Genomic DNA, 144179 nt, shown 5'->3' with positions numbered 1-144179 from the left:
GTTGTCTAGCTTCAGTTTGTAGGGCTTTTAAAAAAAAGTTTTAATATCTAGTATCAAATCTGCATTTTCATAAATTTTCTTACTAACCCCAAGAGCTATTACACCTACCTCACATGTGACTAAGAGTTGGTGTCAAGTGGACAGCCTGAGAATCAGTTTGTTTATAAACTGCAAAGTGCTCCATAAACATGGCAAGGCACTTGCTTTATGAGAGAAGCATTGTTTTACACCCCCAGGCAGGATGTTCCTTAGCTCTGTGTAGGCAAAGCCTCCCACTTCCTTCTTCCCATCCCAAACCCCTCAACTAGGCTGAGCCCCAGGCTTGCAGATACTACAAAGAAGGCAAACTTGGCCTAGCTACTGATCTCCTGTCAAGAGAATCCACAGCCCACAGAAAAATGCCACTTGTAAAGTCATCTCTCTCTGGTCTTCTCATAACATGCAAACATCTATGAAAAGATACAGAAGAATTTCCCCTGGAATTAACATCTAAGCTTTGAATTAACATCTAAGCATTTATTTCTTTATAATGTCATCTGGGACTTCTCAGACCCTTTAAATCTAAAGAGGATTGCCTTAAATTCCCAATTCTTGTGGTATGGGGGAAGCCCTACATCTCCCCCAAGATTCCTGTGATTTCTAGGAGCTTACTCTCTCTTACCTGCTTTTCCCTGGCTCCCAAGTCCAGGGGATTCTCTCTCCTCTCCACTAAAGGGACCCAGCTGTGAAGTTCAACCCCTCCTCAGGTTGTTCCCAAAGAATCCACTCAGAGAGGTAATGGTGAACAATGAGGATTTAACTGAAGATCTCACAGAGAAGACAGTGTGTGCCTTTCAGCAAGCTACATGAAAAGTCACATTGAATGACCTCTATTGACTGACCCACTGGAAGAATCCATGCTACCCATGACCTTGTACAACTTATAACCAATGCCCAATCTGATGTTCCAACTCGCTTGTGGCAATTGGGCTGCTCTGGTGATTATGTAATTCAATTCAGTATAAACAAGCAGACAAAAATAGAAGTTCAAAAATACAGCTCTCGTTTCTATCAAAACTAAGTTGAATGCTTTGAACAGACTTAGAGGGAAATTGCTGTCACGTTCAATCTTTGGGGGGAAAAAAGATAAGGGGATAGGAGTAAACCTCTGGAAGGATTCTGTCCTGAGATTACTTCTCCAGTTTTTATTTTTTAAGTTGGTGTTCCAATTTTTAAAAAAATAATAAAAACTGGAAGTCATAATGTCTTATAGACAGAGTGCCTGCTACAAGAAATTCCAATAGCAGACACTGGCCAGGAAACAGACCTTGGCCAGACGTCAGATGGTGAGTAAAGAACACACATGTTACGTGGCTCAGGTTAAAATCAAACATGTAAATATGTTTTTTTATGATATCCTGATTTAATCTTTTTTTTTTTCATTAACTATGCTACTGCTCCTGTCACAACTGATTAAAAGTCTTCTGCTAGTATTAATTCATCGCTGACAGTCCTGTTTTCAAAATCCCTTCTCAGGCACCCCATCCCCAGAATGTACCTACCCAACTCTCTCCCCACCCAACACCCAGCTGCCCCCATAATTTCAGATCTTTGCCCCTTCTCTGTCATACAGAATAAGCTAGCACTCTCTGACTCCAACTCTCAAAATTATAATCAGAAAACCTCACCAAGGTTTTTGCTCACAGGAAGATGATAACATCAAACACTAATGTAGTGCTCACTCGGTGCCAGGCTCTGCTCTAAGTGCCTTATATATGTTAACGCAACAATCCTATGAGATAGGTAGCATTTTACAAAGAGTGATCTGATGCACAGAAAGGTTAATTAATTTGCTCATAGTCACAGAGCCAGTAAGTAGCAATTGCACCCCAGATCCCACGGTCTTAATCACGCTCAGATGGCAAAGATTTTCCACCTCTTTGCTACCTTCCCCTATAAATGGCAGTTTAAAAACTGCAACAACAAAAAAAAAAAGAAGCCCTCCATATTATACAATACATTGACATGTAGGTTCATTTATATATTAATACTTATCAAATCCTACTATGTAGGTCAGGTGCTGCGTTAGCTCTGGGGACAGAGACAGACTCAGTGTCTGTCCTCATAGAGCTTACAGGTGGATTGGAGGCGTAGATGCTAAACAAATAATTATAACTATGACAAGCACAAGCAAACGACAAATTCTTCTTTATAGAGAGTGGCAAGAAAAGTCACAAACTGGAAGGAGATATTGCTACATATATAAGCAACAAAGCTAAGCAGAAGACCAAAAAAAAAGAGAAAATTAGACAAAGACATGAACAAGCATTTCACACAAAAGAAAACAATGAATAGCAATAAACACATGAAAAGATGTTCAACCTATTAAGTAATAAGAGCAAAAGCTTAATTTCGGTAAGATACTATTTTACATCTACCAGATAGGCAGGAACTAGCAAGTCAGAACACACCAGGCACTGGTGAGGATGTGGAGCAATGGGAACTCCCCTACACGCTGGTGGGGGCTATAACTTCCATAAACACGTTGGAAAAAAACAAGCAACATAAAGTAGAAAACACATCCGATCTCCAACCCAACAATTCTGCTCCGGAAAGTACAGATTGGAGCAACTCTTGTCAATCCATGTGTACCAGGAAAACAGGCTGAGAATGTTGATAGCATTGTTTGCAATCAGAAAATAAAGACGAAACATGAAACAACTGAAATGTTCATCAATGATACGAAGGGTAAATAGGTTGGATGTATGTTTTCAATGGAGCACTGTACTAAAGTGACAATAAACAGCACAGAAGTGTCTTCAGAATTATTGGTGGCATTCTAGTTATTAAGCTGTTAGTATGCGGTTATTTATTAACACTCTTTATACGGTCCTGATATCGAACATTCAGTCATTTGTATATTTCACTATATTTTCTAAATTTCAAAAAAAAGAGAAAGAGCTAAGCAAGCAAATACAGTTTTTAATATTTTTTTGTAATATCTCCCAGATTGATAGGTCCATGCCCTGCCTCAATTCTTCGTATAAGTTCAATCAATTCCATCAATATGGACCATCAAACCAGCTCACTGTGACCTTAAAGTGGATTTAGAAGAAAGGCCTGAATTAACTGGATGAATTTCAACACAGCCTCATTGTACGCTACAAAGCAGATGCTCTAATCTTCATTTTATTGATCAGTGTTCTAATCTACTGAAAACTCAGTTTGGAAGTGACTAGTGGGCCACAGATCCCTTACCACCTATTTCCCGAGTCTCTTCCTAAGATCCTTACAAGTTTTGCCAAAAGAAGTCTAAGTATTTAGAATCTGGATGCTTTGGGGGAGCTTGTATTCTTAACCAAGAGCTCGTGGACAGGCTTCAAAAACTGCAAGAAAATTCCTGAAAACGTATGTAAAACATTGCATGTGTATTTTTATGCTGAGTGTGTATGGTTAGGGAAGAAGGCCTGTTACCATCATTTAAGTTTCAAATGTGGCCTTCTAAACAGCTACCAGACTGCTACCTTAATGGGGTGACCAATCATGCCTATTTGCCTGTGGCCATTCCAGTTGTAGACTGAAAGCCCTGGGCCTTGGGAAACCCCTCAAATCTGGGCTATAACCAGAATAGTTGTTTACCCTAACACAGGGTTGCCAGATAAAATGCAGAACACATAAATTTCAATTTCAGATGATAATTTTGTAGCATAAGCTTGTCCTGAGAAGTACTTATTGTTTATCTAAATTTGAATTTAACTGGGAAGGCTGAACTGTTTTTTGCAAAATTTGGCAATGCTACCGTAATAGATTAATAACAACAGTAGAACTAGTAACAGTAGTAATAGCAGTGACCAACAGCAGTTGGGTGCTTCTTTCATGCCAAGCATCATTTCTTATCCAATCCTAAGCACATCATGGGGGTTGGGATTATCATCATTCCCTTTTCATGGATGCAGTAACTAAGGTGAAAGAGGTGAAATCGCTTCCTAATATCATGCAGTCAGTCAGCGGCAAAGTCAGATTCAAATCCACCAAAATCTTCCATAAAAGGGGAAATGGGGAAAGCTGTATCTCAAAATGTCAAAAGGCTGAGTTTGCCCCCTAGGCTCCCCCTCCCACCCCTCTTTAAGTCAACAGGTTATCCCAGGCTCTGAGGGCTGTGCATCAGAGGCTTCCAGACACGAAGCCTTAGCACCGCGGCTTGGCAAACATCCTGTTTCCCAAACTCTGCTCTAACTCCCCCACTTTTCTCACAGGCTTTATCAGGGAGAACTTCCCTGATGCCTTTCAGCCCAAGAGAGTTGACAGCCACTTCAAACACCAGCTGAAATTCATTTGCCTCCTTGAGCTGCTTCCTGTTCTCCAAAATCTATTATCACTTTGCCCAGATATTCTGCAGGTTGGAATGGGACTTGCATGGAAGTGACCGGCTGTGCTGATTTACCGACAACTGAAGCGTTTCCAAGGCTACGAGACTTAAAGTCTAAAAATGGGAAAGTCCCTGGAAGGCTGGGACACCTTACCTGCCTCGCAGATTCACCACTCCCTTTCATTAATATTATCTCATTTGATCCTCAGCACAATCCTGGGACAAAACCATTTTACAGATGAGAAAATGGAATCACAAAGGTATGCAGTAATAGCCCAATGTGTATGGTTGTAAAGCACAGAGCTAACCAAGCCGACCAGATGTGTCTACCTTCAAAACTGGGCTGAGACATGAATGCCCTGGGCTCTGGAGCCAGAAAGCCTGAATCTGAACCTTGAGGCTAACCCTGGGTCACTTTATCAGCCTCTCCTAGCACTCCAGTTCCCTTACCTGTAAAAAGAATGATGATATTAAAACCTCCCATCCCATCCTGTGAAGACTGAAATAATGCCTTCAAAGTACTCCGCACAACACCTGGTGCGTAATACGTGTTCACTAACAGAAGCTATTATTGCTCCATCCTATTGCTAAAAGAATGAAGTATGAAAACAGGTCTGTCTTCCTTAACAGCATCTTCAAAGATTAGAAAGATTCCCCAAAATGTCTTCCTTTCCCCTTACAGCAACTTTTCTATGTGTCATCAAAGTTGCTTCCTAATTTTTGTTTTAAAGACACAGAATCTTTCTCTGTCCTCCATGCTGGCATGCAGTGGCATGATCATAGCTCACTATAATCTTAAACACGTCGGCTCAAGGGATCCTCTTGCCTCAGCCTCCGGGATTAAGGCTGGGATTACAGCTGTGGACCACCTCGTCCCGCCTTTTCCTAAGTATTTGTAAAAGCTACATTTTCAGCTTTGACCATCTCCTACGAGTCCCCTATTCTGATCGCAAGCTCTGTCTACCAAGGCTTCCTTTTGTTTTACTTCTGTTTAGCTTTATCTTTCTCAGCTCAAAGGGAATAAAATGAGACAGGTTTTACTTAAAGACTAAGTCCTTCCTGACCCCACCCACCCCTGTACGTGACCTGAGCACCGAGACCATGTCTGCTCCAATCACCTCTGAGTCACCTCTGGTGCCAAATTAATACAAGTGCTCAATACATATTTGTTGACTTCACTAAATAATTAATACTAATTCTATAATTATCAATCATTTTTGTTATTCTGTAACTGAAAGAAACCACCCCACTTTCTCATTTCTCCTGGAAAATATGGCTAGATTCTGTGGGTCCTGTTTCAAAGTAATTTTTTCATTTCTTATCTTATGCTTTATAATTTTCAAATGTTTACACTCAGGCAATGCTATTCACCAACACACATACACAAGAATAAAACTGTTCAGAATAACTAGAAATCAAGGAACAAATCAAGGTAGGACAGAAGAAATACCAAACCAGAAGTCAGAAGAACTAGAGTCCAGATTTGCCATCAACCAGATTGGCCGTTAATTAGCTATATGTCTTTGGGGAGAAAAGAGAGAATGCTGTGGGCCAACGCTGTATTAAACATTTGCTACCGATTTTTTAAAATTTAATTCCCTTGCCAAGAAGCTATTTCTCTCCCAGTTTCTTAAAGTGAAGAAACATGCTCAGGCGGTTTGAGCATTTGACCCAAATTATACCCAGTAGGAAAGCCAAGATCTGAACCCATGTCTGTTGACTAGAAAGCACAGATTCTTCTCATTTTCTCACCACCACCCAGTTGCCTCCTTAAAACTTAACATTGTAATAAAAAAATTGTTTTATTTCATCAGTCTCTAGCATATGGGCCCAACAAAATTCCCTTGAATCAGTTCATGTCATCAATTTAAAACCTTGTTTTCCTCCAGGTAAAATGATCTAGATGATGCCCTTTACATTTTAAACCCTGTGACTTGGTGCCAATGTGCTGAGGTTTACTCTAAAACAGGGCTGCTCATCGGAGCCCTTAAAAGGCAGCAGCCTGTGTGTTCAAGCATCCATCCTTCTAGCATTATCAATCTGCCACATTAATATGCTAATTGCAAGGGAAGAACTGTGGAACTAATTCCATGTATCACTGAAGCAAAGGTATCCAGGTAGCACCAAGATACTAGAGAATCAAAATCAACACGATCATGGCAGAAGAACAGGAAAAGTGTTCTTCCATGACAACTCCTTAACAGGTTGTTCACTCTAAACAGCCCAACAGAAAGCTCTTCTCCCCATTTTCTTCTAGTGCTTGCATTATCCATTGGAGAAAGCACATTGGCAGCCTCCTCCAGCCCTCCAGGAGCCCATCAAAAAGTAATAACCCTGATGCCTTGGGGCTGGGGAAATCTGTTGCTCTCAGAATCCCCACCCAGCTTTAAAGTGTTGGCTGACTTGAATAGATGGGGTTAAAAGAATGTTCCAGTTGGCTTTTTCAGAATCTTGACTAATTGAACCATCTGGTAGAGGACAAACACCATGTCATTTGGGGCCCGGTGATCTTAAAGAAGCTGCTCACATGTGCAGGATGAAAAGATTTGTTGGCACGTCAGTAATGGAGGCAGGAGAGCTCAGCACATCTGCCAGAATGGACCTTGACATAGAACTTCCTAAATGTAAAATCATCCTCCCCCCCCCCAATAACCCGTGCTCTGCCAGTCCCTAAAACCAAATATATGCTGATTTTTTTCATTTTAACATTTATTGTTCAAATAAAAGCATTCTTAGCTTCCTCTTTTTACATGATTCCTTTACTAAGAACAAGCCTAACATATTATCAAAATAGTACATCCCCGACATGATTCAATTCTCAGGGCCCTTCAGAGTCCTCCTGTCTTAGGCCTCATGCCTTCCACCCACCAGCCAAAAAATATATTAAACCCTGGTCTGTCGCAGTGACTGATATTCCCATTTTGTACTTCCTTTGGATTCAATGTGTATAGGCCTCTCTATGATGCGAAAGCTGAATGTGTTACGTGAGATTCCTCAGAAGCTGACTCAGAGAGGAAGGTGTGTGGGCAAGTGATTTGTAAAAGAAATGCTCCCAGGAGAAATTGGTGAGGGAGAAGAAGGAAGTGGGGAGAAGCTGAGCAATAACTCGATTTCTGGCTTTTTCCCATGGAGAGCAGCTTCAGCCCGACTCCACAGAGAACCCGGAAGTGAAAGTTCGGTACCTCAGCGTTTGCCTGCATTTGAGGAGAGAAAGCTGAACTTTCATGCCTCCGCACAAGTCAGCTGTTCACTAAGAACAGCCCCTGGTGGGTAAACCTACAGGTGTTTCCACCTTTCTGAGATCTTGGGCAAAGCCACTTCAGTCACCCAAAGGTGTCCTTTGAAGAGTGACTGGAGCAGGTTGCAGAAGCAAAAGCAATCAGGAGATGGAGCGAGAAAGGGATCCAAAGGGAACCTAGTGGAGCCTGACAGTGTCTGCCACACACAGGAAGCTTTTCTTGACCTTCCGTGGGTTCAAGGAAAATAACCAGGCGAGCCTTAAAAGAGAACAGAATCCAGGAGGAAGGGTGCAGATGGCAGGAAAGTTAAATGCCAAGCAGTGTTTAATGTCTCTGTCTCCTACTATTCACAGGTCTCCTTGAGAGCAAGGACGTAGAAATTTTAAACGCTGCCACGCCCCTGCAGAAGCAGACAGGCAGAAGGTGATGCCAACACTGCATGTCCTGTGCCAGGAGGACCGATCCATTTATTCACTCACTCAACAACCTTTTCTGGAATACTCATGTGAGATGTTGGAAATACCCTAATAAATAAGACAGTCAAGGTACCTACTCTTATGAGGCTTCCATTCTGGCAGGGGAAACCAGATATAACCCGTGAACCAACGTATATAATGTAAGGGGATAACAAATGCTAGAACAGCAATAAAAAGGAGTAACAAGGTTGGGTGTGGTGACTCATGCCTGCAAATCCCTACATTTCTGAAGGCCGAGGCAGAAAGAATGTTTGAAGCCAGAAGTTCAAGACCAGACTAGGCAACAAAGTGAAAGCCTATGTCTACAAAAAAATTTTTTTAATTAGCCAAGCATGGTGGCATATGCCAGCAGTCCCAGATACTCAGGAGGCTGGCAGGAGAATCACTTGAGCCAGGAGTCTGTGGCTGCAAGTGAGCTATGAACATGAACATAGTAAAACTAAACTAAAATAAAATAAAATAAAAACAGTGATGGGGTGAGGTGGGGGCTGTTCTAGAAAGGGTGGGCAAGGAAAGGCTTCCCTGGTGGTGTCATTGGAGCAGAGACTTGAATAAGATAGGGAACACATTCATCTGAGAGAAGTTATATGGTCTGCTTTTGTTTCTTAAAACATCGCTGCAACTATTTTTTATGTGGAGGATGAACTGCTTACTGAAATGAAACAGAAATAGACCAGTTTAGAGATTTTTTGCCCAAACTCAGGAGAGATCTTCATGCCTTAAATGTGGGTAATAGTCATGGAGTTGAGGAGGCAGAGAAGATAGAGAGAGACACTGCAGAGAGATGGAAAGGACATCACCCATTATACAATCCCAGGAGCTTCATTTGAAGGGGAGGGTTATGGGATCCAAAAACTACTTTAGGGCATACCTGTCCCTTAATCTGCCTGTGTGTCCATTTCAGAAAATAACCAAGTTTACTAAATCAAAGTCGATATCCACGTGCATCAACAGCATAAAGGACCCTGAACTCTGTGTGCCCAATGTTATCCTTCCCAGAGCCCAAGTCCAAATTTCTCTAGAACAGGGTTCAGCAAGCTTTCCCTGTAAAAGGCAGGACAGTAAATATTTTTGGCCTTGCAGTCCTGCAGTCTCTGTGGCAACCACTCAGCTTGAAGGCACGTAAGTGCAACCATAGGCACCATGTAAATGACGGGTGTGGCTTGTTCCAGTCAAACTTTGTTATACACAATGAAATTTTAATTTCATTTTGTTTTCTCACGCCACAAAATATGCTTCTTCTTTTGGTTTTTCAACCATTTAAATTGTCGAAAACCATACTCGGCTTATAGGATATACAAAAACGGGCAATGGGCAGATTTGGCCCACAAGCCATAGTTTACAAAGCCCTGCTCTAGGAGATTGCTGGCCAGGACAGAAGGGCCTCTAGCAGCCTGCTTCCTATTTGTTTTTTTGTATAGCATCACTCCTGTGGGCCCAATATGTCATAATGCATATCTTACACATAAACATAAGCCAGATTTTTATACTCCTCTCCATGGAGTTCCCCTGGGGACTCAAGGGTTTAATAGCGAGAGTGAGTACATTTTGCCAACAATTCCCGCTCTCCATATTGGAATTTAATTATTCGGCCTGAAAAGCATTTAAGCCTCACCATACAAAAAGAGTCAAATAAATAAATAATAAAGGGGCACATTTTGATAGCACCTGCCTCAAAGATCTTAAAGGCACTGTCATGCCTGCTTTAATATTTTATGGTGTAGAAATGTGACTGTTACCAGGTCATAAAAATATACTGCTTTTTATACCAGGTCAAAATCGAGGGCCAGTCGCCCCATTTTGTGGCAGGATGCAGACAGCCAGCCAGGAAGGAGGATAGAGTTACCTTTTCTGAAATCTGAAGGGAGCTATTTAAAGATGATGTACCAGATAAATGCATATTGGGGATTTTTATTGTGTTACTTTTTCCTTCTGCATCTTAAAACAGAAGATTTCAGAGTCTGCCAGCAGCTGGTGCAACATTCATTATTTACCACTGAAAAGCCAAGAATCTCAGCCTCTGACCCTCTATTATTGCTTAGGCATATGCTGGGAAGAGCTGAGAGGCAGGCAGGTGCTTCCTGGAGCCAGGAACACATGGTTTCTCCTGCAAACGCTCGCCGTCCTCAAGTTGGAAGTGACACTAGCGATGATAGACCCTGAGACCCTGCGCCCTGGAAGGAAGACTCCCGCTGCGTCACCGACTGAAGCCCATCCTGTCAATTGCAGCCCCTCCCTGGGCAGCTTTTGTTATCACAGAAGAGCGAGCTGGTTGTTGTTTAATCTTCATAAAAATCCCAGGCAGTGGGAACAATTACAATGTCTACTTTACAGATAAGGAAATTCAGGTTAGACAAGTTGCCCAAAAATGACAGTTGGGAAGGGCAAGGCTGGAGTGGGAACCACAAGGGGACTGTAGCTAGCCAGATCGCCATCTTTGCCTCCCACCCCTCCTAACACTTTCCTGTAACAAGGCGAGGTCCTCCTTCATATGTGAGTTGCCCTAGTTGCTACCCAAGGAAAATGACAATTCCAAGATTGAGATGGAAAAAAAAAGAACGAGAGAGGAGTAACAGTTCCCCAGCTAGAGTTAGATATTCACAAAGCTAATAACTGATGTACAAGCAAGCAAACGCAGAGAAAGGGTTTTGGCCCCACTCTATGTAACACAGAGATTAATTAATACTAGATTACAATGGAATTCCTATAGAATTACACTTGATCCAGACCCCAGAACAACAAAGGAATTCAACATGATTAATGCTTTGGAAAGCAAGGAACGTCAGAATGATTTACCTCCTATGACTAAAAAGGGCTGCCAGATTGCTTAAAACAGCTCTGCTTGACCCAGGACGTCGCTATCTCCAGCACAATCAACATTCTGAGTTTACTCATTTGACAGGAGCGTGACTCTCTGCCAACTCCACTTCATTTCATGACTCCCTTTTCCCCCTTTTCTTCCCTATCCCACCCTCTCTCCCAGTTTCATTCCAGGCCAATAAAGTGATGTCGAAGAGGAGGCATTCTGAAATCCCCGGCAAGTCCAGATGGGTAACCTGGGCTGTTCAGGACCAGTTACAGGCACAGAGGCAGCACACGCCAAACCAGCCCCAACACCAGGGCTGCAGGGGTGCCTTTATTTTATCTCCTCATTTTTCCTCTTCTGAAAACTATCTCTGCTGGTGAGTCATTTGTGGCTATAGGTGTTTAAAGCATTTATATGAGGAAAACGACAGATTGATGCCTTTAGCACAGCCTGCCTGCTCTGGTCTAGGAGAGGTCAGAAGGATGAGAAGAATACTAAGGCTTAAGATGACAGAGTTGGCGCCAACATGCATTTAAGCAGAGACTGAGAGTCCAGAATTCCTGGACATCATAAAGAATCTATTATCATTGTGGTCACTCTCAGCAAGACTGATTTCATTACCATCTGTCTTCATCCACTGCTGCTTGGTGAATAATATTAAATATAGAACTTATCTTGGACTCAAGTCACTGAGGCCGAGAGGGAAGCAGTTATGTAACCATGTGATCTCCATACACCTCATAGCCAGGAAGAAAGCAGATGAGACAAGGGGGGCAGGTAGGGGTATCTGGGGGAGGGACACGCACTGGGGTGAGATAAAATCATTAGCTCTACTTAGTTGAAAATAGGAGTTCAGTTCTCGGTTCAGTAATAATTCTCTTTTCAAGGTGGGTGATATTTAAGCAATCATCTCTCGAAAATTGGTCATTACCACTGGCTAATAACTGATTTGTTAGTTAATAGCCCAAGGTGAAGCCACGGGCAGCAGATGCCATTCTTCAATGGCAAGATTAACAGATTTCAAGGGCATTATTGCTATTATGAACCATGTTCGATTGATTTATAACAACACTAATATGTTTTATTTTAGGAAGTGGGTGCAGTGTCCTCGAAAAACTCATCATTGTCTGGTGTTTGAAGTCACTGTATCATGTCCAAGAGAGACATCCTCTGGGCTGGTTCTGGGCATTGCTAAGGTGTAGGCTGGCTGTGGGTGGCTTGCATAGTGTGGGATTAGAGAATCCAGGGAACCATTACTCAGAGGAGCCCAGGCTACTTAATTATAATGATGATACCTCTTCCCCTAAGCATATCTTTATTATATATGTATTTTAAACCTGCCATTATAAAGTCTAGAAGGATAAACAACAAGATTTTAAGTGACATCTCTGAAGAGTGGTATTTGCATAAGGGAAGACAAGACCTTTACTTCCTACTTGTCAACTTCTGTTTTGCTCTCAAAGTTTTAATAAAATTTTGGTCAAAAAAAAAAAAACTGAATCCTAGGGAATCCTGAGCTTGGAGTGGGCTCTAACGTCTACTGGTAAGGCAAGGAAAGCATGGGCCCCCAATCCTTGGGCCACAGACCGGTTCAGGTCCGTGGCCTGTTAGGAACCAGGTTGTACAAGATATAAGCAGGCGAGTGAGCATTACCGCTTGAGCTTTGCCTCCTGTTATCCTTTGTTTGTTTGAGGGAGGCTTGCTCTGTCACCCAGGCTGGAGTACAGTGGCACGATCCCGGCTCACTGCAACCTCCACCTCCCAGGTCCAAATGATTCTCCTGCCTCAGACTCCCAAGTAGTTGAGAATACAGGCACCTGCCACCACAGCCAGCTAAGTTTTGTATTTTTAGTAGAGACAGGTTTTGCCATGTTGGACAGGCTGGTCTCAAACTCCTGACCTCAGATGATCCACCCACCCTGGCCTCCCAAAATGCTGGGATTACAGGCATGAGCTACTGCACCCAGCCAAGGATAAATCTTAATGAATCTAAACTAATTGTGGTAATTCCAATTATCTTCTAGTAATTGGTTTAAAGGTGGGCATGTGGCCCAGTATGAGCCAATAAGATTAAGAGAAGATTTGTAGAGGGATTTCTGAAAAAATCTTTTTTTTTTTTTTTTGAGACAGAGTCTCACTCTGTTGTCCAGGCTGGAGTGTCATGGGGAAATCTCGGCTCACTGCAACCTCTGCCTCCTGGGCTCAAGCAATTCTCCTGTCTCAGCCTCTCAAGTAGCTGGGATTACAGGTGCACGCCACCACACCCAGCTAATTTTTGTATTTTTCGTAGAGAGGGGGTTTTGCCATGTTGGCCAGGCTGGTCTCGAACTCCCGACCTTGGTGATCCACCCGCCTCAGCCTCCCAAAGTGCTGGGATTACAGTCATAAGCCACCTTGCCCAGCCTGGGGAAAAAAAAAAAAAGTTTTCTAACTCTTAAAAGCAAAAGTGTGAGAAGCAGCCCATTTTCCTGCTCATAGCATGGCTGGTGTGGAGGTGATGGCTGGAGCCGCTGCAGCTTTCCTGCAATCATGGAAAGATGTCAGTCTGAGGACAAAGGCAAAGGTACACATACGCAGGGCAGAAAGATGGGAATAACTAGGCGCTACACTTGGCTGAGCCTCCAAATGGACCAACCCTGCAACGATCCTATCTCTGAACTTATCATTTGACATAGCAACGTCTAGATTGTTTACACCACTTCTCATTGGGTTTTTTCCCACTCACAGCTGAAAATGTCCTGCTTGCTACACTCCCCTAGTCTGCCTTGAGAAACATGGAATAAGAGGAAAGGCCTGCAGAGAAGGAAATGAAGACAGAGTCATGAGAGAACCTAGGGGGGCTCAGGGTTTAGAAAATCCAGACAGCATTTTAGTGAGTTCCATACAACTGAAGGATTCATTTACACCTTAAAGATTAGGTGGACTCTTTTCCATGGCAAACACAAAATGAATATGCACATTAGTCAGAAAAATAAGTATCTACCTATGCCACAGCCCTCAAAAAAAAATCAGACTGCAGCCAATGGAAATCAGTTGGCACGTCCAGTAAACATGAAGTCAGGAGGAATGTGTTACAATCACTCTCGACTCTCAGCTTTACTGAATTTGTCTTTCAGAGAAATCTGTTTGTGAGGGAATAGCGATTAGTGAAGTTGGTCACCTGGCTCTCCCCCAGTAAAGAAGGAAAATAAAAGGTGAGGATTCATAAGTGATTGGCTCCTTAAGTAAACATTTCCTCACTGCCCGTCAGGTACAAGTGCTGTACGTCAGGACAAGAGAGTAATTGAATATGTCTCTGCCTTCAAAGAGATCGGTGTAGTTAGCTAACAAAAGATGGCTGGAGGCTACGGTAAAATCAAAGCTTTATTAAATGGGTAAGCAAGACAGATACATACAGGTTAGCACCAAACTCAAGACCACAACGCATATCAGCGACTGGCTAACAACTCACAACTGCCTGAAATCAGCAGTTCTGTGTTCAGGGGATAGAGTACTACTTTCCCTCTTTCTCTCATTTAGCTTTAGCTGAGACAGACGTTTTCCAGCAGCTGAAGGATGAGGCTGAACTGCTGAAGCTGGAGGAGCCAGATGAGCATGATGAGAAGGAATATCAGGCTATGACAAAGATGTTATTTTGGAAAAACTTTACATATAGATCATTTATTTTTCTAATCCACCATTTTTGGAATGAGCTGAGATTAACCAACTAATGCCAACATCAGTTCTAGGCTTGAATCCAAACAGACTTTTCAAGATCTCTAAATTCCTTCAGAGATGCTTAGAGGGATAGAATCCAGCTGAATCATAGTCTCCCGACCAGCTCTTCCTTACCCATGGTAAGTACGCTCACTCTAAACACTTCCATCTCTTCTCACCCTCTCTGCCTCCATCAGAATTCCATCTGACTCATGTGTCATCTCTTTAATATTGTATGTTCTTCTCAAAATCTGAGATACTAGATGCTACTAATAGGTATAAATTGGTTCATCTGCTACCTCTGCCAGGTAACACACATGCATTTTTATAGGAACTTTGAGGTAGTTTTCTAACCCTCTGGTTAAGGATTCTCATGATGAGGATTTTTAATTACTCTGGAAAAATTGCTGAAGAAAGTTGGGAAAATACTCCTAAAAGCACACCTGGCAAACCATTTGAATGCACTTATGTGTAGGGTAGGATGGGTCACCTCCAGAGTTATCCAAATACATTCTGTGAGTTTTCATAAAATACTTTTCCTGAAAAGTAACTCACATGTTAACAATCTTGCTCCAGAAGATTCCTGTGCTCACCCAGTGTTTGCTACAAAACTATGATTGTGTCAGTTGTAGAATGCACTGTTAAATCAAGTCTAGACATTCATTTCCCTTTAGGGGAGAACAAGATGTTCTGCTTAATGATGGTTGTCTTCCCCTGTATGAGACAGGCAGGCTAATAACCACTAACAATGCTGAAATCTCAGAGGCTTAAAACAGAAAAGATTTGTTTCACATGATGTTTAAGGAGCTCTATTCCAAACGATGATTCAGAAACCAGGTTCCTTTGATTTGGGGCTCTGCACAAATGGACAAGTCTGCACAAATTCACAGCTTACAGAGTTCCCTGGGCTTCATCTGAGTCAGGAGTGCAGAGAAAGAAGAACATGGAGTCAAAGGAGGTCTTAGAAGCCAGGCCTGAAAATGGCAAACGGTACTTCAACAGTACTTCTGGCCATGTTGGTGGCCAGAATTCAGTCATGTGCCCACCTGAGTGCAGAGGAGGCTGGGAAATGTAGTTTCACTGTGTGCATGGTGAGGAGGTAACAGAAGAAGTGAGCAGAACCTGCCATGCCCTGAAACCTGGAGGGCTAATGGAGAACTATGTACTCCCTCCAAACAGGCCCCTTACTGTACTGACCCCCCAGCTGCAGCAGACCACATCTGGCCAGACCCTAGTCTAATTTTTAAACAGCTCCCGCTGTGAGTTTCAGTTTATAAGACTAAAAGCACGATCCTTGGGGAAATAAAAACTGAAGAGCTGCATATTCTCTTATGATATTCTTCTGGCAAAAATTATCTTCAGTTTGAGAATAATTATATGCCTTCGAGGGCCTTTCGCTTTCCCAGAAAACCTGATTTTCCTCTTTAGAAATCAATTCCACACCCCAAAACTATATCCATGAATTGGTAAGGTCTGAGAACCATACGCAAGTATAAGGTATTTAGGCTTCTGAAGAAGCTGGCCTCAAAGTTCCTTATTTGAGTCTGATTAGCTGTCCCTGCTGTGTACCCACAGAATTTTCTTTTTGTTGTTGTTTTGTTTATCTTGGCCACTTCACAGAAAACTATGGTCAAAGGAGGACTCATCCAAGCGCTGCAAAGACTCTTTGATTCAGACATCAGTTTATCTAGGCACTCACCACTGACGGTCCACGTCCATCCACTCGGTCCCGAGAAAACCTTCTCAAAGTGCCTGGGGGAACATCCATGCTTTCAATGAGACACCAGTGAGGTGATGTCTGGTTTGTATTCAACGGGATAATTATTAATTCAATATCAAATTATTAATTAATGCCAGAAACTAAAGTATGGATACTGTCATATTACAGCATGAATAATAGTGAAGACAAGACCTTGGATGACACTTTGAGAATCTCTGATAGAACTGATTCTCCCTCTCAATCGGCCCCATCTGGGCAGAACCACATGACCAGTTTGCCTGCCTGATCTGAGGAGCACTGATTGAAAGAGAAAATTACTGTTCTGTGAATGATCAACCGCACTCAAAGATGACATTTTTAACATTGAAGGTAAAGGTGGATTTTGACTAGTGAAAATGTTACAAGGGAAAACTTTTCTGGAGGTGTCTTAAGATCCAAAGGATCTTTTAGGTCACAAGTTATTTATCCTTGGAATCTCTGGATTTAGTGAGTACTTACAATTTGCCATAAAGTGTTCTAGAAGACTTTTTTTTTTTTTTAACAAAGAGTCTTGCTCTGTTTCCCAGGATGGAGTGCAGTGGTGCGATCTGAGCTCACTGCGACCTCTACCTCCAAGGGTTCAAGCGATTCTCATGCCTCAGCTTCCAGAGAAGCTGGGACCATAGATATGTACCACCACTCCTATCTAATTTTTTTGTATTTTTAGTAGAGACGGGGTTTCCCCATGTTGGCCAGGTTGGTCTTGAACTCCTGACCTCAAGGGATCCACCCACCTTAGCCTCCCAAAGTGCTGGGACCACACCTGGCCCGATTCTAGAAGACATTAAATGGTTTATTCCATTTACTAGAGTAATCCAATGGCATAGATACGATTCCTGTCTCCATTTTGCAGATGAGGAAAATGATGTATTTGTTTAAGGTTGCATTAATAATACCTGATATTTGTATCAGGTACTGCAAGGTTATAAACATATTTTTACTTGCATTATCTTTTTTGATCTTCACAACAACATAAGAGATAGATGGAGTATATCGTATGTTCCCATTTTAGAGATGAGAAACTGACACTAGGAGGAGTTCAATTAACTGATCAACATCCCTTAGGAAATGCTGGGACCAGAACTCAAATCTCCATCTCCTGACTTCCAGCCTCATTGCTCTTTCTACTACAACACACTGCTCTTCAGAAAAAGCACCCTAGCATATTACTCATTAGAGAAAGTTCCTTTCTTTTCAAAAAAGTGGACTGAAGCAAAAAATTAAATTTGTAGCATGTCTTCGTACCTTTCAGTAGTGTCTGCCCAAAGGTAATATGAAAAGAAAAGACAGATCATGCAAACCACTGTCTGAATAGTCACCTTCTTCGGTAGAGAGAAGAGAATGTTTGTAGGAGAGTCAGATCCATTGTGTCCACCTGAGTGCAAATGAATTGTGCTCGACGTGGACCCACAAGCACTGAGCATATAGAGAACTCAGCAATAAATTTCAGAGCCCCAGAGGTATGAAGTTCCGAATCAAGTCTGCCCCCACTCCTGCAGGAAGGCCTTTTCAACATCCTCAGCCAGCAGTGGTCTTCCTTCTTATAAATGTGTATCTCTCTCAAAGTCTACATCACACAATCCACTGCCTGGATGGTATCTGAGTTTTATTATCTTCTGTGTATCACAGAAATACATGTCTGGCTAGACTGATTATTAACTCCTCGAAAGTAAAAACCATGTCTCCCTTAGTTTTCCATTCACCAGATAATAAGCACCATTATAAGGCCATATGAGTGACAGCTAAAACTTGAGGGATATTTCTAATGGTAATAGCCATTCCATTAAAATACTAATATTATATGATAAAACTAACCACTTGTAAGCTTATCATACTGTATTGAGATTTTATTCTAGAGAATTATGTTTTAGTGTACATAATTTGACCCATGTTTTAGCCAGATTTACATAATAAAGAAACATGTTTAAGATGTTTCCCTGCATGTAGATTATATCATTTAAAACCTAGTACTAAATTTTGAACTCCCAGAAATGAAAGAATGAGATGGCTGGTTAAATATTTGGTATTTATACATATTCCATAGAAGTAAATCATAATAAAGGTACACTGTAGACATTTCTACCCAGCAATTTTAATGAAAACAAGCCTTTAAATCTCTATTACTGTTTCAAGAAAAATGGCACTATTTTCACAACTTAGTTACCTAATGAACTGTGCATTTCTTTTCCTTTGTCTTAGAGGATGAGAAGAAATGAATAGGAGAGGCCATGCTTGGCAACAATATTACTGATTACCTGAACATCGTTTGTTGCTGCCCTTACTATACAGACCTTCAATGATTTACGCCTCTAGTTTGTGACCATCAATATATAAGAACATATAGTTGACAGCATAAAAAAGCTTGATGGTCAGAAACAACCAGCAGAAAACCCTATTCATTTCCATTTATCACCCTAGGAACAGAGGATAAGAACAAACAATAACTCCCCGTTCTTTATCTCCTGCAGAAATGCCTCCCATTACCTCTCTCCATCTGAGAACCAAGGCCATGTCCCTGGACATAAAAACCCACTTACTTGGGCAAAGCAGCCTGGGTAACCAGAAGTCAGCATGCTAAGCCTTTGTGTGGGTATATGCCTATTGTATGCACATTTGCCAAGATCTTAGGATGCCTGTAACTGCCTAATTGATATGGTACACATTAAAGCTACAGTTGCTAATCATATTCAACAGTACAAGAGATCATCCACAAGCTAGTTCATGACTGCAGTTCTTGACCTAACTAGTCTCTCTCCCTCATTGGCATTCATGAGCTTAGGAATATTTGTGACCATGATTTAGAAATCCAAGTCAGGGGAAAATAGACTTCTTGACAAAGCCAGGGAAAATCCAAAGTCTAGAGAATGGAGGCAGCCGGCCAGCCACAGGAAGAGGGTACACAGAGCCCAAGAACTTTATTTGCAAAACTAAAAAAAAAAAAACTACCACCACCAAGTTTCTGCTATCTGTTAAATACTTATCAACAAAGAAAAGTGGTGGAGAAGACTAGCAACATATGTGGAAGATTACAGGACAGTATGTTGTTCCAACACAGCCTTAAGTTATTCAGGGGAAAGAAGAAACCCTGAGTTTAGACTCTAGTCTTGCACAAACCTGTTAGTGGCCTTAAGCATGTGAGTGAAACTCTGTACTTCTGTTGCCTCACCCTTCAGGTAATAGGAAAATAGAATCATCTACAAGTAGTCATTTGTTAATTTTTTTTTTTTTGAAACAGGGTCTCACTCTGTCACCCAAGCTGGAGTGCAATGGTGCCATCATGGTGCACTGCAGCCTCCACTTCCTGGACTCAAGCAATCCTCCCACCTCAGACTTCGGAGTAACTGGGACTACCTGCATGTATGCCACACCTTGTTAATTTTTTTATATTTGGGGAAGTGGAGTCTCACTATGTTGTCCAGGCTGACCTCAAACTCCTGGCCTCAAGCAATCTTCCTGCCTCAACCTCCCAAAATGCTGGGATTACAGGCATGAGCAACTGCATCTAGCCTCTGTTAAATTTTTTAAAATAAAATCATTATGCTTGTTGTCCAAAGGTTTGACAGCTTTACCCAATGGTTACTTAAAATTTTGAAGTGGATGCCAGTAAGACCTACAAATTGCTTTTATTTCAATAGGTTTTTGGGGAACAGATGGTGTCTGGTTACATTAATGAGTTCTTTAGTTGTATTTGTCCCTTTCACATTGCTCTAAATACCCAAGACTGGGTTATTTATAAAGAAAAAAGGTTTGACTGGCTTACAGTTCAGCAGGTTGGGGAGGCCTCAGAAAAATGACCATCATGGCAGAAGGGGAAGCAAACATGTCCTTCTGCACATGGCACCAGCAAGGAGAAGAATGAGAGCTGAGAGAAGGGTGAATCCCCTTATAAAACCCTCAGATCTCATGAGAAACAACTTACTATCACAAGAATAGCATGGGTGGAACCACCCCCCATGATTCACCACACGTGGGGATTATGGGAACTACAATGCAAGATGAGATTTGGGTGGGGACACAGCCAAACCATGTCAGTGGTGATTTCTGAGATTTTGGTGCACCCATTATCTGAGCAGTGTACACTGTACTCAATGTATAGTCTTTTATCCCTCACCCCCTCCCGCCCTTTCCCCAAGTCCCCGAAGTCCATTGTATTATTATTACTATGTTTTTGCATCCCCATAGCTTACTTCCCATTTATGAGTGAAAACATACAATATTTCATTTTCAAGTCCTACAAATTTTATAGCCAGTTATGCCTTAAGTCCAGGATATTCTAAGACAGCATTTCTCAAAGTGTGTGCTGCAAACTACAAGTCCAAAAATAATCCACAAAACAAAGTTTCTGTGGTGAAATAAATCTGGAAAACACTGCTTATCATAACTTCATTTTTCAATATTCAACATCTATGTTAGCATATTAGAGGTTCTGAGAAGTCCTGAAGAAATCACATCGTTATTTAGCACATAACCCTGAGTCCTACTGACTTCCTTCTGTTCCTGTTTGTCTGAAGTCTTTCTCTGTTTCTCCCTCTCTCTCTTTTTTTCCTCTCTTCCTCTAAGCCTTAGAAGGCTGTTCTGCCTGCTTGCAAAGCAGGCCTGAAATACCAGGAAATTAACACATACCCAAGAACAGTCCTCAACCAATAACTGATGGGAGTTGGGGTATCCCAGCTCCCTTGCTTCTGGGTTGGGATAACTCTGAGAGTCATATGCTTAACATTGTCTCCTGTAGTCTCCTCATGTGGTTAAATTAGTTCCAGCTACCCATAGTGGTTGCTGGCTTGAGAAGCTCCCCTTAGTCAGGTGCCTTCCATTCCTTGCTTCCCCACTCCCCACCTCCCAGATAAACTATTTGCACACACATTCAACTGCAGGGTCTATATCTGGGCCAACCCAAACTAATATGCTCAGGATTTCCCACACATGTCTAACAATAGACCTTCACATCACGCTTCTTCAATTAGCCAAAACTCCGCAATCAATCCCAAGTGATTGATCCAAGTGGCGAGTGAGAGAAGTCCAACAAAAAATGGGTGAGAACAAAAAATGTGTTTGTTTTAGACCAGGACAGGCTGGGTGCCGTGCCTCACGCCTGTTATCCCAGCACTTGGGGAGGCCGAGGCGGGTGAATCACGAAGTCAGGAGATTGAGATCATTCTGGCCAGTACAGTGAAACACCATCTCTACTAAAATACAAAAAATTAGCTTGGCATGGTGGCACATGCCTGTAGTCTCAGCTACTTGGGAGGCTGAGGTGGGGAACTGCTTGAACCCAGGAGGCAGTGAGTGAAGATCGCGCCACTGCACTCCAGTCTGGTGACAGAGCAAGACTCCATCTCAAAAAAAAAAAAAAAAAAGACGACGACGACCAGGAAGGACAGGGCTGACTTTAGGCTTGGCAGGACTCCAGGCCTTGGGCAATATCCTGATGACTCACTCTGTCTCCATCTTTGGGCACTACAACACCTTTGTGTTGGCTTCATTCAAATGGGCTCCTTTCACAAGGCAGAAAGATGACTATCGGCACTGAGCTTACCTTCTCTCTTCAGCACCCCCACTGGAAAAGCGGCCTCTCTCCCTCTCTCAATAATTCCAAAAAGGGCCTACGAGAAATCTCGCTGGACTGTCTTTGGTCAATAGTCACTGCTGCACCAACTCTTGAGACTGGAGAGAAGGAATATACTGACTTCATCGTCCTGAGCCACGTCCCTACCGCTGGAGCTCTGCCTATGGCCCCCAGTCACACCCAAACCACATGGACCAGTTATGACGAGGGATGTTACTACCAGCAGAAGGAAATGCCTTCGAGGCAGGCACAAATAACAGACATCCAGTCTACTCTTGAACATTCTATGGTACTCACTTGGGAGATGCTGTTCCGCAACATTCACAACTACTTCCTCCAAAATTCCTGAGAAAGTCTTTCCTGGAATTATTGAGAGAGGGAGAGAGGTCGCTTTTCCACTGGGGCTGCTGAAGAGAGAATGTAAGCTCAGTGCCGATAGTCGTCTTTCTGCCTTGTGAAAGGAACCCATTTGAATGAAGCCAACACAAAGGTGTTGTAGTTTCCAAAAATGGAGACAGAGTGAGTCCTCATGATATTGATACCACTATCAATAGTTGCTTTCCTAGTTTGGGTGCATTTAAAGATGTATTGATTATCATGTTTGGCATTGTTTGCCAAAAGAAAAGAAACTCTATCAATTCCTTTCAGTCAACCGTGATCCTCATAATTAATTCTTTACTACTCCCATCAAGAAAGGTGACTGAGTAGCCATAAGCAAATGGCAGATACACACAGTAATTGAAAACACTAAAGAAAAATAGTGGTTAAAATGTATTCCATAAACCACCCATCCACTACTTGAAATGTTTTTATTTACTTTGTCTTTCCCACAGAGGGGAAAAATTAGAACCCTGCAAAAAAAAAGAAAAAAAAGATTTAACTGCACATTGTGGTCGCACTGGCATTCCTATAATTTATTACAATGGCAGAAATTAATTTCTAGAAAATGACAAACATGGAAGCACAAGAAACATCACACGAAGCAAAGGAAAACACACCAAGAATGTTCTAACTGGTAAGAAAACATTCATCTGCGGCTGGAATAGCCAAAGAGAAGGGCAAGCTTTATTCCACCTTGGAAAGCATTGTTGGTTTTTAAATTCCGAGTCTTCCCAATTTTTTCCCATTTTTTTTTTCTATCTGCTGCTAAGGTCTCCCCATAAAGGACTCCCACTGAGGAATCTCATCTGTATTATCAGGGGAGCTGTTACACCTCTTTCTTCCACCTTCCTTTGATCATTTTCTACTTTTCAAGAGAAGGGCCCTATGACATTTCTGTTCACCCCCTTGACAAACATAACTAGTGATGTTTATCACAGAAAAGATTCAGTATTGAAATTGTATGATTTCAGACTTTCTTGGTCTACCAGTGTGGAGTCTGCCAAGGTCAATCCGATTTTCAAACAGAAAGTGGGCCCTCTAAAATTTCAGCTGTGCTCTGCACTATGCTCATGCGTGTGCAGACCCGGGCAGAAGCATGGATTAAGTGCTGTTATTCATGCCCCAAGTGGCTGCACCCTTGCCACCCAAGTGCAATCCATATGGGCGCACCCTCATGTTCATGAGACTCTACTCTCTCCCAGGTAACTTGGGACAGCCAAAACACCCAACCTATGCAGCCCAGGAAGGAGGAACTTACTTATGAAAGTGTGAAAAGCTTCAACCATACTCCAAAATAAATGATGGGACATCAGTTCCATTCAGCTACTGAAAACTATTCTTTTAAAGAATATTAGTGATATAGAAAAATGCAAACAATCAATTATTTAAAAAAAGAATAAGACACAAATTTTTTTTTTTTTTTTTTTGAGACGGAGTTTTGCTCGTTACCCAGGCTGGAGTGGAATGGCGCGATCTCGGCTCATCGCAACCTCCGCGTCCTGGGTTCAGGCAATTCTCCTGCCTCAGCCTCCCAAGTAGCTGGGATTACAGGCACAAGCCACCATGCCCAGCTAATTTCTTGTATTTTTAGTAGAGACGGGGTTTCACCATGTTGACCAGGATGATCTCGATCTCTTGACCTTGTGATCCACCCGCCTCGGCCTCCCAAAGTGCTAGGATTACAGGCTTCAGGCACCACACCCGGCCAGACACAAAATATTAACAGTAACATTCTATCTCTGGGTGATAAAATTTTGTGGGTTTTTTTTTCTCCATGTTTTTCTGATTTTCCCACTTTCTCTGCAATGAATATCTGTTACTTTATAATTAGGAAAAAACAACAAATGCTACATTTTCTTAGAGATTGAAAAGTACAGCAAGCCTCTAATAAAAGTCCATAGTCTTTGGCATTATAAAAGTACTGAAGCTGGTGAGAAAGGCAGGTCATCACTACAAAAATCAGAGCCCTGGGCTAAGCACGGTGGTTCATGCCTACAATCCCAGCATTTTGGGAGGTCAAGACAGGTGGATCACCTAAAGTCAGAAGTTCAAGACCAGCCTGGCCAACGTAACAAAACCCCATCTCTTCTTTAAAAAAAAAAAAAAATTAGCTGAACATGGCAGCAGGCGCCTGTAATCCCAGCTACTCAGGAGGCTGAGGCACAAGAATCACTTGAACCTCGGAGGCAAAAGTTGCAGTGAGCCGAGATCATGACACTGCACTCCAGCCTGGCGACAGAGCAGAACTCTGTCTCAAAAACAAAAAAAAAAAAAAACAGAGCCTTGGATTCCCTTTCATGATATCAAATGATTGTCATCACACCCCTGTTATACATTCCCCAACAACATTGCAACCTCCTAGAGTATCAGTATCATATCTCAGCTTCCTTATTGTCCCAAAAATCCTTAGCATGGTGCTTTGCATAAAATAGGTTTTCAAGAAATATATTGTGAATTACTAACAACAGCAAAGGATAGATGTCTACTATCAGGGGACAGTAAGAACGAAGGGTCCAGGGACTCTGGAGCCTTAAAACTTCAGATAAGTATCTCAAATCAGAGAGGATGAAGGAAGAGTTGGCATTAGGGGGTTGAAACAAGCATCTAGTTGAATCAATGGCTCTGACAGCCAAGATAGCAAAGCAGTGCTGAGTCTGCTTTTGACCTTCTTCTAAGCAGGGTGGTCCCAGGAACAAGTGTGCTCTGTGGTTACCCAGAGTGGCCCCCTGCATACACCAGTTCCAGATGGTTTGACTGAAAAGAATTTTGCCACAGAAACTGAACAATTCAGGCCAACAATAGAGGACTTGTTGAAACAACCCAGTCCCACAATATAATGCCTTTTGAAAGGTTTTTTATTGTTTTTCCCTAATTTCAAAAACAATGCATTATTACAGAAACATCTTAGATGACTAGTAAACATATCAAATGTATCATGGCCAAAACTGAGCTCCTGATCCTGCCTCCCCAACTTCATCTTCCTACAGTCTTCTCCATCTCACGTAACTTAGTTCCAACCTTCTATTTGTTTAGGCCAAGAAGCTTGGATTCATTTTTGACTACTCTATTCATCTCATAACTCAATGTTCTGTATGTGTAAGCAAGTCCTATAGACCCATAAATACAAAATGTATCAATAGTGCAACCACTAACCACTGTTCCCCACTTCCACAGCTATCACCTTGATCCAAGCCCCATCACCTCTCATCCATAGTCTCCTGCTTCCACCATTGTCCCTGCTACAGATTATCCCCAAAGGGGCAGTCACAGTGATACACATAAAACATAAGACAGACTATGTCACTTCTCTGCTCAGCACCCCCAATGGCTTTCTAGCTGGCTGAGTAAAAGTCTGAGTCTTCACAATGACCTACAAGGCTACATATGACCTGGCTGTCTGGTTACCAAACTCACCGTCTCCTACTCTTCCCCATGACTGACTCTGCACCACTCCTCTGACCTCCTTGTCTCACCACACACACACACACACACATGCACACACAGACATGCACACGCACACGCACACGCACGCACACACACACACCAGGCATGCTTCTCTAGCCAGGCTTTTGTGTTTGCTATTCTTTCTGCTGGCTTAATTTTCCCCCCAGACATCCACCTGGCTCAGTCTTTCATTTTCTTTACATGTTTACTCAAAGTAACCTCAACAGTCAGACCTCCCCTGATGACCCTATTTAAAATTGGAACCCCTCCCCAACATGCTGTAGCCCCCTTCCCTGCTTCACTTTTCTCCACAGTGTTTGTCGCTGTTTAGCCTGTGATATGTTACTTAATTCTTTTGTCTGCTTCCTCCTGCTACTAGTATGTACCTTCAATAACAGCAAATTTTTTCTTTATTGTTATACCCTCATCATAAAGAACAGCTGGTTCATGATCCAAGATGACCAAATAGGAACAGCTCCAGAACACAGTTCCCAGTGAGAACAGCACAGAGGGTGAGTGCTCACTGCATTTCCAAACAGGTTTTCATTGCCCACAGACCAGGAGATTCCCAGGATGAAAAGCACCATGAATTTTCAGCACAGCGGTTTCAGCCAGTCTGCATTGTGCACAGAAACTTACACAAGTCTGGGTGGCCGTTTTGACTGGCGCCTGGAATGCCTGGGAAACAGAGCCACCCATTCAACTGAAAGGGAGGGGGCTGATACAAGGAGCCAGGCAATATGGCTCAGCGGGTACCATCCCCACAAAACAAGCAGTCTGAAACACTCTAGAATGAGAATTTCGCAGCAAGCACAGCAGGACCCAGGAAGTCCAGGTCGGCGGGGGGAAGGGCATCCCCCACTACTGAGGCAGTTCACACAGCAGCTGGGCAGAGCCTGTGGCAGCTCAGCAACGCCTCTGCTGGCAGACTGTGACTAGACTACTCCATGTGGGGCAGGGCATCTAGGAAAAAAGGCAGCATCACGTCAGGAACTTATGAATAAAGCCAACCTTCCTAGGACAGAGCAGCCGGGAAAAGAGGCAGTTATGAGTTCAGCTGCAGCAGAACCTGCCCAGCAGTTCTGCACAGAACAACAGAGCCCCCAGCACAGCATGTGAGCTCCTATAAGGGACAGACTGTCTACTCAAGCAACTCCCCAACTCCCATATACCAAAGCAACACCTCATAAAGGATGGCTCAGGCTGACATCTGTCAGGTACCCTTCTGGGACGAGTATAGCAGAGGAAGAAACTGGTGGCAACCCTTGCCATTCTGTAACCCCTGCAGGCAACCACCAGGCAAGCAGTGTCTGGAGTGGACCTCAAGCGGTCCTGCAGCAGAGGAGCCAGACTGTTAGAAGAAAAAATAAGAAGCAGAAAGAAATAGCTTCAACATTAACAAAAACAATGTTCACTCAGAGACCCCATCTGAAAGTCACCAACTTACAAAGGCCACAGATAGATAAAGCCACTAAGATGGGAAGAAACCAACGCAAAAATGATGAAAACATCAAAAATCAGAATGCCTCTCCTCCTCCAAGGGATCACAACTCCTCACCAGCTAGAGATCAAAGCTGGATGGAGAATGAATCTGATGAATTGACAGAAACAGGCTTCAGAAGGTGGGTAATAACAAATTTCTCAGAGCTAAAAGAACATGTGCTAACCCAATGCAAAGAAACTAAGAACCTTGAAAAAAGGTTAGACTAAATGCTAACTAGAATAAACAGCTTAGAGAAGAATAAAAATGACTTGATGGAGCTGAAAAACATAGTACAAGAACTTCACAAAGCATACACCAGTTTCAATAGCCAAATCGACCAAGCAGAAGAAAGGATATCAGAGATTGAAGATCAACTCAATGAAATAAAATGAGAAGGCAAGAATAGAGAAAAAAGAGTGAAAAGAAATGAACAAAGCCTCCAAGAAATATGGGATTATGTGAAAAGACTTAATCTACGTTTGATAGGTGTACCCAAATGTGATGGAGAGAATGAATCCAAGCTGGAAAACACTCTTAAGGATATTATCCAAGAGAACTTCCCCAACCTAGCAAGGCAGGCCAACGTTCAAGTCCAGGAAATACAGAGAACACCACAAAGATATTCCTCAAGAAGAACAACCCAAAGGCATATAATCTTCAGATTCACCAAGGATGAAATGAAGGGAAAAGTGCTAAGGGCAGCAAGAGACAAAGGTCAGGTTACCCACAAAGGGAAGGCCATCAGACTCACAGAGGATCTCTCGGCAGAAACCCTACAAGCCAGAAGAGAGTGGGGGCCAATATTCAACATCCTTAAACAAAAGAATTTTCAATCTAGAATTTCATATCCAGCCAAACTAAGCTTCATAAGAGAAGGAGAAAGAAAATCCTTTGTGGACAAGCAATTGCTGAGAGAAGTCACCACCAGGCCTGCCTTACAAGAGCTCCTCAAAGAAGCACTAAACAAGGAAAGGAACAACCAGTACCAGCAACTCCAAAAACGCACCAAATGGTAAAGACCATCGACACAATGAAGAAAATGTGTCAACTAAAGGGCAGGTAGCATGAAAACATCCAGCTAGCATCAAAATGGCAGGATCAAATTCACACATAACAATATTAACCTTAAATGTAAATAGACTAAATGCCCGAATCAAAAGACACAGACTGGCAAATTGGATAAAAAGCCAAAACCCAACAGTGTGCTGTATTCAGGAAACCCATCTCATGTGCAAGGACACATATAGACTAAAAGTAAAGGTATGGAGGAAGATTTATCAAGCAAATGGAGAGCAAACAAAGCAGGAGTTGTAATCCTAGTCTCCGATAAAATGGACTTTAAACCAACAAAGATCAAAGAGACAAAGAAAGGCATTACATAATGGTAAAAGGATCAATGCATCAAGAAGAGTTAATGATCCTAAATATATGCGCACCCAATACAGAAGCACCCAGGTGCTTCTTAATGACCTACAAAGAGACTTAGACTCCCGTACAATAATAGTGGGAGACACTAACACTCCACTGTCAATATTAGACAGATCAACGAGACAGAAAATTAACAAGGATATCCAGGACTTGAACTCAGCTCTGGACCAAGCAGACCTAATAGACATCTACAGAAATCTCTTTCTGTATATTCTGTAAACAGAATATACATTCTTCTCAGGACCGCATGGCACCTACTCTTAAACTGACCACTTAATTGGAAGTAAATCACTCCTCAGCAAATGCAAAAGAATGGAAATCCTAACAAACAGTCTCTCAGACCACAGTGCAATCAAATTAGAACTAAACACTAACTCAGAACCTCATAACTTCATGGAAACTGAACAACTGGCTCCTGAATGTCAACTGGATAAATCATGAAATGAAGGCAGAAATAAAGATGTTCTTCGAAACCAACAAGAACAAAGACAATGTACCAGAATCTCTGGGACACATTTATAGCAATGTCTAGAGGGAAATTTATCGCAATAAATGCCCACCAGAGAAGAGAGGTAAATTATAAAACTGACACCCTATTGTCAAAATTGAAAGAGCTAGAGGAGCAAGATCAAAAAAACTCAAAAGTTAGCAGAAGACAAAAAATAACTAAGATAGGCCAGGCGCGGTGGCTCACGCCTATAATCCCAGCACTTTGGGAGGCCGAGGCAGGTGGATCACCAGGTCAAGAGATTGAGACCATCCTGGTCAACATGGTGAAATCCTGTCTTGGAAAGGGAAGAGAAGGGAAGGGAAGGGGAAGGGAAGGGGAAGGAAAGAGGAAGGGAAGAGGAAAGGAAAAGGGAAGGGGAAAAAGAAGGGAAAAGGGAAGAAAAAAAGAAGGGAAAAGGAAAGGAAAAAGGAGAAAGGAAAGGAAAAAGGAAAGGAAAGAAGGAAAGGGGAGGGGAAGGGGAGAGGAGGGAGAAAGGAAGGGGGAGGGAAAGGGGAGGGGGAGGGGAAGGAGAGGGGCGGGGAAGGGGAGGGGCAGGGGCGGGGAAGGGGAAGGAGAGGGGCGGGGAAGGGGAGGGGCAGGGGTGGGGAAGGGGAAGGAGAGGGGCGGGGAAGGGGAGGGGCAGGGGCGGGGAAGGGGAGGGGCGGGGAAGGGGAGGGGCAGGGGCGGGGAAGGGGAGGGGCGGGGAAGGGGAGGGGCAGGGGCGGGGAAGGGGAGGGGCAGGGGCGGGGAAGGGGAGGGGCAGGGGCGGGGAAGGGGAGGGGAAGGGGAAGGAGAGGGGCGGGGAAGGGGAGGGGAAGGGGAGGGGAAGGGGAGGGGAAGGGGGAAGGAGAGGGGCGGGGAAGGGGAGGGGCAAGGTACTTATGCAAATATCTGTAAGCAGCTTGAATCCTCCCCAGAAAATGGGCTTTTCATTTCTAATGCATGGTCAGTCTACAAATTTTTCAAACCTGTATGCTCTGCTTTCCTTTTAAACGTAAGTTTCTATTTTAAAGCATCTCTTTGTGAACACCTATTACTGAATGTTTTCAGAATCAGTCACGTCACCTCTTGAATATTTTACTGCCTAGAAATTTCTTCCACCAGATACCCTAAATTATCTCTCTCAAAATTAAAGTTCCACAGATCTCTAGGGCAGGGGCAAAATGCCACCAGTCTCTTTGCTAAAGCATAGGAAAAGTTCCAGTATTTTCCTCACATCCGAGATCACCTCAGACTGGACTTCATTGTTCATATCATGACCAGCATTTTGGCCAAAACCATTCAACAAGTCCTTAGGAAGTTCCAAACTATCCCACATCTTCATCTTCTTCTGAGCCCTCCAAACTGTTCCAAACTCTGCCCACTACCCAATTCCAAAGTTGCTTCCACATTTTCTGGTTATCTTTATAACAATGCCCCACTCCCAGTACTGATTTTCTGTATTAGGCCATTTTCACACCACTATAAAGATAATACGTGAGACTGGGTAATGTATAAACAAAAGAGGTTTAATTAATTCATCATTCTGCATGGCTGGGGAGGCCGCAGGAAACTTACAATCACGGTGGAAGGCAAAGAGGAAGTAATCACCTTCCTCCAAAGCAGCAGGACAGAGAGAGCACATGGGAAAACTGCCACCCTTAAACCATCCAATCTCATGAGAGCTCCCTCACTATCACAGGAACAGCATAGTGGAAGCAGCTCCCATGATCCAGTTGTCTCCCACCAGGTCCCTCCCTAGACACATGAGGATTACAGTTCAAGACGAGATTTGGGTGGGGACAGAGCCAAACTATATCAGACATGATCTCCCTATGCTCCCCAGGCTGGTGTCAAATTCCAGGCCTCAAGCTATCCTCAGCCTCCTAAAGTGCTGGGATTACAGGTATAAGCCACCATGCCTGGCCTCTTGAAAAGTTAAATCTTAAATGGGCAAAAATCCTTAAAGATTAATAAGTATTACAAAGTGGTTGCAATCACAAAAATTATCAAGGCTTTGGGATTAATATCTGAGAAATCATTGTTTTATATGTTTTTCTTTTACCTAATAGTAATGTTGAACAGTTTATTTTTGACTAAATTGCTTTCAGTTGAATCATTTGGAGCTGGTGTTGCCAAAAGTCAGAAGAGACATAGAGAGAACTCAAAGCTTCCAGGAGCATCCCAGTTCTAACAGAAGCAGGAGCAGAGGGTTTAGAATCATGAGAAGATCATCATAAACATCCTCCTTGGAAGGTCTCAGGACCTCAGACCACAGAAATTACTCTCCACTTGAGTTTTTCCATCCATCACACTAAGGCAGAAACACACCTCACCTTCCTGCTGCTCAAGGATTGACAAACAAAGGCAAAATCTCAGCCCTCTCTGGGATTCTTAAAGAACAGTGTTTGACTCTGTTCAGTGGCATCTTCCAGGGCCAAATGCCAGTAGGATTGATTTTGGAGTACAGCAATCCTCATCTCTTAGTCCTTACATTGCATGCAGGTCCACAGGAGGAGAGGGCTGGCACTCAGAGGATGATACCTTCTGTCCCACATCATCACTCTTACCACCCTGGCTTTAGGAATGCTGCATCTCTCTGAAAACCACCCAGTTCTGGGAAATATTGAAAGTTTAGTCCTACTTCCTATCAGAATAAAATAAATGACATCACTTTTTCTTTCCCAAAAATATTGAAAATCAAACCCTCATTGGTTTAACTGCTGAGTTGAGGTGTCACCAGCAAGTACTGAGCTTTAGCCATTTCCAAACAGAGCTTCTGGGAAGTACTGAGTTGGCACCTACCAAGAACTTGATCTTCACATAGAGGGAAGACAGAGACCAGGAAACAGTCATCTTTCTCCAATTCATCTCTGGGCTCCATTTTTAAGAGACATTCTTAACCTGGTATGTCTACGGCCACCCCACCCTGAATGTGCCCCATCTCTTCTGAACCTAGTATGTGACATGCCCTATGCTGATGCTTTCATCCCTGTTACCTTATTTAATCCTCATGACTTCCACATTAATAACTACCTATGTTGCGAGAGTCATTATACCAATTTTATGGATGAAGATAATGTGGCTCAAAGAAATAATTACACCAAATTTGGAATCTTCTTGAAACTTCTAACTCCTAGAAGACCACCATGCTGTATTTGTGGTCTTCAAATTTAAATGGAATAGTGGTAGGCCAGGCACAGTGGCTCACACCTGTAATCCCAGCACTTTGGGAAGCTGAGGCAGGTGGATCACCTGAGGTCAGGAGTTCAAGACCAGCCTGACCAACATGGAGAAACCTGATCTCTACTGAAAATACAAAATTAGCCGGACGTGGTGGTGCACGCCTGTAATCCTGGCTACTTGGGAGGCTGAGGCACGCTGAGAATTGCTTGAACCGGAAGGCAGAGGTTGCAGTGAGCCAAGATTGTGCCATTGCACTCCAGCCTGGGCAACAAGAGCAAAATTCTGTCTTAAATAAAATAAAATAAAAATAAGCAAATGGAATAGTGGTATATATAATGTTGGGGAAAATGGGAGGAATGAGGGGTGACTGCTAAAGAATACAGGGTTCCTTTGAGTGGTGTTGAAAATGTTCTGACATTGACTGAGATGACTATCGCACAACTCCATGAGGACTCCAAAATTCACTGAATTGTATGCTTGAAGTGGGTGAATTGTGTGGCATGTGAGTTATATCACTTTAAGCTGTCACCAAAAATTCGTATTTCATGGAGGCCTCTTCCCACCCTACATAAAATCACAAAAACCTCTCAATTTTCAGTAACCCATATATTCTGAAGTGCAAAGGCTTGCCTTATATTTCTTTGTAATTTTATGTAGTAAACAATAAACAAATGGCTGATTGTAATGATGAAAAAGATCCGAGTTTCTGCACTCCAGCTAGGGGAGAAATGCTCAGTTACAAGCAGCCAAATGGAGGTCAGAGAGGAGAACCATAAGCCCAGATGAAAATAAGCAGGCAGCTGGTGCAGTGGCTCATGCCTGTAATCCCAGCACTTTGGGAGGCTGAGGCGGGTGGATGACAAGGTCAGGAGTTTGAGACCAGCCTGGTCAGCATGGCGAAACCCCCATCTCTACTAAAAATACAACAAAAAATTAGCCAGGCATGGTGATGTGTGCCTATAGTCCCAGCTACTTGGGAGGCTGAGGCAGAAGAATTGCTTGAACCCAGGAGACGGAAGTTGCAGTGAGCCAAGATTGTGACACTGCCCTCCAATCTAGGCAACAGAGCAAGACTCCATCTCAAAAAAAAAAAAAAAAAAAAGACAGGCAAAATTTTCTCTAGCACAATCCTGCTCTCATTTCAAGAATCTGCCCACATGCTCCTCACACCTCCTCCTCCCCTGTCACTACCACCATGATCTTGTGGTTACACAATTTCATTCAGAGTCAAAATTAGAAATTAACTAAAGAAGCTATGGTATGGTATTTTATTCTAAGATGTCATCTCTTTTCAAATGAATCATCAATTTAATAACAGCTTTCCCAGTATTAAAATGTGGGGTTAAAAAGGCATTTTAGAATCAAAGAAATGTGCTAATTCCTATGAAGATGGTAATCCAATTAAAGCATAATATCTCCATATTTGAAGAAATTTTCAGGACATTAAAATGCTTTTTAGAATCAGAGGGGTGACGAATCTTTAATGACGGGAATATATGCCTGACGCAATAGAAGAGGACAGACTGGTGTTTATTGTTTAGGATGAAGGGGCAGCTTCCCAGAATCTATCAAATGCCCAAAGCCTGTGCCCTCCCCATTTATTTTTCTGGGCTGAACCCTCTCTCTCATTTTCAAGGGTAACAGGGGAAGTAGAAAAGGGCATGAGCTGTCCTTTGCAGGGACATCAATGAAGCTAGAAGCCATCAATCTCAGCTAACTAGCACAGGAACAGAAAACCAAACACTACATGTTCTCACTCATAAGTGGGAGTCAAACAATGAGAACACATCGACACAGGGAGGGGAACATCACACACCAGGGCCTGCTGGGGAGTAGGGGGCAAGGGGAGGGAGAGCATTAGGACAAATACCTAATGCATGGGGGGCTTAAAACCTAGATGACGGGTTGACAGGTGCAGCAAACCACAGTGGCACATGTGTATCTATGTAACAAACATGCACGTTCTGTACATGTATCCCAGAACTTAAAAATTTATATATATACAAATTTTATACATTATATATATAATATATATATCATATGTATATATGAAGGGCATGAGCACTGAAATATGCATCTTCTCGAAGGCCTAGAGAAGGGGGTTTGATTGCTACAACTTCACGTTGCCAGAATGCTACAAAGCTTTCAACAAAGAATTGGTAATTAGACCACTCAAGCTCTGAGGAACTATGAACTCAAGTTTCTCTGAAGAGGTACTGTCCACAAGAACCAAATTCTGCCTAAATGAGTGCTTTGATCTCTAATATTGGTCAGTCCATTTTGGGTTGGAGGCGGTGAGGAAATTCTAGTATCTCTGCTCCTGGCTTATCACAGGAGGGATTTGCCCACCCTAGAGCCCCTTGATTCCCTCCTGCCTTTTAAGATATTAGAACCTGAGACCCCACCACCACCTCAGCAAATGAGATTAAACACGGCAGAGAGTAAAATTCTCTGTTGTGCTCCTCTTGCCAACAAGTTGATTTCTTAGATTCTGGACTCCCTACACTCCCTGCCTTCTGCCTCCTCTCAGCTGCTCAGATCTTACTAGATTTGAGCCTGCCCAAACATCAGTTATCTGTCTGGTGGCATTACCAGGACAACTCCACGATCATCCATACATCCACATAATGACTGTTTCCTCATGATAGAAACACAAAGTTCTAACCAAATGGTGCTGATATAGGATGAGACTATTGATAGTGAGTTCCAAGCAGGCAGAAACTACCGCAGAAAAAATGCAGAGCAATTTTGCAGAGAGATTATCTGGGGGGGAATTTTTAATTACATTTATAACATATGAATGAATAGTAGCACTAACGTGGAAATACAGAGGATATTTTGTTTTATAAACACAGAATATTGGGAATATTTGAAAATCAGTAGGAAAGCATATATTCTAGATTTATGGTAATATTCTATTAACTTTGAGAAAAATTATAAATCAAAAAGCTAGGCTGGGTGTAGTGACTCACACCTGTAATCCCAGCACTTTGGGAGGCCAAGTTGTGCAGATCGCTTGAGCCCAGGACTTTGAGACCAGCGTGGGCAATATGGCAAAACCCCATCTCTACAAAAACTACAAAGATTAGCCAGGTGTGAAGGCGTGCCTATAGTTCCAGCTACTCAGGAGGCTGAGATGGGAGAAGCACCTGAGCCTGAGAGGTCAAGGCTGCAGTGAGCTGTAATCACGCCACTGCACTCTAGCCTGGACAATAAGGTGAGACTCTCATATTAGAAGAGAAAGAAAAAGAAAATTTAAATGCTTTATGTTGATATCAATGACTATATATAAAGGTATACTTTCATTCATTCATATATTCTCTTTCATGGAGAATAGGTCTATTGATTGAAATGGGTCGCTTCCCTGGTTTTTACAATGTTGTTATACCATTCTTTCAGGTATTCCTCACATTCCTAATTTGCCAGCTGTATACATAGTTTGAATGGTCATCTTAACGAGCCTTTACAAAGTTTCTTGCCTTATCCTTACATATACACTAACTTTATTTTCACACATAGCATTTATTGGATTACTCACTAGCAAAGATTCATAATTTCCCTGCATTCCAGGAAACATAAGCATTATAGTCAAACATAGTGCATTATAGTAGAAAAGAAAGAGTAGGCTGGGCAAGGTGGCTCTTGCCTATCATCACAACACTTTGGGAGGCCGAGGCAGGAAGACTGCTTGAACTCAGGAGTTCAAGACCAGCCTGGGCAACATGGCGAAACTCCATCTCTACCAAAAAAAAATATTGAAATTAGCTGAGTGTAGTGGTGCATGCCCAGCCCAAAAGGTTGAGACTGCAGCAAGCTGAGATCTCACCACTATACTGCAGCCTGGGTGACAGAGTGAGACCCTGTCTCAAAAAGGGAGGGGAAGGGAGGGGAGGGGAGGGGAGAGAAAAGAAGGAGAGAAGGAAAGAAGTGATGGCAGGCAGGCAGAGAGAGAGAGACAGAGAGAGAGAGAGAGAGAGAGAGAGAGAAAGGAAAGTAAAGAAAAAGAGAAAACTGCCATGTGCGTACCTACGCAACTGTCTTGCATGCTCTGCTCATGTACCCCAAAACCTAAAATCCAATAAAAAAATTTAAAAAAAAAAAAAAAAAGATGTTGACAGCAAAGGAAAGCACATAACTTATGTAAGAGAACCTCTTGTTTTCTGATACACAGTATCTGTGGAAACTTAAAGATACAGTAACATAAATCTGAAGAGTTGTGTCTGTTCAGAAATATTTCACTTGGACTAAAGGAAAGTACCTGCAATCAATATTATACTGTGTTGTGTTACACTGCATTTAACAATGCACTGCTTATTGTAGGATTGCTGTACCTAGCATTGATTTCATGTGTACTTGCTTATGAATACATTTTGTAATAATTAAAAAAAAAAAAAGAAAAAGAGAAAAGAAAAGGAAGAAAAGAATTTAAATTAAGAAAATGCAGTCAAGTGCCTTCACCTCTTTCTAGCAGTGTTACCTTGGACAACTTAGTTCAACTTTCTGGGACTTGTGTTATGCCTCAATAAAATAAGAGAGTAGTCAGATCAGGAACTTTTAATCTATAATTCTAAGAACTTTGTGTACCCAATGCTGGCAGACAATGCTCTGTCTCACAGAGAAGTATGAGGCACTCATGAACCTGCACTCAGAAGCACCCTTATGTACATAGAGGCTTGAGGCCATCTGCTGTACACATCAGACTTCTGGGTATTATTTTGTTCCCTGGCCTTAAAAAAAAATGAAAAACCTCTGGGCTAGATGGCATCTGAGTTCAGGACAGCTCTAAATTTCTCTAATCCTTCCTTCCACACTGCCATTTAGAAAAAGGCACTCGAAAAATAATGAGTGTTGATGATGTCTATTGTGACATTGGAAAACGCAACACACAGCTATCAAGCACTGCTGGAATTAAGCCCCTCTCCACACACAAGATCCCTCACAACTCTGCACATGTTTAAGATTTCAAATGTGCAGCCTAGTTAGCAGAGAAATTTTGAAAATTAAAAAGAAAAAAAACCTGGTTGCTTAACGTAACTTTGCCATTGCTTTCAAATTGTATTCCCACTTGCAAATTTCACCACTGGATTTTTTTCACATGCAGTTGACATTTTATTTCCCTGTTAAAGCCAAACTCAAGAAAAAAAAGAAGAGAAGGGGCGGGGTGGGGGAAGGGGGTGGGGAGAAAGAATCAAACAAGCAGCCACGTAGGAGGATAAGAACAGCTTGATAAAGATCACCGGAAGAGGGCTGCCTCTGGAAAGTATGGGAGCCTTTTAATTAAGATTATTTAATCCTGCATAAATCTAAAGAGATCTGAAATGTTTAGTTTTTAAATGTGAGCAAATACACACACACACACACAGCGGTCTAATATGCTTTTGCTTCATATCGTGAACCCCATAAAAAATGTCCTATTATTGGTATTCACAACAATTTAATGGCTTAGATAGATTATATTCCTTAGAGGCAGAAGGCAGGTATGACACAAGTCTCAAGTTCCTGAAGTTCAGACAGTTTTAGGGCATTAAAAATGTTTCCCATATGAAGAAATCATTTCTCCAGCAACAAACAAGGAGAGAGAATTTCTTCAATTAATCCCATGCTTTGGACAGAAACAGTGGAAATTCCTGGTCTCATAGGTGACTTTTGCAGAAGGGCTTAGACCAGTATTTTCCCAGAAGGCCATATCCAGGTCTGTTCGAAGTGTATAAGCATGAGAGTATGGAAGAAATTTGCATATTCGTTGTGCAAAGTTTATGTAGCCTGGCATGGTCCATAGAGTTGAATCTCGGGCACTTTGCAAGTTTTCACATTTGATTGGTGCTACCTGTAAGTTAGTTTGAAAGTTGACTCATCTATATTCCTTCTCCCTCAGCTAACATTACGGTCTTGGGTCCCCTAAGGCAAGGCACATTACTTAATTCTTAGACTCATAGGAAGGATTATGAGACGTGAGAGTTGAAAAGGTTTTTGTTTTCGACTTTACATACAGATTTAGAAAAATAACGGCAAGGTCGTTCGAAATTTTTTTTATGGCCCCCCTGAGCTGGAGTTTGGAAAACATTGCCCTTCTGCTGAAAATGCATAGAAACCCACCTAAGAATTAATTTAGAGCAGAGGCTTTGGAGTCAAATAATCGTGGGTCCTTGTCCCAGTTCCACTTCTCACCAACTGAAATTCAGCATGTTATTGAACTTTGCAGAGACTTTATTTTCTCATCTGCAAAATCTGAATTATAGTGAAGATCATTTCTGCAAAATCTGAATTATAGTAAAGATCATTTCATAGGACGGGGCAAATTAAAGAAGATCCTTTTAAAGTGTTTATGACGTTTAGATTTAGTTCATTATTGCTGGGCACGGTGGCTCATGCCTGTAATCCCAGCACTTTGGGAGGCCAAGGTGGGTGGATCACAAGGTCAAGAGGTCAAGACCATCCTGGTCAACATGGTGAAACCCCGTCTCTACTAAAAATACAAAAAATTAGCTGGACATGGTGGTGCGTGCCTGTAATCCCAGCCACTCAGGAGGATGAGGCAGGAGAATTGCCTGAACCCAGGAGGCGGGGTTGCTGTGAACCGAGATCACCCCATTGCACTCCAGCCTGGGTAACAAGAGTGAAACTCCGTCTCAAAAAAAAAAAGATTTCATTATTGTTTCAGCATACTAACTCTGTTCTTTGCTGCATGTCTTTCATGTTCAATAGCATCAAAAGTGTCCTACAGATAATTTTTCCTGAATAAACTTTCATAATCAAACCTTTCATATTCTATATCAGCACAAGAACTAAGGCTAATTCATGGCGTGGAATTTAAATATCCTTAAAAATTTTTTTTTAACTCAGGTTATTAATCTCATTGCCAAATCACCAGCACCCTCATCATCCTGAGTTCATCATTCTAGTTCATCATCAGTGAACTAAGGTCACCATGCTTTTCTTACCCCTCAGAGCCCAATACATTTCATGGCCATTACCTTTGTTCATACCCACGGTTAAAAAAGAATCACATGGGGCCAGGCGCGGTGGCTCATGCCTGTTATCCCAGCACTTTGGGAGACCAAGACGGGCAGGTCACTTAAGGTCGGGAGTTTGAGACCAGTCGGACCAACGTTGAAAAACTCCATCTCTACTAAAAACACACAAAAAAAAAAAAAAAATAGCTGGACGTGGTGGTGCATGCCTGTAATCCCAGCTACTTGAGAGGCTGAAATGGGAGGATTGCTTGAACCCAGGAGACAGAGGGAGCAGTGAGCCAAGATTGCACCATTGCATTCCAGCCTGGGCAACAAAAGCAAAACTCCATCTCAAAAACACAAAAAACAAAAAAACACATGGGTCTGAGCTGTTTCAGGAAAAGGTACAAGTAGGTATTTCTTTTCCCCCTTCCAACTCTTCCATTTAAAAAGAGGGGATAAAGAAACAAAACTCAGCAGCCAGAAGGAGAGATGATGTTAATTCCAGTCCTTGGCTGCTTTGAATTTGAGGCATTTCAGAATGGCTATTTCTCAGAGTCATTGAGGGCTAACAGTGCAATCCGATTTTGCCTGGATGAATTTCCCATGACAAACGATATTGGCTCATGGTTTGTGGTCGTGATGGAGTGCCAGTATTTTTCTTTCTCCAAAGCTTGGGTAGAACGGCATTGAGCTTTTATGTTCTTTAGGACATTTGTTTCCAATTTTGCAAACACTGTGAATGTGGTTATTTTTGTAGCTCTGTTAGGAAAGTGCATGGCATTTGGTTTTTCTTGTTGGAGTTAATTATAAATCATTAGATTTCCAGTGCCCACAACAAAGTCCTTGGACCTTGAAGCTCAATCACTGGTGATTGCGATAGTCCTACCCACAGCCCCCACCTCTTGCTAAATCTCTCCATTTCTCATTATGGAGAGGAGGGAGAAGAGGGCGTTATTTTAAGATGTTTTTATTGGCTTCTAAATGTGAAGCTTTGGTTCCAAAGTCGTCCTTTTTCCCAGAGCAAGATAAACTTTTGGGGGTTGTAAATCATGGGACTTTTGCATCATTTGACAGGGTCCATGTTTAAGAGTCATTCCAATCACCTCGCTGAAGACTTAGGAAGCCAAGAGAGTTGCCCACGCATCCTGAAAAGGACCCTTTCAGTAGCCCTGGGCCTATGTCCAGATCTGTTGCTTTAGGACAATAAATCATTTCTATTTTTACCTCCTCCCCACCTTCATCCCCATTTTTAGAAAACAGCATTGTGACCTGACTGGTAACTTTAGGGCCAGCCGTTGGCAAAACAGACCCTTCTTCCTTCCCATAGTAAGGCACCCACATCTTTATACTGCCCTGAGCCTCCTGCTATAATTACCCATCCCATCTCACTCTCCAGGACTCACTCATAGTGCCAAGATTTTTCCCACCAAAATGCCCCTATCTTGAGTGTTATCTTTCAACAAGGCTCTGTTTCCTGCTAAAGAGTAAATGGTTAATCTAATTTTTAAAATAAATACCAGCACTCAAGTATCAATAAGTGCTAACTATAATGACGTGAGGGGAAGACTTGTTTCATACTGTTTTATTTAAAACAAACAAACAAAAGGCCAGGAATAGTGGCTCACACCTGTAATCCCAGCACTTTGGAAAGCTGAGGCAGGTGGATCACCTGAGGTCAGGAGATCGAGACCAGTGTGGTTAACATGGTGAAACCCCGTTTCTACCAAAAAATACAAAAAATTAGCCAGGTGTGGTAGCACACGCTTGTAATCCCAGCTACTTGGGAGGCTGAGGCAGGAGAATTGCTTGAACCTGGGAGGTGGAGGTTGCAGTGAGCTGAGACCGTGTCACTGCATTCCAGTTTGGGCAACAAGAGTGAAAGTCCATCTCCCAAAAAAAAAAAAAAAACTCTAAACCCTCCCTTCATTCAAGCCCTTCTTTGGTTGAATCAGGGTAGGTAGTTGAGACTCTTGTTCACTTCTTCACCCTCAATGCCTAGAACAGACCCTGGCACACAGTAGGCTCCCAGGACTATCTGTGAATGAATAAGAGCCCACCCCTCTTTCCATTTCCCCCACCTGACCGAGATCCTGAGGGGGCCTCTGAGAGAAGAGTTTGCAGCCAATGCAGTTGATGAAATAAATTACACTAGAATCTTGATGCCAAAGACCACTTAGTCCAACCTCACTACTTCATAAATGAGGAAACCAAGACCCATAAAAGGAGAGTCTCCTGCCCCAGGTCACACAGGGAATGACTCTGTTGTAGTACCAGATCTTGGGTCCCTAGACTCCCAGGTCAGGGCTCATCCCCTTGGTTTTGCTGCCCTGTTCTTTACTTTTCAGCATGAGACTTCCGGAGAAGTCTCGCTTAGAATTACTGAGATAGGGCTGAGCACAGTGGCTCACACCTGTAATCCCAGCACTTTGGGAGGCCAAGGCAGGCGGATCACCTGAGGTCGAGAGTTTGAGACCAGCATGACCAAGATGGAGAAACTATTCTCTACTAAAAATACTAAATTAGCTGGGAGTGGTGGTACATGCCTGTAATCCCAGCTACTTGGGAGGCTGAGGCAGGAGGATCGCTTGAACCTGGGAGGTGGCCTAGGCAACAAAGTGAGACTCTGTCTCAAAAAAAAAAAAAAAAAAAAAAAATCCCTGAGGTGTCCTTACAGCCTCCTAAAGAGAATCACTCCTTTTTTTTTTCTCTGCCTTCTAAGCTGGAGTTCCAAGTTTTGATGTTACTTGAAGACAATCAGGCAGTATGAAAAGAAAATCAAGTACATTATCCCTTCCCTTTATTTCTCATGCAAAAATATATTTTTAAAAGTTAATGCTGCATCCTAGCCCACTGCCAGGAGGTGATGGTAAGAGGTGAATTGGAGGATAGTCGGAACGGGGCAGATGTTTGAACGCTGGCTCATGGCCACCCTCTGTCAGATGACATTGATCTTTGGTTTTGATCTCCACTTACTAAAGAACCAAACTAAACAAATTTGCTTCCAGTGACTTCGTGTTTGTGTAAGAAGGAGGAAGACAAAAACAATCAGAGATAATCGGTAATTCATTCCAATATGTGTTTGGCCCCAACATTCCAGGAAAATAGCTCATGTTAGTGTAACCAAAGATCTCCTCACTAAATCCAAACATTATTCCGTAATCTTTATCTTCCTTCTTTTCTCAGTAATATTGACACTGGTAATCCCTCTTCCCCTCTTGGCACACTACTTTCCAATGTCTAACGAAGATCTACTTTTAATCCGACAGACAGACGCATGCATACCCCTAGCCTTATGATTATGAGAAGAGCAGGATATCTGAAAATGTAAGTTCTCAATCCCTCTCCCCTTCCTTTCTGCTCCCAGGAATCCCCACAAGCAACAGACACAATAATGACTATCAGCTTGAAAGCAACATGTAGAGCTTGAAGACTGTCAGGGTGGCTCACATCCAAAACAGATGCTGAGATGAGGATTTCAGGACACGTTTATGAAGGTGATCCCAGGATGTGCCTTGAGGAAGTGAGACAGAAGGCAGGCAGGCAGGGAGGAAGGCCATTTAAAGACATCTAACTAGGGTAGCTGGGTCCTCTGCCCCATTTGGGATCCTCTAAGAGACTTCAAAAACACAGCTGAGAACTGTCCCACTGGAGGGTGAGGAAGCTGCGGTATTTATCCTCCAACTCTTGCCCCACATCAGTAGAGAATCCACAAGGGCTGTCCGCTCTCCCACACCTCTGGCCTGCCCCACGTGGCCCCCATGGTCTCTGCAGTTAGCAAACCCATGCAGGTAGATGCAGGATGGCTGTGCGCCTGGGAGGAAGCTGTCTGCAGAAGTTCTCTATGGAGGCTGAGGAGAGGTGTGCAGGCACTGACAGCACCTCTCGCAGAGAACAAACAGGTAAACAAAAACTACCCACTACTCCAAAAACAGTGACCTGCTGTTGAGAATGGAGAGTGCTGTGGGAGGTAAGAGGTGGGGCATTAGCTGCACAAAGAAATCACATGAAACCCAGTGGGAGAATGCCCTTTTCCTCTAGAGAGTAACCTCATTCCTAGAAGGCCCTTGCCCCTGCTCATTCTTTCAAAAAGGAGTTTCAAAAGCAGTTTCTTGAGGATGCCTTCCCTGACCTGCTCTCATGCCCTCCCCTCCAGTAACCTTAAGACGCTTCTAAATCAGTGTCCATCTTCCCCCAAGTCTTCACGTTCTCTTAGCCTCTTAGCACAGGAACAGGTCTGCCTTTCTCACTTCTGTGTTGCCAACACCTGGCGCACAGCCTGGACATGGAAGACGTTCAGTAAATATCTAGAGGTGCCGCTGGAACATATTTAATGTGGCATGATTGTGAGTCATACTGTGTTCAGCGTGAAGGGAACGAGTTAGGCCTGACTCACTTTGCCTGTTTTTACTTATCACCCGCCTCCTTCTGTGGATGGCAGGTGACGCTGTGTTCCTCAACGCAGCTCCCGTCAGTAAAAGCCCAGGTGAGAGGATTCCATCAAGTTTCATTAAAGGATATTTGCTAAAACCTCCTCCCTCTAACCTCCTTACTGTCACAGCCGATTTATAAAGAACACGGGCTGACGACTGTAAAGGATTTAATCGGGTTTTCTCTTTTCTTGAGAGGGTAAAAATTCAGCTTCCTTATGGAGGGAGCTGTATGATCTTATCACTGCCTATTCCGGGAAGGGCAAGCCTGTTCCACTTGATGACTAGCATTTTCTCAGGGTTTTATTTTCTTAGAGCTTTTCACAGCAGTTACAACAGTTATAGGGAGGAGACCGGCAGATGTGCTGCCCTCAGACACGGCAGAGGGAGAGGGATAGCAGAAATGGAAGAGGGACGGGAATCACTCTTAGAGAACTATCCCCCAGTTCTCTGACAGTGTGTTTTCCGTCAAGACATGTAACAATAACTCACTCATATTAACTCAAGTAAAGTGTGGAGGTGGTTGTAAGAAAAAGAAATGCCTCATGGGACCTGGGCATAGTGGCTCACAACTGTAATTCCAGCACTTTGGGATGCTGAGGCGGGAGAATCACTTGAGCCCAGGAGTTTGAGATCAGCCTGGGCAACATGGCAAAACCCCATCTCTGGGAAAAAAAAAAAAAAATTAACTGGCCTTGGTGGTGCTAGGGAGTCTGAGGCAGGAGGATCACTTCAGCCCAGGAAACTGGCTGCAATGAGCCATGATCATACCACTGCACTCCAGTCTGGGTGACACAGGGACACCCTGTCCCAAAATTAAAAAGAAAGAAAAATATGCCTCATGGGAAAGCAGAAAAATTTGAACAACCGCACTCAGGAAAGTCAAGAAACAAGGCACATCTAGAGCTGAGCCTCTTAACCCTCCTTTTTGTTCTTTATATTCCTCTAATAATAACCTTGCTCATTATTTCTGCATCATTCATGTGTTCCTCTTTTCATGTTAACATTATTTTAATACTAGCTCCTACAGCTAACTGGTAAAGGGGTCTTTATTCCTCAATTCCATACCCCAAAAAAGAGTCTGGCCTCCTCTGCTTATTTGAATTGAGACAAACTCTAGTAACAAGTCATGGGTTATTGACAAGCCCATAGACGTTAACTTTGAGACAAGTACTGAATCAATGTGGTGGGAATAAGAATGGGAAAAGAATGCTGAGCATGGTACTTCATGCCTGGTACTTAATTCCAGCACTTGGGGAGGCTGAGGTGGGTGGGTCACCTGAGCCCAGGAGTTCGAGACCAGCCTGGGCAACATGATGAGACCCCGTCTCTACCAAAAAAAAAAAATACAAAACTAGCCAGGCATGATGGCACATCCCTGTAGTTCCAGGTACTCAGCAGGCTGAGGCAGGAGGATAGCCTGAGCCTGGGGAGGTTGTGGCTGCAGTGACCCGTGATCATGCTGCTGCACTCCAGCCTAGATGGAGTGAGACCCTGTCTAAAATTTTAGAGAGAATGGGAAGCGAGAGTTTTAAGGCATAGAACATAGACTTACACACTTAGGTGAGTGTGAAGGCAGAACTTCCTGAGAAAGTAGTGTAGACTGTATAAATAGCCAAAAATTAACTGCCTCAATCCTCCCCCAGCAGAGATTGGTAGCTGGTGACTTAGGATGCAGAAATTTACATTTGTTTTGAGAAAGCTTCTTCTTCACTGTTCCATAGAGACGGATGACTTCCAACTGGGAGCGTCTTCAATTACCTGCCTGAGGCTTTTGCCAATCATAGCTCCACTCAGGCTCAAGGCAAGCCAGAGGTGCCTGGGAGTTGATGGCACCAAGAGCAGTCTTCAGTGACAAATGGGAGTTGGTAAATACCCCAGAGGCTTTGGCCTTTAGGCAGGGCAACTCTGAGGCTTGTTCTGCACTTTCTCCCGGAGATCCAGAGAGCAACTGGGCCAGTCCCATAGAAATAAACTGCTCTGTGGCACACGCCCTATCGGCCCTCCTCTCTTCCTCATCTCACTTCATGCTACTGCCTGTGCCTTGGAATTTACAAATCCTAACTCAGGATTTGTAATCCTCAGGAATTTACAAATGAAAACTCAACCTATGGAAATAATTTTCCACATTTCAGGGATTGAACTTTCTGAAATGCTTTTTCCAGATCTGTGCTCCAGATCTCATTCTCCTCCCACTGCGTCGTGGTTCCCTGGCCCCTGTTCTGTGACGCAATCATCTCAAAACACACAGATTGCAAGGCAATAAAAGTCCACAGATTTATCATTTCCTACCATAAGATGTGTTTGCTCTACTGATAAAATTGGACAAGCAAGTGGTTAGCTCCCAGATTTTCTGAACTTGGTGGAACAGGTCACATCTGAGCAATTAAAACAGCAACTTAAGTCAGCTTAAGAAATGAATGGGCCAGGCCTGCTGGCTCACGCCTATAATCTCAGTACTTTGGGAGGCTGAGGTGGCCTGATCACTTGTGGTCAGGAGTTCAAGACCAGCCTGGCCAACATGGTGAAACCCATCTTTACTAAACATACAAAATTAGCCGGGAGTTGTGGCACATGCCTGTAATCCCAGCTATTTGGGAAGCTGAGGCAGGAGAATCACTTGAACGCAGGAGGTGGACGTTGCAGTGAGCCAAGATCTCACCACTACCTGGGCAACAAGAGTGAAACTCCATTTCAAAAAAAAAAAAAAAAAAAGAAAGGCATCAAGTAGTCCAGGCTCAGAAATATGTCAATCAGAGAAATGCAGTCAGCAACTAAAATAGTAATTTTAAAACAAAAAAGCTCTTCAAATAGAAAGGTAGATTCCATTCATGCTTAAGAACTCAACAGCAATATCATAACAGTTCTGCCAAGTTAATATATAAATTTAATTCATTCCAAATAAAAATTATCAGCAGTATTTTTTAGCTATTTTCTTATGGAAAAATAAACAAGTAAAACTAGCCAGAAAAATTGCATTTAAAAAAAGCAATGAGGGAAAATTAGCCTTGCCAAATATTAAAATATAATCTAAAGCTACATTAATTAAAGCAACATAATACTGCCCCATAAATAGAAATGTCAGTGGAATATTCCAGTAACAGACCCCAGAGCATAGTGAAATTTAATATATGATAAAGGCATATTATTAAAGAAATACATTCGCACAATGGGTAGCCATATGGAGAAAAAAAAAAGAATCCATTCCTCTAAACTTAAAACAAAATAAATTACAGATGGAGTAAATATTTAAATATAAAACATGAAAACCACAAAATTATAGAAAAAAATAGAAGAGATGTTTGCACAATCTTGGAATAAGGAAGATCTTCTAAGCATGACCTATAAATCAGGAGTCATGGAAGAACAGACCATTAAGTTTGTACAAAAAAACATTTTTGCACACCGAAAACCTCCATAAGCAAACAAAAGAATACATGGCCAAAAAAATGATGTCTAATTGTGCAATTCATATCACAATTGGCTTAGTTCCGTAACATATAAATAACTCCTAGAAATTATGCAAAATCAACAACTTAATATTTGCTAGCAAAGGATATAAGCAGACAATCCATAGAAAAGTAAAGATACTCTTAAAGCATGATTAGTTTCAGTCATAATATGAAATACTTAACCTTACTAATGATAATGTAAGTGCAATTAAAACTATAGTGAAGTTCCATTTTTCATCTATCAAACTGACCACATGGAAAAGTTTAGAATCAACTGTTTTTTGTTTGCTGGCTTGTTTTTAGAGAGAGGGGTATTGCTCTGTTGTCCAGGCTGAAGTGCAGTGACATAATCATGGCTCACTGCAGCCTTAAACTCCTGGGATCAAACGACCCTCCAGCCTCAGCTTCCTGTATAGCTAGGACTACAGGAGCGTGCCACTATACCCAGCTAAATTTTTTTATTTTTTCATAGAGGGGCATCTCACTATGTTGCTCAAGCTGGTTTCAAACTCCTGGCCTCAAACAATCCTCCTGCCTCAGCCTCCCAAAGTACTGGGATTACAAGCATAAGCCACCACACTTGGCCCACTCTGTGTTGTTGAAGAACAGGCAATCTTACACACTGCTGGTACAAATATGAAGGACAGTATCTACTAAAATCATAAATACACATACCCTTTGACCCAGCAATTCTCCTTTTGTGGGCAGTTCAGAACCCTCTCTAGAACAGGGGTTGGTGAACTTTTCCTATGAAGGGCCAAATAGTGAGTATTTTAGGCTTTGCAGTTCAAGCACTCTCATCTCAGCTCCTCAGTCCTGTCACTGCAGCATGAAATCAGCTACTGACAATCAATATGTGAATAAGCATGGCTGGGTTTTAATAAAACTTTATTTACAAAACAGGTTGTGAAGAAGACTTAGCCTGCAGGCCGTGGTTTGCCAACCCCTGCTATAGGAGGGCAGCAGAAGCAAAAAGGCTGCACACACCCTTGCTGTGGCAGAGACCACTGGCTGTTCCCAACTCTATTCCTTGCATATAGTAAAAGCTCTGCAGCTAGGACTTGGATGCCCAGCCAGGAATTGCATTTCTCAGCCCTCTGTGCAGCTTGTTTGGCCACATAACTAAGTTCTCCATGATATATGAGCAGAAGTATAAGCTCTGGTTCACTTGCTTAAGAAGAAATCTCTGCTGCTAGACCTGTTCTTTTTCCCCTTCTCACTGGCTGCTGACAGTGACGAGAAGGACATCGAAGCCAATACTTAAAATGGCTAAGCTGCCATCAACCAGGGTCCTGAATTACTGAATGGGGCAGAGTGATCCAGGGCAGGGCAGGTTTGCAACATCATAAAACATAATAAAAATTGTTGCAAACTTGACCTGGAAGAGAAAAATCTTTTTGCTTTATAACCTTCTTGTGAGAAGTTAACATTCCTGATAAAATGCTTAAGCAATTTTCTGTGAACTTCAATGGGATTAAGGTTTGCTCTGGAAAACCAATTACCTACATGCCCAATTACCCACACTCAGTGGCCAACTGTCAATCAAGAGCCTAGTGACCTTTAAACCAGACTTTCTTTTCTTTCTGTGTCTAGTCTAACAATGATTATCTAACCATTCTCTTTTCCTATAAAATGTCCCTGCCAAAAGTGAATTGAGGAAGTGGCCTTCTCAGGTCCATTTCCCTTCTACACATGATCATACTAAAACTTTAGTACACGCTCACAACTAAATTGTCTGAAAGTTTTCTCTAACTTGGAACATTCACATGTATGTCAGCCCATTGTGCATTACTATAAAGGAATACCTGAGACTAGGCAATTTATAAAGAAAAGAGGCTTCATTGGCTCACTGTTCTGCAGGCTGTACAAGCATGGCTCCAGCATCTGCTCCCGGTGAGAGCCTCAGGAAGCTTCCAATCATACTGGAAGGCAAAGGGGGAAGAGGTGCATCACAGAGCGAGAGAGGGAGTAAGAGAGCAGACAGGAGGTGTGAGGCCCTTTAAACAACAATAGCTAGTGTGAACTCAGAGCGAACTCACTCATTACCATGGGGATGGCACAAACCAACTATGAGGGATCCACTCCATGACTCGAACACCTCCCACCAGGCCCAACCTCCAACACTGGGGATCACAGTTCACGTAAGATTTGGAAGGGACAAAACATCCAAACTATATCAATGTGGTATTGTAATGTAAGTGAGAAATACATTTATTTTCCTTTGAGTCACTAAGTTTGTGTCTCTGTTACAGCAACTTAATGTACCCTAATAAATTTATACTTTAGAAACTTGCTGTGAGTTTACTAAACGCTTACTTTGTGCCAGAGACTATACAAAGCACTTTATATGCATTATCACTAAATGCTGTTTCTTCCCCACAGTAAAGATCTGCAGCTAGGATTGCGTTGCCAGCCAAGAACCTCCACCACTAATAATAATAACAGCAGCAATAACAATAGTACTGCCTCGTACTTATCAAAGGCTTACAACCTGCCAAGCACTAAGCAAAACTCTTATGTTATTCTTTGCAATCTTACAAGGGTTCTTCAAAAAAAAAATCCAAGTTTAATCACTAGCGTTAAATTAATCTCTCTGACTGGTTAATACACTTTGTTTAGAAAATAAAAGCATATCTGCTTTGCCAAGAAACATTTCTGACAGTAAAACTTAACTCAATCTTCTTGGTTTCCAAAGATGCAGAAAAAATGAATCTCCTCTTAAAAAGGGTATGATTCCCAGCATACAGCATCACTGGGTGAGAAACTGGTGGTAGAAGTTTTTTTTATGCTTCCCAAAGAGGGATATTATTTTTATAAAGGCCTAGAAGTACCACACACACTTTTGCTGTTCATAGGCCCTTTAGAAGCAAAGCTTTGAAGGTGCCCTTCAAGACTTTTCTCCTACTTCTCAAAGAACTAAAAACAGAACTACCATTCAACGCAGCAACCCTATCACTGGGTATATACCCAAAGAAAAGTAAGTTGTTCTACCAAGAGACATATGAGGCTGGGCACAGTGGCTCATGCCTGTAATCCCAACACTTTGGGATGCCTAGGCAAGAGGATCACTTGAGCTCAGGAGTTCAAGACCAGCCTGGGCAACTCAGTGAGACTTCTCCTCTACTAAAAATAAAAATTAAAAAAAGAATACTCAGGCGTGGTGGTGCATGCTTGTAGTCCCAGCAACCAGAAAGGTTGAATCTGGAGGATCACCTGAGCCCGGGAGATCGAGGCTGCAGCGAGCTATGACCTCGCCATTGCACTCCAGTCTGGGTGACAGAACAAGACCCTGTCTCCAAACAAAACAAACAAAGAGAAAGACACGTGCACTCACGTTCATTGCAGCGCTATCCACAACAGCAAAGACATGAAACCAATTTGGGTGTCCATCAACGGTGGATTGGATAAAGTAGTACATACATACCATAGAATACCACTTGGCCATAAAAAAGAACAAAATCATGTCCTTTGCAGTAACATAGATGCAGTTGGAGGCCATTATTCCAAGTGAATTAATGCAGAAACAGAAAGTCAAATATCACACGTTCTCACTTAATAAGTGGGAGCTAAACCTTGAGTACACGCAAACATAAAGATGGGAACTATAGACAGTGGGGACTCCAAAAGGAGGGAGGGAGGGAGAGGGGTAAGTGTTGAAAACTTCCTATTGGGTACTATGTTCACTATCTGGGTGAAGAGATCAATGGAAGTCCAAACCTCAGCATTATGCAATCTACCCCTGTGACAAACCTGCGTATTTACTCCCTGAATCTAAAGCCGAGGTGGGCAGATCACTAGGTCAGGAGATCGAGACCATCCTGCCCAATATGGTGAAACCCCATCTCTACTAAAATAAAAAAAATTAGCCAGGCATGGTGACGTGCACCTGTAGTCCCAGCTACACAGAAGGCTGAGGTAGGGGAAATTGCTTGAACTGGGGAGGCAGAAGTTGCAGTGAGCCAAGATCATGCCACTGCACTCCAGACTGCTGACAGAGCAAGACTGTCTTTAAAAAAAAAAAAAAATGACTTTTCTCCTAAATGCCCCTTCTCTTTTAAAGAAAGAAATTGTCTCACTTTGTCCCCAAAAACTTGGCTCAGTTTTAAATTAAATTAAAATTATAGGTATAGGAGGGAGAATTCAGTTTTGAATTAAGGAACAGGCTGGACCTCAAATCTTTTTACGGCCTTTTCCCTCACGGTGCTCTAAGGTCTGTTATATTCATATTTGACCTTAGTAGGGTTGGAAAGATATTTTTGTTATTGTTTTTATGGGGGTTTTAGTGGAATCTTTTCTACCTAGTGATACTTCTAAGGCAAGGTTCAGAGGAATGGTCTCAAATGGGGGCATCTGCATCAATGCATTAGTGTAAGATCAATTAATAAACACTGAGGACACATCTAAGAGCAGGAACCCCAGGGCCAGAGCCTATGGGTTCCTTGCTACCAAGGGTACGAATCAACCACACGATTCTTCTATGTTGTGCAAGAGCAGAACCCCATTTTCTACAGTGCTTCAAACCATCGGAGAGTGTCTAAGCTTCAGTTTCTTCATCTGTTAAATGGAACCATTACTAGTATCTGTCTCATAGGTTTGCTGTGAAAATAATTATGAAGACATACATCTTGTATCTTAATCTTTGACACTCTTCAGTACAGTGGAAACGCTGAGCAAATAACTTCTTTGTGCTCAGATTTCTTTATAGTGAGGATAGTGAGAACAGCTGCATCATGAGATCACTGTAAGGATTACATTTTTGTATGGTGCCCGACATAACATAATTGGTATCACTACCGCTGCTACTATTACCACTACTGCTTCTATCTAGCAAAAGAGTTTCTAGCCATGCCACACCATGGGTAGGGGTTGACAGTGGTCCTAGGAACCCCTGAAATAGACTTTCTTGGTAGAAGCATCTCCAGAAAGAGGGTCAAGCATTCTGGATTTGTGAGTGCAGGAAGCTGAGACCAGTCTTGCACCAGTCTCCTAGGGCTGGCCTGTGCCCTGGGATGTGGCTGTGCACCTGAACTCAAGGAGAGGCTCAAATCTGATGTCTTGGCAGCCAGATCTCTCAGTGCTCACTCACAGCCCAGTCTAGCCCAAAGAAGTGGAACGTCCTCCCTGGAGAACCACTGTGGTCCTTGCAGGGATGGATACAGTTTCTGCCAGGGAAGGGGTCCTCTCAGGTGAACGGGCCCATGAGACTGTAGAGAATTCAGCTTCACCAGTGACACCCTCTGGCAGCAAGAAAGAAACAGCATAGGGATTTCTCCCCAGATGGCCCTGGTAACAAAAGAAGACTGGCTGCCCTACTCTGTTTTTTGAGATTAAGAAAATATCCTGAAATTCATAGATATTTTCAGGACTGGAAGTCTCAAGAGGATATTTGGAATCCCTGTTTGTGAGGAAGAGATTAAGCCATCTATTGGAATACTAAATCATTCATTTGTCCATCCATCCATCCTTTTCCCAAATAATTATTGAGCATTCACTATGTGCCAGGCACCGTTTAAAACATTAGGGATACAGCAACGGACAAGGTAGTCAAAGAGATGTGATATTTGTACCCTGTGATTGTAGAGCAGTTCACACAAGCCATTTAACATAGAATCATATTGTAATGTCAAATGTGTTTTTTCATTTCTCCCTCATCCACCCATCTCATGCAGTGCATCTAGCATTCACTGAGGCACAGGGGCATCCATATATAATGTTGGTTAGACATGGCCAAACACTGGCCTCATTGGCCTGCCCCAAAGACTGCAATTATCCCTAAGAAAGAGTCATTCTTTTGGGTTCAGATCCTGTAACTGCCAGAGTCCCTATTTGAATGCAAATAGCCTTGCAGCCATGACACATTACATCATTGTCATTCATTATCACCTTTCAAGTGTCACAGAAATGGGGAGGGGTGGGTGGTGAAGAACTCCTGGAGAGGGAGAGAATCTGAGAGACTGTTTCAGGAAGAACAAGACTAGCTGATGTGGCTCAGCAGGGGAACAGAAGGGGGCTACCAAGATGTTGAAGAAAGGTGAGGTGAATGCAAAACCATTTTCCCTACTTCAGGGTGACTGAAGGACTCTCTTGAGGGAGAGACCAGAAGGCAACAGGATGATCAGTCACGAACTGAAGGATGCCTGGTAATAGGCTATGCAATGCAGGTTTGTTTTCACGTAGACCTGGAGTGCTTAAAAAGGTTCACAGTCCTTTGAAAAAATGGATAGGGTGTATAAAAATGCAGAGTAAATCTTTACTTAGTAGGTGAACCCACACACCCTCTATAAAGTTTTAATTGGGTGAGTAACTAAATCAGAAGCTTCGATGGGGAGATTTCCAGGAGGCACTCAATGATCACTCTAGGGCTAATTCCAGGACTTGGTTTAGCTGAATGAGTATATAATTTACAGACACAAGCTAAATAGCCTAGACAATACAAGAGTGTTGAGAGGCTATTTGGAGTAAGAGACAGGTGGCTGGCAGAGGACAGACAGGGATGAGAGATTTATTAGTTTTCTATCATGTGGTCTATGATGCCAACCATATTCTCTGTTTTCTCTTGAAATCTTCAGTAAAAATCCATTCTTGTTCATGTCCCAAAGATGTTAGGGAACGGTCTGAGCACCAACCAGCCCCAGGAGGCCTGCCACATCTGGGTTCCAACTGCCAATATTTAAAGAGCTCGAGTTGTACAGGGTCCGGTGCACAAAGCCTGCTGCTTAATGTGGGGTTGCTGGTCTGGGGATGGGATTTTTTTCATGGTGGCAAAAAGGTCTAAAAGTTCAAAATATGGTGTTTTTATGGGATGATGCCAAATCAATGCTTTGTGTTCAAACCCCAAGCCCCTGCTTTCCAAAAATGGTGATGCCTAATCCTCAAAGCTAGCAGAACATAGTAGGTATAATTTTCCCATTTTCAGGAGAAACGTGACTGGCTCAGCAAGGATAGAGAACTTTATCAAAGTCACCTCCACCAACAAGGACAAGAATCAGAGCACCTGGCTTCCACTGAAAGACAGACACAACCCAAGGGACCTGGGAACTACATTTGAGCATAGAGCTGAGTTTCATAAAGTTGATTTCCTGAAAGAACATTCTATCTACTTCTCCATCAGAAGGTTATTGAGACACAATTGGGTAGCACTATTGTTTACATTGTAAAATTCCAGGTCATCAAGCTGAGTCAAGTTTCAAACCCAGCAGTAAAAAGAATAGCAGAGCATTCTCAAAGGAGCTCTAAAAGACAGCTACCCCCAAGGTATGTCACCAAGGCAGTTCAACCATAGAAAGCTGAAGATAAATAAACTATAATTTCTTGGAAATCACCCAACTCATAAAAGACACAGTCCACCACATTCAATGAGCATTAGCATCCTTGTTATAATTTCCAAGCAATTTGACATTCTAAAGAGCTGTACTCTTGGCCCAAGATAGATTGCCAGCAATTGCCACTCACTTCTATTTTGGGGCTAATGGGTGAAGCCATACTGTTTTGTGGCTTTTCCTTTCCGCAAACATGCTTATGCCTTGGTTAGTCAATTGCCCCCATGACTCCTATATCCATTTACAGTAATTTCTATTAAGGAAAGTTCCACCCCTTGCACTAATGGGAGTTTCGATGATCAACTCAAGGTCCCTAGCTACTATGCTTATCTACTATCCCTGCCAGACCTCCAAGACCTTTCTCAGCACTATGGCAAAAGTGATCTTTGAAAAGCGTAATGGTTCTAATTACTCCCCCTTCCACACCCACCTTACTAGCAGACAGAAATCATCATGGGTGACAACCAGCAAATCAGCACTGGGAACAATTGCTAGTTGTCATTGTCTGGCATAACATGCACAGACACATGTGCCACACACGATGGGATTTTGCTCACCAGCAACCCTGTATTACTTATATGTTTTGCTGCTAATATTTTTTACTAATTTAAATAGTTCCTTCCATGCTGCTATCCCAGAATAAAACCAGGCATGCCCACTCTTATTGCACAATAATGAAAGATTTCATTATCATAACGAATTACACGTGCAACCCTTTTTCAGTGACACAATCCCAGCTCCTGACAGCCAGAGGAGCAACAGGGAGAAGAACCAAAAACAAAATTCAAATATAAAATTGGAGGGAAAAGATGACAGAGAATTATACCAACGTTTAATGCCATGGATACAGCTGGTGGCAAGAGCCCTCCCTATTCAAACCAGGCTTCCAGAAACATGAAGAAAAGTGCCAAGACAGAGATTTTAAACAGTCGTCTCCTTGATACTCAAAGTGTGGCCCACAGAGCAGCAGTAATGGTGTTGCTTGTTGGAAATGCAGAATTTGGGGCCTCACCCAGACCTACTGAATCAGAATTTGCATTTTAACAAATATGCAGGTAGGATGTGGATACATTAAAGTTTGAGAAGCATAGCTCTAGATTATTGGGATATAAGAAAACAGAAGTCTCCTAAGGAGGGAAGGCCAGTTCTAACAGAGTTTGGCTAGAATTAACCTAGCAGAAAATATTAAGAAAAGAAGGCTGGGCAGGTGCGGTGGCTCATGCCTGTAATCCCAGCACGTTGGAAGGCTGAGGTGGGCAGATCACTTGAAGTCAGGAGTATGACACCAGCCTAACCAACATGGCAAAACTCCATTTCTATTAAAAATACAAACGTTAGCTGGGCATGGTGGTGCATGCCTGTAATCCCAGTTCTCGGGAGGCTGAGACAGGAGAATCGCTGGAACCCGGGAGGTAGAGGTTACAGTGAGCCACTGCACTCCAACGTGGGTGACAGAGTGAGACTCTGTCTCAATTAAAAAAAGAGAGGGAGAGAAATATTTTTATAATAATAAAAGTATCAAAGAACAATGACAAGCCTAGATGATTGGTTCATTTATCACCCTACAATCATTATTGACCATCTTTTATGTGTAGCAGGATTCCAGGTATATGGAAACAACAATGAACAAAAAAGACAAAATTACCTGTTTCCATGGAGCATACATTCTACTCTGGGAGACCAATAGTAAACAATAAATATAGGCCAGGCATGGTGGCTCACGCCTGTAATCCCAGCACTTTGGGAGGTCAAGGCAGGTGGATCACAAGGTCAGGAGTTCAAGACCAGCCTGACCAACATGGTGAAACCCTGTCTCTACTAAAAATACAAAAAAAGTTAGCTGGGCATGGTGGTGTACTCCTGTAATCCCAGCTACTCAGGAGGCTGAGGTAGGAGAATCGCTTGAACCCAGGAGGCAGAGGTTGTGGTGAGCCAAGATTGCATCACTGCACTCCAGCCTGGGCAACAGAGCAAGACTCCATCTTAAAAAAAAAACAAAACACACAATAAATTTAATAATGAATCATGTGGTATATTAGACGGTGATAAGTGCTATGGGAAATAACAGGAGTGATGAAGGCAATCCGGAAGGATTTGTAATTTTAAGTGGAAAGGTCAAGGTAGGTCTCATTTCAGCAAAGACTTAGCAGAAAAGAAGGAGTGAGCCTTGCAGATTTCTGAGAGAACAGCATTCCAGGTATGACTGGTATTGTGAGGAACACAGATGTCTAGAGCAGAATGATAGGACAGAAAAGCAGAAGAAAAGAAAGTCGGGAAATAGGAGTGTGGATTAGGTAAGCCCTTGTGAAATGTTGTAAAAACTTGAGCTTCCACTGAGTCAGATGGGGTGTCGATGGGAAATTTTGAGCAGAAATGTGACACAATCTAACTTATACGTTTCAACAGGACAACTCTAGCTGCTGTTTGAAAATACACTCTTTAAGGTAAGCAAGACTGGAAGCAGAGAGATGAATTGATAGGTTTTCACAATAATGTAGGTAAGAAACGACAACAGCTTGGACCAGAGTGGTTGGAGTGGAAGTGGTGAGAAGTGGTCAGATTCTGGATATGTTTCAAAAGTAGTATCATCAAGATTTATTCATGTTTTGAATGTAGGATACAACATAAAGAAAGAAATAACAGATGATACCAATGTTCATGGCTAAAGCAACTGGAAGATTCGGGGATATGTAAGTGTCGCAGCTTATGGAAGGAAGATCAACAGTTCACTTTGTACACGTTGGGTTTGAGAGGTCTGCTAGACAGCCAGATGGAGGATGCCAAATAGAAGACTTCAGAGGTGAGGTCCTGAGATTGAACAAGAATCCCTAGAGGAGAAGTAGAGGTTGATAAGAGGCACTCCAAGAAGAGGTTGTGGAGAATAATGACTGGAAGAGATTGAGAAGGAGCAACCACTGAGACAGGGAAGAGAGCCAAGACCCAGCCAAGCAGGACGAATCATTTTATTTGCCCATTCTATGGCACGATAAAATGTTGAAGAATTAATCAGTGGACTGTTGCATTTTATTTTTGTTTCTCTGTGTCAGAAGGTTGATGTTTTTCCCTTTTTTACTCTTCTGTTCAAACAAGACCTTAACCTTTATTCGCTAAGGGAAGGACAGTCACAGAACAATAAGAGAAATAAAGGTCACCTTTAACCTTCTGAAAGCACAGATCCTGACATGAACAAGGGTTTGGGGAGGGGCATGTTGCTCGACTATTTTTTTTTTACTGACAGAAAGAGAGAAGAAAAACTTCTCTGTGCTGAGGGCAGGGAGAGGAGTTAGAAAGGGTGCAAGAAATATGGAAGCTTCTGAAGAGTTTGAGTCCCAGTTCTGCAACTTATTGGTGTATAACTTGGGGGAGGCACTTGAGTTTCATAGGCCTTGGATTCCCCATCTCTGGGAAGCAACACTGCATTCAGTCCCTCCTGCTGTAGTTTAAAAGTGAAGGAACAATAGACACACACACACACACATACCAGTTAAGTCTGGGAATTTGGGATCTATGCCCCACTTTATGCTTGGAATCCTGGGAGACTGCAATTTTGCAGTATTTTGCATGCTACCAAGGCATGTGAGCTATAGACTACAGAAGACATAAGGGTGTGGAAGGACATGAATTTTCTTATGCCTTCAAAAGAGACATAGAAATTAGGAGAGAAATAAAGGGAACCAGCAAATCTGAAGAGGCCTTACAAAAGGAATAAATGGGGCCAGGTGCAGTGGTTCATGCCTGTAATTCCAACACTTTGGGATGCCAAGGTGGGTGGATCACCTGAGGTCAGGAGTTCGAGACTAGCCTGACCAACATGGTAAAATCCCATCTCTACTAAAAATACAAAACTTTGCCGGTCATGGTAATGAGTCCCTGTAATCCCAGCTACTCCGGACTGAGGCAGGAGAATCACTTGAACCCAGGAGGCGGAGGGTGCTGTGAGCCAACATCATGTCATTGCACTCCAGGCTGGGCAACAGAGTAAGACTTCATCCAAAAAAAAAAAGAATAAATGGACATGATAAAGGAATGTAGCATAGACATTGCCGGTCAGAATAGGCTAAGTTATGTTGCAACAATCCCAAAATTTCAGTGGCTTAAAACAAAAGTATTTCATACCTGTGTTACATGTACATCATGAGTGGGTGGTACAACTCTGTTCACTGTAATCCCTCAGAGACCCAAGCTGATTAAATAGCTGCCATCTTGAACATTGCCACTTACTGTGTAGAGAGAAAGAGCTCTTGAGGGTGTCACTTGCAACTAAATGTTTAGTCCATGGATGGCTAAGTGTTAACAGCTCCGTGAAGGGTCAGGGTGACAGCCTCCTGCACCTGCCCCTTTTGACACCTGAGTTCTTGTTCCATGTTCATGAAGAATCAGGTCCCATGAACTATTTGAAGGTGAGTGCAGAGGATTTTACCAGGCAATAAAAGTGGCTCTGAGAGGGATGGGGAATTGGAAAGGAGATGGTGTGGCAGACCAAACAGACAATCAGTTGGGGGGAAAAACAGAGTAAGCTGTCTTCACTTAGAGCTGAGGTTCCAGGCTTGAGGATGGAGTTTAGCCTGGAGCCCAACCTTTCTGTAGCAGGGTCAGCTGTTTTCACTTAGGACTGAGGTTCGAGGTTTGAGGGTGGGGTTTAGTCAGGAGCCCAGCCTTTCTTTATCAGCTTCATGTAATAGTAACAAGGCCAAATCCTACCTTGCACCCAAAGAGTGAGAACTGGACATATTTAGCAAATAGCACTATTGACTGACAAACAGCACTAGGGACAAAATATAATACAGACAGCTCAGGAGAAGTCATCAGAGAGAGATAAACCAGACAGATGAGTGTCTCAGCAGACGCTTGAGACACAATGGTGAAAGGTACTGCTCAGAAGCATGCGTTCTTCACATTAACGCATGTGTTTTCTCATGGTCTTCTTCAAGACCTACCTTTTATTTTAATGACATTCTACTATCACACTGTATGGATCTACCAACATATTTAATCAACCCCCTTCAAAAAGACATTAGGATGCTAATTTTTTTTAATCTCGTTGCACACAACGGTTCTAATTTTCTACCATTACATACAAGATCTTGATGGACCTCTTTGAAATGTATACTATGAATACACAAAAGGTTTTCTGTTGGATAGCTTCCTGAAGTAGCTTGCTATATCACACTTTTTCCTTTGTCCCTTCAACTCTTGTATAGTATTTTATACACAATGATGTTTCTACCAAAGGTACTCATTTCACTCTCCTGGACTATTCTGGGAGAAGCCATCATAGATTCAAGGGGGCAGAGGGGGACAAACAAGATGGATCAAAAATCCCTTAAATGGGCACCCATTCTTGCCACTTTTATTCAACATAGTACCAGAAGTTCTAGCCGGAGCAACTAGACAAGAAAAAGGAAATAAAAAGCATCCAATTTGGAAAAGAAAAAGTTAATTTGTCTTTTTTTGCTGATGACATAATCTTATATATAGAAAAGCCTAAAGAATTGCACCTCAACAGAAGGTTATAATAAATGAGTTCAATAAAGTTGCAGTACACAAAACAACATGCAAAACTAAGTCGCATTTCTATACACTAACAGTGAGCTCTCCAAAAAAGAAATTAAAACAACTATTCCATTTACAAAAGCAACAAAAATAAAATAAAATACTTAGGTACTTAGGAATAAATTTAATCTAGTGGTGAAAGAAATTGTAGAAGACAAATAAATTGAGGGATATATCACGTTTGGGGATTAAAAGCATTAATATTGTTAGCATGTCCATTCTTCCCGAAGTAATCTACAGATTAAACACAATTGCTACCAAAACCCCAACAGCATTTTTCATAGAAATAGAACAAACAATCTTGAAATTTGTATAAAACCACAACAGACCCTGAATAGCCAAAAACAATCTTGACAAAAAGCAAAGCTGGAGACATCATACTTCCTGATGTCAACTATATTACAAAACTGTAGTAGTCAAAACAGCATGTTACTGGCATAAAACAACAGATACATAGACCAATGAAACAGAATAGAGAGCCCAGGAATAAATCTATGCATATATAGTCAACTGATCTTTGAAAAAGATGACAAGATTGTACAATAGGGACAGGAAATTCTCTTTAGTAAATAGTGTCAGGAAAACTGGATATCTAAATGCAAAAGAATAAAATTGGATCCTTATTTTATACCATATGCAAAAATTAACTCAAAATAGATTTAAAACTTAAATGTAAAAATCTGATACCATAAAACTCCTAGAAGAAAATGTAGGGGAAAAGCTTCTTGATATTTGGTTTGGCACCAATTGTTTGGATATAACACCAAAAGCACAGGTAAGCAAGAAACAATGAACAAGCAGAACTACATCACACTAAAAAGCTTCCTCAGAGCAAAGGAAGCAATGAAATGAGAGGCATCCAGAGCAGTGGGTACTTCTATGGCAACCTGTGGAATGGGAGAAAGTATTTGCAAATCATATATCTGCTAAGGGGTTAAGATCCAAAATATATAACTCACACAACTCAACAGCAAAAAAAAAAAAAAAAAAAAAAAAAGATTTTAAAATGGGAAGGATCGAAGTAGAAATTTTTCCAAAGAAGACATATAAATGGCCAAGAAGAATATGAAAAGGTGCTCAACGTCACTAATCACCAGGGAAATGCAAATCAAAAGCGCAATGAAATATCACCTCATGCCTATTAGAATGGCCATTATCAAAAAGACAAGAGATAATAAGGCAAGGGTATGGAGAAAAAAGAACTTCTGTACATTGTTGATAGGAATGTAAACTGGGACAGCCATACAGAAAGCAGTATGGAAGTTCCTCAAAAATGTAAAATAGACAAACCATATGATTCAGCAATCCCACTTTCATTATGTATCCAAAAAGAAAGAAATCAGTATCTCAGAGATATCTCCACCTCTAATCTAAGTGTCTATCAACAGACGAATAAAGAAAATGTGATTTATAATATTCCATTGTATATATGTACACATATATATACATACATACATATTTATATATACATATATACACATACATACACAATACACACATACATATACATATACACACATACATATATGTTATATAATATGTATGTTATAATATATATACAATGGAATATTATTCAGCCATTAAAAAAAAATAAGAAAATCCTGCCATTTGTAACAAATAAACCTGGAGGACATTATGCTAAGTAAAATAAGTCAAACACTGAAAGACACATACTGTATGATTCTCACTTATATGTAGAATTTTAAAAGGTCAAACTCAACAGATGCAAAGAGTGCAATGGTGGTGACCAGGGCTGGGGAACAAGAGAAATGGGGAGATGTTGGTCGAAGGGTACAAACTTTAAATCATAAGATAAAACAAGTTCTGAGAATGTAATGTACAGCACGGGTGGTAATAGGTGTGTCCATTACTTTGATGGTTATAATTATTACACAACGTATATGCATATCAACTTGTACTGCAACACCTTAAATATATAAAATCTGTCAATATTTCAAAATTAATAAAAGACATGCATGTTTTATTAAAAACATTTGTTAAAAAACATTTAAGATGTTTTTAAAGAGAATACTTTGAATATTTTTCACGCCTTTTTTATTTTTACATTTCAATGAGACTGAATTCTTACACCTAAAATCAATTTTTAAAAATTTAAAGCTCTAATTCTATTTTGTAGATGTACGTTATAACTCACTCAAGTTTATTAAAAGGCTGCTGAGGGTTTTCCCATCAACAACTTGGCAATTTTAATGTGTTCTCATTATTAATAAAAATCTGTGTTTTAAGGAACAAGTGTTCAAACTGGCTTTTGAAAAGGTCCCCAGAGAACTGCTGTGGATAGCTGCTGCTGTGAGGGAAAACCAACATTTACCACGTAAAATTACCATCTGCATATCCACAGGAGCCCTCTTCAGAGGCTGCTTGGGGACCAGCAAGGAAGACGACTTCCTCCATTCCTACCCTTGAGAGCCACCCTGTCTGATATGGGTGCCAGTTAAAGACAAAGGAGCCCCCTGGTCTGTTTGTGTGGAATGGGATCAACGTGGGCTATCTCCTACTAAAACAGTAAATGTGCATTTTTGGTCATTTAATAACTAAGGGGAGCTATGTACTTCCAGATTATGAACAGAACTTCAAAAGCATTCAGCCCTCACCAACAAAATTTCTGTAAAAAGCTTATAGGACCCAAGTGTAACAAACACTCACTTCTCACAAAAATAAATAAATAAATAAAAATGTAAAAAAATAAAATTGCTTATAGGGTCAGTCAGTGATGGCTGCAAGAGGGCCAAAAAGTGTACTTGGGGGGATTTGTGATTTACCAACTTGGAGAATGAGAGGAGCTCCCAGATTAGCGGGAACTACAGGTGCACACCACCATGCCCAGCTAATTTTTAAATTTTTTTAGAGATGAGGTCTCGCCATGTTGCCAGGCTGGTCTTAGACTCATGGACTCAAGCACTCCTCATGCCTCGGCCAAAATATTCCAAGGAAAACTGTCCACAGAAGAGAAAGTAAAGAGAACACGATACAAAGAAAATTAGGGGTTATGTCCTAAATGATCAAGTAGGAAGAAACTTGGCTGGGCACAGTGGCTCAGGTCTATAATCCCAGCACTTTGGGAGGCCAAAACGAACAGATCACTTGAGGTCAAGAGTTGGAGACCAACTGGCCAACATGGTGAAACCCCATCTCTACTAAAAATACAAAAATTAGCCAGGCCTGGTGGTACACACCTCCAATCCCAGCTACTCAGGAAGCTGAGGCAGGAGAATCGCTTGAACCCAGGAGACAGAAGTTGCGGCGAGCTGGAATCATGCCACTGCACCCCGCCCATCCTGGCTGACAAAGCAAGACTCTGTCTCAAAAAAAAGAAAGAAAATTGTATACCATCAAAATAACCCACCAAAATCCTCTAAGCCACCTATACGATACATACATACAGTCCTGTAATATAAACCCTTTATATACACTGACGCTTGAGGACCTCAGAGAGAGCATGTAATTAAATGTTTTAAAGCATTTCATACCACAGAGAAACTGGACAATACCTTGACACAGTAATGAAAATTACCATCATCAAAGGACACTATGTACCCACAGATGTGATTTCCTGAGACAGACACAACATCCTGGCCCAGTAGCATTCTGGCCAGGAAGACCTAACCTAAACACAGCAAAGAGAAAACTTACGATCAACCCAAACTGAGGAACACTGTAAACTATAAATAGCCTTTATTCTTCCAAAATGTCAGAGTCATCAAAGGCAAAGAGGCTAAAGAACAGTTCCAATGAAAGGAGACCAACAAGATGTGTGACAACTACATGTTACGCATGATCTTGGACTAGATCCTGGATTAGGGGTTAAAAAAAAAAACAGGCCGGGTGCCGTGGTTCACACCTGTAATCCCAGCACTTTGGGAGGCCAAGGCAGGCAGATCACCTGAGGTCAGGAGTTCGAGACCAGCCTGACCAACATGGAGAAACCCCATCTCTACTAAAAATACAAAATTAGCCAGGCATGGTGGTACATGCCTGTAATCCCAGCTATCGGGGAGGCTGAGGCAGGAGAATCGCTTGAACCCAGGAGGCAGAGGTTGCGGTGAGCCAAGATCACTCCATTGCACTCCAGCCTGGGCAATAAGAGCGAAACTCTACCTCAAAAAAAAAAAAAATATATATATATATATATGAACATTATTGGGACAATTGACAAAACTGGAATACAGACTATAGATGTAAGTATTATCAATTAACTTTCCTCCATTTAGTTACTGTAGCTATGTAAGAAAATATCCTTGTTCTCAGGAAATGGACATTCAAGTATGAAATAAAGCTACCTTAACCATGCAGCCTCCTGTTAGATGGCCCAAAAATTGATGATTTTATGTATATGTGTACAAATATATACACATACAGATATATATACATATACAGGGCAAATCAGAAAGAATGATAAAGAATATGTGGCAAGAGTTTAAAAATTAGTGAATTTGGATAAAGGATATTTGGGTATTTTCTTTAAGATGAAGTCTCCCTCTGTCACCCAGGCTGGAGTGCAGTGGCTAGATCTCGGCTCCCTGCAACCCCCACCTCCCAGGTTCAAGTAACTCTCCTGCCTCAGCCTCCCAAGTAGCTGAGATTACAGACGCTCACCACCACGCCTGGCTATTTTTGTATTTTTAGCAAAGACAGAGTTTCACCATGTTGGTCAGGCTGGTCTCTAACTCCCGACCTCAGGTGATCCACTCACCTCGGCCTCCCAAAATGCTGCGTTTACAGGCCTGAGCCACCACGCCCAGCTGGGTATTTTCTATACAAGTAATTCTCTTGCTAGTTTGAAGTTATTTCAAAGTAAATAATTCCAAAAAATCTATAGAATGGAAAAAGTAGTGGGAGTAGAGATGAAACAAGATGAGTCATTGAATTATTATTGATTCTAAGTAATCAGCACATGTGGTTATAGTGAGTGCTAAAAACCAAACATTCACACTGTGGTTGGTCATTGAAGCTGTGCCTGCAATCTGACCCTTGATAGCAAGGCCGCCCCAAAGGAACCCATGCCGGTGGTCCCCATGTAAAAGTCCCACTTTTGTCCAGGCCTCTCAGGTGCTGCAGACAGTAGTTGATTGTTTCACTCAAAACAGGGGTTCATTATACTCTCCTGCCTACTTTTGTATGTAAAACATGAGTCATGAAACACTGTATTAGTCCATTCTCACACTGCTATGAAGACACAGCTGAGACCCGGTAATCTATAAAGGAAAAAGGTTTAATTGACTCACAGTTCCACATTGCTGGGGAAGCTTCAGGAAACTTAGTTATGATGGAAAGCAAAGGAGAAACAGGAACCTTCCTCACGGGACAGCAGGACACAGTGAATGCAAGCAGGGGAAATGCCAGACGCTTATGAAACCATCAGATCTCGTGAGAACTCATTCACTATCACGAGAACAGCAAGGGATAGCGCCAACACTCAATTACCTCCACCTGGAGATACAGCCCCCGCCCCGCCTCCATGATTCAATTACCTCCACCTGGTCCCAACCTTGACATGTGGGGATTATTGGGATTACAATTCAAGATGAGATTTTGCTAGGGACACAAAGCCTAACCATGTTAAGCACTACAAATAAAATGATTGTTTTGTAAAATGTGGATGTGCTCATATGTGTGTTTGTGACATGTATGCGCACATGTCTGTGTATATGCATATGATCATGTGCATGATTATTGTGTATGTGTGCACTTGTGTGTATGTGAGCAAAAGTGCACATGTCTGTACAAAAGAATGATTTACCAAAGGGTTTGGAGGGCCTTTCTCAGCAAGGTGGGGTAGGATAGTGGTGAAAAGCCAGGTTTCAGAGTCAGATTGCCTGAATTCAAATTCAAGCTCTTCCAACTCTCAGGTGGAGCTGGACTTTCATCTTAGGAAATTTACTTAACCCCTTTGTACCTCAATTTCCCCACCCGTAAAATATGAAAGATAGTAGAAACTACTTCCTCAGGCTATTAGTAAAGTATGAATCTGTTAGAACAGTGTTTTGTGCTTTTCTACTATTTTTTTAGATTTAACATCATGGGTAATTATTATGTCTTCTTTACATAGTTCATTATTGTCTGAATTTTTTTTACAGTGACTTTATAATCTGAAAAAAAAAGAGCTGTTTTAAAATTTTTAGCAAACTAGGAAAGAGGAAGGGAGGAAGGGAGGGAGGGAAAAGATTTGTTCTCTTGGGCTAATTTCATTTTCTCTAAAGCTGAACTCTATACCTTCATTGGATTATTTAATTGTCATTATTTGAAGAAGACTTGAGGAAATATTTTTCCCAGAAAATGAACACTTATTTTATAATGCAAATAGTTTTTCCCTGATATATTTGTCCTGTAATTCAGGAATTCGAAATTTATTTACATATTTATTTTTCGAGATGGAGTCTCACTCTGTCGCCCAGGCTGGAGTGCAGTGGTGTCATCTCGGCTCACTGCAACCTCCACCTCCCAGGTTCAAGTGATTCTCCTCCCTCAGCCTCATGAGTAGCTGGGACGACAGGTGCACACCACCATACCCAGCTAATTTTTGTATCTTTAGTAGAGACAGGGTTTCACCATGTTGGCCATGAACTCCTGACCTCAAGTGATCAGCCCTCCTTGGCTTCCTAAAGTGCTGAGATTACAGGCATGAGCCACCACACCTGGCCATAATTAGAAATTTCTTAAAGCAGGGTGATTATGAGTGCACATAGAGTCAACTGCAATATTTTTTATTTTCCTATTTTTTATTTTGATAATTTTTAAACATATAGAAATTGAAAGAATAGTACAATGAATACCTCTGAAGCCACCACTTAGTTTCAATAATGGTTAACATTTTGCTGTATTTGTACTCCCTCTCTCACAACATACATATACACATACTTGAAATAAAAAGTCCTCAGCCATGCAGGCTCTCAGATGATCCAGAAATTAACAATTTTATGTGTACATGCACATGTACCTGTATACACATACAGATACATGTACACACGTATTGCACATGAGGGAGGGTGGCAAGATGTTAAAAAATCATGAATTTAGGGCTGGGTGCAGTGGCTCAAGCCTGTAATCCTAGCACTTTGGGAGGCCGAGGCGGGTGAATCACGAGGTCAAGAGATCAAGACCATCCTGGTCAATATGGTGAAACCCCGTCTCTACTAAAAATACAAAAAATTAGCTGGGCATAGTGGTGCGTGCCTGTAATCCCAGCTACTTGGGAAGCTGAGGCAGGAGAATTACCTGAACCCAGGAGGCGGAGGTTGCAGTAGGCAAAATCACGCCATTGCACTCCAGCCTGGGTAACGAGAGCGGAACTCCGTCTCAAAAAAAAAAAAAAAAATCATGAATTTAAATAAAGAGTATTTGGGTATTCTGTACACTACACTTAAAATTTTCTTGCAAGCTTGAAATTATTTCAAAGTAAATAATTCAAAAAAAAATGTCCATAGAGAGAGGAAGGTAGTAGGAGTTGAAATGAAGTAAGACGGCTTATCAGATTATTACTGAATCTGAGTGATGGGTGAAAGGGGTTTAGTGAGTGCTAAAAGCCTTAAACGCTCACATCGTGGTTGTGTCATTGATATACATATACAGACACATTTTTTTCCTGAACCAACTAAGTTGCAGCAGATATCATCCAACTTTGCCCACAAACCCTTCAGCATGACAAGCTAAAGAATAAGCACATTCCCCCAGATGGCTACAAAAGTATTAGAGAATGAAAGTTCCATTTTCACATCAGCAAACATCGCCATGCATCTATGTATTCATTCCACAGGTATTTATTGAGGACTTACTCAACCAGACAGTGAGCTAGACTGATGAGCAAAACAAATGTGGTTTCTGCCTTTACGGAATGAGAGAGACCAACATTTAAAAACAGAGAAACAGATCACTACAGAGTGACAAATGTGGTTCCTGCCATAAAGTGTCATTGTGTATCTACTTCAAACTTACTTGTGATTTCTACCGCTAGTAATAGTGATGGCTGGCACTGATTGACATAGCAATTAGATTTCCAGTTGCAAGCAACAGAAACCCAACTGAAACTAGCTTAAGAGCAAAAGTTATTTATTGGCTCACTTTAAGTCCAAACAGAAGCAGGAGCTTAAATGATGATTCCCATCACATCTCCAGACCCCACCTTCCTCCTCAGTATTGATTTAAATTCTCAGGAAGCCTCGTTCCGTTTGGCCAAAGAGATGGAGTCTGGCAGTCCAAGTATACAGGACATTATAACTCCAGATCCTAGGAAAAAAGATGCTCTGTCTCCCAAGGTCCCTGTACCAATGCTTAGAGAAGAGCTCACTTGCCCAGGCTGGGTCATGTGCCCTTTCTGAACCAATCACTGAGGCCAAGAGGTGTTGGATGGTCGAAAGTCACTGGGCCACCCCATTGTAGTGTCTGAAATCCTGTCCTTCTAAAGATCCTAAAAACCTAAAGAGGACCTGAGGAGCTGGAAGCCTTCATAATACAGCGCATACTCCAGGCAAAATGGGGGAAGAAGGCAAGGACTTCGATTCCCACTTGGTCTATGTCTTAACAGGCCAATTCCACCAGAGGTCAGGGCAGAGCACAAAGTTGGAATGGTCCAGGGTCTGGCTCAATTCCCAATCAGCAGCTCTCACCATCCGTCCCTGAAAACACCAGGGGCTGCAGCCGCCAGAAAGAAAATCTGTGCTGCAGCAGGGAACGCTGCCTCCTTCAGAACTTGCCGGGCGTGGTGGCTCACGCCTGTAATCCAAGCACTTTGGATGCCCAGGCGGGTGGATCACCTGAGGTCAGGAGTTCAAGACCAGCCTGACCAACATGGTGAAATCCCATCTTTAGAAAAAAGAAAAAAAAAACCACAGAACTTGCTCTCAAAAGGCGCAGATCTCAACAGGCAGGACGCAGAAAATGATTCTGAAAACACTGTATTTTGTAGCTGCACAGGTTCTGCTGAATGAGTCCAGGGCCCCAGAATCATACAAAGTGATATACAAAATGTACCAACACAGAACCCGCCAGAAAAAGAGGAAGATTCTCATTTCTGCTCCCACTGGCCTCTACACGGACCTTCCACCACCCTCCTGCCTGCTCATTCAGACTCAGCTGCTCTGATTGCCTTTTTGTTCCCAGAACATGTCCGGCTTTTTCCCACTTCAGAGCCTTTGCCCTTGCAGTATCCCCCGTGTGGAAAATACTCTTTCTGTGCCTCTACCCATTATTAGTGTTAACCAGTGTTAGCACCCCACCTAAAGTAATGCCCCACCCAACAGGACTAACACATCACCCTGTTTATTTCCTTCATATCGTTTATCACCCTCTTACATTTCCCACAACCCACAACAAAGCACAACAAACTCAGAGACTCGGTTTTGTAGGTTTTCCCAGCCCCTAGAACTGTGCCTCCTCTGCGTTTAATAAGGGCTCAGTAAAACATTTGTTGAATGAACAAACAGATGAATAAGCCCGCATTTTCCACATCTAAAATGAGATGGTTAGATGATGTGATGTTAACAATGGCTAACAGGTACTGAATGGGTATTGTGGATTGGGCACATTGTTGAGGGCTGGGAGTAGCACTGTAGATTATTTATATTATTTCAGCCATAACAAGACCTCAAATATTCTCAGGACCTCAAACATTTAAAGTGATGTTTCTGATGCCAAAATTCCTCTCTTGGCAATTTATTTCTTGGGCTTAATTTGGAACGTTTCAAAATACAAGAACAGGAATCATAGTCATCTCTCATTCCAAGTGAGTTAGAAGTTTATAACAATAGATGACACATTGCTCTTTGTAAAAGTATTCCAGCCAATAATTAAAGAAGGGATGATAGATTTATTACCGAGTCTTGCTCTGTCGCCCAGGCTGGAGTGCAGAGGCTCAATCTTGGCTCACTGCAACATCCGCCTCCCAGGGTCAAGCATTTCTCCTGCCTTAGCCTCCCACGCAGGTGGGATTACAGGTACATGCCACCATGCCCAGCTAATTTTTTGTACTTTTTGTAGAGACAGAGTTTCACCTTGTTGCCCAGGCTGGTCTCAAACTCCTGAGCTCAGGCAATCTGCCCACCTCAGCTTCCCAAAGTGCTAGGATTACAGGTGTAAGCCACCATGCCTGGCCTTATTTTGCTATTTGTATTAGTCAGGGTTCTCCAGAGAAACTAAGCAAACAGGATAGATACATACATACATACATACATAGATGTATAAAAAGAGATTTATTATGAGGGGTTAGCTCACATAATTATGGAGGCTGAGAAGTCCCATAAATTGCCATCTGCAAACTGGAGGCCCAGGAAAGCAAGCAGTATAGTTCTAGTTCAAAACTGAAGGCCTGGGAGCCAGAATGCCAATGGTATAAGCCCCAGTCTGCAGGCCAAGGCCCAAAAACAGGAAGTGGGAGATCTGATGGTGAAAATCCCTGCCTGAGTCTGAAGGCTTAAGAACAGGGAGCTCCAGTTTCCCAGAGCAAGAGCAACAGATGTCCCAAATCAAGCAGATAGATTGAATTCACAATTCCTCTGCCTTGTTGTTCTCTTCAGGCCCTCGCTGGATAGGATGCTGCCCACCCACATGAGGAAGGGGGATCTTCACTCAGTGCTGTGGTGTGAATGTGACAACTCCTCCAAAATCCAGATCTCGTCAAGGTGATAGTATTAAAAGACAGGCCATTAACAGGTAATTACACCAAGAGGGTTGCTCCCTTGTGAAAAAGACGAAGGCACCTTTGAAAAAGGCTTTTTCTGGATTTGTCTAGGTCTTTAGCTTGCTCTTTAGCTTTTTTGCCTTGCAAGGACACAGCATTCCACCTCTCTAGAGGATGTAGTCTCACCAGACAACCTAAACTGCCAGAGCCTTGGTCTTGAACTTTCCAACCTCCAGAACTACAAGAAATAAATATCTGTTCTTTATAAATTACCCAGTCTCTGGTATTTTGGCCAGGTGCAGCAGCTCATGCCTGTATTTGGGAGGCCAAGGTGGGAAGATTGCTTGAGCCCTAGAGTTCAAGACTGGTCTGGGCAACATAATGAGATCCCATCTCTGTTAAAAAATAATAATAAACAAAAATAGGCTGGGCGCAGTGACTCACACCTGTAATCCCAGCACTTTGGGAAGTCAAGTGGGGGTAGATCCCTTCAGGTCGGGAGTTCAAGACCAGCCTGGCCAACATGGTGAAACCCTGTCTCTACTAATACAAAAATTAGTCCAGCATGGTGGTATGCACCTGTAATCCCAGCTACTTGAAAGGCTGAGGCAGGAGAATCACTTGAACCCAGGAGGCATAGGTTTCAGCCAGCCAAGATCACACCATTGCACTCCAGCCTGGGCAACAAGAGCAAAACTCTGCCTCAAAAACAAACAATAAATAAATAAAACAAAAATTAAAAATTAAAAAATTACCCAGTCTCAAGTCTTTTGTTGTAGCAGCACACACTAAGATCCTCAATCTACCAGCTCAGATGCTAATCTCTTCCAGAAACACTCGCACAGATACACGTAGAAATAATATGTTACCAGCTATGGCAGCATCTCTTAGCCCAGTCAAGTGAGCACCTAAAATTGACCATCATGTTACTGATCATCATTTAATAGACATAGGAAATTAGCATGAAAGTCTGCCAACATCACAAAAAGAGAGCTCATCAGACATCATGTGGCTCCTAATAAAAGAGCAGAACACCACCTGTGAGGGAGTCTTATTAAAAAAATTCACATCTAAATCATATCAAACCTCAAGATTCAACTATCAATGTATAGAAAACACAGAAAAACTGGTTAATCAATATCACAAATACAATCAGCAAGCTCCAAACAAGAGGATGCTGACAATCTAGATCTCTCAAAATTAAAGGGAGATTAGAGTGGAAACTGATAGCTTTTAAAGGGCTTTTAAAGGACAATATTTTAAAGGATAACATCAATCAATCACAATACACAGACCTTATTTGGTTCCTGATTCAAGTGGACAAACTGAAAAACAAAAAATTTCAAAAGGGCCAGGCACACCGGCCCATGCCTATAATCCCAGCACTTTGGGAGGCCAAGGCAGGCAGATGACTTGAAGTGAAGAGTTCAAGACCAGCCTGACCAAGATGGTGAAACCCCGTCTCTACTAAAAATACAAAAAATTAGCCAGGCGTGGTGGCAGGCACCTGTGACCCCAGCTACTCAGCAGACAATTGCTTGAATCCAGGCGACAGAGGTTGCAGTGAGCCAAGATCGCACCACTGCACTCCAGCCTGGGCAATGGAGTGAGATGCCGTCTCAAAAAAAGAAATAAAAATCACCACATATTTGAAAATTTAAAAACATAACAAGCCAAAAATGGTTACAGCTTTTCGAGCTAGAAATGAAAAAGCCACTGAAGCATCATATAGGTTCTAATTTCTAATAAGGCGAATAGTAATATCAATAACCCTCATAAAGAAAAAAGCTGTTGTTATTTATTAGGGTTCTCAAAATTTGTTTAAGAGTAAGGCTTTCTTGAGACCAAAGAATGAGGAAACCACTGTGGCTTATTGTCAGCCATGAGAGGTCTCTTTCTTGCTATGACCTCATAAGGAGCCACTGTTACAGAATTTCAGGCACATGTACCAGTCCCTGGCTGGGCTTAGGTTTCTAGTCTTTCTAGCTTAGGAGGCTGGTTTTCAATGCCCTAAAGGATTTTGGCCAAAGTTAACTTGTTTTCTTTTTGGCATTGTAGGCTTTCTGTCTTTCTCATTTGTTATTAATTTCTCTTTCTTTTTTATTTTCTCTCATTTTTCCACTTGTATTCTTTCTCTTATTTTTCTCATTTTTCCCTTCTTTGTCGTCTTTACTTTTATTTTTCTCATTGTTTTCTTTTTCCTTATCCTTTTTTCTTTTTCTCACTTTTTTCTTTACTGTTTTCTTTTTTCATTATTTTAATAGAGATGGGGTTCTCATGACGTTGCCCAGGCTGGTCTCAAACTACTGAGCTCAAGCAGTCCTCCCACCTCAGCTTCTCAAAGTGCTGGGATTACAGGTGTAAGGCACTGCACCTGAACTTTTTTTCTTTCTCTCATTCTTGTTTATTTCTTTTTCTTGTTTTTTAAAAATGTTGTTAGTATTTCATTTGGTTTATTTTTACTTTAGCATTGTGTTTTGATCCCATTATGAAGATCAGTTGGTCAGGTGGTCTTTAGGAGTGATTTTTCTTTTGAGGTGATCTAGACCAAACTTCTCTCTAATTTTTCTCAGTTTTAAGCTGACCTTGGGGCACTCTGCCTTCAATCCCAGCAGTAAGTCTGACATACGGTGGGGCCTCTTGGCCATCTCAGCTGAGAACACCCATATTGGCAAACACCAGCTCCTCCACACCTTCATCAAGGGTACCTTTGCCTGTCAAAGCTGGCCTGGCACATCCTGACTGGGAAATATGTAGCCATGAGGATCACTGACAAGACTCAACAGAATTCCTCTAGCTTCCAGAGATGATCCTGCGAAATAAACAACGTGAAGGCTTTGAATCATCCCATCATGGTAAAATTATTTGAAGGGATAGAGACTGAGAACATGATTCCTTGCCATGGACTACACCCCTGAAGAAGAGTCCCCCTGCATCATGGAAGTATGATAGAAAAAGAGCAAAACGGTGCCCCAAAGAATTAAAGAAACCAATGACTAACAGAAATTCTTGAGTTTATAGGATGGCAGATAAGAAATGACTTGCTGAACTGCTGAAATTCCTTCTGCTTATGAGATTTAAAAATTGGCTGAAATTGGTTGGAACCAATATGGTCAAATGGAATCTGTAAAACAAGCTCGCTTCTATCACAGTCCAGATCTCCACCAGATGTTTTATGCTAACTCCTCCCAAATTTGCACATGCGACCCCTGAGGAAGCATGAAGAGATAGCTGTGTATGCTGGAGGACTTCCCAGACCTCCTCTTTCCTTCCACCAACCACCTGCTAATTCCAGAATTCACCCCCAAACCTTTTCTAATAATGTTCCCGTAAAGCCAGCACAGGGAGACAGATTTGAGCTGGACTCCTGTCTCCTTATTGGTAAACCTGCAACAAAAAGCTTTGCCTTTCCCAAAAACCTGGAGTTATTGTATTGGCTTGTAGCTCATTGGGCAGTGAGCCCCTTTTGTTCAGTAACAAGATGACCAAGTCAAATTCTGCCGGATAGTATCTGCTGTACATTACTGTCACCAGAAGCTTCCTGTCCACAGAAACTCAAGCAGACGGCCAGGCGCAGCGGCTCATACCTGTAATCCCAGCACTTTGGGAGGTCGAGACAGGTAGGTCACCTAACGTTAGGAGTTTGAGACCACCATGGCCAACATGGTGAAACCCCATCTTTACTAAAAATACAAAAATTAGCCAGGCATGGTGGCATATGCCTATAATCCCAGCTACTTGGGAAGCTGAGGCAGGAGAATCACTTGAACCCAGGAAGTGGAAGTTGCAGTGAGCTGATATTGTGCCACTGCACTCCAGACTGGGTGACAAGAATGAGACCCTGCCTCAAAAAAATTTAAAAAGCAGAAAACCCGCCCTTGAATGCTGACATGAACATCAAGAATGCAGACTTTGGCATCGTCAACAAATTCACCTTTGTCAACAAGGTGTTTATCTTCTGATTATCCCTTTTGCTGCCCTGGAACTCCTTCATGGCCAAAGTATGATAGACCTACCATGGATCCCAGGAGTCAGCTTCTGTACACCGGTCAATGGATCCTGCCTTTGATGGGCAGAACTTCAAGGAGCTGTAGGATGAAGTACAGAGTGGAATGTATCACATTCACTTCTACTTGTTCAGGGAAGGTGAAAACCTGCTTAAGAAATTCCTCATTCTTGGTTGATGGGGACAGCAAACCACCATGGCACATGTATACCTGTGTAACAAACCTGCACGTTCTGCACATGTATCCCAGCACTTAAAGTATCATTTAAAATAAAGAAAGAAATTTCTCATTCTCAATTCCAGCAAGAGAGACACTTCAGAGCAAATCATGAATGCTCCATGAATAAATGTATTCCATATCCCTCATAAAGATGAACTAAATCTTTACGTGGAGCCATTTTCTAACTGCAAGGACCTTCCCCCTCACCTGGCAACAGACAGAGTTGAAGGTGTCATAGGTTACACACACGAAGAGATTTTGGACTTGCGATGGGCCAGAGGTACAACAAGGTGATGCCTTTCGACCTGCTCTTGAGCTACAAGCCATGTAAGCCGCAGGTCCGCACTGTCCTTTTGCAACCCCAGCCTTTGGCTGATCTGACCAACAGCAGCACACGTTCCCATCCCACAACGTACAGCACAGGGTCTCTGCCAGCCCCAAGTATGAGTTTCAGGGAGCCTGCCATTCCTATCTTTAACTGCTGTGTTAGTGTGCAAGGGCTGCCATAATACCACAATCCGGAAGCTTAAACAAAAATGATTTTCTCATAGTTCTGGAGGCTGGAAGTCCAAGATCACGGTGCCAACAGGGTTAGGTCCTTCTGAGGCCTCCCACCTTGTCTTGCAGTCTTCTCACATGGTCTTTTCTCTGTGCCCATACATCCCTGGTGTCTCTTCCTCTTTTTATAAGGAAGCCAGTCTTGTTTGATTAGGACCCCATTCTTATGCCCTCATTTAAGGGCCTTATCTTCAAATACAGTTATATTGGGGATTAGGGCTTTGATGTATGAATCTTGGGGGAATGGGGGACACAATTCAGTCCTTAAAAATTGCTGCACTGAAAATATTCAGAAGACCAAGGTGGATCCTCAAAAGATTCTGGAGATAGGACAGAAGCCAGGGGCACAGAGTGCCTGCCAGTCCCCCAGACAGCCTGGATCCCTCTCCACAAACAGCAAGTTCTTCTTCTAGCTTTTTTTTGTTTTTTTTTTTGGAGACAGAATCTCACTCTGCCACCCAGGCTGGAGAGCAGTAGCTTGATTTCGGCTTACTGCAACCTCTGCCTCCCAGGTTCAAGCTATTCTCCTGCCTCAGCCTCCCAAGTAGCTGGGATTACAGGCATGGGCCACCATGCCTGGCTAATTTTTGTATTTTTAGTAGGGATGGAGTTTCACCACATTGGCCAGGCTGGTCTTGAACTCCTGACCTCAGATGATCCACCTGTCTAGGCTTCCCAAGGGCTGAGATTACAGGCTTGCACCACCGTGACTGGACTGTCCTTCAAGTTTATACAGCAGCATCTTTGTTTCAGGTTTGCCAAAAGAAACCTAAAAAAAACTGAGTGGAGATGTTCAAACCTGAAGAGACTGAACCACACTTGCTGCACTTTCTATGTAGTATGAAGATCTCAGGCTCCATGGAGCCCAATGAGATGACATGGGAATTTGGCAAGGTGCTCAACACAAACAGCTGCCAGGGTGAGCTGAACAAGAAATGGTGCTGCTGTGCATGCCTGGCGTGCCAGGCCAACAGGGCTTTGTGCAGCGAAAGGCAGAGGTGTGCAAACTCCCACAGCAGTCTCTCAGAGTTCAGTGAAAATGCATGCCTGGCACCTCCCTGGCCTTCAAAAGTATTGCTTCCAAAGATCCTCTCTACCAAACTTTACTCAGGCTCCCCTGAACTCTTTTTTACCCAGGCCTGACTTTTGGACTCCCGTGTCCATCCCTACATTGTCCAGTTTTAGCAACAATCCTGCTAAGTTGGTTTAGACAGAATTCCCCATCCTCCATGTCTAATCACACTTGACATCTAACCTGTCTTCTCATCCTCCACCATCCCCCAGGTGATACCTGATTACCCTGGGATCAAGAAGCCTGGTTAGGTCAGCAGTCAGGATCTCCCTTATCACTGATGTTTTCTCTTAGTGATTTTCCATCCACTGACCCCCGCCTTGTTCCTTGGCTATAAATTCCCACTTGCCCCTGCTGTGTTTGGAATTTAACCCAATTCTATCCTGAAGGCTCTTTTTCCCTATTGCAGTAATACTGACCAAAACCAGTTTTTACCACTTTAACTTCTGTCCAGCTCTGGTTTTCTTTAACAGTGAAGGAGATTAAGGTTTAAAAAGCTGTCAGAAGCCACCTGGGAGACAAGAGGAAGAGCCAACTGGCCACCAGCCCCTCAGCTCCACCCCAAGTGCAGAGACTGAACTTGCCTGTTTCCTCTGGGGCACTTCTCCCATCCATACCCTGCATCTTTTTTCTTTCATATTTGTGGAGAAGGGAAGATGGTTCTGTAAAATAAATATTTAAAAATATATAAATATAAGTAAATTTTTGGAATCAACTGAAGTGCCCATTAGTGAATAAATGGTAAAGAGAGTGTGGTACACAATGGAATGTTATTCAGCCATAAAAAGAATTAAATCCTGTTATTTGCAGCAACCTGGATGAAACTGAAGGGCATTATGTTGAGTGAAATAAAATATAAGTAAAATTTTGGTTCACACCAGTATTCTTAGCAATTTGGGAAGCCAGGGTGGAAGGATCACTTGAACTCAGGAGTTCAAGACCAATCTGGGCAACATAGTGAGACCTCACCCGGATGTGGTGGCACACACCTGTAGTCACAGGTACTCAGGAAGCTGAGGTGACAAGATCACTTAAGCCCAGCAGATAAAGCCTGCAGTAAGCTATGAGAGTCCCACTACTGCACTCCAGCCTCCAACAGCATGAAACTCTATTTCAAAACAAAAAAAGAAAGAAAATATAAGTTATTTTTTTTTACTTTGGAGCAAGGAATGATTTCTTAGATAAGGCGTAGAAGTATTGACTATAAAACTTTGTAAATTTGGCTATTTAAAATTAAGAATTTGTTATTCATCAAAAGACAGCAGGCTAGGCACAGTGAATCATACCTATAATACTAGCACTTGGGAGATCAAGGCAGGCTAATTTCTTGAGCCCAGGAGTTTGAGACCAGTCTGGGCAACATGGCAAAAACCTGTCTCTACAAAAGATACAAAAATTAGCTGGGTGTGGTGGCATGGACCTGTAGTCCCAGCTACTCAGGTGGCTGAGGTAGAAGGATCACTTAAGCCCAGGAGGTCGTGGCTACAATAAACCTTAAGCATACCACTGTACTTCAGTCTGAAAAACAGAGCAAGACCCTGTTAAAAAAAAAAAAAAGTAGAATAATAACTTACATAGTTAACAAATATTCTCAGTACATGCAACCAACAAATAATTCGCATCAAGAACTCCTATATGGCCAATGCAGTGGCTCACAACTGTAATCCCAGGACTTTGGGAGCAGAGGCAGATGGATCACAAGGTCAGCAGTTCGAGACCAGCCTGACCAACATGGTGAAACCCTGTCTCTACTAAAAATACAAAAATTAGCTAGGCGTGGTGGCAGGTGCCTGTAATCCCTGCTACTCAGGAGGCTGAGGCAGGAGAATCACTTGAACCCGGGAGGTGGAGGTTGCAGTGAGTTGAGATGGCACCACTGCACTCCAGCCTGGGCGACAGAGTGAGACTCTGTCTCAGAAAAAAAAAAAAAAACCCCTCCTATTCAACAATTATAAAAGCACAATCAATTCTCTGTAAGGATACCCACACTTTTTCTTAAGGACATATAGTAAATATTTTTGTCTTTGAGGTCCATACAACCTCTCTTGGACTACTCAACCATTGTTCAAAAGTAGTGATAGAAAATACATAACAGATTAACCATGTTCTAATGAAACTTTATTTACAAAAACAGAGAGCCAGCCCAATGGCCTTAGCTTGCCAACCCTTCTAATAGACTAAGGATTTGAGCTGAAAATTTTTTTAAATTTGAATTTAAATCAGTTTGCTTTGTTACATAATAAAATACTCCAACTCTCTCTCTCTTTATCTAACTCTCTCTCTATCTCTATCTCTCCCTATATATATCTTTTTTTTTTTAACGGAATTTCACTCCTGTCGCTCAGGCTGGAGTGCAGTGGCAGGATCTCAGCTCACTGCAACCTCCACCTCCTGGGCTCAAGAGATTCTCCTGCCTCAGCCTCCTGAGTAACTGGGATTACAAGCGTGCGGCAACATGCCTGGCTAATTTTCATATTTTTATTAGAGACAGGGTTTCACCATGTTGGCCAACCTGGTCTCAAACTCATGACCTCCAGTGATCCACCCACCTCAGCCTCCCAAAGTGCTGGGATTACAGGTGTGAGCCACCATGCCTAGCCAATATCTCTTGATTCTATGGATCTCCTGGGCAGTTCTTCTAGTCTGGGTCAGCTTAGAAAATCTGTGCTGTCAGTTGGCAGCTTGGCTGGGACTGGAAAGTTTAGGATGGCTTCACTCACATTAATGTTCCTTTGGCCAAAGCAGGTCATATAACCAAGCCCAGATTCAAGATTCAAGAAGTAGACAAATAAACTTCATCTCTCTTTTATTTTTTCGAAACAGTCTTGCTCTGTCTCCCAGGCTGGAGTGCAGTGGTGCAATCTTAGCTCACTGCAACCTCCACCTCCCAGGTTCAAGCGACTCTCATGCCTCAGCCTCCTGAGTAGCAGGGACTACAGGCGTGCATCACCACGTCTGGCTAATTTTTCTATTTTTAGTAAAGATGGACGAGGTTTCACCATGTTGTCCAGGCTGGTCTTGAACTCCTGACCTCAAGTGATCCACCCGCCTCAGCCTCCCAGAGTGCTAGGATTACAGGCGTGGGCCACCTTCATCTCTTGATAGAAGGAAGAGCCAAGTCAGGAGGCACAGGGGAGTATAATCCAAGATGGCAGGCATTTATAGCCATTTTACAATTGAACTGTAAACCTTTCAGCATCCACAATATGAGTTCATAGGCTGGGTAATAATTCAGTGGCTGTACATGTATAGCCGAAAATGACTAACTTACGTGAGCCTCTGTGGTTTGACTCCTAAAGGAAAACTTTCCATTAGTAACAAGTTTATAGGCTGGAGACAGTGGCTCATGCCTGTAATCCCAACACTTTAGGAGAGGGATGCAGGTAGACTGCTTGAGCTCAGGAGTTCAAGACCAGTCTGGGCAACATAGTGAGACCTTGTCTCTATAAAATATCAAAAAAATAAAAATAACAAGTTTATATAACAGTCCACTATTTTATTTTTCACAGAACTCTCCTGTCCAAATCTCTTGTTCAAATGCATCAACTAAGACACTTCTATAAGCATACTATTTATATCAATGACTCCCAAGAGAACAAGCATTCCTTGTCCCCAGTCCTACCCAGAGAGATTTTTCTAGAATTGGGGCTGGGGGGAGGGGAAGGTAAGGAATATAATTAGAAAATGCTTATTCAGATAAACCACAATATTTTATAGTTAGCCAACGAAAAACATATATAACTATCTCTTATAATACAAATTATAGAAAGCAACACATTTATAAAATGGAGACAAGGTTTTTAAAAATTGAAAGTCTGGGTGCAGTGGTGCACACCCCAGTACTTTGGGAGGCTAAGGCAGGGGGATCACTTGAGCCCATGAGCTCAAGGCTGCAGTGAGCTAGGATCGTGCCACTGTCCTGCAGCCTGGGTGACAGAGAGAGACCCTGCCTCTTTAAAAATATATATAGTCACATGTCTATGTATATATATATATATATATATACACACACACACACACACACACACACACCTACATTCATGTAATATGTATGTGTATGTACATATGCCTGTATATATCATCTAGGTAATGTACATGTATGCATACTATACACATGTAATATATAGTATGTACACATATATATCATGTAATATATGTATACTATATACATGCGATATATATGTGTATATATACACACATACATACAGAGAGAGAGAGAGAGAGCGAGAGAAACACCAACCAGAAAGTGGAGAGTTTCCAGTTTCCAGGTATACCCTGAGTTTGGTAGAAGCCATTTCTCTCCAAAAGAGACCCTGTAGGCCACAGTCAGAGAGCCAGCATCCCTGAGAAAGCCACAGAAATATTCTTCTCCTGGCTGAACCCATTCCCTGGCTGGCTGGCACTTGGCAACCTGACAAGTGTTTTACATTCAAAAGGTCAAGCTCTGAGTGAATCTGCTCAGAGACTCTAGTGAAGAGTGCCTTACCACTCACGCCTGGATGCCCAAGCCTGGCGCCTGTCCCCTGCCCCTGCCATTCTGACAGCTGTGGAAGAAGGACCCAGGTTCCCAGCTTGGGCTGTCAGCACATGCAGGGCAGCCCTTTTGTTGAAGGTCAAAGTCTAATTCTCACTCCAGGGAGCCTTCTCTGTTGCTCTCTTTCTTCTAGCATGTCCATCTTAATAACTGCTTGTATTTTTCTGCTACTTTATAGTCTTCAAGACATTTTCCCCTTCACAATCTTATTTGATCTTCTCAAATAGAAGGAGGGTGTCAGAACAATCATGAGCCTTGTTTCGAAAAAAGAAGGACTAGGCAATTGACTGTTGGGAGAAGAGCGTAGGGAGAGAAAGATGTGATATTTTTCCTCCCCCATCATAAGGGTTCCGGCTGATACTCTCATAACAGGTTAACAGGAGAAAAGCATAACAAATGTATTTAATCAAAGTTTTATGTGTCTGAAAAGTTTTATGTTCAGAATGAAGACCCAAAGATACAGGGAAAATTGTCCATTGTTTGTTTGTTTAATGGTGTTTCACTCTTGTTTCCCAGGCTGCAGTGCAGTGGCGTGATCTCAGCTCACTGCAACCTCCACCTCCCGGAGTCAGGTGATTCTCCTACCTCAGTCTCCCAAGTAGCTGGGACTATAGGCACATGCCATCACACCTGGCTAATTTTTGTATTTTTTGTAGAGACAGGGTTTCACCTTGCTGGCCAGGTTGGTCTTGAACTCCTGACCTCAGGTCATCCACCCACCTTGGCCTCCCAAAGTGCTAGGATTACAGGCGTGAGCCACCACACCCAGCCAGCTGTCCATTTTTATGCTTAGATTGGATGAAAAAAGGACAGCCGTGTAGAAATATGATTGGACTGAAAGAGTATGACCTAATGCTAATAGACTGCATGGGGAAGCCCAGCAAGGCCTATGCAGATTCTTCTTACCCTCTCTGATGTAGCATTTCTTCCTCTCAGGTATGGATGGGGCAGGAACGGCAGTCTTCTGACCTAATATTTCCAAGGATAAGCCAGAGAATTTCTTTAAAGCCAGTTCCTAGCCAGAGCGGTAAAGAAAGTTTAAAGCAATTATTCTAGGTTTTATGACTGGCTTTGGAAAAAAAATCCAGTTTCTATGACCCACCTTGGGGAAGAGGAATTCTGGTTTCTATCACTTGCTTCAAGAGAGAATCAGGGGTAAGAGACAGCAAGGCAGAAGATCTGAGAGACCTTGGTTCTGAGGTTGCTTCTGAGGCCTTCTGCATCCTTTAATTTATCACTTCTCAACCTTTTGGCTAAGATCAAGTGTAGTATCTCTTCTTATCAGTTTAATACCCAATACGTCCTCTATCCGAGGGCAATATATTACATCAATTTTTGGAGCAGGGAGATAGAACAGGAGCTTGCTCCATCCACTCCACACATTGACTTGGTGCTGCAGTACCTCCAGGAATGGCGCACTGCTCCAGGAGATTTTTATTTTTAACTCTTTAATTTACAGTGCTCAGCATGCCAAAGGGCCATAGTTTGAAGTATCACTTTCTGAACACCAACAAAAGTATAATACAGTGGTTAAAAGCAAATGCTCAGGCCGGGCACGGTGGCTCACGCCTGTAATCCCAGCACTTTGGGAGGCCGAGGCAGGTGGATCATGAGGTCAAGAGATCGAGACCATCCTGGTCAACAAGACGAAACCCCGTCTCTACTAAAAATACAAAAATTAGCTGGGCATGGTGGTGCGCGCCTGTAGTTCCAGCTACTTGGGAGGCTGAGGCAGGAGAATTGCTTGAACCCAGGAGGCGGAGGTTGCGGTGAGCCGAGATCGCGCCATTGCACTCCAGTCTGGGTAACAAGAGTGAAACTCCGTCTCAAAAAAAAAAAAGCAAAGGCTCCAGAGTTGTTGGTCTTCTGCCCATTAATCACTAGGTAATTAATTAATCACTAGTCACTGTTAGACTGTTTTTGTTGTGTTCTTCTTCCTCCTCCTCCTCTTTCTTCTTCCTCTTCTCCTTCCTTCCTTCTTCCTTCTTTCCTCATCTTTTCTTCCTCTTCATTTAGAGACAGGGTCTCACTCTGTTGCCCAGGCTGGAGTACAGTGGCACAATCACAGCTCACTGCAGCCTTGAACTCCTAGGCTCAAGCAATCTTCCTCCCTCAGCCTCCCACATACCTGGGACTGCAGACATGCGCCACTACACCCCGCCAGACCCGTCTTCTTGAAAGAAAACTTCTCCCTTACAGCTTGCTAAAACTTCGGAAAAGAACTCCAGGATCCCAAACTCTTTTAGGTATGGACAAAAAAAAAAGTTTTACCCAAAACTGGGTTTGTCTTTAGAATCCTGTTAGCCTTTCCCTCCACAACCTAGTGGTCTATTCCAGGAAGGTCAGTATTTCCAAATAAATTAACTCAGCCTATGATCGAAGTTCTTCTTATAGCCAGGAGTTTCAAATCCTTTTCCTACTAACCTTTGATCAAATTTGCTCAAAAATCACCAACTTTTAACTGTTCCAGTTCTTTTTCCTCTTTCTTTCCTGGGTAATTACCATTGGATATGTCAGTGAGCAGGGAAAGATTACAAGATCAGCAAATGGAGGAAGAAGGTGGAAAACTAAGGGTCCATGTGACCCAGTAATCTGGTTGCAAATCTATGAATGATTCACAGTTAACTTTGCCCACATGAAAGAAAATGAGAGATGTGTAGTTACATCATGGAAAACAAACACAAGAAGAAAAGAATTAAATTTCAAATACAATCATTACTATATGGGGGAGCGGGAAGCAAAAAAAGAGAAAAAAAATGAAAAAGAGAGAGCCAGGATCCCAGGAAATACATTAAACCATGACTGTGAAAGACAAAGAGAATATGAAGCAAGAAACATAATATAGAAATCTCCCTTACTACACTATGCATAGCAAAAAAAACCAAACAGTAAATAATGGATCTCCCACTACCATTAAGTTAAATTCAAATTGCTTTTGTTTCTAATTTACATATACCTGAATAAAATGTGATGGTGGAAGTATATTTTAATGCCATTTACATGCCACAGAAATATTGTAACCAGAATAAAAGATTATTGATCATTTCCAATAGCTTCCTCTAAAGTATATGCCAAACCTCACGGAAGGTATATGTGAGAGTCATTTGAATTTCAAATGTATTTACAAGGGTCAGTGCTATCACAGTATGCAGCAAGTGAATCTGTAATGAGGAGGTATTCCAGACCAATTGTTTCCAGATTATGCTTTTAGATTATCTTCATTTCTCTTTTGAAAATGTCCTATTATTAATAGCACAGAATAAGAAACCCTTGACTTTTCTGATATGGAATTATATCTCTGGTTTTATGGTTAATCTCTCTCTCGTGCTTTTACACACCAGCCTAGCTACAACAGACTTATACCCTTATTGTCTCTAGCAAACTCCTAGAAGCTTTCAAACCCCAGCTCAAATATCACCTGCTCTGCAAATCCTTTGTCAGCACTCCCAGGTGGAGTAGAAATCCCTTCTCAGGCCGGGTGTGGTGGCTCACGCCTGTAATCCCAACACTTTGGGAGGCCGAGGCAGGCAGATCACGAGGTCAAGAGTTCAAGACCAGCCTGACCAACATGGAGAAATTCATCACCATGAGAAATACCCCTAAAATGTATTTTGATTCATCCCTCCCTTCTCGTCCTCCCTCTTTCCTTCCCTAAAATACGAAATTAGCCTACTACTAAATTCAAAAATTAGCCGGGCATGGTGGCAGGCACCTGTAATCCCAGCTACTCAGGAGGCTGAAGCCGGAGAATCGCTTGAACCCGGGAGGCGGAGGTTGCAGTGAGCCAAGATCGTGCCACTGCACTCTAGCCTGAGCAACAGAGCAAGACTCTATCTCAAAAAAAAAGAAAGAAATCCCTGCTCAGCACTCTCATCACCCTGTGTGTGTACATCTATTCTACATGCAGCTTTAACAAGAGTCTTCTCTTCCAGCACCTAAACTCACCAGGTCAAGATATAGCCACAGTGCTTGTATGTATGAATTGTGCTGGTGGTTAAGTAACAGAGACCTATGGGAGTGAATTTAAATTCAAAGATGGGGAGGGAGGCATATTATTACAAGCCTACATGGAAATCTCATGGATTCCAAGCCAAGCTTCAGGGAAAGTCTGATAAAAACATGGATGTAATCCCAGCACTTTGGGAGGCCGAGGCGGGTGGATCATGAGGTCAAGAGGTCGAGACCATCCTGGTCAACATGGTGAAACCCCGTCTCTACTAAAAATACAAAAATTAGCTGGGCATGGTGGTGCGTGCCTGTAATCCCAGCTACTCAGGAGGCTGAGGCAGGAGAATTGCCTGAACCCAGGAGGTGGAGGTTGTGGTGAGCCAAGATCACACCATTGCACTCCAGCCTGGGTAATAAGAGCGAAACTCCGTCTCAAAAAAAAAAAAGACATGGAAAACCATTTGGGATTCAAATCACACTCCCATCTTCCATAACCAATTCTTTCTAACATCTGCTTTATTCTTTAAACTACAGACAACACAACAAAAGGAACAGGTTGGTGGTGGAGAGACTACATTTCACCACAATTTCTGCACCTACAGAGGACAAGTCCAGCAATACAAAAAGACCAATCCCTTCTTTTCTCCCCTTCAGTCCCAATTCCAAATTCCAGGGAGGGAATTGAATTGCCCAGCTTGAGTCGGGTGTCCACCATGATCCCGTTTGCTATGTTCAGGTGGCCAGGGGTATGCGGTTCTAACACAAGTAGTGGGGAACTCTAAGAAGGGAAGCAGAAAAGAAGGGAGAATAATTGTGAGTTAAGCAGATACCCCAAAAGGTGAATCCTACACAGGTATTTTGTTGGATAAAAGGGAAGGAGGGCAGGAAAGGAGATAAGGAAAGAGGGAGGGCAAGAAGGGAGGGATTAATCGAAATACATTTTAGAGGCATTTTTCATGGCGATGAGTCAAACCAGGAAGAACTTAGTGTCTTGCTAGGGATGGTCACGAAATCCAGTGGCAGTGACGTCATCGAATACATATGTATATGATGATGTGCATCTGCATGTAGTAGCCACTGATATGGACTCTTACATTTGAGAACATGTAAGCTAATCAATAGCTTGGACTTGCAGTTTAGGAAAAATCAAAAATATGTATGGAACCCAAAACCGAAAATCTATGCTGTCAGTGACATCTGCTCCAAACAATCCAGAGGGCCTTCATGCTTAGTAGCCATCAAAACCTACTGGGAGGCAGAAGAGAAACCCATTTCTACCCACTGAAGTAAACGTGTGCTCACAGCAAACAATTAGCAGCTCTTTGGGCATATGACTGTCAAAAAGACTAAAGCCTGGGTATGGTCAAGGTTTCCTGAAGTGTGGTCCACATTGGAATCTCAGCCAAGAAATCTACATATTTAACAAGCTCTTGGGAGGCTTTTTTTTTTTCTGAGACAGGGTCTTGCTGGGTTACCCAGAATGGAGTGCAGCAGTATGCTCAGGGTTCAGGGCAGCCTCGACTCCTCGACTCAAGCAATCCTCCGACCTCAGCCACCTTAGTCGCTGGGACTACAGGTATGCACCACTACACCCAGCTGATTTTTGTAGGAACAGAATTTTGCCATGTTTACCAGGCTGGTGGTGAACTCCCGAGCTCAAGTGATCCTCCCTCCTCCGCCTCCCAGAGTGCTGGGATTACAGGAGTGAGCTGCGAAGCCTAGCCTGGGAAGTTTTTTTTTAATTTGTTATTGCATTTTAGGTTTTGGGGTACATATGCAGTTGCATAAGTACACACATGGCAGTGTGTTTTGCTTCCTTTCTCCCCTTCACCCATATTTGGCATTTCTCCCCAGGCTATCCCCCACCCCGGGAAGCTTCTTATGCACAGCACCACTGTGTAGCCAAAATGATTTCCAATGACCCCCAAGCTATATCCTTTTGCATTTCGCTCTCACGTTAAACTTGGTTTGATCTGTATTACAATAGCATATAGCAGAAATGATAATACATCACTTCCAAGATTAGGTCATAAAATATTTTGGCTTTTCTCTTGAGGGCTCTCTTTGTCTCTCTCTCTCTCTCCCCCCTCTTTCTCTTTTCTTAAGTAACCATTCCCACTGGGGAAAGCCATGTCATGAACAGCCCCCATGGAGAGAACCAAATGGCAAGCAGCTGAAGCTCCTGCCAACAGCCTCATGAATGAGATTAGAAGCGGATACTCCAGCTCCTTCAGAAACTGCAGCACTGGCTGACAGCTTGACTGCCACATCCTAAGAGACACTGAAATCAGAACCACTCAGCTAACCATTCCCAGATTCTTAACCCTCAGAAACCATGTGAGATCATAAATGTTCATTGTTTTAATCAGCTACATTTGGGGGTAATTTATTACATAGCAAAATAATACAGGTAGCTAAATAGATAAATAATACAGGTAGCTAGTCTCCAAAGATGGCCCCTTCCTGTCCTTACATACTGCTCCTCGCATCAAGAGATGGAGATTATTCTTCCTTTCTTTACATTTGAGCTGGCTCCATGGCTGGTTTGAATAATAGAATGCAGCAGAAGTGACATTCTGGGACTTTTGAGCCCAGCTTTTAGGAGAACTGGCAGCTAGCTACCTCTTGGACCCCAGACACATGCTGTGAGCAACCAAAGCCACATGGAGAGGGAATGGAGAGGAGAACAGAAGTGCCTGTTTGGCAGCTCCAGCTGAGCTCTCAGCCAGCAGTCAGCACTGACTGCCTGCCTTGTGAGTGAGTCCTCTTGAATGTTCAACCCAACTGAGCCTCCACAGATGACCGCAGTCCCCACCAATGCCATGTGACACAGAACTGCCCAGTCACTCCAAAGAACTGTGAAAAACAAATGGTTGTTATTTTAAGTCACTAAATATGGGGGGTAGTTTTCAGGTAGCAATAAATAACCAAGACATACTATCTTTTTTTTTTTTTTTTTTGAGATAGTCTCACTCTGTCACACAGGCTGGAATGCAATGCCACGATCTCAGCTTACTGCAACCTCCACCTTCCAGGTTCAAGCAATTCTGCCTCAGCCTCCTGAGTAGCTAGGACTACAGGCACCTACCACCAAGCTTGACTAACTTCTGTATTTTGAGTAGAGACCGGGTTTCACCATATTGACCAGGCTGGTCTCAAACTCCTGACCTTGTGATCCGCCTACCTCAGCCTCCCAAAGTGCTGGGATTACAGACATGAACCACCATGCCTGGCCAGACATACTGCTTAAACTGATGAATTCGTTCTCTAATGATTAGATTCTGAGCATCCATCTACAAGTGGAATATAGATGTCTGTCCACAGGACTTTCCCAGCCAAGGAATACATACCTTGTAAGATTGTCTTGTACCTTGCATTTCCTTTCAACTCACCAGGATGCTGGGAAGGCTTTTTGATACTGGTTCCTCCAATTTCTTCTCTGCTTCTAACAACAGCACAAAGAACTAACATTAACTGAGCTCTACTAGGTCCCTGGCACTGTCCTTGTTTATCGCTAGTAATTTATTAAATTATTGGCTGGCTCGTGGTGGCTCACTCCTACAATCCCAGTACTTCGGGAGGCTAAAGTGGGTAGATCATTTGAGGTCAGGAGTTCGAGACCAGCCTGGCCAATATGGCAAAATCCCATCTCTACTAAAAATGAGGAAAAAAAAAATTAGCCAGGTGTGGTGGTAGGCACCTGTAATTCCAACTACTGCAGAGGCTGAGGCAGGAGAATTGCTTGAATTCAGGAGGTAGAGGTTGCAGTGAACTGAGATCAGGCCACTGCACTCCAGTCTGGGTGACATAGCAAGACTCCACCTAAAAAAAAGTTATTAATTATTATAGCAACACTAAGAGCTAGATACTCTTGTTCTAGCTCTTAGTGTTGCTATAATAATTAATTTAATAATCTCCCCATTCTCCATGTGGGAAAACTAAGGCCTACAGAGGTAAAGAACTTGACCAAGCTCACACAGAGCTCATAGGCAATAAAGCCAGCAGTGGGGCCAGGCACAGTGGCTCATGCCTACAATCCCCAGCACTTTGGGAGGTCGAGGCAGGAGGATCATGAGGTCAGGAGATCATATAGCTCACTATAGCTTCAACCTCCTGAGCTCAAGCAATCCTCCTGCCTCAGCCTCCCAAGTAGCTGGGACCACAGGTGTGTGCCACCGCACCTTGCTAATTTTTTATTTTTAATAGAGACCGAGTCTCATTATGTTGCCCAGGCTGGTCTCAAACTTCTGGGCTCAAGCGATCCTCTCACTTCAGCCTCCCAAATTGTTGGGATTACAGGCATGAGCCACCACTACCAGCCTAGCTCCTGACCATCCTGGCTAACACAGTGAAACCCCATCTCTATTAAAAATACAAAAAATTAGCTGGGCATGGTGGCACGCGCCTGTAGTCCCAGCTACTCAGGAGGCTGAGGCAGAAGAATCACTTGAGCCAGGGGAGGCAGAGGTTGCAGTGAGCCCAGATCACCCATTGCACTCCAGCCTGGGTGACAGAGCAAGACTCTGCCTTAAAAAAAAAAAAAAAAAAAAAAAAGCCAGTAGTGGCTAGTCAGTCAGTCCAACTCCACATCCATGCTTCACCACCGCTCCACTCTACACTCGATCATAGGAGGTAGGATGCTGTCATTACCTCCATTTCAGAGACAGGAACCTGAAGCTTATGGACCGTGAGTCCCTGGGACAAACTTCACGCAATTAACAAGGGAAGCTCTAGAAGGAAACTTCCCCTCTCACCTATGTTCTTAAACACAGCCCTGTTTTACATCCCCACCTTTGCTGAACATGCAGATTGTAGGAAGGGTCTGGTCCAGTCATATAATCTCCACTCTGTTAGGCCCTACCTTCCAGGCTCTTCTTGGCTGAACCTTAGGAACTGTATTTTAAGGAGAAGACAGGTCAAGGAATCACACACACACACATCTATGGTGTCAACTTGGCAGCTCCTGGAACTGCTTTTGTTTTTTATTTTGTTTTTGTTTTTTTGAGACAGGGACCCCCTCTGTTACCCAGGCTACAGTGCAGTAGTACAATCATAGCTCACTATAGCTTCAACCTCCTGAGCTCAAGCAATCCTCCTGCCTCAGCCTCCCAAGTAGCTGGGACCACAGGTGTGTGCCACTGCACCTTGCTAATTTTTTATTTTTAATAGAGACAGAGTCTCATTATGTTGCCCAGGCTGGTCTCAAACTTCTGGGCTCAAGCAATCCTCTCACTTCAGCCTCCCAAATTGTTGGGATTACAGGCATGAGCCACCACTACCAGCCTGAATCTTCTCTGCCCTGCTTTTGGAGATCATCAGAACTTAGAAACATTATCTTGTTTCTTTAAAAATAGCTGGCCTATGCCAGCACAGTGGCTCACACCTGTAATCCCAGCACTTTGGGAGTCTGAGGTGGGCAGATCTTGAGGTAAGGAGTTCAAGACCGACCTGGCCAACATGGTGAAACCCCATCCCTACTAAAAGTACAAAAATTAGCCGGGCATGGTGGCATGCACCTGTAATCCCAGCTAATCGGGAGGCTGAGGAAGAAGAATTGCTTGAACCCGGGAGACAGAGGTTGCAGTGAGCCAAGATCATGCCACTGCACTCCAGCCTGGGTGACAGAGCAAGACTCCATCTCAATAAACAAACAAACAGCTGGCCCATTTTCAGGGGCTCAAGAAACTAACTGTATTTCAAAGTTCAAAAGAAAAAAAAAAGTCAGCAAATTCACAGATCTGCAAGAGAGCAGTATTTCCTGTTTAACTACTCTCATCCTGAAACAAATTTTTTTTAAAACTCCATTTGCTCTCTCATTTTTCTGTGAACATCCTTCATCAAGAAAATTGAGTATGTTTCACATCCATGCTCTATAGAAAGGAAGTAAAAGAAAGCAAACTTTTTCCCATACAAAATCTCACTTGATTCTCATGAGGGATTTTTTTAATGAGTTTTGTTTGTTTGTTTTTTGAAACAAAGTCTCTCTCTGTCACACAGGCTGGAGTGCTGGAGTACAGTGGCATGATCTCGGCTCACTGCAACCTCTGCCTCCCAGAGTCAAGAGATCCTCGTGCCTCAGCCTCCCAAGTAGCTGGGATTAAAGATGTACACCACCAAGTCAGGCTAAATTTTGTATTTTTAGTAGAGATGGGGTTTCACTGTATTTGGCCACGTGTTGGCCAGGCTGGTCTCAGACTCCTGGTCTCATGTGGTCCACCCACTTGAGGCTCCCAAAGCTCTGGGATTACAGGTATAAGCCATCTCACTCAGGCCTCTAATAAGTTTATTTTAATAGCAAAAGGTATTTACATACATAGCATGAAGATTTATTGAGAATTTACTATAGCAGGAAAATCTACTGATATATTTTTGTGTCTATTTCTTCTTGTCTACCAGGAAGGAATTAATGGTATTTGCCCCATCCTCGGGGCATTTGTTCCAGGGCCAAAAAAGAAAGCTGACAGCAGTGGGGCCAGGAGAACACCCTGATTACTTCCCCAAATCAGACTTGGAGTCCCAAAGGACTTGCCCAGCAGTCAGGTATGTCCTTTCTAAATAGGGCCATATTCAGCTGGCCACGCAGAGGAGTTTGGGCAAAACCTTCTAGGAACAACTACTTTGCAACTAGCCATGTTGTTCCAGAGTGGGAGGACTGGCCAGGTGGTGCTTTGGTGCTCTGAGGGCAACCTCAGGTAAGATTCTTCAGGCTTTAGGTTGGGGGATAGGGGAGACCTGGTGCCTCCTCCCCCAGGAGAAGCGGCTAACACCTGAGTCCCAAGTGCCGTGGCTTCAGAAGCCTTAGCAACAATCCCATGGTTGAGCTTGACACCATAGTGACCATCTCGCATTGAGTGCCAGAAACCTTCGCCATTTTCCTAGACTGCATAAGCCATTGATACGGCTCTGATGAGTGGAGGAGCACCAGGGCTCTTGTCTCATGCATTGAATTAGATAAAACAGCATGGACACATGTGGAGTGGTTTTAAAGAGCAGAGAGTTTAATAGGCAAGAAGGGGCAACAAGGAAGGGAAAAGGAAAAAACTCCCCTATACAGAGACAGAAGGAAGGAGGCTCCAAAGCCAAGAGAGGGAACCTCACCTGCCACAGATACCAGCCAGGTATGTATACAGAGGCTGGGGGAGGCTCTGTCTGATTTGCATAGGGCTGAGGGGATTGGTTTGACTAGGCATGTCATTCCTATAGCCTGCGGGAAAAGTTGGCCCTCCCACCCTAGTCTTTTAATATGCAAATGCAAGGTGCCATGATGTTCTACACAGTGGGGATATGTGGGGGCAGCCGCATTGCCAGGAACATGTGGGACAAGGGCAAGATGAAAAGGGTGAGAATCCCCATCTTTGGGTGGACCCAGTTTCTATTGGCTGGTATTTGCATATTAAAGGTTGCTGGCCTGGCTCTAAGTAAGAGTGGGGGCTTTACAATAAACTTTTTCAAGATGCTTTGAAAAATGAAAACTTCCCAAGGACCGCTTTTCCTCTCTATCTGCCTAAAATAATTTCTTAATAACTCCTACAACACCGTGAGATCTCAAACCAAACTCGCAAATGAAAGGGAGCCCCTGCCTCCCTAGCCCATGGGAACACACAAATAACTGTATCTACCTTGTCAACCTTGGCAAGTGAAGCCTCCGCCAGATTTACTATTTTTAAAATAATGTAAAAACATGGCTTTGCCCGCCTGCACCCCTCCATCATAAAACAAATCATACCTTTTACAACGCACATTTCCCCCCACACAGAAAAATAAAATCACTAACAATTTTACTTAAACCTCAGTTTCTTAGATATTAACCTTTTCTCCTCTTTCCTGCTCTTGTTTCTCTGACATCTTTCCTATTGCGTAATATTAGACTTTAAGCAGGTCAGCTCTTATTCCTTTCACTCCCTTGCTTGTTTTATTTACCCTCTCTGCACTTTCAGTCATTGTTTCCTTGCACGGCGTTTTTCCTCCCTCAGATCCACATTTACAGAATACCTGCTAGCCTCTGAGCACTGGTCAGAAAACCAGCACCCACAAGCCCAATTCTGCCCATAGACTGTGTTTGTAAATAAAGTTACATTGGAATATAGCTTCATTCATTCAATCAGGTATAAGCCAAAAATAAAATTCTAAGCATGTCAATTGACTAATAGATGCCCCACCCCCAGCCAACAGTATTCCAAAGTAAACCTGAAAATCTCATTTGGGCCATGATGGAAGTGGAGGTTGGAATATGCCTCATGATGGTCTTCTCCCCTTGGAATTCAGGCACAACTTACCAGCATTAACATTGAAACAGAGATTTTAAGACAAACAGAACAGACTCTTTGTGGCAATAAGATGCAAAATTTCAACTGTAAGTTCTTTTAGGCTGACTGACAACGCCATGGGTGCCGTGGCAATGCCCATGACCCGCACGTACACCTCTGGATGGCCTCCCAGAATTAGAAAATCTGAAGTAACTGGAAGACCATGAAAAGAGGAAGAATGATCAACCCCTGCAGTGCCTAATTAACTTAAGACATTCTTCCATTGTTCCTTGTTCTCACCTCAATTGATAAGGGAAATTGGACTTTGTAACCAACTTTGGTCAACCTTCACACTCCAGACCCTATGACTCCCTCCCAGCTTGCAAAAAAATGCCCTAAGCTGTAACTTCTGTAACTTTCCACTGCCTACCCCAAACCTATAAAACCAACTCCTATCCCACTGCCCTCCGCCCTCCACCGACTCTCCTTTCTGACTCAGCATACCGCACCCAGGTGAAAAAACAGCCATGTTGCTCACACGAAGCCTGTTTGAGGGGGGTGTCTCTTCATTCAGAGCATGCATTTTGACATGAACTTAACTCTAGTATAGCATCACATAACAGATAGAAATTGAAGTATTTTGTCCTGAAATATATTTCTTAGACATACTTTGAAATGGCCCTTAAAACTGTCTCTTGTGGGAAAATCAACATTCTGTAGAGAATCCCCTTCCCTTTCCAAGTCTTTTCCCTGATCCAGAAGAGAATTAACTAAGAGTCTGGCACCTTTTTGGGTCTGATAAGAGCCCTAAAGCCTGCCACCGGTAGGCTGCATCTGCACAATAAAACCTTGATCTCCGGAACGATCCAAGATGGCCGATCGCTAACATCCCAGGATTGCAGCTCTCAGGGAAGGCGCGGAGAACTAGAGGACGCCACACTTTCAGACAAAGTCTGGTCGCTCACGGAGCAAAAGATCCCCCAGTGGTGGAAACACACGGGTCGCCAGCGCGACTCTCATGGTCGGTGCAGCGGTTCCGCCGGCACCTCGGCGCGGCAGCTCTCGGCACAGAGTAAACGGGACCGGTTCCCCTTCTGACCGAGGTTTGGAGCCCCGGGAAGGCAGAGTCGCCTACTACGGACACAAGAAGGAAGCCCAACAGGAGAATCCTGGGCAGAAAAGCACCATCAGTTTTAACACCGCTGCTCTGGCCCTGGGAACTAACAACCTGGACGTCCACTCAAGAGACCTAATCTGAAAGTTGGTAACTTCAAAGACGACAGGAGGATAAATTTACAATGACGGAAAGAAACCAGCGTAAAAAAGCTGAGAATACTCAAAGTCAGAACGCCTCTCCCTCTAAAGATGATCACAGTTCCACATCGACAATGGAACAAGGCTTGATGGAGAACGAGCGCCTCCTGATGACAGAATCACTCTTCAAGGAATGGATAATAACAAACCGGTGAGTTAAAAGAACATGTTGTAGCCCAACGTAAAGAAACTAGGAACTTTGAAAAAAGGTTTGATGAAATCCTATTGAGAATAGACAACTTAGAGAGGAGTATGAGTGAATTAATGGAACTGAAGAATACAATACAGGAACTCCGAGAAGTATGCACAGGTTTAAACACTCGAATTGTTCAAGCAGAAGAAGGGTTATCAGAGGTCAAAGTCCAACTTAATGAAATAAAACGTGAAGAAAAGATTAGAGAAAAAAGGATAAAAAGGCATGAGCAAAGTCTCCAAGAAATGTGGGACTATGTGAAAAGACCAAATTTACGTTTGATAGGTGTACCTGAATGCGACGGAGAGAATGAATCCAAGCTGGAAAATACCCTTCAGGATATTATTCAGGAAAATTTTCCTAAACTAGCAAAGCAGGTCAACATTCAACCCCAGGTAATACAGAGAACACCACAAAGATATTCCTCAAGAAGAGCAACCCCAAGGCACATAATCGTTAGATTCACCAGGGTTGAAACGAAGGAGAGGATACTAAGGGCAGCCAGAGAGAAAGGTCGGATAACCCACAAAGGCAAGCCTATCAGACTTACAGCAGATCTCTCGGCAGAAACTCTACAGGCCAGAAGAGAGTGGGGGCCGATATTCAACATCCTCAAAGAACAGAACCTTCAGCCCAGAATTTCATATCCAGCCAAACTAAGCTTCACAACTGAAGGAAAAATAAAATCTTTTATGAACAAGCAAGAACTCAGAGATTTTATTACCACCAGGCCTGCTTTACAAGAGCTTCTGAAAGAAGCATTACACACAGAAAGAAACAACCAGTATTAGCCTTTCTAAAAATACACCAAAAAGTAAAGAGCACCAACATAAAGAAGAATTTACACCAACAAATGGATAAAACAGCCAGTCAACATCAAATGGCAGTAACCCTAAATTTAAATTGACTAAATTCCCAATCAAAAGACACAGCCAAAACCAACGGCATGTTACATCCAGACCTGTTTCACATGCAAGGATACACAAAGACTCAAAACAAAGGGATGGAGAAAGATTTACCAACCAAATGGAGAGCAAAAATAAATAATAAATAAATAAAAAGCAGGAGTTGCAATTCTTGTATCGGATAAAATAGATTTTAAAGCAACAAAGATATAGTGGTAAAAGGATCAATGCAACAACAAGAGCTAACGATCCTAACACCCAGATAGAAGACTTAGATTCAATGAGACAGAAAATTAATAAGGATATCAAGGACTCGAACTCAGATCCAGAACAAGTAAACTTAATAAATATTTATAGAGCTCTCCACTTCAAATACACAAAATATACATTCTTGTCAATACCACATCACACCTACCCATTAGTTTAAATGAAACATTGATTGGCCATTATTAATACCCAATTTTTTTCAAAATAAAGCAATATTTCCATTTACTCTCCCTCTTTCTCTTCCTCTTTCTTCGTCTCCTTTACTTATTATTTTTTTTTTCTTTCCTTCTCTCAAAAAAAAAAGAAATCAACTTGTAAACCTCTAGATCCAGGTCGGCAATGTCTCTTTCATTGCTTGATTTCCTTTCTTCCCTTCCCTCCCTCACTCCCCGCTTCCTCCCTTCCTTCCTTCCTTCATCCCTTCCTTCCTCCCTACCGTCCTTCTTCCCTTCCTTCCTGCCTTCCTCCCCCCCCCCAAAAAAAAAAAAACCTTGATCTCCACAACTCCTTATCTAAACCCAGACATTCCTTTCTATTGATTCCAGGTCTTTAGCTAGTAACTCTTTCAGCCAATTGCCAATCAAAAAATCTTTGGCCGGGCGCGGTGGCTCACATCTATAATCCCAGCACTTTGGGAGGCTGAGGCGGGTGGATCACGAGGTCAAGAGATCAAGACCATGCTGGTCAACAAGGTGAAACCCCGTCTCTACTAAAAATACAAAAAAATTAGCTGGGCATGGTGGTGCGTGCCTGTAGTCCCAGCTACTTGAGAGGCTGAGGCAGGAGAATTGCTTGAACCCAGAAGTCGGAGGTTGCAGTGAGCCGAGATCACACCATTGCACTGCAGTCTGGGTAACAACAGTGAAACTCCGTCTCAAAAAAAAAAAATCTTTGAGGCCGGCATGGCGGCTCATGCCTATAATACCAGAACTTTGGGAGGCCTAGGTAGGAGGATCACTTGAGGTCAGGAGTTTGAGACCAGCCTGGCCAACGTGGCAAAACCCTGTCTCTACTAAAAATACAAAAATGTTCCAAGTGTGGTGGCAAGTGCCTGTAATCCCAGCTACTTGGGAGGCTGAGGCAGGAGAATCGCTTAAACCTGGGAGGCAGAGGTTGCAGTGAGCCAAGATCACCCCACTGCACTCCAGCCTGGGTGACAGTGAGACTCTGTCTCAAAAAAAAGAAAAAATCTGACTCCACTTATGACCTGGAAGCCTCTCCCTTCAAAATGTCCCATGTTTCCAGACTGAACCAATATATATCCTATATGTATTGATTGATTGATATCTTATGTCTTTCTAAAACATAAAACCAAGAAGTAGGCCCACGACCTCGAGTACATGTTCTCAGGATCTCCTGGGTCTATGTCATATTTAGCTCAAAGCAAATCTCTTCAAATATTTTACAGTTTGACTCTTTTCATTGACACAGGCATTGTCTATGGCTGTTTCAAACTATAATGGTACCTTTGGGTCATCTCAACAAAGATTCTCAAATCCTAAAATGTCCACTGTTGGGCCTCTTTTAGAAAAAGTTTGCCAGCTCCTGATCTAGCAGAAGAAAAATATAGGTTGTACTGCATATTATTAATCTACACTTTATTCATCTTTGGATGCTATTTTATTTGTTTTTCGTATTTTGGGTTTTTTTGAGATGGAATTTCGCTCTTTCACCTAGGCTGGAGTGCAGGTGGAGGAAGGCTCCGCCTTCCGGTTTCAAATGATTCTCCTGCCTCAGCCTCCTGAGTAGCTGAGGTTACAGGCACCTGCCAACACACCCAGCTAATTTTTATATTTTTAGTAGACACAGGGTTTCACCAGGTTGACCAGTCGGTTCTTGAACTTCTGACCTCAGGTGATCTGCCTGCCTGGGGCTTACGTGCCGGGATTATGAGCATGAGCCACGGCGCTCGGCTGCATGTTATTTAATAGAGGTCACTGCAGAGTGCTCTGGAAGCACCATTAGGTTTTCAATCAGCCCATGGCTTATAGCTGCCATCCTAGCTGAGGCCTCATATTACAGACAGCAAACAACCATTCAAGCTATATTATGCCAAAAATAAGAATCTTTAAATAAAATAATAGGATGCTGTTTTCTTCTTAGTCAGAATTCAATCAGATAACGAAAGCACTACCAGTATTCTAGAATTAAAAGTTTATTAAATTGATTATAGAAGTCATACTTAACACAATTGTGGGTGGCTCTAGGGAAGTAAGGTCTAAATATGGCAACTGGAGAATCAGTGGCAGGTTTCTAACCAGCTTGGCCTCAGAGGGGACAAGCAGAACAGAATGAAGAAACAATGAGGGCACGAGCGGGAAATACAAGCAAAGCCTGTATCAATTCATGCCTATATTGACATCATCTGTTACCTCCTCCCTTTCACAAGATTCCCACTTGCACCCATTCAAAGAACAGAAATGCACCTCAAAATTCCACCCTTTCGAGAACTTGTAACGCTTTGCTTTACATTGCCGTGAGAGGAGGTCCTCTTTCAACCCTCATTTTCATCCTTGGACGTAAGAAGGGGCAATGATATTCTATAGGTTGATGCAAAAGTAATTGTGTCTTGTGCCCTTAAAAGTAATGGCAAAAGCTGGGCATGGTGGCTCACACCTGTAATCCCAGCAGTTCGGGAGGCCACAGCAGGTAGATCATGAGGTCAGGAGTTGGAGAGCAGCCTGACCAACATGGTGAAACCTCATCTCTACTAAAAACACAGAAATTAGCCGGGCATAGTATCAGTTGCCTCAGAAGGCTGAGGCAAGAGAAGCACTTGAATCCAGGAGGCAGAGGTTGCGGTGAGCCAAGATCTTGCCACTGCACTCCAGCCTGGGTGACAGAGCAAGATGCCATCTCAAAAAAAAAAGTAATGACAAAAACTGCAATTACTTTTCCACCAACCTAATAGGTTTTCTTCTCTGAGGCAGTTCCTGTCTCATTCAGAATAAGGATTCATGTCTTTACTTTATCAATTTTGACCACAGATTCTCTCAAATTTCCAGAACAGTGATTGGGTGAGTGAAGATTCTAAAACATTTGCAAGTTCAATGACATTTCTCCCACAAAAAGTGGAGTCGAATTCAACCTCCTCTTGATTACGGGCTGGCCATAATGACTTCTTCAAAGGGATAGAAAGAAGGTAATAGAAGGATGCCGGGCAACTTAAGAGGCTTCTCACAAAAAGCAATACAGACCAGGCATAGTGGCTCATGCTTGTAATCCCAGCACTTTGGGAGGCTGAGGCAAGAGGATTGCTTGAGTCCAAGAGTTCAAGACCAGCCTGTGCAACACAGCGAAACCCCACCTCTTGGGTTGTTTTTTTTTTGTTGTTGTTGTTTTTATAGAGACGGGGTTTCACCATGTTGGCCAGGCTGGTCTTGAACTCCTGACAGGTGATCCACCCACCTTGGCCTCTGCAAGTGCAGGGATTACAGGCGTGAGCCACCACGCCTGGCCAAAAAACCCCATCTCTACAGAAAAAACAAAAATTTGCTGGGCATGATGGTGCACCTATAGTCCCAGCTACTTCTGAGGCTGAGATGAAAGGATTGCTTGAGTCCAGGCAGTCGAGGCTGCAGTGTGCTGTGCTCGTGCCACTGCACTCAGCCTGGGCAATAGAGTGAGACCTTGTCTCAAAAAAAAAAGAGGGGGGGGGCCAGGCACAGTGCCTCACGCCTGTAATCCCAGCACTTTGGGAGGCCGAGGTGGGTGGATCACTTGAGGTCAGGAGTTCGAGACCAGCCTGGCCAACATGGTAAAACCCCATCTCTACCAAAGATACAAAAATTAGCCGGGCGTGGTGGCGGGCACCTGTAATCCCAGCTACTTAGGAGGCTGAGGCAGAAAGAACTGCTTGAACCCAGGAGGCGGAGGTTACAGTAAGCCGAAATTGCATCACTGTACTCCAGCCTGGGCGACAGAGCAAGACTTTGTGTCAAAAAAAAAAGAAAGAAAGAAATTCAAATTCCATGTGGCTTTTTCTCTGTCCTTAGTACACACATCTCTGGAGCCCTGAGCCATCATGAAAGCAGTTTGATTATCCTGAAGCCACCATTCTGGAGAGATTACTTAGAGATACCACATAAAGCTCGAGAGAGATGTCTGAGGAGCCCTGCTTGATCCAGTCCCTGGCCATTCAAGGTTCTTAGCCTAGGCTAGGAGCATCTCCCAGATATTTCTACTCCGGCCTCCTACCTACCCTGTTAATACAAAGAAGAGGAGAAATGAGCTTTCTCCACCAAACCTAGTTCTGACTGCACATCTGTGAGGGGTGAGGGGAGATGTTGTTGAGTCTGAAGCCATAAGTTTTGGGGTGGTTTATTGCATATCCATAGTAACTGAAGCAGGATGCAAAGCAATTTTCCAAATAAACAATAGAGTTTTAACTCAGAACAGAGTTAGGTTGAGCTGCCAAAGATAAAAATGCATATGTACCAATATATCACTTTGGAACTTCATTCAGCTAGCCATCCAACAAATATTTATGAAGTGCCTCCTTTGTGTGCTGGGGATTCAGTGGCAAACACAGACGTGATCTCTGTCTTGATGGAGCTTCCATGCTTTAACCATGGGTTAAAGAGACATTGACACGTAATTTATGAGTGTTAGAAAAGGGAGAAGCACAGGATGCTTTGAGCCCTTGTCAGATAATAAGTCACATGTCTGTTCTGGAAATTTCTTAAAGACACGTTTTCCTTAATTACTAAGCAACGTTCTGGCAACGTTCCAGATACACAGAGCAAAAGAAAAGATATCAATTAACAATTTCAGCAAATGCAGGCTGCTAGGTTATAAGGATTTATGGTGGCTGCTTTCAACTCCAACAGTCAGCTGTCCTTTCTCTAGATCAAATATACATACACAAGATGCTAATTGTATGCTTTCTCCTGCACCTACTTTGAAATTACTTACAGTGATGAAACTATAAGATCATCTTGTCTAAGAAACACTGCCAAGCAGAGTGGCTTTAGTTCGGTTGCAAATCGAAATTACTCACAAGATCTATACTAGAAGCTAAAAGCTTTCTTATCAGGCTGCTGGTAATGAGGTTTGCTAACCATTCTAGTGCATAAAGTAGAATTATGAAAACTGAATCAGTCTAATTATCAAAGGGTCAGGTTTTTTTCTGCTGTTCTCAAAATTTAGCCATTGAAGCAGCTTGAAAACTCGTTGTCCAGAATTTAAATTCCCTATTGCCAAGTCTCAGTGACTGCTCCAGGAATGAACGAACGTGCTTAAAATCTCCGGACTGCTTGATTACAGGTACCTGTCCGCCATTTGCTCAGTCATGTACAACTGTGCAATTAAAACAAATGGTGGTGTATAAAAGGCTGACTGAGGTACATTTGGCCTATGGGCACAGTGCCAGTCTGTTAGAAGGAAGTGCCAGGCATGATGGGGAAAGCAGTGAACAAGAAAGACATGGGCCCCTGTGCGATGCTCGCCTGGTGCTTAGAGTGTAGCAGGGAAAGACAGCAAGTGGGCACCTGGGATAGAGTTTGTAAGAGCTGAGTTGCAGGGGAACAGTTCAGTGTGCTGTATCACAGAGAACTAGCCCAAGGATGTGACCTCTAAGCTGAAGGTTGTGTAGGAGTCACAGGGTGACAAAGAAGAAAAGAGGGGCACAAACAAGAAAAGAAAGCACGGTTCCCGTTGAGTGAGGTATGGGCTAAGATGCACGAGATACTCAGAACTTTATAGAAACTGAAAACAATTCAGCATGGCTGGAAGAGTAAGAGAGATAAGGTTGAACAGGTAGGGAAGAGGGCTAGCCAGGTCCTGAAGCGTCGTGTGAGCCATTTCAAAGAGATTCAACTTGCTATTCCTTAGATTTCATAAATAGCATGAAATCAACATGTTTAGCTAGTCTTTTAAAAAGAGAGATTCGCTTCTTTTTTTCTTTTGAGGCAGAGTCTTACTCCATTGCCCAGGCTGGAGAGCAGTGGCACAATCTCGGCTCATGCAGCCTTTGCCTCCCAAGTAGCTAGGATTACAGGCATACACCATCACACCTGGCTAATTCTCGTATTTTTAGTAGAGAAAGCTGGGGGACGAGGGTGGGGGGCGGGAGTTGCACCATATTGGCCAAGCTAGTCTCAAACTCCTAGGCTCAAGTGATCTGCCTGCCTCAGCTGCCAAAGTGCTGGGATTATAGGCATAAGCCACAGTGCCTGGCCAAGAGATTCACTTTTATGAGGATCTCTAAACATCAGATGAACGGAAAAATTTGTTTGTCTCTGGTCGGTCTTAGGTCAAGAAGGCAGAGAATATGGAGCTCCCTTTCTCATGCTCAAGTTTTTCTTCCAAAGACTGGTAGCTATTTCCTCCTTTACCCACTCAGTCTTGAACTCTCTCTGCCCAGCAGATAAGAAACAAAGGCCACAGAATTAAGTCTGAAAGATTAGGAAATAGCTTTCTCTATTCTTAAGAGGAAATTTTCCAACAAAAATAATAAAGATTACTATTTCAGACAAGCACAAGAACAAGTAAATATTAAGAGTTTAGAATTGTCTGATTTTCTTTTTAATTTAAGGAAGATTCCTACATACAACATTTGTACCTTTTTTCTGAGTCTAAGAAAAATTGACGTACCTTATAGTTTAATACCTGGCACACGTGAATACAGCACCAGCACTTCATAGCAACCATTTTTACTAGGGACAAAGTAGTTGTGCATATTTAAATTTACTATGTAATAGAAAAGCCAATTCCCATGAAAGTTGCCTTGTTTGCAGAAAGGGCCTGAGCCAAGTGTACATCTCCTAGACTGAGTGCTAGACATTTAGCATACCCAGCATGGTGCCAGGAGGTGAGAAAAGAGATGAATTAAATACAGCCTGTAGTCCATTGAAAGTCCAAGCACAGGCCCAATGACATAGAACAGGCAGAGCTTCTGGAGCAAACACAATTCTGTCATCTGGAAAAACTTCCCATTTCCTGTTCGCTGAACCAACCACTGGAAACTCAGAATAAAAAAGGCCTGAAACTTAAAACTGCTGAAGTCAAAAGGCAAGTGTATGAGTTTCCTATTGCTGCTGTAACAAGTGACCAGAAGCTCAGTGGCTTAAAACACCATGAATGTACTCTCTTGTAGTTCTGGAGACCAGAAGTCCCAGAGGAGTCTGATAGGACTAAAAGCAAGGGGCCAGGAGATCTGCATTCTTCTGGAGGCTCCGGGGGGGAATCCATTCCTCGTATTTTCCAGCTTCTAGAAGCTACCCCCAGACCCTGGTTTGCAACTCTCCCTCTACATCCCTTGTCTCATCATCTCATCTCTTTTTCTTTCTTTCTCTTTCTTTCTTTCTTTCTTTCTTTTTCTTTCTTTCTTTCTTTCTCTTTCTTTCTTTCTTTCTTTCTTTCTTTCTTTCTTTCTTTCTTTCTTTCTTTCTTTTCTTTCTTTCTTTCGACAGGGTCTCGCTCTGTCACCCAGGCTGGAGTGCAGAGGCACAATCTCAGCTCACTGCAACCTCCACCTCCCACGTTCAAGAGATTCTCTTGCCTCACCTCCTGAGTAGCTAGAACCACAGGCATGCACTACCATACCTGGCTAATTTTTGTATTTTTAGTAGAGACAGGGTTTCACTATGCTGGCCAGGCTGGTCTCCAACTCCTGACCTCTGGCGATCCACCCACCTTGGCCTCCTAAAGTGTTGAGATTAAAGGCATGAGCTACCACATCTGGCTTTATCTCCTTTTCTAACTCTTGCCTCCCTCTTTCCTTTGTAAGGACACTTGTGATTACACGGGGCTCATCTGGATAATCCAGGATCCTCTCACCATCTCAAGTTCCTCAATATAGTCACATCTCAAAGTCTCTTTTTGCCACGTGAGGCAGTATCTTCACAGATTCAGGCATTAGGATATGTACATCTTTAGAGAGCCATGCTTTTGCCTACCACAAAAAGAAGAGAAAAATCTGTAGGATCAGAGAGGGTGGGACCATCTGATCTGCTCAACATCATCCCAGCGCAGTACCTGGTTCCCCATCAGTACTCAGTTAACACCTGAGTTGAATAATTCAGTGAGGCCAGGAGCAGTGGCTCACTTCTGTAATCCCAGCACTTTGGGAGGCCAAGGCAAGTGTATCGCTTGAGCTCAGGAGTTCAAGACCAGCCTGGGCAACATGATGAGACTCTGTCTCTATGAAAAATTTTAAAATTCAGCTGGGTTTGGTGGCATGTGTCCATAGTCCCAGCTACTTGAGAGCCTGATGTGGGAGGATCACTGGAGCCCAGGAGGTCAAGACTGCAGGAGCCATTAGCATGCTACTGCACTCCACCCTGGGTGCCAGAGCAAAAATCTGTCTTAAAAATAACAATAATCAGGCTGGGTGCAGTGGCTCACACCTGTAATCCCAGCACTTTGCAAGGCTGAGGCAGGCAGATCAATGAGGTCAAGAGATCAAGACCATCCTGGCTAACATGGTAAAACTCCATTTCTACTAAAAATACAAAAAAATTAGTCAACCGTGGTGGCACATGCCTGTAGTCCCAGCTACTCAGGAGGCTAAGGCAGGAGAATTGCTTGAACACAGGAAGCAAAGGTTGCAGTGATCCGATATCATGCCACTGCACTCCATCCTGGGCAACAAAGCAAGATTCTGTCTCAAAAATAAAAATAATCATAATAATCAAATAAATAAATAAGTAAATATAGGGACTATGCTACTTCCTGTGAGGTCTTACTTTGTTGCCCAGGCTAAAAGGTAGTGGTGTGATCATGGCTTACTACAGCCTTGACCTCCTGACCTCAAGTGATCCTCCTCCCTCAGCCTCCCCATGTAGCTGGAACCACAGGCACACATCACTGTGCCTGGCCAATTTTTTAATTCTTTGTAGAAACAAGGATCTCACTTTGTTGTCCAGGCTGGTCTTGAACCCCTGGGCTCAAGTGATCCTCTTGCCTAGGCCTCCCAGAGTGCTGGGATTACAGGCATAAACCACTGCATCCAGCTGCAACAGGATTTTAAACTCAAACTCACACACGCTCTCTCCCTGTCTCCCCAACACACACATACACACACTTGCATGTGCATGACATTGGCATCCACATAGTACCAAAAACTACGAGCTCATAAACAAAAACCTGCCAGATTGCTTGGGTGGGCTTTCCACAGACTCCACAACCATGATGTGGGGTGAATTTTCACTAATTTATCAGTTCCTTTGGGCAAATTGTAGATACTGCCTCAAACAGGCCGTTCTCAGAATAGACGGGTCAACTTTTATCCCAAAGGAACCAGTAGGAACCAGTTAAAGCCATTCTCTTCAGTGGGCTTTATTTATTATTAGTGCTAATCTGTGAATAGAAGAATCCAATTGCAAGGAATGTCACCAACCCCAAATATGGCACCTCCACAGTTTCTTAGGCTTCTGCCAACTCCTTCAGGCTGCCTTAAATGCATCTGTAGGGGTTGGTTTCACACAGGGATTGGAGTCATATCCAGTGCTCCAATCAAGCTCTCAGAATATCAGGTGTGAAAGACTAAGAAGGGCACAGAAAACCTAGGTCACTCTACTAAATCTGTTTCTACATTATGTCATCTGAAGCTTGTAAGAGAGAGATTTATTAAGAAGCTTACACTAACTTGCACAACTCAAATCAACGGAATAGAAACTTGAGCCCAATATGTCTCCCTCAAAGTCCACTACATTTCTGCCACATCACACACACAGTCAGTCCTCAGAAAAAGAGCCAGCCAATATTTGTCTTCAAAATCGTACTGTTGGCCGGGCACAGTGGCTCATGCCTGTAATCTCAGCACTTTGGGAGGCAGAAGTGGGCAGATCACAAGGTCAGGAGTTCGAGACCAGCCTGGCCAACAAGGTGAAACCCTGTCTCTACTAAAAAAAATACAAAAATTAGCCTACTATGGTGGTGCATGCCTGTAATCCCAGCTACTGGAGAGGCTAAGGCAGGAGAATCGCTTGAACCCAGGAGGCAGAGGTTGCAGTGAGCCAAGATCATGCCACTGCACTCCAGCCTGGGTGACAGAACAAGACTTCATCTCAAAAAAAAAAAAAAATCATGCTGTTTTTCCTACATCCTCCCCCACTTTCAGCAACCATCTCTCTCATGTTCCTACAGAAGTCCAGTTCCGCTACCACACACAACTATTAAGGAAGAAAACATTTGGTAAAACAAACTTTCATGTCTGCTACATCTAGAATTTACTGGGAGCTAACTCTTTAACGGGCCCTGTGTTAAATGCTTCATGTGCATTATGACATGCAAAGTCTTTTTCTTAGATATGATTGATGATTCTGAGGTCTGAGGAGTCATTAGTAAAACCAGAACCTGAATCATGGCATCAGACCGAGTTCTGGGCATTTCTATTTGGCCACATTGCCTTTGCGGCCACCAGTTACAACTCCATCTTCCCTACCATAATGAGTGTCAGTAAGTGGAGTACAATATTGACTTTGTCATATAAACAAAGCAGTCCAAAGAGGGAATGGTGACAGCCAAAGAACAAGGTGCCTTTAGCCAAGGGAAGAAAAGACTTTCTATGAACAAAGCTCTCTTACATTTTCCCTTCAAAGAATTTCTTTATAGTAGCAAAGACTCTATGAAATAAATTTGTGTTGGAAAGCATAAGAATGCATCAATGTTTCTTCTGTGTTTTCTATGCCTTGGGCTGAAGGAGCTTGGTAGAAATTGTTCCTTCCAGTGTCACGCTTACCACGGTCCTAAAGGATATATAAAGAAAGATGGGATCCGGGCACAGTGGCTCATGTCTGTAATCCCAGCTCTTTGGGAGGCTGAGTCGGGTGGATCGCCTGAGGTCAGGAGTTCGAGACCAGACAACATAGTGAAACCCTGTTTCTATTAAAAATACAAAAAAATTAGCTGGGCATGGTGGAGGGCACCTGTAACCCTAGCTACTAGGGAGGCTGAGGCAGAAGAATCGCTTGAAGCTGGGGGGCAGAGGTTGCAGTAAGGCAAGATCGTGCCACTGCACTGCAGCCTGGGAAACAACAGCAAAACTCCAAAGAAAGAAAGAAAGAAAGAAAGAAAGAAAGAAAGAAAGAAAGAAAGAAAGAAAGAAAGAAAGAAAGAAAGAAAGAAAGGAGGGAGGGAGGGAGGGAGGGAGGGAGGGAGGGAGGGAGGGAGGGAGGGAGGGAGGGAGGGAGGAGGGAGGGAAGGAAAGAAGGAAAGAGAAAGAAAGAAAGATGGATCCAGAGTTTCCCTTCATAGCATCCTAGAGTCCTTTTACTATTCTCTACAATCAAACATCCTAGAAAATTTAGAGCTTTCCTAAGAGATTTGCTCATGAGAGGTGAAGGAGTCCAAGCAAAACTCCTCCAGTGAAAACAGCCTTCCCCTGCATAGGTAACTATTCTTACTTCCTGCTGACTCCTGAGCATTCCTTTGCAAAGTCTGAGCAGGTGTGCTGGGCAGGGACAGAAGACTTCTTTCTTTCCTTTTTTTCTTTTTTTGAGATAGTCTCATTTCATCATCCAGGCTGGAATACAGTGACACAATCTCAGCTAACTGCAACCTCCACTGCCTGGGTTCAAGCAATCCTCCTGCCTCAGCCTCCAGGGTAGCTGGGATTACAGGTGTGAGCCACCATGCCTGGCTAACTTTTATATTTTTAGTAGAGACGGGGTTTTACCATGTTGGACAGACTGGTCTTGAACTCCTGACCTCAAGTGATCTGCCTACCTCCGACTCCCAGAGTGCTGGGATTACAGACGTGAGCCACCACACCCAGTCAGAAGACTTCTTATAGTGGTTCAGCTCAGGAGCAATAGCAAATTCAAGCTGGATCATGATTTTTCCTTTCATTTCTTTTCTTTCCCTCAGACGGTAAAAATCACCCAAGAGATTGCTCAAATTCTTGTACAGACCAAAAAAAAGAAAACTGAGGGTTTGAAAGGAGAGAGTTTAAGCTCTTTCATTTTAGCTTTGTAAAAAGAAATCTTTCTTTCTAAAATTAAACAGAAAAGCTAATGCTACCCTACTAGTGGTAAACAACCTTGAAAAAAATTGATTGGGGTGAATTAATATGGCAGGGATATTCATTCTCTTTTGAAAGTGAGAAAACCGGCCGGGCGCGGTGGCTCAAGCCTGTAATCCCAGCACTTTGGGAGGCCAAGGCGGGTGGATCACGAGGTCAAGAGATCAAGACCATCCTGGTCAACATGGTGAAACCCCGTCTCTGCTAAAAATACAAAAAATTAGCTGGGCACGGTGGTGCGTGCCTGTAATCCCAGCTACTCGGGAGGCTGAGGCAGGAGAATTGCCTGAACCCAGGAGGCGGAGGTTGCGGTGAGCTGAGATCGCGCCATTGCACTCCAGCCTGGGTAACAAGAGCGAAACTCTGTCTCAAAAAAAAAAAAAAAAGAAAGTGAGAAAATCTTGTGGTTGTCAAAGTCTCTAGTCTGCAACCCAGAACAATGGAGGAAGTTCCTCATGGATGAAATCAATACATAGAAAATCCCTCAGTGGGCGGCCTATACATTCCAGTGAAGTTGATGCCTGAGCTTGGATAAATCACAGTCAAATGCATTGAGCAGCTCCAGGATGAAACTAAGTCGACAGACAACATGGTTTTCACACCTATTGTTTTAGCTAGTAAATTTAAAGAGTTGAAGAGAAGTGTTAAACCTTCCACTGACAAGTCTCCTAGACAGCTTGTGTCTGTTCACTTGCTGATTACAGCATTTGAAAAACCCGAGCCCGGTAGTCCTAGTGGGATGTGCAAGGAAAAAGTTCACTTCCTCTGACTGACACCAGGCCAGGGTCAAAGTGCGAGTTAACTGAAGCCTTATAGTATGATGGGAAAATGGAAAGCCTTGGTCCCCACATCAGTCCCATCACCAACTCCATGGGTAATCAATCCTAAACCTTACATTATTTTCCTCTGCAAAATGAGGGTTTTCATTAGATAATCTCTAGGGTTGCTCTAAGCTCTCATAATTCATATTTCTATTCTCTCTGGTCCCTTTTTATTCCCCACTCCTCAGTCCCTCTCTCCCAGTTTATCACTTGCTTACTACATTCCAGGAGAAAACACCATCTGGAGGACTTCTAAAAATGATAATACCTGTAAACATTTTCTGATTTAAAATATACACAGAGAGAGAGAGAGAGAGAGGAAGTCAAGAGCATAGGTGCTGTTGTCTTCATTTAGCAGATGCAGAAACTAATACTCCAAGAGATTAAAGCACTTGTCTAAGATCGAAGACGGAGAAGAGGGTCTTGTCTGGATTGAACCCAGGGCCATCTGACTGAGCGCACATCCTCCTCACCACACCCCACAGACTCCTGTGGTCCTAGACCTTGTCCATGGGCTACACAGCAAATGACTCTTTTACTCAGCTTGAAACCCCTAGGCAGTGAGTCTTTGTTCCCCCACCAAAGCTTAGCTGTCCTATTTCTCCTTTTCTCAAGAGCCTACTGTTTTGCACATGTTTTCACTAAAATTGATAAAGGACTTGGTGTCTATTCTGATCCATTTATACCAAAAAAAAAGAAAAAGAAAAAAACAAAGCCCAAAGAAAGCAGGTTGCTCAATCTCACAGACTATTTATAAGTAAGACCTAAATATAGCCAAGGCTCAAAACCCACCACCCTTTAATTTGTCACATAAAGTCACCAACCACTAAAATGTCACTGAATTCTATCACAATAACGTATTCACTATTGTGGGTATTTCTTTAAAGAAATGAATATGTTTTCTTCTATATAAAAGACATACAAGTTTATTTTGGAAAATTTGGAAACAAGCAAAGTAGGACAAAAAATAAATTCAAGACAACTGAACTGTTAATCCTATTTCATTTACTTCCAGTCCTACCTTTCTTTTCCTTGGCACCATTTGTTTTATTTTTCTATAAAGATTTTTTTCTGATTATAAAAATAATATGTGATGCACAATGAGGTGCCACAACATACCCATGAGAATAGCTACATTTTTTTTAAAGACTGTCACCATTGGGTATTGTGGATGTACAGCAACTGGAATTTGCTTACCTTGTTAGTGACAGTATAAAAGGGTACAAACAGCTGGGTACAGTGGCTCATGCCTGTAATCCCAGCACTTTGGGAGGCTGAGGCAGGCAGATCAAAAGGTTAGGAGTTCAAGACCAGCATGACCAACATGGTGAAACCCCATCTCTACTAAAAATACAAAAATGTGCCGGGCATGGTAGCAGGCACTTATAATCCCAGCTACTCAGGAGGCTGAGGCAGGAGAATCACTTGAACCTAGAAGACAGAGGTTGCAATGAGCTGAGATCGTGCCACTGCACTCCATGGGTAACAGAGCAAGACTCTGTCTCAAAAAAAAAAAGGTACAACCACTTTGGGAAAAGGTCTGGCAGTCTCTCACAAAACTTAACATATCCCTATGCTAGAAATTCCACAAATGCCGCTCCTAGATATTTATCCAAGAAAAATAAAAACATACATCCACAAAAAGACGTGTCAAAGAATATTTATAACAGCATTATTAAAAAGCCAAAAACTAGAAATAGCTCAGGCGTCCATCAATAGAAGAATGGGAATACAAACAGTGGTATATTCATACCACCCTCGGCCATAGAAAGGACTGAATTATCGGTATACACAATAGCTTGGGCAAATCTCAGAAACATTACGTTAAGTAAAAAAAAAAAAAGCCTTACACAAAAACTACACAGTAATCTCTGCTGAAAAAAATTAGAACATGGCTACTGGGGCCACACTGCCTATGGGATAGCCCTGCTCTTCAAGGAAAGAAGAGGATTGGAGAGGAGAGGAGAGGGAAAGTGAAGGAAAGGAGTTTGAATTGCACAGGTGAATAAGTTTGTCAGAGCCCACTAAATGGCCCATAGGGTTTGTGTGTTTTATCCTAAGTAAATGTTACCTCAAAAGAAAGAAAGTACATCAGTGTTGAATTTTAACAAATGCACGATGAAGTATTTGGGGAAAAATACATGATGTCTACAATCTATTCTGAAATACATTAAAAATAAGATGGAGAAAGAGAAGAATGGAAAAATTGGTAATAACACAAGTGCCATAAAATGTTAATTGTATAATCCATGTGGTAGGTATATAGATATTTGCTGTAAAATTCTTTCAAATGTTCTGTATGTTTGAAAATTGTCATAAAATGTGAGAGGGGGAGAAATTTTTTTTAAGGTAGAAAATAAGGAAATATTTAAAAGTTCAAAGAAAATAAGACTCTCCCAAAGCCTAACAAAAACTGCCCAATAACAAAAACTTAACATTTTAATGACTTGTTTTCACGTCTTTTTCTATATTTATGAATGGGGATGGGAGTTGTGTTTGTTTTGTTTTTTGAGATGGAGTCTTACTCTGTTGCCCAGGATGGAATGCAGTGACAAAATCTTGGCTCACTGCAGCCTCCACCTCCCAGGTTCAATCCATCCTCCTGCCACAGTCTCCCAAGTAGCTGGGATTACAGGTGCCTGCCACCATGCCCAGCTAATCTTTGTATTTTTAGTAGAGAAGGAGTTTTGCCATATTGGCCAGGCTGGTCTCAAACTCCTGACCTCAAATGATCCACCCGCCTCGGCCTCCCAAAGTGCTGGGATTATAGGCATGAGCCATCGTGCCCAGCCGAATGTAGATGTTTTATAAAATTAGTATCAAACAGATCAATATCACCATTTTATGAAGCAGCATTTTAACCACAGCATTTTCCCAATTTATTAAATATTTTTCAAATATATGGTGCTATAATTTACTTAAATATATTTTGGCTATTTTAGGATTTTTCTCCACTGTAAGTAACACTTTAATGAATGTGCACAGGTAAATATTTTACCTAGGGACTTGTAGTTACTAATGCCTTTACCAAAAGGAAATACTTTTCAAGACAGTATCACATTATGGTTTGAGGATTTCACTCTGCAGGTTTAACAAGACAGCACATGGGAAGAGCCTAGCACTGTATCTGGCACATAGCTAACTCTCAATGTCTGGTAGCTACTATTATCTCACCTAGTCAGGGTGCTTGTACACTGTGACAGCTAGTTGAGGATATCTCTGGCAAAGGAAATATTCAGGAAGACATAGCAAGAACCATCGACATAAGAACTATGTCTAATTTGACATAATATCACCACTCCTTATACAATTCAGTCATGTAAGAGGTGCTCAATAAAAGTAAGTTGAATAGGCTGGGTGCGTTGGCTCATGACTGTAATCCCAGCACTTTGGGAGGCAGAGGCAGGTGGATCACAAGGTCGAGAGTTCAAGACCAGCCTGGCCAACATGGCAAAACCCCATCTCTACTAAAAATACAAAAATTACACACCTGTACTCCCAGCTACTTGGGAGGCTGAGGCAGGAGAATCACTTGAACCTGGGAGACAGAGGTTGCAGTGAGCTGAGATCATGCCACTGCACTCCAGCCTGGATGACAGAGCAAGACTCTGTCTCAAAAAAAAAAAAAAAAAAAAAAAGTAAGCTGAATAAATGAGTGAGGAATAAATATATAAGTGAGACAGTGGCTACCTTGCTTTAATTCATTTAGGCATGAGGCCAGCCTCAACCTCCCTTGTTTTTCTTGCCTCTGTCTCTTTGGAAACAGCTGAACACATCTCTCTTCAGTTAGTTGAAATTGTATGGTACATCTTAACTGAGAATGTGGAGTTCAATGCCTAGCTCTAACTCTAAACAGCTGTGTGTCTTTGGACCAAAACTTTGATAACACCATCCCCATTATTTAATTAAACTAAAATAGTTTCTGAGGAAGGAAAGGGACAGAGTGTGTCATTATCTCCCTTTTTCACATGAGAAAACTGAGGCCCAGGGAAGTGAAATGACTTGTTCAAATTCCTTCTTCTAGACCAAATGCAGTGGCTCACATCTGTAATCCCAGCATTTTGGGAGATGGAGGAAAGAGGACTGCTTGAGCTCACAAATTCAAGACCAGTCAGGGCAACAAAGCAAGAGTCCCCCTACCCTCCTTTCTCCCTCCCCACCATCTCTACAAAAAAAAAAAAAAAAAAAAATTAAAAATTAGCAGGGCAGGGTGGCAGGTGCCAGAAGTCGCAGCTACTCAAGAGAGCTGAGGTGGGAGGATCACTGGAGCCCAGGATTTGGAGGCTGCAGTGATTTGGGAGAGCTGCCATGAACTCTCTCATCAGGGTGACAGAGCAACACCCTGTATCAAAACAAATAAACAAATTCCCTCCTCCAGACCAGGAGGCAGTCAGGTAGATTTCCTCCACAAACAAATAAACAAATTCCCTCCTCCAGACCAGGGGGCAGTCAGGTAGATTTCCTCCACAAGTCATCCAGCTTTAAAGATCTTATTGCAAGATTTCTTCCAACCTCTTCCAGGTTGCAAACAGATTTCCCCGTTGCAGCGGGGGAAGTTGCTGCTACCTTCTTCTGTGCTCACTCTTCTCCCTGTTCACTTCCCCAAAGCCGGCTCAGCTAGGCTGAGCTAGGGATTTTTAACAGCAGAGGGGGCTGCTGAGACACACTAAGTTTTCTCCAAATAAGGAAGAGCATTGTGCCTGCTGGCTGAGAGGCAATTTGATGATGATTCCGTCCTGAGTTCTACGAAGACTCTTAGGTAGCAGTAGCACAAAATATAATCCAGGAGGAACATGTGCTCAGGTTCCAGCTCTGCCAGTAACAACATGTCACCCCAGGAAAGTCCCCTCCTTGAAATGTAAAAATGTTTTAGCTCAGGAGTTCTCAAACCGGGCTGCACATCAGAAACCCCTGGGCTACTTATTAAAAAGATATAATCTGGGACCTCATCCCAGATCTGTTAAACTAGAATCCCCAGGGTGGGAACCCGGAAATCTGTAATTTTATAGTTTAAGATCTCAGAGGTTTCTAAAGCACAGACATGTTTGGAAAACACTAAACTAGATAAACGCAAAGGTTCTTTTTCTCTTTTCTTCTCCTTTTTTTTTTTTTTTTTTTTTTTTTTTTTTTTTTTTTTTTGAGATGGAGTCTCACTCTGTCACCCAGGCTGGAGTGCAGTGGCACGATTTCGGCTCACTGCAACCTCCACCTCCCAGGTTGAAGAAATTCTCCTGCCTTGGCCTCCCAAGTAGCTGGGATTACAGACATGCGACACCACGCCCGGCTAATTTTTGTATTTTTAGTAGAGATGGGATTTCATCACGTTGGCCAGGCTGCTCTCCAACTCCTGACCTCAGGTGATTAGCCCACCGTGGCCTCCCAAAGTGCTAGGATTACAGGTGTGAGCCACTGCGCCCAGCCAAGCTAGTATGTATTTTTCCTGTGTAGCATACCTGAATTTGGACTAGCCACATTTCAAATGCTCAGTAGCCACATGTGACCAGTGGTTACCATATTAGCGCTGTTAAGCAATATTGATAGGACAGTGCAACCATCAATTAGCAGTGATCGTGACAAGCAAAGAATGGGAGTGAATGTACTTGTGCCATATAGTTGTCATCAATGGATAGGGAATGCCAAATGACCTAATTTCTAGTTCTCAACAGATCAGACAAAAAGAAAAAATTCAAAAGTAACTCAGCCTAGGACTCATTATACATGGGGGGAACACAGGAAATTCACACAAGGAGTTAGTGTTAGGAACCCTGCAGTTGAACATGACATACTTAAGTAAAGCCAAGATTCAGCCAGAACTAGCAGTAGAAGGCCTAAGCATGGCACTTGAGAATACATGTTGTATTCATTCTACAAAAATCATCTTTCTGGCCAACCTTGGTGGCTCACACCTGTAATCCCAGAACTTTGGGGAGCCGAGGTGGGAGGATCACTCGAGCCCAGGAGTCTGAAAGCAGCCTGGGTGACATGGAGAAACCCTCTCTCTACAAAAAGTACAAAAATTAACCAGGCATGGTGGCACATGCCTCTAGTCCCAGCTACTGAGAAGACTGAGGTAGGAGGATTGCCCTCAGGTTGATCAAAAGCCCAGAAGGTTGAGGCAGAAGTGAGCTGTGATTATCGTGCCACTGGATTCCAGCCCGGGTGACAGAGCAAGATCCTGTCTTAAAAGGAAAAAAAAAAAAAAAAAAAGGAGGCCGGGTGTGGTGGCTCACGCCTGTAATTCCAGCACTTTGGGAGGCCAAGGAAGGTGGATCACCTGAGGTTAGGAGTTCGAGACCAGCCTGAGCAACCAAGTAAAACCCTGTATCTACTAAAAATATAAAAATTGGCTGGGCATGGTGGCACGTGCCTGCAATTCCAGCTACTCCAGAAGCTGAGGCAGGACAATCGCTTGAACTCAGGAAGCAGAGGTTGTAGTGAGCTGACATAATGCTACTGCACTCTAGCCTGAGTAACAGAGCCATACTCTGTCTCAAAAAAAAAAAAAAAAAAATTGATAGGCATGGTTTCATGAGCCTATAATTGCAGCTACTCCAGAGGCTGAGGCAAGAGAATCACTTAAACCCGGATGGCGGAGGTTGCAGTGAGTCAAGACTGCACCACTGCACTCCAGCCTGGGTGAAAGAGTGAGGCTCTGTCTCAAAATAAAGGAGAATAGACTGGCACAGTGGCTCACACCTGTAATCTCAACACTTCCTTCCTTTCTTTTTTTTTTTTTGAGACAGAGTCTTGCTCTGTCACCCAGGCTGGAGTACAGTGGCACAATCTCTGCTCACTGCAACCTCCACCTCCCAGGTTCAAGTGATTCTCCTATCGCAGCCTCCTGAGTAGCTGCAATTACAGGCACCCACCACCACACCTGGCTAATTTTTTGGATTTTTAGTAGAAATGAGGTTTCACCATGTTGGTAAGGCTAGACTCCAACTCCTGACCTCGTGATCCACCCGCCTTGGCCTCCCAAAGTGCTGGGATTACAGGTGTGAGCCACCGCGCCCGGCCCAATCCCAACACTTTCAAAGGCTGAGATGGGCAAATCACTTAAGGTCAAGAATTCAAGATCAGCCTGGCCAACATGGCAAAGCACATTCTCTAAAGGAATAAGCCAGACACGGTGGCTCACACCTGTAATCCCAGTACTTTGGGAGGCTGAGGAGGGTAGATCACCTGTCAGGAGTTCGAGACCAGCCTTGCCAACATGGTAAAACCCATCTCTACTAAAAATACAAAAATTAGCCAGGTATGGTAGCAGGCACCTGTAATCCCAGCTACTTGGGAGGCTGAGGCAGAAGAATCACTTGAACCTGAGAGGTGGAGATTGCAGTGAGCCAAGATCAGGTCATTGCACTCCAACCTGAATGACAAGAGTGAGACTCCATCTCAAAAACAAAATTAAGGCCAGGCGAGGTGGCTCATGCCTGTAATCCCAGTAGTTTGGGAGGACATGGAGAGTGGATCACCTGTCAGGAGTTAGAGACCAGCCTGGCCAACATGGTGAAACTAGTTTCTACTAAAAATACAAAAATTAGCTGGACACAGTAGCTCACGCCTGTAATCCCAGCACTACGGGAGGCTGAGGTGAGCAGATCTCTGGAGATCAGGAGTTCGGGATCAACGTGGCCAACATGGCAAAACCCTGTCTCTATTAAAAATACAAAAATTAGCTGGGTGTGGTGGCACACACCTGTGATCCCAGCTACCTGGGAGGCTGAGGTAGAGAGAATTGCTTGAACCCAGGAGGCGGAGGTTGCAGTGAGCCGAGATCACACTGTGGCACTCCAGCCTAGGTGACAGAGCAAGACTCTATCTCAAAAGCAAAATGAAACAAACAAACAAAAAAGCCAGGTGTGGTGGCAGGCACCTGTAATCCCAGCTACTCAGGAGGCTGAAAGAGGAGAATTGCTTGAACCCGGAAGCAGAAGTGGCAGTGAGCCGAGCCCAGGCGGTACCACTGCACTCCAGCCGGGGGGACAGAGCAAGACTCTGTCTCAAAAAAAAAAATTAAAATTAACTTAAATTAATTAAATAAAAAAATATATAAAGTAGCCAGGTGTGGTGGCACACACCTGTGGTCTCGGCTATGTGGGAAGCTGAGGTGGAAGGATGGCTTGAGCCTGGGAAGTTGAGGCTTCAGTGGGCTGTGTTCCTGCCACTGCACTCCAGCCTAGGTGAGAGAAGGAGATCCTGCCTCATAGAAAAAAAGAAGGAAAGAACGAAGGAAGGGAAGGAGGGAGGGAGGGAAAGAAATGAAAGAAAGACAGAAAGAAAGTGAGAGAGAAAAAAAGAAAGAAAGAAGAAGAAAGAAAGAAAGGAAGGAAGGAAGGAAGGGAGGGAGGGAGGGAGGGAGGGAGGGAGGTGGTGGGGAGGGAGGGAGGGAGGCAGTGGGTGGAGGGAGGGAGGGAGGGAGGGAAGAGAAATCTTCCTGACTCAGGTTCAATATAAGAAGCCTATTGAAAGGCTACCAACTGATTTTTAAGCATCGTTCACAGTGCAGTCGAATCTCCACCAAGAGAGATAGACCGCTGATACATTGCAGAAGTAGGGGAAGAGTGTACTTATGGCCACTGAAATATCATGTAATCAGCAATAATAATAGATCATATTTAAAATGTATGACTTTAAAAAGCACTGTATTATCCATTCTCATTTGTTCCTCATAATAATCCTATGAGGCAAGCAGATGGGATGCATGTCTCTATTTTAGACTGGAGAATTGAAGTTCAGCGAGATTATGTGTTAGCTTAAGTTTCAGTGCTAGTGAGCAAACAGCGTAGTTTCTCCACGTGAAATTCTCTGGTGCATATGGGAATTCAACCCTGGCCTCATTATTAGCAAGCTCTCGCCACTACTTACCTGACGCAGCTATAAATATCGTTAATTCACTTTTCAAAGGGCTTTCCTCTTCTAATAGATGAAGTTCCAGTTAGCCTCCTACCCACCCCCTCTACTGTGTCTGCCTCCTCTAATCATGTATCTCCCTGGAAGGTGTAAATGCCTTTGCCTCGGGCAAGGATGCCTTTTCTGCAGCACCACTTGGAACTGCGAGCCAGCTTTTAAACGGGGAGCCATACTTTTCTGCTGGCTGAGTGGAGATAAGAACTTGCAAAGTTGCTCAGGAAGGCATGGAAGTGTTTTGAGTGGGAAAATGTGATGTGACGTGATGACACGATGTGTAAACCAGTGAGCAACTGAAGAGAAAAGAGGGATAACTTAAAATAATTACAACAATAACAGCCAACCTCAGCTCTTCTTTTTTTTTTTTTTTTTGAGATGGAGTTTCGCTTGTTACCCAGGCTGGAGGGCAATGGCGCGATCTCGGCTCACCACAACCTCCACCTCCTGGGTTCAGGTAATTCTCCTGCCTCAGCCTCCTGAGTCTGAGTAGCTGGGATTACAGGCACGCACCACCATGCCCAGCTAATTTTTGTATTTTTAGTAGAGACGGGGTTTCACCATGTTGACCAGGATGGTCTCGATCTCTTGACCTCGTGATCCACCTGCCTCGGTCTCCCAAAGTGCTGGGATTACAGGCGTGAGCCACCACGACCGGCCCATCATCAGCTCTTCTTTTGTGCAGCTACCTAAAGTGGCCATGTCGTCACCATCAGATTTCCACCCTCTCATTTCTGCATGGCATTTGTCACCATCACACATTTGTGTTTGTTATTACCTCTTCCCACCTGATGTTGAATATAAGATTCACAAAAGCACAAATTCTGTCTGGTGTGCTGTTCTATCTGCAGATATTACAACTATACCTGGACCCAGAGTAAACAATAAATATTAGTTGAATGAATAAATGAATGAGCATTTTACTCTGTGCCAAGGATGGGCCAAGTATTTAACACAGTTTGGTTATATCGCTGAATATGCTAATCCAAGGAATTAAGATTTGTTGTCTGCATTTCACAAGTTCTTGTGGCCTAAATGTGTAGTGAGGAGTTTGCAATCTGCGTGTTATGAATTCAGTAATGATTTACTAGTCCCCAAATCCAAATTTCCCTTCTCAATGAAATTATCCCTCATCATTCCAGCCTTGCTTCCACATTGGAGACTGTTGACCTTAAGGTTCCTCCTAGAAAATCTTTCTTGGATTCAACTCACTTGGTCATTTAATAAAAGTTATTTGAGCACCAACTATGTGCCTGTCACTATCCTATGTGCTGAAGGCGCAAAGCTTTGACGGCCAAGCAGGAACTGGCAGGGTCCCAGTGCAGTGATGCTGTTTTTCTCCCCAGCATTTCTTTTCAACCTCCTCCACAGGCTCCTCCCAATTCTCCCTCAATCCCCAGAATGAGAGCCTCCCTGAGGTCCAGCTATAGGTCTCTCTCTGTGTACATTTCCACTTGACATCTTAGCTACTATTCCCTGTTAAGCATGCACCTGTATAGAGATGCCTTATTTTTTCTATTTTGTCTTTTTTTCACTATTCAAAACAATAGATGCCTTATTAATACGTATCTCTAATGTTGATCTTTCCTCTAAGCTCCAAATCTGCATCTCTTTTCCACCAGGACATGCACTGGCCACCTATACAACTCTAAATGGAATCCATCATGCACCCCATCTGCCCTAACTACCCAGAATTTATGGCATCTGTTCTCTCAGAGCAATTACAAAGGAGAAACCAAAGACACATCATAATTTTCAGCTCAATGAACCCTATAATCAATAATAGAAGAACTGTTCCCTACCAGGCTTCGAATCTCTGTCTTTCACCCTTCCAAATATCATGGCAATCCTAAAAAAAGAAAAAAAAAATAGTTCTGTAAGGCTCAGCACAAGGAAAAGTTTTGTTTGTGTGTTTGTTTGTTTATTTTTGAGATGGAGTCTCACTCTGTTGCCCAGGCTGGAGTGCAATGGCACTATCTCGGCTCAATGCAAACTCTGCCTTCCCAGTTCAAGCAATTCTCCTGCCTCAGCCTCCCAAATAGCTGGGATTACAGGTGCCTGCCACCACACCTGGCTAATTTTTGTATTTTTAGTAGCGACAGGGTTTCACCATGTTAGTCAGGCTGATCTCAAACTCCTGACCTCAGGTGATCCACCTGCCTCAGCCTCCCTAAGTGCTAGGATTACAGGCATGAGCCACCACCCCCTGCTGGAAAAGTATGCTTAATGCATTGGATCAGGCCAGTGGGTCTGAAACAGCTGAAACAGCAAGCTAGTGGTGGGAGAACTGACCTCAAAGGGTGACAGAAAGATTAGACAAAAAGTAGAGTTGATTAAATTAAACTAGGAGACTTCATCTCAACTCCTAACTCTACCTGGTAAGACAGACTTAACTTGGACAAGTGACCTTACACAAGGTCCTGCCACTTTGAACTTTGGTTACATCATTTTACATACACTTTACAAAGAGAGAAGGGTTATTTCAGTCCCGTCTATTATAGTAAATAAGTAATATAATATTAAATAATTGACATGGATGATATAAGGTTATTTGGACTGGAAAATGAGAGACAAAAGTCAGGCATTAACATTAACATTAATTTGGTTGTAACCAGTCCTGTAGTTATAAAGACTGGCTTTCAGGGAACTTCAGAATGGATCCCCTTTGAGTTGAGGGCAAATTCAGTATAGGTTATGTTGACGTGGCTTTAGCATCAGGGCTGTCAGTACAATGGATACACTCTCTGCTGCACCTACATGACAGCAAAGGGCCTAAGGCCTTAGCCTTCACCACAGGTGGGGAGATCAGAGGCTTCTACCTGAATTTAAAACCCTCACAACTTAGTTATTAAACCCTATTTAAAGCCCCTGTTGCATTGATTTTGATTTAATCCCCAATCTGAGATGAGCTAGAGTCAATAGGGAAAACTCCTTAACCAAAACACTTTTTTCTTGCACAAATTCAAAAGTGGTTGGCCGGGTGCACCAGCCCACTCCTGTAATCCCAACACTTTGGGAGGCCAAGGCCGACAGATCACTTGCAGTCAGTCAGGAGTTCGAGACCAGCCTGGCCAACATGATGAAATCCCACCACTACTAAAAATACAAAACTTAGAGGAGCCTAGTGGCACGCTCCTGTAGTCCCAGCTACTCAGGAAGCTGAGGTAGGATCATCGCTTGAACCCAAGAGATGGGGCATACAGTGAGCCAAGATCGCACCTCTGAACTCCAGGGTAATGGAGTGCGACTCTAAAAACAGAGTTGTCCATAGATTTTAAGTAGCAAAAACAAATGGAAAAGCCGTGGCCTAGTAGACTCAGGTAAACAGAATGCAAAGTTTGAGAGTTTAGCATGGAAAGTATTTTGCAGGTTATCTCAACCCCATAATCGCAGGAGGAGGAATCCTCTCTACTGCAAGAAAGGCAGACTGAGTTCACCCACGGCCACCACTCATCAAAAAACAGTACCTGATAAAGAAATAAAACCAGTACCCATATACACATTCTTTGAGACACAGTGCTGTGATCCATTAAGGATTTCTGCCATAGTAAGCAGGGATCTCCCTGCAAGGGGATAATGGGATTATCTCACATATTTGCCCTCTCAAGTGGTCAATTTTGGATGTGTTTCACTAATCACGATCAACAGAGATCAACATTTTCTTTCTGTATTATGCAAAACTGTGCATTTAATTTTTACCAAACAAATTTTACTTAAATCAAGCTAAGAAGCAGCCGTTGTCAATACTGTAGTGCCGAAGTCAAGGCTATGGGTTTAATCCCTCACGGCCAGTTAACTATGCTCCGTTGAGCAGTTCCTGATTTCACTTCATCCCTCGTCAGAGTCATACTTTTTTATTTTTTTATTTTTTTGAGATGGAGTCTTACTCTGTCACCCAGCCGAGAGTGCAGTGGCACAATCTTTGCCCACTGTAACCCCCGCCTCCTGGATTTAAGCAATTCTCTGGCCTCAGCCTCCTGAGTAGCTGGAATTACAGACATGTGCCACCACACCCTGCTAATTTTTGTACATTTAGTAGAGACCGGCTTTCGCCATGTTGGCCAGGCTGGTCTCAAACTCTTGACCTCATGTGATCCATCTGCCTCGGCTTCCCAAAGTGCTGGGATTACAGGTGTGAGCCACCGTGCCCAGCACATACATTTACTTATAAATGTGTACTATTCAATTGTGTAAAAACCAAATCAAAATGCATTTTTGGACTGAGCAGGGTGGCTCACACCTGTAATCCCAGCACTTTATGAGGCTGAGGCAGGGGGATCACCTGAGGTCAGAAGTTCTAGACCAGACTGGCCAACAAGGTGAAACCCCATCTCTATTAAAAATACAAAAATTAGCCGGGAGTGGTGGCATGCGCCTATAATCCCAGCTACTCAGGAGGCTCACACAGGAGAATTGTTTGAACTCAGAGGCAGAGGTTGCAATGAGACAAGATTATACCGCCACACTCCAACCTGGGAGACAGAGCGAGATTCCATCTCATAAAGCATAGGAGACTGTATGATTGTCAATTTTAGGTATCGGATGGACTGGATTAAGGAATACCTAGAAAGTTGGTAAAGCATTATTTCTGGATGAGTCCACAAAGGTGTTCCCAGAGGACACTGGCACAGGAGTTTGCCAACTGAGTGGGAGATATTTGACCTCAGCGTGGTGAGCACCATCCAATCAGCTGGGGCTCCGATAGAACAAAAAGGCAGAAGAAAGGGAAACTCGACTATCTCTACCCTATAGCTGGGATACTTCCTCTCCTGCCCTTGGACATCAGAACTCCAGGTTCTCTGGCCTTTGGACTATGGAAACTATAGTACCAGCCCTCTACCCCCACAACAGATTCTCAGGCCTTTGGTCTCAAACTGAGAGTGACACCAACAACTTTCCTGGTTTTGAGGCTTCAAACTTGGCTTGAGCCACATGACTAGTTTCCCAGGGTCTCTGACTTACAGATGGCCTATCGAGGGCCTTCTTGGCCTCCATAATTACATGATCTAATTCTCTTAATAAATCTCTTTTCAAATATCTATGTAGATCTATATGTGCATATTCTATCGGTTCTCTTTCTCTGGAGAACTATGACTAATATACTTTGAAAGAGGTAAACTTCTTTATTTTTTCTGAGACAGTTTTGCCCTTGTTACCCAGGCTGGAGTGCAGTGGTGCGATTTCCGCTCACCACAACCTCTGCCTCCTGTGTTCAAGCAATTCTCCTGTCTCAGCCTCCTGAGTATCTGGGATTACAGGCATGCTCCATCACACCCAGCTAACTTTTATTTTTAATAAGATGGGGTTTCTCCATGTTGGTCAGGCTGGTCTCGAACTCCCGACCTCAGGTGATCGCACCCCTTGGCCTCCCAAAGTGCTGGGATTACAGGCATTAGCAACTGTGCCTGACCAACTTTTTTTTTTCTATGAGACAGAGTCTTGCTCTGTCACTTAGGCTGGAGTTCAATGGCACAACCATGGCCTCCCAGGTTCAAGTTATTCTCCTGTCTCAGCCCTCTAAGTAGCTAGGATTACAAGTACATGTGGCCACACCCAGCTAATTTTCTTTGTATTGTGTTAGAGATGGGGTCTCACCGTGTTGCCCAGGCTGGTCTCAAACTCCTGACCTCAGGTGATCCACCTGCCTTGGCCTTCCAACGCCTAGCCCCATTTTTAAAAATAAGATCTAGAGGGCCTTACTTAAAGGGAGAATGCGTCTAAAAGGAATGATAATAAATAAATGAATAAGACTCATAAATTCAATAAATTTGGGTTCATCAAAATTTAAAACATATTGCTCTACAAAAAAACACTGTTAAGAAAATGAAAAGGTAGGCCGGGCGCGGTGGCTCAAGCCTGTAATCCCAGCACTTTGGGAGGTCAAGGTGGGTGGATCACAAGGTCAAGAGATCGAGACCATCCTGGTCAACATGGTGAAACCCCGTCTCTACTAAAAATACAAAAAATTAGCTGGGCACGGTGGCGCATGCCTGTGATCCCAGCTACACAGGAGGCTGAGGCAGGAGAATTGCCTGAACCCAGGAGGCGGAGGTTGCGGTGAGCGGAGATCGCGCCATTGCACTCCAGCCTGGGTAACAAGAGCGAAACTGCGTCTCAAAAAAAAAAAAAAGAAAATGAAAAGGCAAGCCCCAGTCTGGGAGAAAATGCAAATAGGTATCTGACAAAGCATTTTTAATTAGAATATATAAAGGACACTTACAACTCAATAATAAGAAAACAGTGTTATAGCTCTTTTAGAATTTGACTAAAAATATAAAAATTTTAAAAATGAAAACAATTATAAAGCAAGCAAAATATTTGAACAGATTTTTTACCAAAAAAGATATATAGATGACAAGCACAAAAAAAGAGGCTCATCATTTTTTTTTTTAGACAGAATCTTACTCTGCCACCCTGACTGGAGTGCAGTAGCATGATCTCATCTCACTGCAACCTCTACCTCTCAGGTTCAAGTGATTCTCAGACCTCAGCCTCCCAAGTAGCTGAGACTACAGGCACACGCCACCACCCCAGCTAATTTTTTGTATTTTTTTAGTAGAGACAGGGTTTCACCATGTTGGCCATGGTGGTCTAGAATCCCTGACCTCATGTGATCCACCCACCTCAGCTTCCCAAATTGCTGGAATTACAGACATGCCCGCCTCCTCAATATTAATAAATAAGGAACATGGAATCAACCCAAATGCTCATCAATGATAGACTGGAAAAAGAAAATGTGGTACGTATACACCATGGAATACTATGCAGCAACTATCCTCAGCAAATTAATACGAGAACGGAAAACCAAACATCGCATGCTCTCACTTAGAAGTGGGAGCTGAACAATGAGAATATATGGGCACAGGGAAGGAAACAACACACACTGGGGCCTGTAGAGGGGGGTGGGGGGAGGGAGAGCGTCAGGAAAAATAGCTAATGCATGTGGGGCTTAACACCTAGGTATGGGTCAATAAGTGCAGCAAACCACCGTGGCACCCGTTTACCTATGTAACAAACCTGTACATCCTCACATGTATCCTGGAACGTAAACAAAATTTAAAAATAATAATAATAATTAAGGAAGTACAAATTTAACCACAATGAGATATCATTACACAATCCTTAGAATGGCTACAATTAAAAAGACTGACCATACCGGAGTCTTGCTGCGTCACCCAGGCTGGAGTGTAGTGGTGTGATCTTGGCTCACTGTAACCCCCACCTCCCAGGTTCAAGCGATTCTCCTCCCTCAGCCTCCTAATCAGCTGGGATTACAGACACATGCCACCATTCCTGGCTAATTGTTTTTGTAATTTTGTAGAGACGGGGTTTCACCATGTTGGCCAGACTGATCCTGAACTCCTGACGTCAAGTGATCCACGTGTCTTGGCCTCCCAAAGTGCTGGGATTATAGGCATGAGCCGCCAGGCCCGGCCTTCAACAGACACTTTCAAACGCATTGCTGGTTAAAGTGCAAAATGTCAGGCCCCCTTTAAAAATACTCTGGAAGTTTCTTTAAAGTCAAATATATACCTACCATACAATTCACACATTCCTCTCCTAAGCATATACCCAAGAGAAGGCCAAGAGCGGTGGCTCACACCTGTAATCCCAGCACTTTGGGAGGCCGAGGCAGGGGGATCACCAGAGGCTGGGAGTTCAAGACCAGCCTGGCCAGCATGGCAAAACCCATGTCTGCTATAAATATGTACAAGTAGCCAGGCGTGGTGGCAGGCGCCTATAATCCCGGCTAGTTGGGAGGCTAAGGCAGGAGAATTGCTTGAACCTGGGAGGGGCAGAGGTAGCAATGAGCTGAGATTAAGCCATTGCATTCCAGCCAGGGTGACAGAGCTAAACTCTGTCTCAAAAAAAAAAAAAGACTTGTATGCGAATGTTCACAACAGCTCTATTTGTGATCATGAAACACTGGAAACAACCCAAATCTCCACAAAGAGGGAAATGGATGAGCAAATTGGAGATCCGTACAATGGAATATTACTCAGCAATAAAAAGTAATAAACTATTGAAACATACAACAATATGGATAAACTCCAAAATAATTACATTGGATAAAAGAAACCAGACAAAAAAAGATGATCCCATTTATGTAAAATTCTAGAAAATATAAAACAGTCTATGGTGAAAGAAAACAAATCAGTGGCTCCTGAAGAATTTAGTAAGGGGAGAGAGGAAGGAATTCTAAAGGGGCATAAAGAAACTTCTGGAAGCTATTAACATTTTTATTACATTGATTTTGGTGATAGTTTTACAGGTTTAAAAATGCCAGAACTCATCTTTTTTTTTTTGAGACAGGATTTCACTTTGTCACCCAGGCTGGAATGCAGTGGTGTGAGCTCAGCTCACTGCAGCCTTGACCTCCTAGAGTCAAGCCATCCTCCAATCTCAGCCCTTCAAGTAGCTGGGACTACAGGTGTGTGCCTCCACATATGGCTCATTTCTTGCATTTTTGGAAGAGATGGGGCTTTGCCATGTATCCCAGGCTGGTCTCGAATTCCTGAGCTCAAGCCATCCGCCCACCTTGGCCTCCCAAAGTACCAGGATTACAGGTGTAAACCACCACACTCAGCCCCAGAACTCAACAAATTGAACACATTAAGTGTACAATGCTTATTTTATGACAAGTACACTTCAATAAAGCAGTTTTTAACAGCATGGAAAAAAACTAGAATTTTAAATAAATGAAACATTTAAAAAGTTATATTTGGGCCTGGCGTGGAGGCTCCCACCTGTAATCTCAGCACTTTGGAAGGCCAGAGCAGGCAGATCACTTGAGGTCAGGAGTTCAAGACCAGCCTGGGTAACATGGTGAAACCCCATCTCTACCAAAAATACAAAAAATTGGGCCGGGCATGGTGGCTCACGCCTGTAATCCAAGCACTTTGGAGGCCAAGGCGGGTGGATCACCTGAAGTCGGGAGTTCAAGACGGTCGGGAGTTCAAGACCAGCCTGACCAACATGGTGAAACCCCGTCTTTAAATAAAAAAAAAGAAAAATACAAAAATACAAAAAATTAGCTGGGCGTGGTGGCAAGCACCATAAGCCCAGCTACTGGAGAGGCTGAGGCAGGAGAATCGCTTGAACCAGGGAGGTGAAAATTGCCTGCATGACAGAGCAGGACACTGTTTCAAAACAAAACAAACACAAATTTATTTGATTTATAAAAGTACAGTTGCTGGGACCAGAAGTGCGGGAGAGCGCCGGTCCCCGGGTCTGACAGGAGCAGCCTGCGGGCACCGCGGCAGTAGTTGGTGGCAGGAGAGTGTCCGTAGCCTGCCGTCCTGCCCCGCCGTGGGCCTCCTATCTGACCCGGTGTGCCAACGCGTGCTTCGCCCACCTCGAACTGTGCCAAAACGCGCCGCTGTGCTTGCCGAGCTACCTGGCAGACATCGCCTGGCTCTTGGCCCTGGCTTTCCCACTGACCCAGCGCATTTACATGTCGGAGAACGCCATGGGCTCTGCCATGGTGGAGGGCAGTTTGTGGGTGGAGACCGTGCCTGGGCTTTTGCCTGGGACTTCGCTGCCCACCGCAGGAAGTTGGGGGCTCTGCCAGTGGCCTGGCTGGAACAGACGATGCAGTCAGTAGGGCTGGAGGTCTACACGCAGAGTTTCTTCCAGAACTGACCTTCCCAGATGAGACCCATGAGCATTATATGATGTCAGGCACCAATGCCAGCTCCAAGTCGCTTGTGCTCACCGTGCCCTGTGGCTCTGACTCTACCAACACTCAGGCTGTGGGGCTGCTGCTGGCACTGGCTGCCCACTTCTGGGAACAGATCTCCTAAGCCAAAGATACCATGTTCCTGGTAACAGAACATGACCTTCTGGGCACTGAGGCTTGGCTTGAAGCCTACCATGATGTAAATGTCACAGGCATGCAGTCATCCCCCCTGCAGGGCTGAGCTGGGACCATTCAGGCCACCGTGACCCTGGAGCTGAGCAGTGATGTGGTCACTAGCCTGGGGCTGTGAAGGGGTTCAACAGGCAGCTGCCCAATCTAGACCTGCTCAATCTCTTCCAGACCTTCTGCGAGAAAGGGAACCTGCTGTGCATGCTTCAGGGCAAGCTACAGCCCCAGGACTATACATTGTCATTGGACACACCACTGCAATGCCTGCAGATACTGCTGCTCATGGTTCCGGAGCAGGACTCCGGCCGCCCCCACGGCTCCCATGGCCTCTTCCAGTGCTGCTGTGTGGAGGCCCTAACCCTGCGTGGCATCAGTAGCTTCCGCCAGTACAAGTATGACCTGGTGGCAGTGGTCAAAGCTTTGGAGGGCATGCTCCGAAACTCAACCACCTCCTGGAGCGCCTGCACCAGTCCTTCTTCCTCTACCTGCTCACACCCTCTCCCGGTTAGTTTCGGTTGGCCCCTAAGTGCCTGCCACCAGCTTCTTGCTCCTGTCCTTGGTCTCAAGGTGCTGGAACTATGGATGCAGCTGCATGAGGCTGGAGTGGGCCTTGAGAAGCCCTGGGGAAGGGGGCTGGCTCTGGCCCCAGTGTCCCCCTTCCCCCAGCACAGGGTGTGGGGCTGGCCTCGTTCGTGGCACCTCTGATGATCTCACAGGCCATGGGACTGGCTTTCGATGTCCTGCCAGTGCTGGGCCAACAAGTGGCCACCCAGCACTTCCCAGTGGCAGAGGCTGAGGTTGTAGTGCTGACACTGCTGGTGATTTACGCAGCTGGCCTGGCCCAGCCCCACACAACCCATCAGGTGGTAAAAACACAGGCCCCAGGCAGGGGCTGGATGGCGCTGAAGCTAGTAGCTCTGCTCTACCTAACACTGCAGCTGGGCTGCATTGCCCTCACCAACGTCTCACTGGGCTTCCTGCTGGACACCACTATGGGCAGTGCTGCTGCCCTAGCCGAGCCTCATGGGCTACAGACCCTCTATGCTGCCTTTCTAGTGCTGACTAGCCCGGGCAGCCATGCTTTTTGGCAGCCTATTCCTGTGGCAGGAACTGCAGGAGGTGGCACCGTCACTGGCTGCGAGCTGACAGCTCTTCCTGGCAGCACTGGCCCAGGGTGTGCTGGAGCACCACACCTACGGTTCCCTGCTCTTCCCACTGCTGTCCCTGGGCCTCTACCCCTACTGGCTGCTTTTCTGGAATGTGGTCTTCTGGAAGTGAGATCATCCTGTCCAGGGCACCAGGCTGGGACAGAGACTCCACCAAGACCATATTCTGCCTCCTTCTAGGGAAATAAACAAGTGTCTGTTTCAGAAGAAAAAAAAAAAAAAAGTGCAGCTATCACGTTTCCCTTTGCCCTATTGGTGTTTTTAAATTGTGATACATATTATTTCCTAAAATGTCTTTATTTTTTCTCAAATATACTTTTATATTTTCTTTTTATAACAAAGTTAAACAATAAAAAGTGTAAAAGGGCCATGCCCAGGTACAGTGGCTCATGCCTGTAGTACCAACACCTTGGGAGGTTGAGGCAAGAGGATCACTTGAGCCTAGAAATTTGAGACAAGCCTGGGCAACAAAGTGAGATGCCTCTTCTACCAAGAATAGAAAAATTAGCCAGGTGTGGCAGTGCACACCTTGTGGTCCCTCAAGGCTGGAGGATCCCTTGAGCCCAGGAGGTCAAGGCTATAGTCACGCTCGTTTGCACAACTGCACTCCATCCCGGGCAACAGAGTGAGACCCTCACTTAAAAAATAATAACAGGCCGGGCGCGGTGGCTCACGCCTGTAATCCCAGCACTTTGGGAGGCCGAGGCGGGTGGATCACGAGGTCAACAGATCGAGAGCATCTTGGTCAACATGGTGAAACCCCGTCTCTACTAAAATTACAAAAAATTAGCTGGGCACGGTGGTGCGTGCCTGTAATCCCAGCTGCTCGGGAGGCTTAGGCAGGAGAATTGCCTGAACCCAGGAGGCGGAGGTTGCGGTGAGCCGAGATCGCGCCATTGCACTCCAGCCTGGGTAACGAGAGCGAAACTCCGTCTCAAAAAAAATAAATAAATAATAATAATAACAATAAAAATAAATAAAATAAAATTGTTACAATAAATATCTGAGAAAGATAAATTGTGCTTGTGTGTGTTTATATATATATCTTTGCACACTTTCCCTAATTTTTTTTTTTTTTTTTTTTTTTTTTGAGACAGAGTTGCGCTCTTGTTACCCAGGCTGGAGTGCAATGGCGCGATCTCGGCTCACCGCAACCTCCGCCCCCTGGGTTCAGGCAATTCTCCTGCCTCAGCCTCCTGAGTAACTGGGATTACAGGCACGCACCACCGTGCCCAGCTAATTTTTTGTAATTTTTAGTAGAGACGGGTTTTCACCATGTTGACCAGGATGGTCTCGATCTGTTGACCTCGTGATCCACCCGCCTCGGCCTCCCAATTTCCCTAATATTTTTAAGATAAACATTTAAATATAAGGTGCCAGTGAAACCACCCTTGCAAAAATTATAACTGAGAAAATCATCATGGTGAAAGGGACCTGACCTAACTGACTCTCTCTTGCTTTCAACCTCCAAGCTGTCTTTGCTCATTCCTGGGCATAGGCTGAACTAACTTTGACAGGAACTTACTTTATAGTTTAACTCTGAAACAAGGATAATAACAACCCTTTCCCAAAACAAACCCCTTCTTGCCTGGGGAATAAACAGCCTTTGCAGAACCAACAATTAGCTACAAGATTAGAAATTGTGGTTTAGGAGTCATTCAGCTGAAGGTTGCAAGATTCTGAACCTCCCTAGGTTGCTCCTGGGGATAACATCACTTTTGTAAAGCTTAAGATCAGTGCTTGAGTTATTTTCTATATTCTGCACTCAGTGGATCAGCTGGCACCACTCACATAGATAAATTGCCTCATCCAGTCTTGCGGCCCCCAGCTAGGAACTGACTCAGCACAAAAGGTCAGCTTTGACTCCCTATGATTTCATCTCAATGCAACCAATTGGCACTCCCCACTTTCTGACCCCTTACCCACCAAATTCTCCTTAAAAACCCCAATCCCCAAGTTTTGGGGAAGATTGATTTGAATAACATCTCCATCTCCCATAGGGTGTGACCAGCCTCCCATCAATAAAATTCTGTCTTTACTGCAATGCCATGGTCTTTATTTGTGCAGCAGGCAGGAAGAACCTATCAGATGGTTACGCTGGGTCAAAGGATATGCACTTAATGTGTGTATAGATACTTCCAAATTTTCCCCAAAAATGGTTGCACTAATTTATGCCCTTTTCTGCCTTACTTCTATGTCAACATTGAAAATTATTTGCCAGTATATGAAGGAGGGGGAGGAGGAAGAGAAGGAAAAAAATTGCCAATATGATACAAAGAAACAGCATCCTCCTTCATTTTACATTTCTTTATTCAAAATATTTAATCTTTCATATTTTTCGTACATAATGGGGCTCACTTTTTCTTCTTTTTTGAGCTGCCTGTTCATATTCTTTGTTCTCTTTCTACAGAGTTGTTTGTATGTTTCTTGTTGATTTTAGGAGCACTTCATCTTTTAAGTACTGTTTTTTTTCAAGATGGAGTCTAGCTCTGTCACCCAGGCTGAGTGCAGTGGCACAATCTAGGCTCACTGCAACCTCCACCTCCCAGGTTCAAGCAATTCTTCTGCCTCAGCCTCCCGAGTAGCTGGGACTACAGGCGCATGCCATCATGCCTGGATGATGTTTGTATTTTTAGCAGAGATGAGGCTTCACCATATTGGCCAGGCTGGTCTCAAACTCCTGACCTCATGATCTGCCCACCTCAGCCTCCCAAAGTGCTGGGATTATAGGTGTGAGCCACCACAACCAGCTAGTTTTTCTTTTAACTTTTCCTTTTAATGTGTGCTATTGGTCACAGGAAGGACTTCGTGGCAGTGTGAATCTATCAGTGTAAGAATTCCCCACTTGCAGAAAAACTGCAAATGTGTAGATACTAATGAGGCTGGCCAGAAGCAAAGCCATCCTCACGAAGCAAAGAATTATAGTTATTTTCCTGCCCTACTTATCATTCAGGGAAGTCTACAGAATTCTAATGTTGAATAGAGAAACTCTCTGAGAATATTTAACCGATATTCACATTGTATCTCAGAATTCCAAATGAAATTTCTTAGAGCTTATTCAACCAAAGGAATTGAAAAAGAAGGCACTCATGCTCTCACCACCATCTCTACCTGCTTTCTTTACCCACTGTAGGTACTGCTAATTGATCACTCTTTCTTCCAGACCCCAGATGTGGCCTAAAAAGTTTTCTCTATGCATCAGTACAGTAAGCTGTTACAACAGATTGGCATTGGCACGTAAGACAAAACCTGTCTTGGACCGGGCATGGTGGCTCACGCCTGTAATTCCAGCACTTTGGGAGGCCCAGGCGGGTGGTTCACAAGATCAAGAGATCGAGACCATCCTGGTCAACATGGTGAAACCCCGTCTCTACTAAAAATACAAAAAATTAGCTGGGCATGGTGGCGCATGCCTGTAATCCCAGCTACTCAGGAGGCTGAGGCAGGAGAATTGCCTGAACCCAGGAGGCGGAGGTTGCGGTGAGCTGAGATCGCGCCATTGCACTCCAGCCTGGGTAACAAGAGCGAAACTCCGTCTCAAAAAAAAAAACCTGTCTTGCCATCCTGGTTCTAGCCCAATATTTCATATTTAGAGGAGGAAATGAAGGGCCAGGTTGAGACTGTGACTTAAACAGGGACATGCAGCAAGTTAGTTGTAAAGCCACAGCTCGAAAGCAGCCTCCTGCTGCTCAGTCTAAGGCAACTTCCACGGCATTACTATGCCCTGCCTCCTCTGCCACCACCAGAGGTGGCCCTTCCTAGAATATGTGGTAAGGTCCCTTACAAAGAGTAAATGACACATAAAAATCTTTTAGTTACGACACATATGTCAGTGACATCCTGATACGGTTAAAGCTGGATTAGGAAGGGGCCTTGTTGGGCAATCTCTGGGGATGCCAATCTGTGTGGGGCCCAGAAACACACTGACCAACATGACAAAGTAGAGAGCCTGTCTCAGGGAAAGCTCTGTATGGAATTAAAGGAAATATGGAATAAAGAGGTTGCAGAAGGAGTGAGGAAGAAGAGTTACCTCAAGGAGCAGCCCCCGTACCAACACGGAGTCACTAAGACGCTAGTCTGATGAACTTTTCTTTTGCAGAGGGGAGCAATAATAAATTATTGGGGGCCAGAAGCAGTGGCTCACACCTGTAATCCCAACACTTTGAGAGGCTGAGGCAGGAGGATTGCTTGAGGCCAGGAGCTTGAGACTAGCCTGGGCAGTATAGTGAGACCCCATCTCTGCAAAAATTTTAAATATTGGCTAGGAATAGTGGCACATGCTGGTAGTTGTAGCTACTTGGGAAGCTGAGGAGTGCTTGATCCCAGGACCTTGAGTTTACAGTGATCATAGCTCAAGCTGTGGTCACTCCAATGCCCTCTAGCCTGGGTGACAGAATGAGACTCTGTCTCTTAAAAAAATAAATAAATCGGGCCAGGCGCGGTGGCTCACGCCTATAATCCCAGCACTTTGGAAGGCCGAGGCAGATGGATCACGAGGTCAAGAGATCGAGACCATCCTGGTCAACATGGTGAAACCCCGTCTCTACTAAAAATACAAAAATTAGCTGGGCCTGGTGGCGCACACCTGTAGTCCCAGCTACATGGGAGGCTGAGGCAGGAGAATTGCTTGAACCCAGGAGGTGGAGGTTGCAGTGAGCCGAGATCGCGCCATTGCACTCCAGCCTGGGTAACAAGAGCGAAACCCTGCCTCAAAAATAAATAAATAAATAAATCAGTGGGAATAATAAAGGAGAAACTAAAGGTTTACAAAAGCTGGCCTCCTCCTCCATCCTTCCCCGTGCATATACCACTTCCTCTCTAAACTAACACTGACAAGTATCAAAGGACTATGAATTTAGAGTATCGCCACATTATTAATCTACTCTGAGCACCAAATCGTTAGTTCTCAGCCGGCACTCACATGTCTCCAACCAGCTTTATTTGCTCCCACCCTAAAGTCTTTCATCTTGCCTCCTTTAAAAAGGCTTCCTGGGCTGGGTGCAGTGGCTCACACCTGTAATCCCAGCACGTTGGGAGGGTGAGGCAGGTGGATCATGAGGTCTGGAGTTTGAGACCAGCCTGGCCAACATGGTAAAATCCCATCTCTACTTAAAATACAAAAATTAGCTAGGCATATAGCAGATGCCTGTGATCTCAGCTACTCGAGAGGCTGAGTGGGGAGAATCGCTTGAACCCGGGAGGTGGAGTTTGCAGTAAGCCAAGATCATGCCTTTGTACTCCAGCCTGAGTGACAGAGTGAGACTCCGTTTCAGAGAAAAAAAAAAAAAGCCTTCCTGGACGGCTGCCTGAAATGCTACCTATTTCTTTTCTTCTTTATCATCTGTACCCTGACTAGACCCTGGGAACATGCCAGCTGTTATTGGCAAGCATCTCTCTATGAAAGTACAACCTGCTTCTTCTTCACAGGTATAAACTGTGCCTTTTCCTCTTTCATATGTCATGTAGCACCTAATTAACACAATCTTGCTCAAAAAGTATTTATTTATTAAATGGCAAAAAGAATATTATGGTAACTTGTGGGCTTGATTTTCGAAGGATCCATGGAGACCTTGGAAGCAGGCTTCAAGGCCTATTTGATCTGTTCCTCTGCTATTTATAAAAGGATTCTCCTTAGAGAGGCATTTTTTTTTTTTTTTTTTTTTTTTTTTTTTTTGAGATGGAGTCTCACTCTGTCACCCAAGCTAGAGTGCAGTGGGGCACTCTCAGCTCCCTGCAACCTCTGCCTCCCAGGTTCGAGTGATTCTCATGCCTCAGCCTCCTGAGTAGCTGCGATTATAGGCATGCACCACCGTGCCTGGCCAATTTTTGTATTTTAGTAGAGATGGGGTTTCACCAATGTTTGCCAATCTGGTCTCAAACTCCTGACCTGAAGCCATCAAGCCTGCATCGGCCTCCCAAAGTGCTAGCATTACAGGCATGAGCCACCGCACCCAGCCAAGATGCATCGTTTTGAATTGTTGCTATGGTTTGAATGTGTCCCCCAAAGCTCATGTTTTGGAAACAAAATTCCCATTGCAGCAGTGTTGACAGGTGGGAACTTACAGAGATAATTAGATTATGAGAGCCCCTCATTAATGAATTAGCGCTGATATGGTCAGAGTGGTTTCCTGAAAAAAGAGCGAGTTTAGCCCCTTTCCCCATGTCTCTCTCCCTCTCATCTCCCTGCCTCTCCTTTATTCCCCATCTCCGTCCCTCTCTTGCTCTTCTGCCACATGCCATAGAATGATGTAACAAGAAGAACCTCATCAGATGCCTGCACCTTGCTATTAGACTTCCCAGCCTTCAGAACTGCAAAAATTTTCTTTTCTTTTCTTCTCTTTCATTTTTGTTGTTATTTTTGAGACAGGGTCTCCTTCTGTCACCCAGGCTGGAGTAGTGCAGTGGCACGATCATGGCTCACTGCAGCCTCGACCTCCTGGGCTCAACCAATCTGCCCGCCTCAGCCTCGTGAGCAGCTGGGACTACAGGCATGTGCCATCATACCCACCTAATTTTGGGGATTTTTTTGTAGAGAGTGGGTTTCGATGTATTGCGCAGGTTGATCTCAAACTCCTGGGCGCAAGTGATTCACCTGCTTCAGCCTCCCAAAGTGCTGGGACTACAGATGCAAGCCACCCCATGGATGAATTTCTTTATAAATTATCCACTTAGTAGTATTCTGCTGTAGCAACACAAAACGCACTAAAACAATCGCCTTAGCTGTTTTTATTTTGCAACAATTCCCATTTAAGCACAGTATTATAGATGTGTAACATGTAATTCTACCTCCCTCATGCCTAAGGCTAATAACAAGTTGTGGTGAGCCCCAAATGGAATTTATTTATCTTCTATCATGAAGGCTGAAATAAGGAAGAAAGGTAAGAAAGAAATAAAAGTGAGGCAGAAATAAGGGAAAGATGGGCTGATTGCTGATGTGAGTTCACTGATAAATGCTAATCTTTATTTAGAAGATTGGCTCTGGCCAGGGGGGCTCATGCCTGTAATCTTTATTTAGAAGATTGGCTCCCCCAGGGGGGCTCATGCCTGTAATTCCAGCACTTTGGGAGGGTGAGGCAGGCAGATCACTTGAGGTCAGGATCACTTAGAGACAAGCCTAGCTAAAACGGTAAAACCTTTTCTCTACTACATGTGTACACACACACACACACACACACACACACACAGAGAGATAATAGATAGATATAAATATATAGAAGAGTGGCTCTTAACTGCAAGGAGATTTTGCACCCCCAGGTAGGTTGCCAAATTATAGGTAGTATACCCAGTTACATTCATACACACTAAAGATTATTCAGGCCAGGCACAGTGGCTCATGACTGTAATCCCAGCACTTTGGGAGGCCAAGGCAGACGGATAACTTGAGGTCAGGAGTTCGAGACCAGCATAGCCAACCTGGTGAAAACCTGTCTTTACTAAAAATACAAAAATTAGCTGGGCATGGTGGTGCATGTCTGTAATCCCAGCTACTCGGGAAGCTGAGGCAGGAGAATCACTTGAACACAGAAGGCAGAGGTCACAGTGAACTGAGATGGTGCCACTTCACTCCAGCCCAGGAGACAGAGTGAGACTCCATTTCAAAAAAAAAAAAAATTATTCATTATTACTCTAAAATTCAAATTTAAGTAGGCATTTTGAATTTTTATTTGCTAAATCTGGCAACCCTAACCCAGGGGACATGTGGCAATTTCTGAAGACATTATTTATTGTCACAACTTGGTAGTGCTACTGGCATCTACTAGGTAGAGGCCAAGAATGCTGCTAAACATTCCTCAATGCACAGGGCAGGCCACTCACAGCAAAGAATTATCTGGTCCAAAATATTAATAGTGCCACCATTTGAGAAGCCTGACTTATCAGGATGATTTTATCATTACAAAGACCCTAGTATCACTAAAATATCACAGTAGGAAAACAGTACACATGTATATATGTAGGCACATATATTCTCCCACTCCGACCTGCAAAAGCATGTTTGGTAAGTTTCTGTCTTTTAAATCTCCAAGCTACTATGAACTGGAGTTTTATAACAGTAATTTCCACAACCTCAGGGAGATATGATAAAATTCAGATCACGTTCTGGGGGGAAAGAAACTCAGAAATATTAAGTGATTTTCCAGGATCCCACAGAGCCCTGAGGAAAATAGAATTAAAACTCACAACTGCTAAACACATTGCTCATTCTAATAAAACCAGCCTGTCTGCACCTTGACTGCTCAACTCTCACCACACTTGGAATAGGGCGACTGCAAAAGGTTTTAGTTTTCAAAAGGAGATCAAAAGTTTTCACAACTGATTAGCATCCAGAAAGCACAGCCTCCTTTAACCTTGAGATGCAAATAGCCCAAGATTGTCAAGGGATCTGAGAGCTGGAGGATTTGATGGAAGATCAAATTCCTGACATTTCCAGGGCAATTAGTTTCACATGCAAAGTCACAGGAAGGTGCTGCCCGTTCTCCACAAGCAGTAAAGCTGTAATAAGACTCCACTTTACAAATCTGGACTAATTGGCCTGCACCCACCCAGCGGAGTTCATGATCATCATCCCCATTTTACAGAACAGAGAAGGTGAGTAGAAATCTGTTTATTCCACCACTAGGCACAGGCCACTTTTTCCCACTTCAGAGCCCTATACATAAACTCCACATACAGAGGTTGGGATAATTCTGCTAATTATTCAGACCAGCAGGAAAGAAAGATCTGGAATTAAGTCAAATCTCTTTGCTGGCGCCCCTTAAAATTTCACTCGAAGGTGAGTCTTGGCTTCAAAAAGGCTTAGAACGGCTCAGCACTTTTATCTGAAGGTTAAGGAAACCAGGGAGGAAGTTGCTGTCAATTTCAGCCAGGACTTTGGAGCCTGAGCTAAATTGATTTTGAAAGATTTGATCACTGAACCACTTTCCTTGAGCTGGCAGCCCAGGCTGCAGCCACGGCTGACTTCTCCGGACGTGCCATGGAGGTCAAGTTCCAGCCAGGTGGCCAAGTGCATTTGGTAACTCAAATGTAGCCTGTTGTCACAATGGATTTTCCACTTGCAAGTATACAGTTGTACGTGTCTTTTATCATTGCCCCAGCTCTCTGAAGGACACCACGTCAGTATCCTCTGGAGCCATTCAGTGGCTTGGGACTCTTCCATCTATTGGGAGGCTCTGCTTGACTGACAAGGTATATGACAACCCCAGACCCTCCAGGGCCTTGGTCAAAGTCATTTGAACCAGAGTGACTCCATCTTGAATAGGGGCTGGGTAAAATAAGGCTATAAGACCCACTGGGCCACCTTCCCAGGAGGTTAGGCATTCTAAGTCACAGGATAAGATAGGAGGTCAACAGGAGATACAGGTTACAACGACTTTGCTGATAAAACAGCACGTGATAAGAAGCCCGCCAAAACCAGCCATCAAAAGATGGTCATGAAAGTGACCTCTGGTCATCCTCACTGCTCATTATACGCTAATTATAATACATTAGCATGCTAAAAGACACTCCCACCAGCACCATGACAGTTTACAGATGCCATGGCAACATCAAGAAGTTACCGTATATGGCCTAAAATAGGGAGGAACCCTTAGTTCCAAGAATTACCCACCCTTTTTCAAAAAAATTCATGAATAATCCACCCCTTGTTTGGCATATAGTATAATCAAGAAATAAGCATAAAAATGGGCAACCAGCAGCCCTTGGGGCTGCTCAGCCTATAAAGTGGTCATTCTTTTATTCCTTTACTTTCTTAATAAACTTGATTTCACTTTACTCTATGGACTTGCCCTGAATTCTTTCTTGTGCCAGGTCCAAGAACCCTCTCTTGGGGTCTGGATCTGGACCCCTTTCCAGTAACTTTCACCTTAATATTCCCCATTCTCCCCGGTGCGGTGGCTCACGCCTGTAATCCCAGCACTTTGGGAGGCTGAGGCAGGTGGATCACGAGGTCAAGAGAGAGACCATCCTGGTCAACATGGTAAAACCCCATCTCTACTAAAAATACAAAAAATTAGCTGGGCACGGTGGCGCGTGCCTGTAATCCCAGCTACTCAGGAGGCTGAGGCAGGAGAATTGCCTGAACCCAGGAGGCAGAGGTTGCAGTGAGCTGAGATCGCACCATTGCACTCCAGCCTGGGTAGCAAGAGCGAAACTCCATCTAAAAAAAAAAAAAAAATTCCCCATTCTCTGGCACTGAGGAGGCTTTATATTATTTGAACTGGTAGTCTGCTTTCGAAGTGGCCAAAGGATACTGGTTGCAAAGCCTTGCCCTGAGAGAATGTGGCCACCCCAAAATGCTGGTGAAATCCTGGCTGGCATGACCAACTCCTGACAGACCAGCTCTGCACTGCCTTCCCCACCCTTTTGGCCTTTCTCTAACCTTTCCTGGAAAGGGTGGGGCTGATAACAGGTAGTCCAAACCCAACAAAGCTCTCTGCCCCCTTTAGGTCTCTGGAGCCTTTGTAACAATAAGGTGTGGTGGTTGAGAGCAACGCTCTAGTCTCTGCCACTTTACTAGCTTTGTAGCCTCTCACAAAGTTATTTTTTAACCCCCGTTTCCTCATCTATGAACGTGGGATTGTGATACTTAGGTGGTGCAGAGTTGCAAGAAACAATAAATGAGCCACTGGGACATGGTAAGGGCTCAATAAATATGACACTTAAAGAGCAGTAGTAGTGTGAGTTTCTCTTCTCTAAGTCGTGGGTGAATTCAAGCCCTCAGACCTATTCTATGACACCCACAAAAATAAATACAAAAAACAAAAAGAAAAGGAAACATGAAAAAACACACTTCAAATTGCCTCATTCTCTTATGTGCTCTTGGTTGTGTTCTAAAACCTCTATCTCCAGCCAGTTTCAGTGTGCTTTTGCTGCCCTGTTTTTGCCAGAAATCTACACCATCCCATCGACCTTGGCTCAGAAGGCCCTCCCACATGCACCCTGGCACACCACATTTAAATCCTGCTGCCCATTACATCAAACTCCCACTGTCTCTGCAGCTTTGGTCAGCAGACACACTGGGCTGGCCCTGGGCGATGGCAGATCACACTGCTCCCTTCAAAGGATGATTTGAGGAGGGCAAGAAGAACATGCACTTCCAAGGATCTCCCCAATGGTCTGCTGCAGAGCCTTTCTTTTGCCCTTACTGGCCTAAATGCCCAGTGTGAAACCTCCAGTTCATGCAACATTGTCCCCCATAAGCTACTACAGAAATGTTCATTTATCACACGGGCAGCAAAGGAAAGCCACTTCTCTTCCTAGGGAACCAGTAAGCCATCAATTCCCCAAAATTGATCAGATTGCTGCATTGAAAAGGGAGCCAGGTGAAGGAACTGGGCTGTGAAATGGGGAAGTTTTGTTTTGTTTTGTTTTAAGACAGAGTCTCGCTCTGTTGCGCAGGCTAGAGTGCAGTGGCACAATCTCAGCTCATTGCAACCTCCGCCTCTGTGTTTCAAGCAATTCTCCCACCCAGCCTTCTGAATAGCTGGGACTACAGGCATGCACCACCACACCCAGATTTTTTTTGTATTTTTAGTAGAGACAGGGTTTCACTGTGTTAGCCAGGATGGTCTCGATCTCTTGGTTTGGTGATCTGCCCGCCTCAGCCTCCCAAAGTGCTGGGATTACAGGCGTGTGCCACCCTGCCTGGTTGAGATTGGGAAGTTTTGATGGGACCACAGGGAGAAAACTTTACTGCATGAAAATCAAGCAGCTCTGGGAACCATAATTATTGGGGGAAGAATGAGGGCTTAACAGCCAGGAGCTTAGAAGGTAAGATGCCCAAGGTTTTAGGGCAGAGCCAGGGAAGGTCAACTTCTCCCACCTTCCCTTCGCGTTGCCCAGGCCCTGCCTTCCAGAACCAGAAGGCAGCAGCTGTCTGGCTGGATATGCATATTCATGGTGGCTGCAGACAGAGAGCCGTGAATATTTTAAACCTACTGTTTTCTGTTTTTGTCATGAGCTTGAAATCTTTTGCAGCCAGATTGTGGAAAGCAGGAAGTTTGAAGAAAAAAATAATTACCTTCCTGGGCTTAAAAAGCCATAAACTTTTTTCACCTGCAGAGACTGTGGGGTAATTGATATCCAGGAAAAGAGGTAGGAAATACCCCAGGTGACGTTTTTTTATCATGCCCCTGTGGTGGGTCACCTTATATGGAAAAAGAACCAAGGGTAGAAAGAACAATAGTAAATGCAGACAGAACAAAGCTTTTAAAGTGTCTCCAGTTCTAAAGTGCTTACTTTAAGTTAGCTGAAGCACTTGAAGTATCAAATATAATTTTTATGGACTTCCACAAATGCCGTTAACATTTGGCATATACCTCCCCAGTGCTTCCATACCTAAAAAGGAAAAGAAAATAAGGCAGGCAGATATACTAGGATAACAACCCTCCTCAGCTCCCAAAATCTCAATGGCTTGAGAGATAAAAGTACCTCTGAAGGAAATTAAACTTTTTTACCCCATCTGGGCACAGTGGCTCCTGTAATCCCAGCGCTATGGGGGGCCAAGGCAGGAGGATCACTTGAGTTCGAGATTTCAAGACCAGACTGGGCAACATAGTGAGACCCTGTCTCTATGAAAAAAATAATATATATATGTGGAAAACATATTTTACCCCAATTATATTTCTATGGCATATTTTGAAATGGCTGTGGCTTGGCCATCCTGACAGAAGTGGCCTTGCAGAGCTGTCTTAAGTTAGGAAATTTTGAATCTGTATGGAGTCTCCATTAATGCAGCCAGTCCTCCCCTTTCTGTCCCTTTCCCCAGATCCAGAAGAGATTGAGAGTCTGACACCTTTAAATGTCTAAAAAGTCGGGAGGCTGAGGCAGGAGAATCTCATGAACCCGGGAGGTTGCAGTGAGCTGAGATCATGCCACTGCACGCCAGCCTGGGCGACAGAGCAAGATTCCATCTTGAAAACAAAAAAAAGTCTAAAAAGAAACCTTTGCCATCTATTCTCTCTGAGGGAGGCTTCATCTACATAACAAGGCCACCTTTGCTAGCCAAGCCTCTACTTCCCCTCCTATAAACTTTATTACCAGAATCTGAGCCCTTATTATTTCTGTAACCTCAAAATGGTATATGTGTTTCCATGACTCATTGTAAAGTTGGTTCTTCATTCTGAAGGCTCCTGTGTATATACGTTAAATAAATTTGTCCTGCCCGACCAACATGGTGAAACCCTGTCTCTACTAAAAAATACAAAAATTAGCTGGGAGTGGTGGCAAGAGTCTGTAATCCCAGTTACTTGGGAGGCTGAGGCAGGAGAATTGCTTGAACCTGGGAGGTGGAGGTTGCAGTGAGCCAAGATTGCGCCACTGCACTCCAGCCTGGGCAACAGAGTGAGACCCTGCCTCTACATAAATAACAAATGTGTATGCCTTTTTTCCTATTAGCCAATCCACCTCATATCAGTGATTTTTACCAAACCTTTAGAGGGACAAGGGTCTATGGCCTTTCCCTTTCACTTCATCAAAGTCCACATAGGATGCCATCACTCAGATTCTTCCAGGGGATTCTCTATATGGAATTAGACAATAAGGGAGAAAGACGGAGCATAAAGAAGGCTCTCCTGCACTTAACCAGATGTGACTCAACATTGAAACCACCTGCATAAAAATTATACCAGTGAGAGAATTATGGCGTGGGGGAGATCTCATTTAGCCAAGACTCCTCTTGCCTTTAGCCTTCAAGCTGCCCTTAATTATTCCTGGACTTAAGCCAAGCTGACTTGGGAGACGCTTCAGTTTATAGTTTAAATGATAATAGCCCTTCCCCAAAACTCAACTGCCTTTGTAACGCTAATGAGAGACCACCAGGCTAGGAGGATAGAGAAGACTGAATTCTGCTAAGGTGTAGACGTGAATGATTGCTGCTATTATTTCAGAGGTGAAAAGATATACACCTTCCCCAATTACTCCTGCAAATAACATCACTATTGTAGAACCTAGGATTGACCTTTTGAAAGGTCTTTTCCGGTTTTGGCTTGTCTGTCACTGATGGCTCCATCTGGACCTGCCAGCCATTCCTGTGGCCCCACCCAGAAGCATCTCAGCACATAGGAGGACCGTTTTTCACACTCCTATGATTGCATCCCCATCCAATCAGCAACAAGCACCAATTGTCTAACCACCACCCCCCCCCTTCCCCAAAACCACCTTTAAAAAACTCCTAACCTCCAAGCTTTGGGGGAGACTGATTTGAATAATAAAACCCTGGTCTCCCGTTCAGCCAGCTCTTCATGAATTAAACTCTTTGTCCATTGCAATTTCCCTGCCTTGATAAACCAGCTCCATCTGGGTAGTGGGCAAGAAGAACCCATCGAGCTGTTACATCATCATTGCAGCTTACATTACATTGCGGGTAACTACTCTGTGGCCCAAACTTAATGCAAAGGGGCTGGAAAAACAGTCCAGCTGTGTGCTGAAAATGGCTTGGTGAAAAGAAAATGGATTGGCAAGCACCTGGTCTCCCCCACAGCAAGTGACATTAACTTTGGCAGCTAGTCAGTTTCACATTTGGTTTTTCTCTTCATTGGCACAATATATAGTGCAGACACGGCTGGACTGAGCAAGATTGATGTTCGCAGGAGCCAGATAAATCATCTTCCTCTAGATTGGCAGGTCTTTGGCAGTTTGCTGTCACTTTATTTCCTGACCGTAGCAGATACAGCTAATTAATCATGACACTCCTTCCCTATAACTGTAGCCACAGTCACATAATCCTTCTCAGTACAGAGCTATGGACATTCAAAACCAATAGATCCAAGTCAGCGTACAAAAAAAAAAAAACCTATTGGCATCCCAATTCTCTTTACCTCTTACATTTTGTAGATGAGGAAACTGAAACCTAAGGAAGTAGAATAATTTTAGTAATGACAAAGTTATGGTGAGTTCCTACTATACACCGGACACTCTGCTATGCTCAGACCATGTTACTTTAAACAAGATACAAGCCTTCCTTTGGGAAGTTAAGGGAGAGAGGAGGTCTGATTGTTAGAGTAGGCAGTTAGGCAGACATGAGCAGGGCAGGAGAGTGCCCAGCCCCTCAACCAGGAATATCAGGCGACCGTCAGGTGATGGTAAGGCAGTTGTTAAACTGTTTCTCTAAAGTAGTCATTGGTTGCAGCTGGTGCCAGGGAACCGCAGTCTCGCAATACAAAACACCTGAAGCTGGTGATCAGCAGCTTCCGCTGATAAGATCTCAGGAGCTGGGCAAGTGGGCTCAAGTATGTGCACTAAGAGGCAAAAGGGTGGAGTTTAACTTGTGTATGGCCTTCCTCTAGGAACACTCACTGGTAAGGAAGAATGCCTCAAGTGAGCAGGTGTACAACTTCAGTAAACACATTGAGTGTGAGGCCCCTCCCAAGTGCTGGCAGGCCACCCCTGGGGAAGAATCAGAAGAGAAGAGACACAAGACCCCAGAAGCATGCCAGTATATAAAACTCCAAGTCAAAGGTCAGACCGTGGACTTGAATCTCTCAAGTTCCCCTTTCGGCCCTCTTCCAAGCATACTTCACTTCCTTTTGTTCCTGCTCTAAACTTTTTAAATAAACTTTCACTCCTGCTCTAA

At 43.3% G+C, this 144179-nt stretch overlaps 1 long non-coding RNA gene, 1 other non-coding gene and 1 pseudogene across 2 annotated transcripts; all 3 read left to right on the top strand.

The window, feature by feature from the left end:
• The first annotated feature begins 53064 nt into the window (after positions 1–53064).
• LOC118148625 (uncharacterized) lies at positions 53065–57454 on the top strand. The gene is made up of 5 exons (XR_004735540.3): positions 53065–53147; positions 54033–54370; positions 55159–55490; positions 56842–56879; positions 57052–57454. It is a non-coding gene; the product is annotated as an uncharacterized LOC118148625 (long non-coding RNA).
• A 17662-nt stretch (positions 57455–75116) lies between these two features.
• On the top strand, positions 75117–128723 carry LOC100385765 (GPI-anchor transamidase component GPAA1 pseudogene; annotated as a pseudogene).
• LOC118151711 (U2 spliceosomal RNA) lies at positions 82245–82435 on the top strand. The gene has a single exon (XR_004740144.3). It is a non-coding gene; the product is annotated as a U2 spliceosomal RNA (small nuclear RNA).
• Positions 128724–144179: the final 15456 nt, after the last annotated feature.

This window comes from Callithrix jacchus, chromosome 2 (assembly GCF_049354715.1).
Source record: "Callithrix jacchus isolate 240 chromosome 2, calJac240_pri, whole genome shotgun sequence".
Taxonomy (NCBI): Eukaryota; Metazoa; Chordata; class Mammalia; order Primates; family Cebidae; genus Callithrix; species Callithrix jacchus.
The sequence above is the reverse complement of the archived record's forward strand: the minus strand, read 5'-3'. Positions and strand labels throughout refer to the sequence as shown.